The sequence below is a fragment of the Macaca thibetana genome, chromosome 11 (assembly GCF_024542745.1).
Source record: "Macaca thibetana thibetana isolate TM-01 chromosome 11, ASM2454274v1, whole genome shotgun sequence".
Lineage (NCBI taxonomy): Eukaryota > Metazoa > Chordata > Mammalia > Primates > Cercopithecidae > Macaca > Macaca thibetana.
Window position 1 is genome coordinate 118,492,900 of NC_065588.1, and position 121,896 is coordinate 118,614,795.

A 121,896-nucleotide genomic window follows, 5' to 3' on the forward strand; every position below is an offset into this window, starting at 1 on the left:
CTGCCATCCCCCCCGTCCAAGCCACGCCATTGCCCAAGCAGCTCAAGTAGTGACCTCATCTGTCCTCCACATCACAGCACGAGCTTTCAAAACCCCAAGTCTAGCCAGGTCGCTCTTCAATCCTTCCAGTGCTTTCCAGATAAAGTCCTGGGCCCTCATGGAAGCCCTTCCCCTGCTTTCTTTGCTGTTTTTTCGTTTTCTGAACACACCAGGTTTGGTTTGGTTTTGCTCTTTACAGTTTTCCCAAGGCCTGTCTCCTCTCTCCAAGCCCTTCTCCATCTCTACTCTTTTCCTTCAGGTCTTTCTTTAAACATCAAATCCTCAGAAACCAGCCTTCGTATGCCCTCCCCGCCGCACAGGTGCACGCACACATGGAGTCTTGGAGCGGCTCTTAGGACACCGATCACGTTAAATTACTCAGTTTCTCTTCCCCACCAGATTCCGAGCTCACCAGGACCAGGGCCTGGTGCCCCCGTACCTCGCACAGACCTGGCAGGAAGCAGATATCCAGACAGCCAGGGGACAAACCCTCCCCAAGCTCACCCCACTCTAGCTGCCTCTGCCCACAGCTCTGGGAACTGGTGGGGCAGGGGAGGAAAGGGGATCAGAGGGGCAGGGTTGAGCGACAGTAGGCGTTGACGCTGAAGACTGTGTAGGTAATTTCAAAACTTCAACTTGAGTAATTGTAGCTATAAGACTAATCTCTAAATGGCGTGAAAAGCATTTCATCTTGATGTGGACTCGATTCTGTAGAACATGGTTTCCTTTATTTTCAGTAAAGATCTGAAATTAGACTTGTATAGAGTGGTGTGATTGAACTTATCCTGAAGTTTAATGCATGTACTTTTTACCTTTTTAGTTCAGAAAATCTCCAGTACACACAGAAATGGAGAATAGTATAATGAGCTCCTTCGTCATAATGAATGCCCATCATCTACTTTAACAATGATCAAATCCGGGCCGATTTTGTTTTCTTCTGAGACCTCACATGCACCTCCATTATTTTGAAGCACATTCCAGATACCATATGGATTTCATCTGTTAAGTATGCCTTTTTTTTTTCTTTTTTCTTTTTCTTTTTTTTTTGAGACAGGGTCTCACTCTGTTGCCCAGGCTGGAGTACAATGGTGCAGTCTCAGCTCACTAAAACCTCTGCCTTCCCGGGTTCAAGCAATTCTCGTACCCCCTCCTCTCGAGTAGCTGGGACTACAGGTGCCTGCCACCAGGCCGGGCTGATTTTTATATTTTTAGTAGGACAGAATTTCACCATGTTGGCCAGCCTGGTCTCAAACTCCTGGCCTCAAGTGATCCACCCACCTCGGCCTTCCAAAGTGCTGGGATTACAGGCGTGAGCCACCGCACCCGGCCGTAAGTATGCTTTTCAGTACGATTTCCAGAACTGCATATATACCTGCAAAGCTGGTCATTTAAAAGTTCCCAAAGGCTTTGTGAAAAGCAACAAAATGAGAAACCTGGGGAATGGGGCATTCTGATTGATCAGATTTTCTGTTTCACTGAAAGTCATTAGCTAGAAAACCCTTATTGTGTAGAGAGGGGAAAAGCTTTTTAAGATAACAGTCTACTTTCCTGCCTTAATGGGCTTGGTGCAGTGAGCAGTCTAATCTCTTCATCTAGTCTGACTGATTTTCACTCCTGGGGGAAGTACTGAACAGAGCTGGTTGGTTCCATTACAATTTTGCATTGGGGATGGGGCCTGAGTGATCAGGGATTAGCGGTCCTCCCCACCTGCCCCTGTCACCTGTCCCACAGCCCTGATTCCAACGTGTTGGTGTCTCCCAAGTTCCCAGCGCCACCCATCAGTGGACTATAGTGACGCTGTGTTAACTTTCCTGTATGTACTGAGATCTGTGTAAATTTCTCTAGTTTCTGTCCCTCCTTTCCCTAATACTTGCTGTATTACCAACTCTTCCTTTTTTATTCTCCTTTGACCAAAATGTGGGTACTGGCCTGGTGCGGTGGCTCATGCCTATAATCCCAGCACTTTGGGAGGCCAAGGCTGGCAGATCACTTGAGGTCAGGAGTTTGAGACCAGCCTGGCCAGCATGGTGAAACCCTATCTCTACTAAAAATACAAAAAATTAGTCAGGTATGGTGGCAGGTGCCTGTAGTCCCAGCTACTCAGGAAGCTGAGGCAGGAGAATTGCTTGAACCCGGGAAGTGGAGGTTGCAGTGACCCAAGATTGAGCCACTTCACTCCAGCCTGGCGACAGAGTGAGACTCCCTCTCAAAAAAAAAAAAAAAAAAAAAAAGTCCAGGCACGGTGGCTCACGCCTGTAATCCCAGCACTTTGGGAGGCTGAGGCGGGTGGATCATGAGGTCAGGAGTTCAAGACCAGCCTGACCAATATGGCGAAACCGCGTCTCTACTAAAAATACAAAAATTAGCTGGGCGCAGTGGCAAGTGCCTGTAATCTCAGCTACTCAGGAGGTTGAGGCAGTAGAATCACTTGAACCTGGGCAGCAGAGGTTGCAGTGAGCCAAGATCACATCACTGCACTCAAGCCTGAGTGACAGTGAGACTCTGCCTTAAAAAAAAAAACAAAAAACACCCACAAATTAGCCAGGCGTGGTGGCACACATTTAATAATCCCAGATACTTGGGAGGCTGGGGTGGGAGGATCACTTGAACCCGGGAGGCAGAGGTTGCAATGAGCCAACACCGTGCCACTGCACTCCATTCTGGGCAACAGAGTGAGACTCCATTAAAAAAAAAAAAAAAAAAAAAAAGGGCTGGTCGCGGTGGCTCATGTCTGTAATCCCAGCACTTTGGGTGGCCAAGGCGGGTGGATCACGAGGTCAGGAGATCAAGACCACGGTGAAACCCCATCTCTACTAAAAATACAAAATTAGCCAGGGTGGTGGCACATGCCTGTAATCCCAGCTACTCGGGGTGCTGAGGCAGGAGAATCACTTGAACCCGGGAAGCGGAGGTTGCCATGAGCCGAGATCACGCCATTGCACTCCAGCCTGGGCAAAAAGAGCGAAACTCTCAAAAAAAACAAACAAACAAACAAAAAACAGTAGCTGGGCATGGTGGCGGGTGCCTGTCATCCCAGCTACTTAGGGTGCTGAGGCGGCAGAATTGCTTGAAACTGGAGGTGAAGTTTGCAGTGAGCTGAGATTGTGCTACTGCACTCCAGTCTGGGCGTCAAAGCGAGACTCTGCCTCAAAAAAAAAAAAAAAAAAACCAGATGTGTGTACTGAAGGTTGTATTTTAATGAGGCTCAGAGAATACAACAGTGACTTTATTGTAAATGCATTAAAATCTTTGTTGATACCTGCGATCGGTGTGGTAGGTGGCTTCTGAGCAGAGATCCACCAGCAAAGGGGTTGGGGGCAGGCCGAGGAGGTGGAAGGCAGGGCTCCCATGCACAGCCCTTTAGGGAAGGGCAGACTTCACAGAAACAGTGGCCAAATCTCACATCTGCAGAGGTTTTGTCTTTTCCTGGACCATTCCCTTTGCTACCCCCTGGGGCTTGCTCTTGTCAGTTATCTCTTCTGTCCCTTGCATTTTTCTCCCTTTTCATCGACTCATTCCTCTCCATTCACAAGTTTCTCTTTCTCAAGTCTCTCTACCTCTAACTTACCTTACTTTCCATCTCTGTGCCCAAAACTTGTTCCTCCGCAAACATTCTGCACGCCAATAAACGGCACTGGCGTCTCCCCAACTGCTCCAGCCGGAAACTCAGACTTCACCCTGGCGTCTTCCTTTCCCTCTCTTCCCACGTTCAGCCTATTAGCAAGTCTCGCCAATAACACCTCCGAAATACAGACGGCCCTAACTTAGAATTCCTTTTTTTTTTGAGACGGAGTCTCGCTCTGTAGCCCAGGCTGTAGTGCAGTGGCGTTATGTGAGCTCACTGCAACCTCCACCTCCTGGGTTCAAGCGATTCTCCTGCCTCAGCCTCCCTGGTAGCTGGGATTACAGGTGTACAGGTGCCCGCCTCCACGCCTGGCTAAATTTTGTATTTTTGGTAGAGACGGGGTTTCACCATAGTGGCCAGGCTGGTCTTGAATTCCTGACCTCAAGTGATCCACCCTCCTTGGCCTCCCAAAGTGCTAGGATTACAGGCGTGAGCCACCACGTCTGGCGATTTAGGATTTTTTGATTTTAGGATGGTGTAAAAGCAATACACACTCAGTAGAAACTGTACTTAAGATGTCAAATTTTGATCTTCTTCCAGGCTAGTGACATGCCGTATGATCTCTTCGTGGTGCTGGGCAGTGGTGGTGAGCTGAATGAGGGCAGACAGGCAACACTCCTGCATCCTGGGCTGCCAGGCGCTTTTGCCCAACTGTAGGCTGCTGTGAGTGTTCCAAGCCCTTTTAAGGCAGGCTGGGCTGAGCTATGATCAGGAGGTTAGGTGTATTAAATGCGTTTTTTACTTAACATTTTCAACTTACAGTGGGTTTATTGGGACGTGACCCCATTGTAAGTCCAGGAACATCTGTAATCACAGACCCAGCCACCTTTCCCCATCCCCACTGCCGTCACAATAACCCTCTTGCCTGGACAACTTGAATATTCATGTTGTTGTTGTTGTTATTGATGTTGTTTTGAGACACAGTTTCACTTTCTCACCCAGGCTGCAGTGCAATGGCGCAATCTTGGCTCACAGCAACCTCCGCTTCCCAAGTTCAAGCGATTTTCGTGCCTCAGCCTCCTGAGTAGCTGGGATTACAGGCATATGCCACCACGCCTGGCTAATTTTTGTACTATTAGTAGAGATGGGGTTTTGCCATATTGGCCAGGCTGGTCTTGAACTCCTGACCTCAAGTGATACGCCCAGCTTGGCCTCCCAAAGTGCTGGGATTACAGAAGTCAGCCACCCCGCCCGGCCTGTGTTTTGCCTCTTGCTGCTTTCAGTCAATTCTCTATATAGCTGGAATGGTCTTTTTAAAAGATGCTGCTTCAACTTCCAACGGCTTCCCATTACATTTAGAATGAAATCCAGAGTCCTCATTGTGAAGTGCTAGTCTCACGAGATATGGGTCCTGAGTGACTGCCTGGGTGACAGCTGTCCTGTGCCTGGACGTCTTCTTCTATGAAGTGTGGATAATAATCACATCTCTCCCATGGATTCTTGGAAGAATCAAATTTGCTGAGTTTGTAGTCAGCACCTATAAAGGCAGCAACTTTTCTTTCTTTTTTTTTTTTTTTTTTTTGAGACGGAGTCTCGCTCTGTCGCCCAGGCTGGAGTGCAGTGGCCAGATCTCAGCTCACTGCAAGCTCCGCCTCCCGGGTTCCCGCCATTCTCCTGCCTCAGCCTCCTGAGTAGCTGGGACCACAGGCGCCGCCACCTCGCCCAGCTAATTTTTTGTGTTTTTAGTAGAGACGGGGTTTCGCCGTGTTAGCCAGGATGGTCTCGATCTCCTGACCTTGTGATCCGCCCGTCTCGGCCTCCCAAAGTGCTGAGATTACAGGCTTGAGCCACCGCGCCCGGCCAACTTTTCTTTTTCTTTTTGAGATGGAGTCTCACTCTGTCACCAGGCTGAAGTCTAGTAGTGTGATCTTGGCTCACTGCAACCCCCACCTCCCAGGTTCAAGTGATTCTCCTGCCTCAGCCTCCCAAGTAGCTGGGATTACAGGTGCGTGCCACCACACCCAGCTAATTTTTGTATTTTTAGTGGTGATGGGGTTTCACCATGTTGGCCAGGATGGTCTTGATCTCTTGACCTTGATCCCAAGGTGCTGGGATTACAGGCATAAGCCACTGCGCCTGGCCCAGCAGCAACTTTTCTTTTCTTTTCTTTACTTTTTTTTTTTGAGATGGAGTCTTGCTCTGTCAGCCGGGCTGGAGTGCAGTGGCGTGATCTCGGCTCACTGCAAGCTCCGCCTCCCTGGTTTAAGCAATTCTCCTGCCTCAGCCTCCCAAGTAGCTGGGATTACAGACGCATGCCACATGCCTGGCTAATTTTTTATATTTTGTTGTTAGAGACTGGGTTTCACTGTGCTGGCCAGGCTGGTCTCCAACTCCTGACCTCATGATCCGCCCACCTCGGCCTCCCAAAGTGCTGGGATTACAGGCATGAGCCACCATGCCCGGCTGCAATTTTCCTTATTCTTCATCTCTGTTTCCCCATTCCTGACAAAATGTCTCAGTTCATATGAAGACTGTCCGGCTCAGTCAGTAACACCCTGGCAGCATTTCTGAGTTTTTTTCTTTTTTTTTTTTTTTTTTTTTTTTTTTTTTTTTTTTTTTTTGAGACGGAGTCTTGCTCTGTGCCCCAGGCTGGAGTGCAGTGGCGCGATCTCGGCTCACTGCAAGCTCCGCCCCCCGGGGTTCACGCCATTCTCCTGCCTCAGCCTCCGGAGTAGCTGGGACTACAGGCGCCTGCCACCTCGCCCGGCTAATTTTCTTGTATTTTTAGTAGAGACGAGGTTTCACCGTGTTAGCCAGGATGGTCTCGATCTCCTGACCTCGTGATCCGCCCGTCTCGGCCTCCCAAAGTGCTAGGATTACAGGCTTGAGCCACCGCGCCCGGCCGAGTTTTCTTTCTTCACAGCAGCCTGCCCTGCCCTTCCCATTCATCGGATTTTGGGTGGTGAATTCTTTCTCCAAAATGTTGCTAACTGTGGTCCCATCCCATGCCGTGCACATAGCTGGTATAAGTCAGAATTCAGTTACCTCCTAACAGAACTCTCCTAGCGCTGATCAAAAAAAAACAGGAAACATCATCCTGCTTTGTAACACACATCCCTTTTTCTTTTTTCTTTTTTTTGTAGAGATGGGGTCTTCCTATGTTGCTCAGGCTGGTCTCAAACTCCTGAGCTCAATCAGCCCACCCACCTCAGCCTCTAAAAGCACTGGGATTACACGCGTGAACCACCATACCCGGCCTTTCCTCACTCCTTTTTCTTTTCTTCTTCTTTTTTTTTTTTTTTTTTTGAGATGGAGTCTCGCTGTGTTGCCCAGGCTAGAGTGCAGTGGCACGATCTCAGCTTACTGCAACCTCCGCCTCCCGGGTTCAAGCGATTTCCAGCTAATTTTTGTATTTTTTTAGTAGAGACAGGATTTCACCATGTTGACCAGGCTGGTCCCAAACTCCTGATCCACCCTTCTCGGCCTCCCAAAGTGCTAGGATTACAGGTGTGAGCCACCGCGCCTGACTTCTTTTTTTTTTTTTTATTTGAGACAGAGTTTCGGTCTTGTTGCCCAGGCTGGAGTGTAGTGGCATAATCTCGACTCACCACAACTTCCACCTCTTGGGTTCCAGTGATTCTCCTGCCTCAGCCTCCCGGGTAGCTGGGATTACAGGCATGAGCTGCTATGCCCATTTAATTTTTTTTTTTTTTTTTTTTTTTTTTTGTATTTTTAGTAGAGACGGGGTTTCACCATGTTGGCCAGGTTTGTCTTGAACTCCTGACCTCAGGTGATCCGCTTGCCTCGGCCTCCCAAAGTGCTAGGATTACAGGCATGAGCCACCATGTCCAGCTCCCATTCCTGTTTCAAAACTCTGCCTCCCTCCACACCTGCCCTCAGCAGGACCACTTCAATTTACAAGTCTTCTAGAATAAGTCCCCCCACCCCTGTCCATTGCTCAGCATTCAGTGCAACAGTAAGTTCAATCCCATTGCTTCCCGATTACAATTACGCAGCCCAGGCCCCAGCAAGAGGAGCTCCCTGTGGCTACTCAACCGCACCCCACACTTCTTCCCTCTGTGCCGCCGTGCATTTCCCTCCTTGGAAGGCCCAGCGCTCTCTCTCCACTGTGACCTGGCCTGGCCCGCCCTGCCGTGTCCCTGGAACCAACACCAATGTTCCATTTCTGCTGCTGATATCACATGCAATGTAGCTGTCAGTACCACATTTTATCTCTCCTTTTTCAGGACAAGGACCACATCTCATTTTATCTGTCATCTATCATAGCACACGGCTTCTATGTCCCAGGCACTTAGTAATCTTGCAATTTAAATCACATCTACCACTGCCTGCCATGTGAGCCCTAGGAGGTAGATGCTTTATAATACCCATGTTAGAGATAAGGAAATTGAGGCTTACAGGGTTATATCAGATATACCCCAGGCGTGAGCCACTGCACCCAGTCTTATGTTATCCCATTTTCAACCTCAAAAAACTCTCCATGTAGATATTGTTGTCCTCATTTTACACATGAGAAAACAGGTTTACCTTTCAACATAACATTTAACAAACCAGGAGTAGATGGAATAAAACTTCCCCAGCCTGATGAAGAGCATCTACAAAAGGTCCACAGCTAACATCATGTTTAATGTGAGAGACTGATGCTTGCCCCTAAGATCAGGAACAAGAAGTGGATGTCTGCTCCTTCCCCTTCAATATTGTCAATAGCAGTACTGTCCTGAAGGTTCTGGTTAGGGCAATTGGGCAAAACAGAAAATACAAGACTTGGCCAGGCACAGTGGCTCACGCCTATAATCCCAGCACTTTAGGAGGCCGAGGTGGGCAGATCACTTGAGCCCAGGAGTTCCAGACCAAGACTGGGCAACAGTGAGACCTCGTCTTTACAAAAAATAAACAAAATTAGCTGGGTGTGGTGGTGCATGCCTGTAGTCCCAGCTACTTGGGAGACTGAGGCAAGAGAATCTATTGAACCTAGGAGGCAGAGATTGCAGTGAGTCAAGATCGCGCCACTGCACTCCAACCTGGGCAACAAGAGCAAAACTCCATCTCAGAAACAAACCACAACAACAACAACAACAACAACAAGAGGCAGGACATAGTGGCTCACACTTGTAGTCCCAACACTTTGGGAGACTAAGGTGGGTGGATCACCTGAAGTCAGGAGTTCAAGACCCGCCTGGCCAACATGGTGAAACCCCATCTCTACTAAAAAAAAAAAAAAAAAAAACTTAGCTGGGTGTGTGTGGTGATGGACATCTGTAATCCCAGCTACTCAGAACACTGAGGCGGAGAATCGCTTGAACCAGGGAGGCAGAGGTTGCAGCGAGCTGAGATCACGCCATTACATTCCAGCCTGAGTGACAAGAGCTAAACTTCGTCTCAAAAAAAGAAAAGAAAGGAAGAAAAAGAAATACAAGGCCTTCAGATTGGAAAGAAGAAAAACCATTTGCAGGTGATACGATGGTATGCATAGAAAGCCCTAAAGGATGCACACAAACTCTTTAGAGCGAGTGAATGGGATCAGCAAGGTTGCAGGACATGGGATCAGTATGCAACAATCAGCTGTCTTTCTGTACACTGGCAAGAAATAGCCCAAAAATGAAATTAAGAAAACAGTTTCATTTTCAATAGCATCAATGAAGACAAAATACTTAGGAATAAATTCAACCAAGGAAGTACACTCAGTATTATACTGAAAGTTATAAAACAGTGTTGAATAACATTATTCAGCCATACAAAGGAATGAAATGCTGATATGTACTACAAGGTGGAAGACCCTCAAAACCATTATGTTGAGTGAGAGGAGTCAGACACAGAAGGTCACATGTTGTGTGGGCTCATACAAATGAAATATCCAGGGCCAGGCGTGGTAGCTCACGCCTGTAATCCCAGCACTTTGGGAGGCCGAGGCAGGTGGATTGCTTGAGCCCAGGAGCTTGAGACCAGATGGCGCAACTTGGCGAAACCCTGTCTCTACAAAAAAGTACAAAAATCAGCTGGGTGTGGTGGCAGACGCCTGTAGTCCCAGCTACTTGGAAGTCTGTGGTGGGAGGATCACTTGAGCCTGGGAGGTCAAGGCTGAAATTCAGTGAACCATCATTGCACCACTGCACTCCATCCTGGGTGACAGAGTGAGACCTTGTCTCAAAATAAAAAAAATTAATTAAAATTTAAATTTAAAAAAAGAGAAATGGGCCAGGCATGATGGCTCATGCGTGTTAATCCCAGCACTTTGGGAGGGTGGATCACCTGAGGTCAGGAGCTTGAGATCAGCCTGGCTAACATAGTGAAACCCCATCTGTCTAAAAATTCAAAAGTTAGTCACATGTGGTGGCAGGCACCTGTAATCCCAGCTACTCGAGAGGCTGAGGCAGGAGAATCGCTTGAACCCAGGAGATGGAGGTTGCACTGAGTCGAGATCGTGCCACTGCACTCCAGCCTAGGCAACAGAGTGAGAATCTATCTTAAAAAAAAAAAAAGTAGGCCAGGCGTGGTGGCTCACGCCTGTTATCCCAGCACTTCAGGAGGCTGAGGCAGGCTGATCACGAGGTGAGGTAGGAGAATCGCTTGAACCCAGGAGACGGAGGTTGCAGGGAGCCGAGAGCACACCACTGCACTCCAGCCTGGGCAACAAGAGTGAAACTCCATCTCAAAAAAAAAAATAATAATAATAATAATAAATAAAAACAGGGATACTTGTAGGTAAATGTTGGAAGCAGCATTGTTCACCATGGCCAAATGTGGCAACTACCCAAGTGTACTTGAAGTGATGAATGAATAACAAAATGTGATCTACCCATACGATGGAATGTTACTCAGCCGTCAGAAGGAATACGCACTGACACACACTGCAACATGGATGAACCTTGAAAAAGGGAAGAAGTCAGACGTAAGAGGACAAATACTATATGATTCTCTTTGTGGGAAATTGTGGAGTAGGCCGGGCACGGTGGCTCACACTTGTAATCTTAGCACTTTGGGAGGCTGAGACGGGCAGATCACCTGAGGTCAGGTGTTTGAGACCAGCCTGGCCATCATGCTGAGACCCTGTCTCTACTAAAAATAGAAAAATTAGTTGGGCATGGAGGTGGGTGCCTGTAATCCCAGCTACTTGGGAGGCTGAGGCAGAAGAGTCGCTTGAACCTGGGAGGCGGAGGTTGCAGTGAGCAAAGATCCCGCCATTGCACACCCCCGTGGGCGACAGAGCAATACTGTCTCAAAAAAAAAAAAAAAAAAAAAAAAAAAAAAAAAAAAAAAAAAAATTGGCCGGGCGCGGTGGCTCAAGCCTGTAATCCCAGCACTTTGGGAGGCCGAGACGGGCGGATCACGAGGTCAGGAGATCGAGACCATCCTGGCTAACACGGTGAAACCCCGTCTCTACTAAAAAATACAAAAAACTAGCCGGGCGAGGTGGCGGGCGCCTGTAGTCCCAGCTACTTGGGAGGCTGAGGCAGGAGAATGGCGTAAACCCGGGAGGCGGAGCTTGCAGTGAGCCGAGATCGCGCCACTGCACTCCAGCCTGGGTGACAGAGCCAGACTCCGTCTCAAAAAAAAAAAAAAAAAAAAAAAAAAAAAAAAAAAAAAAAAAAAAAAAATTGCAGAATAGGCAAATCCATCAAGACAGAAAGCAGATTAGTGGTTTCTAGACACTGGGGAGACTGAAAGCAAGTGGGTAGTGACTACTAATGGGGAGATAAGAATGTTCTGGAATTATATAGTGATGACAGGTGCACAACTCTGTGAATACACACACACACTGCTAAATTGTATAATTGTTTAATTGTAACTTTTAGAGATAAAGTAGTTTGTCTAAGGTTACGTCACATATAGTAAGTAGAGGACTAGAAACTGGAATCCAAGAATAGCTGCTCTTAGCACTAATGCTGTTGGGGGAAAATGTTTCTAGGGCCATTGAATAGGAAATTAATAACGTTGGGATCTTGAAGAGCCTCAGAATTGTCATTCTAAGTATTCCTTCTCGTTATAAAGTGCTGTCATTTTGGGTAGTGCATGAAAGGGCTAAGAGAAATAATATTGCATTGGTTTTACTGCAAAATTGGTTCTGCAAGGAGTCACGCCAGGGGACTGCTTTGCCCATTCAGCGGGGAGATCCGAAGAGCAGATGAAGAGCTGGGGACAGTGGAGCTGAGCCTGATGTCAGGGATAGTTGAGAAGAAACACTGATGTCACAAACCCACTGCTACAGTAAGACACCTGGGGGTGCTAAAGTCTTTTACCCTTTTTACCAAGACTTGGAAAACCCTTCGCACCTCTCCGTTTCTCACCTTCTCTCCAAGTGCTATTTCTTTTTTAAAACTTTAAATCATGGCCGGGCGCGGTGGCTCAAGCCTGTAATCCCAGCACTTTGGGAGGCCGAGACGGGCGGATCACGAGGTCAGGAGATCGAGACCATCCTGGCTAACACAGTGAAACCCCATCTCTACTAAAAAATACAAAAAACTAGCCGGGCGAGGTGGTGGGCGCCTGTAGTCCCAGCTACTCAGGAGGCTGAGACAGGAGAATGGCCCGAACCCGGGAGGCGGAGCTTGCAGTGAGCTGAGATCCGGCCACTGCACTCCAGCCTGGGTGACAGAGCGAGACTCCGTCTCAAAAAAAAAAAAAAAACTTTAAATCATGTTTATTTGACTGATTTCTAAAATACGACATACTAACTTTAGAAAATTTGGAAAATACATTAAAATATAAAGAAAATTCTTGGCCGGGCATAGTCGCTCATGCCTGTAATCCCAGCACTTTGGGAGGCCGAGGTGGGTGGATCACCTGAGATCAGGAGTTCAAGATCAGCCAGACCAACATGGTGAAACCCCATCTCAACTAAAAATACAAAAATTAGCCTGGTGCGGGCGTGGGCACCTGTAATCCTCACTACTCAGGAGGCTGAAGCAGGATAATCACTTGAGCCTAGGAGGAGGAGGTTGCAGGGAGCTGAGGTCACACCATTGAGATCAAAAAGAAAAAACAAAAAAAGAAAAAATCTCCCCCTGCCCAAAGTTTTTTTTTTTTTTTGCTAGTCTTGCTTTCTGTCCATATGTAAGATAGACGGACACACACATACACACACAGACACTTTTGTTTAAACTTATATTTGAGGTTCAGGGGTACATGTGAAAGTTTGTTACATAGCAACATGGTATGGTTAGGCTTTGTGTCCCCAAATCTCATCTCGAATTGTAATCCCAGCGTGTCTAGGGAGAAACCAGGTGGAGGTGATTGGATCGTGGGTTTTCCCCATGCTGTTCTCGTGATAATGAGTGAGTTCTCACTGATGGTTTAAAAGGGTGCTTCCTCCTTTGCTCACCACTCTCTCTCACCTGCGGCCATGTAAGAAGTGTCTCTTCCACTTCTGCCTGTGATTGTAAATTTTCTGAGGCCTCGCCAACCCTGCAGAACTGTGAGTCAATTAAGCCTCTTTTCTTTATAAATTATCAAGTCTCGGGTATGTCTTTATAGCGGTATGAAAATGAACTGCCGGGCGCTGTGGCTCACGCCTGTAACCCCAGCCTTTTGGGAGGCAGAGGCGGGCGGATCACCTGAGGTGGGGAGTTCACGACAAGCCTGACCAACATGGAGAAACCCTGTCTTTACTAAAAATACAAAATTTGCCGGGCATGGCAGAACATGCTTGTAATCCTAGCTACTCGGGAAGCTGAGGCAGGAGAATCACTTGAACCTGGGAGGCAGAGGTTGCAGTGAGCCGAGATGGCGCCATTGCACCCCAGCCTGGGCAACAAGAGCGAAACTCCGTCTCAGAAAAAGAAAATGAACTATGTAAACTTGTGTCATGGGGGTTTATTATACAGATTATTTCATCACTCAGGTATTAAGCCCAGTACCCAATAGTTATCTTCTCTGTTCCTCTCCCTCTTCCCTCCACTCCTTCCCCTCCTCCACGCTCCCGGTCAAGTAGACCCCAGTGTCTGTTGTTTCCTTCTTTGTGGTCGTCGGCTCTCATCATTTAGCTCCCACTTATACGTGAGAATGTGCGGTATTTGGTTTTCTCTTCTTGCATTAGTTTGCTGAGGATAGTGGCCTCCAGCTCCATCCGCGTTCCCCCAACAGACATATTTTTTAACTCAGTGGGAGATCGTCAAAAATATATTTTATAATCTGCTTTTATAAATTAACATCATACTTGAAGCATTTACCTTGCCATCAAATATTCTTTGAGAAAATGACTTTGAATGGCCACTGTTTGATCATTGCCTTATTTTCAGTCATTGGGGTTGTATGGCGGCCGTGAAAGTGTGCCCCTCAGATCTCCCGCTCTGGGAAGTATAATGGACCGAGGGCCCCAGCTGCTGTGCCCCTAAATCCATCACCCAGCACATGGAGACCCCACTTCCCACAGGCTTCTCCCAGCTAGAGACAGCATGGCAGGGATGCGGAGGCTGGCTCGCTCCTGGGAGGCCTGGGCTCCTCTGTCTGAGGATTTTCCCACATTCATGCTGAAGTCTCCCAGGATGGCACCGCAGGCTGGGACGCTGCCCCCAACCGCCGTTCCTTCCTCCCTCAAGTCCTTCAGCAAGTCAGACCTGCCTGGGGTGGGACAGCTCCCCGAGACCCCTGCTCCCTCCTCTTTTCCCTCCCAGGCCCAGCTCTGATGAATCTCTTTATGCATTCAGTATTTTTTCAAGACATTCTCACTCTGTCACCCAGGCTGGAGTGCAGTGGCGCCATCTCTGCTCACTGCAACCTCTGCCTCCCAGGTTCAAGCAATTCTCCTGCCTCATCCTCCCTAGTAGCTGGGATTACAGGCACCTGCCACCACGCCCGGCTAATTTTTGTATTTTTAGTAGAGAGAGTGTTTCACCATGTTGAACAGGCTGGTGTTGAACTCCTGACCTCAGGTGATTCTCCCACTTCCACCTCTGAAAGTGTTGGGATTACAGGCGTGAGCCACCACGCCTGGCCTTGATGAATCTCTTGTATGGCAAAGAATCCCATCTTGTTCCCTGCTTCTAGAGGACCTGGACTAACACAGGTCACCTCCACTTTGGTTTGCTTGTTTGGTTTTGGTGTTACCCTCAGCGCTACTGTGAACATGTAAGTGCGCATATCCCGTCCAAATCTAGGATTATTCCCTTAGGAAATTATGTGAGGTAGGAATTCCAGGAGAGGGTTACTGGGTAGAGACAGAATCCTTTTGTAAGGCCCTGATGCCTGTTTCAGAAGTGACTGAGTGGGCCTTTCTCACCCTCAGGCCTTCTCACTTGTAAAGCTCTGCTGATGTGAAGGCATAAAAAAACCTCCTGTTTATTTGCCTTTCTTGGTTACTTGTGAGGTTGAGCAGAGTTTCACATTTACTGCCTATTTAATTTCTGGTTTTATATTTAAGCTTTTCTTTTTTTGTTTGTTTTGTTTTGTTTGTTTTTTGAGACAGAGCCTTGCTCTGTCGTCCAGGCTGGAGTGCAGTGGCGTGATCTCAGCTCACTGTAACCTCCACCTCCTGCATTCAAGTGATTCTCATGCCTCAGCCTCCTGAGCAGCTGGAATTACAGGCATGCGCCACCATGCCCAGCCAAACTTTTTTTTGTTTTTGTCTCCCCTCTCCTCCTTCTTTTCTCATTTGTCTCTCTTTGTCTGATTACCTCTTCTATTTGCTTTGTCTTTTTTTTTTTTTTTTTTGAGATGGAGTCTCTCTTTGTTGCCCAGGCTGGAGTACAGTGGTGCGATCTTGGCTCACTGCAAACTCCACTACCCGGGTTCAAGCAATTCTTTTGCCTCAGCCTCCCAAGTAGCTGGGATTACAGGTACCCACCGCTATGCCCAGCTGGGATTACAGGTACCCACCGCTTGTATTTTTAGTAGAAACGGGATTTCACCATGTTGGCCAGGCTGGTCTCGAACTCCTGACCTCAGGTGATCCTCCCGCCTCCATCTGCCAAAGTATTGGGATTATAGGTGTGAGCCACCACGCCTGGCTTCTTTTTCCTCTCATCTCTTCATTCTCCAGAAAAGGAAAATGATATTCTTTAAAATTGCTTTTTTACAGCTCTGTATTCTCTGTTCTTCCTTGATAAATTGGGCAGGTTTAAGCTTTGACCCCATCTTAGAAAGGTTCCCCTAAAATAAATAAATCATATTATCATATTACCGTTTTCTTCTCTGTGACTCTTGATGTTTTGTTTGTTTGTTAGCCTTTCCTCTGTGAGTCGGTGGTACTGAATTTTTAAAAGTAATTATTTTGGACTGTTTCGATCACACTATACACCCTGGAAATTGGTGTCTTTTTGCCTCTTTCTTTCTTCCTTTTTTTTTTTTTTTTTTTTTTTTTTTTTACGGAGTCTCACTCTATCCCCAGGCTGGTGTGCAGTGGCGTGATCTCGGCTCACTGCATCCTCCAACTCCTTGGTTCAAGCCATTCTCCTGCCTTAGCCTCCTGAGTAGCTGGAATTACAGGCACGTGCCACCATGCCTGGCTAATTTTTGTATTTTTAGTAGAGATGGGGTTTCACCATCTTGGCCAGGATGGTCTTGACCTCCTAACCTCGTGATCCACCCACCTCAGCCTCCCAAAGTGCTGGGATTACAGGCATGAGCCACCGTGCTTGGCCTTTTTAAAATTTTTGTTTTTTTGAGACAGAGTCCTGCTCAGTCGCCCAGGCTGGAGTGCAGTGGTGCGATCTCGGCTCACTGCAACCTCCACCTCCTAGGCTCAAGCCATTCTCCTGCTTCAGTCTCCCGAGTAGCTGGGCTTACAGGTGCCTGCCACCATGCCTGGCTAATTTTTGTATTTTTAGTAGAGATGGAGTTTCACCATGTTAGCCAGTTGAACTCCTGACTTTGTGATCCGCCCACCTCATCCTTCCAAAGTGCTGGCATATTACAGGAGTGAGCCACTGTGCCTGACTTTTTTTGTTTGTTTGGTTTTGGTTTTGGTTTTGAGACGAGTTTTGCTCAGTCGCCCAGGCTGGAGTGTAATGGCACGATCTCGGCTCACTGCAACCTCCACTCCTGGATGCAAGCGATTCTCCCGCCTCAGCCTCCTGAGTAGCTGGGATTACAGGCACCCGCCATTAAGAGACGGGGTTTCACATGTTGGCCAGGCTGGTCTTGAACTCTTGACAGCAGGTGATCCGCCCCCCTCGGCTTTCCAAAGTGCTGGGATTACAGGTGTGAGGTCCTTTTTGCCTCTTTCTAGGTTTTGGCAGATTATCATCAACATAAATTCTAGTGACTTGAGAGTTTATGATAGTTGCGTTCCAGATAATTTAGGAGTTATCACACTCACCCCTGCGGTGGGTTCTGTCCCATGTTGCGTTCGGGAAAGGCAAATATGAATTAGGTTTTTTCCTCTCGCATATGTTGTGGGAGGTGATCTTGATTTACATACAAATGTCTGCCCCTAATCTCCTTCCCTATCTCCCTTTGAAATTTTTCTTGTTTCTGAGAATCTGTGGGGAAAACAGGCATCAAGTCAAATGTTGTCATACAGGTAGACCCCCTGCATCAGGCCTCAGGGGCTTGTGCCAAAAACAGCGATCACAATGAATGGGAGTGCTGCTACAGGCTGCAGCCTGGATGAACCTTGAAGACACCAGGCTTAGAGAAAGAAACAGCCAAAAAAGACCACATGTTGTCTGATTCCTTGTATATGAAATGGCCAGACAGGAAAACCCATGGAGACAGGGAGTAGCTTAGTGGTTACCAGGGGCTGAGGCTAGGGAGGGATGGGAAGTGCCTGCCCATAGGCACGAAGTTTCTTTATTTTTTTGCAGAGATGGGGTCTTGCTGTGTTTCCCAGGCTGGTCTCGAATTCCTGGGCTCAAGCGATCCTCCCACCTCGGATTCCCGAAGTGCTGGGATTACAGGTGAGCCACCATACCCAGCATGGTACAGTTTCTTTTGGGGATGATAAAAATGTTCTGGAATTAGATAGTGGTGATGTGGCACAACTGTGAATATCTTTAAAAACATCAAATTGTGGCTGGGTGTGGTGGCTCTTGCCTGTAATCCCAGCACTTTAGGAGTGATGTGAGAGGAAGGCATGAGCCCAGGAGTTCGAGACCAACCTGGGCAACATAGTGAGACCTCATCTGCATTAAAAAAACCAAAACAAGCACAAAAGACATCTAATTGTAAACTGTATGTATGTATGTATGTATGTATTTATTGAGACGGAGTCTCACTCTGTCACCCAGGCTAGAGTACAGTGGCATGATCTCAGCTTACTGCAACCTCCATCTCCCAGGTTCAAGCAATTCACCTGCCTCACCTTCTCCAGTAGCTGAGATTATAGGCACATGCCACCACGCCTGGCTAATTTGTGTACTTTTATTAGAGATGGGCTTTCACCATGTTGGCCAGGCTGGTCATGAACCCCTGACCTCAAGTGATCTGCCCATCTCAACCTCCCAAAGTGCTAGGATTACAGGTGTGAACCACCACACCTGGCCCAATTATACACTTTAAATGGACTAACTTTACAGTATATAAATTATATGTTTAAAAAAACTGTTTAAAATACTGATTCCGGGCTGGGCACAGTGGCTCACGCCTGTAATCCCAGCACTTTGGGAGGCTGAGGTGGGTGGATCACATAAGGTCTGGGGTTCGAGATTAGCCTGGCTAACATGGTGAAACTCCATCTCTACTAAAAATACAAAAACTAGCTGGGCATGGTGACGCGCGCCTGTAATCCCAGCTACTCAGGAAGCTGAGGGAGGTAAATCACTTGAACCCGGGAGCCAGAGGCTGCCGTGAGCCGAGATTGTGCCACTGCATTCCAGCCTGGGCGACAGAGCAAGACTCTGTTTAAAAAAAAAAAAAAAACACTGATTCCAGGGCCCAGCCAAAACGACTAAATCAGAACCTCTGGGTGTGAGCCTGGGAATCTGCATTTCACCTCCCTCTCAGCGGTACCGGCTGTGCACTTTGTTTAGAAATCACTAAGCATTTCAAGACAGTGATGAGAACAGAGAGTGAAAACAAGCTCGGGGCCCTCTGAGCTCTGGGCCCCATGACTGAGTAGGTCACAGGCTCGTGAAGCTGGCCCTGCAGCCCGGAATGAAGCCTGCATGCTCTACCCAAAGGACGAATAGAGCATTTGCTTCGCGGGTTTGCCTCTTCATCCGAGGACCTGGAAGGTGAGGAGAAATTAGCAACTTCTAAAGGTTTCCTCTGCAAGAGCAATGCAGTGGTTTTAGTGAGAAGAGTGCAGCGGAGTCCCCCGGCCCATGGCTGAGTCATCTCCAGAACTGCGGGCTTTCAGTGACAGAAGGAGAAAGGCTGAGCCTGCGCGAGATCTACGGGAGCTCCTAGGTCAATCCATCAATCCAACAGCATTAAATGACTCTTCTGGCGAATTGAATCAGAATGGGAGTTCATTAAAGGATACCAGGTGGTTCGCGGAATCCCTGTGAGCCTGTTGCTCATGGGGAACCCAGGGTGGGGAGCACCAGGCGGCCACTGAGGGCTCAGCCCCTGTTCCTCCAGAGAGGGGATCTTGTTGCAATTGCCACCTCTCCCTGAAACGAAGCACCTGCCACCATCTCTGCTGCTTCATGTCACCAGCGTCTGATTTGAAGTCTGATTGCATTGCCGCGGTCTCAGGCCCACAGCCTAGCTACGAGGGAGGCTGGAAAGACAAGTGTCACATTTCAGCTTCTGCAGCAGACAGCAGGCCCTGCTGCCCACCAAACAACCCTTCCCCAGAGTGGGCATATGTCAAGCTTTTATTCAACTCGGTGTTGAGGGAATCAGCATAACGCAGCTGATTCAAAGGAGGAGATGAGAGACTAATACTGGTGTCTGTCTGTCTGTTGTCAATGAAGATAAAGAATGCCAGAATCAAACAGCTCTGTTAGATGCGAAACTGGTTCACGCCCTACAGTCAATACGACCATAACCTTTGGAGTCATCTTCTCTACTTGGTAGAGATCGTTTGCATCTTATCTGTTTTCTCTAAGTTCAAAGACCCTGGGACCTAATGAATAATACATAATACGTCAAACAAAGTTCCATTCTCTGAGAACAATGCCATCTAATAGAACTGCCTGTGGTAATGGAGATGTTCTGTGTCTGTGCTACCCAATAATGTCGCCATTAGCCAGTGCAGCTGTTGAGTACTCAAGATGTGGACACTGAGGAACTGAATTTAAAAAAAAAATTTTTTTTTAATTTGAAATGGAGTCTCACTGTGTTGCCCAGGCTGGAGTGCCGTGGTGCAATCTCCACTCACTGCAACCTCTGCCTCCCAGGTTCAAGCAATTCTCCTGCCTCTACCTCCCTAGTAGCTGGAACTACAGGTGTGCACCACCACACCTGGCTAATTTTTGTAGTTTTTAGTAGAGATGAGGTTTTACCAAGTTGGCCAGGCTAGTCTCAACTCCTGACCTCGGGTGATCCACCAGCCTCAGCCTCCCAAAGTGCTGGGATTACAGGTATGAGCCACCACACCTGGCAAAAAAAAAAAATATATATATATATATTTTAAGTAATTAAAAAAAAAAAAAAGAGGTGGGAAGGCCAGGTATGGTGGCTCATGCCTATAATCCCAGCACTTTGGGAGGCTGAGGTGGGTGGATCACTTGAGGTCAGGAGTTTGAGACTGGCCTGGCCAACATGGTGAAACCCCATCTCTACTAAAAATACAAAAATTAGCCAGATGTGGTGGTACATGCCTGTAATCCCAGCTACTTGGGAGGCTGAGGCAGGAGAATTGCTTGAACCTGGGAGGTGGAGATTGTAATGAGCCGAGATTACATCATTGCACTCTAGCCTGGGCAACAAAGGCAAAACTCTGTCTCAAAAAAAAAAAAAAAAAGAGGTGGGCTCTCACCATGTTGAAATCTCGCCATGTTGCCCAGGCTGGTCTCGAGCTGATCACTCAAGTGATCCACCCACCTCAGCCTCCTAAAGCACTGGGATTACAGGGGTGAGCCATAGCACCTGACCTGTTTTAAGTAATTTTAGATTTATAGAAAAGTTATAGACAGTACAGAGACTTCCCGTATACCCTTCACCCAGCTTCCCCTAAGTGGGAATTTCTTAAATAATTGTGCATGTTTATAAAAACTAAGCGATTAACACTCATAGGATATAAATCACTAAACTACCAGCTGTCTGAATTTTCTCCATTTTTTTCACTAATGTCTGTTTTCTGGTCCAAGAGTCAGTCCAGGTTCCCACATTGTGCTTAGTGCTTGTATCTCCTTAGTCTTCAATCTGTGACCATTTTCTTAGCCTTTCCTTGTTTTTCATGACCCTGACACTTTTGAAGAGTGCCAGTCAAGGATTTTGTGAAATGACCGTAGGTTGGGCTTGGCAGGTGTTTTCTCCTGATGGGACTGGGATGGTGATTTTGGAAGATCACAGAGAAGTGAGGGAGGTACCTTCTCATTGTGTCACGTGAGGGGCGCGTGCTATCCAAGCGTGGGCTCACTGGCCAGAGGTGATGTCTGAGACGCATCTCCCCTGCCGCCTTGCCGCCTTGCTGTATTCCCTCTTGTGGTCTGTTCTTTAGAAGGGAGTCACCAAGTCCCACCCACCTTCAAGGGGAGGGGAGTTAAGCCCCCCTCCTGGAGGGAGGAATATCGAATTTTTGTGGACATATGTTAAAGCCACCACCATGGTTTGAAGGGAGATTCTTTGAGGCTGTGCAGATTTCCTGTTTCTCCTTAAAGTTTCACCTGCTAACTTCAGCATTCTTCTGTGGATCCTGCCTGAGGCCGTTATTACTGTGGTATTCTAATGGTGATTTTCTATTTCCCTCATTCCTCTGTATTTATGTTTTATTAATTAGAATTCTATAAGGAACATTTGCCCCTTTTCCCTCATTTATTTATCTCGTCAACCATTTATTTTTATCTTTATCTTTTGTTGGGTTTTTTTTTTTGAGACAGGGTCTCACTCTGTTGCCCAGGCTGGAGTATAGTGACGCCATCTTGGCTCACTGCAACCTCTGCCTCCCAGATTCAAGCAAGTCGTACCTCAGCCTCCCAAGTAGCTGGGATTACAGGAGTGCACCACTACACTCAGCTCGGTTTTGTATTTTTTGTGGAGATGGGATTTCGCCATGTTGCCCAGGCTGGTCTTGAACTCCTGACCTCAAGTGATCCACCCACCTCAGCCTCCCAAAGTGCTGGAATTACAGGTGTGAGCCACCACGCCTGGCCCAACTATTTGTTTATATCACAGTGAACTTGTGGGTATTTACCTTATTCTTTGAAAGGACATATGGTCATCTTTTTTTTTTTTTTTTTTTTTTTTGAGGCGGAGTCTCGCTCTGTCGCCCAGGCTGGAGTGCAGTGGCCGGATCTCAGCTCACTGCAAGCTCCGCCTCCCGGGTTCCCGCCATTCTCCTGCCTCAGCCTCCCGTGTAGCTGGGACTACAGGCGCCGCCACCACGCCCGGCTAATTTTTTGTATTTTTAGTAGAGACGGGGTTTCACTGTGTTAGCCAGGATGGTCTCGATCTCCTGACCTCGTGATCCGCCCGTCTCGGCCTCCCAAAGTGCTGGGATTACAGGCTTGAGCCACCGCGCCCGGCCCATATGGTCATCTTTTTGCCTTATTTCCCAGTTTTAGATAATTTTTCTAATATATGTAAAGGTGTTCTGATGTAGGACAGTCAAAAAGAGAGAGAGAAGTCCACCACACTGGATATTTTCTGGAAAGATCACCAAAACCTCATCCTTGGAGACTAGGATATCTGGGGGCTTAAATGCCTGCTATGGGGCTGGGCGCGGTGGCTCACACCTGTAATCCCGGCACTTTGGGAGGCCGAGGCGGGCAGATCACAAGGTCAGGAGATCGAGACCATCCTGGCTAACATGGTGAAACCCCGTCTCTACTAAAATACTAAAAATACAAAAAATTAGCCAGACGTGGTGGCGGGCGCCTGTAATCCCAGCTACTTGGGAGGCTGAGGCAGGAGAATCGCTTGAACCTGGAAGGCGGAGGTTGCAGTGAGCCGAGATTGCACCACTGCACTCTAGCCTAGGTGACAGAGTGAAACTCTCTAAAGGAAAAAAAAAAAAAAAGCCTGCTAGGGGACTGCAGTATAAATAACCTGCGAGAATAAAAATGAGAAGTCCAAGATTGAAGTGCATGTCTCAGAGTCCTAACCACATCCCCCCTTGAGTGTGAACTTGTGCAAACCACACCTCTTCGGTCCTCAGTTTCCCCAGAGATAAGATGAAGATATAGGTGCTGGTTGACTCAAGATTAGTGGTTCTCAAACTCTAGGGTGTGTTAGAATCCCCTGGAGGGCTCCACAAAGCCCAGATTGCTGTCTCCACCTACAGACCTTCCGATTCAGTAGGTCTGGGGTGAGACCTGATGATTGACATTTCTAAAATGTTGCCACGGGCTGTTGCTGCTGCTGCTGGCCCAGGGACCAGGCTTTGAGTCTGGGTGATCTCTAAGAAGCCTTTTTTTTTTTTTTTTTTTTTTTTTTTTTTGAGACAGAGTCTCGCTCTGCCACCCAGGCTGGAGTGCAGTGGCGTGATCTTGGCTCACTGCAAGCTCCGCCTCCCAGGTTCACGCCATTCTCCTGCCTCAGCCTCCCGAGTAGCTGGGACTACAGGCGCCCGCCACCACGCCCGGCTAGTTTTTTTGTATTTTTTAGTAGAGACGGGGTTTCACCGTGTTAGCCAGGATGGTCTCGATCTCCTGACCTCGTGATCCGCCCGTCTCGGCCTCCCAAAGTGCTGGGATTACAGGCTTGAGCCACCGCGCCCGGCCAAGAAGCCTTAACAGTTGTGGACTTAACAATGATTCAAATGACAAAATCTTTGGACCTGGCTGTGAAGAAGTCCCCTAGGCCCTGAAAACCCAGTGGGGAGTTGTGCAGAGGACATTGTAAGATTGCTGCATGCCGCACCTGGCATCAAGGGCCTGTGAGACCCAGCCACTGTCCAGGGAGGGTCAAAGGCTGGGTAAGGCGGAGAAGCCCAGGCTGGAGTCTGGGCTCCACCCCTTAATAGCTGTGTGGCCTTGAGCAAGTGAATGACTGACTTCCTGCCTCAGTTTCCCTACCTATGAAAAGAGGATGGTACTTAACATGACCTGGCATAAAGAAAATGCTCAATGAGTATTTATTGCTCCTGGGATCTTGCTTTGTCTCTGGAGTGAGTGGTACTGTCCTAGCTCACTGCAGCCTCGAACTCCTGGGCTCAAGCAATCTTCCCACCTCAGCCTCCCAAGTAGCACACCACCATGCTGATTTTTTTGTTTTGTTTTGGTTTGGTTTTTTTAGAGATGGGATCTTGCTATGTTGCCCAGGCTGGTCCGAAACTCTGGCTTCAAGCAGTCCTCCAGCCTTAGCTTCCCAAAGTGCTGGGATATCTGATCTGTGTTACAACTCTATGAGGCTGTGGCCATCACCATTGCCATTTCCAGACGAAACTAGCCACCATGCCCCGCCAAAGTCATTAGTTTTTTTCTCTTTTTTGAAATAGAGATGGGGTCTCACTATGTTGCCCAGGCTGGTCTTGAACTCCTGGGCTCAAGTGATCCTCCTGCCTTTATCTCCCAAAGTGCTGGGATTACAGGTGTGAGCCACAGTGCCCAGCTCAGGGTCATTATTTTTTATTGAGCTTGTCCAGTGGGAAGAAATGACAGTGGTAAAGTGATACCTCTTTCTAGAGCATGTCCATCCGCCCTCTGCCACAACGCTACCCAGCTTGGAGTCCCATTTGCCAATGTCAAGCCCCTCACAAAACGCATCACAGATTATGAGAAAAATTCAATATAATTTATTAAATAGATTCCAAGGGCTCCCGCAGGGAGCATTAACAACTTTTAGTACAATAAATATCAATAAATTAACATAGCTGCCACCTCCTGCCCTCACAAAGGTATCATAAGTAAGATTTAAGCCTCCTGAAGAAAAACATTCCATAAATACCAAGACTAATAACAATAACCTAATGTTTTTCAAGGTAATTCACAAATTTACATCTCAGCCCTCCCAGGACTAGCCCATCTGAGGGGTCACTGAGATTATTCACTGGAAAAATGTACTTAAGGAATCACGGCAGAGTTCCCACACTTAGCTGTCAGTCATCTTTTTAAGGCTCCTTAAGTTCCTGCCATTCCAAAAGGAAGAGATGGCCTTAAGTGGTGGCCTGCTGGGCTCCAGAAGTCAACGATTTTAATGCAAGGTCCATGCACTCTGAAAACTGTTGAGAAATAGTCAGGATGAAGCGTTTACATTCATGGGTGTCTGTTGGCACAGAAATGTTTGTTTCTGGTGCATCTTGAAATATGAGTTTGTCGAGGTGCTCTATGATCTCATCAATAACAGATTTGTTGTCTAACTGTCTGATTGTCTTGAGATATGCCCGGATGGCTGGGCTGTGGATGATGTTTGGCAGCTGGGCGTCAGGGGTGAGACACGGCAGCGTGTAATTCTGGGACACGAGCACCCCCTTGTCTTCCTTCACCTGTGGAATGAGGAGAAATGGTGAGTGTTGGGTTTGCAATAACAGCTGCAAGTCCTGACAGTGAATGTTTGCATGCTTCCTCCACAACCCGCCTGGTGGATATATTTATCTGATCAATGTCACAACCCTATGAGGCTGTGCTATCAGTAACCCCATTTCCAGATGAAACTAGAGCTTAGGTGGCTGCAGTCCTGAAGCCTGTGCTCAGAACCACTGACCCATCCAGCTGAGGCCTCCCCAGCCTTCCAGAACCCACTCTCACGTGCTCAGGGTGGTGGAAACTGTAGCACATCTGGCCTTCCATGGACTTCCGCCCTTTGTACTCTGTGTTAAAGCCACGTACGCCCCACTTAGAGAGGACAGTGTTAGGCTTGTCCAGAAAGGCATCCAAGATACAGGGGAGAGTTTTCCCAAACAAACCAAGGAGTCTAGACCACTCCCTCCCTGCCCTCTTTCTAAGGACTAACCATTTTTGAGTCAGACCAAATTGCCAGCAGCACCTCATCAACCTGAACTGCCCAGTCATCTTTGGTTGGTAACAACCTCTGCCTTTTATAAAAGCCAAGGCTAAAGTCTAAATGCCAAGGCAGATGAGAAGGGTAATGCCAATTTCATGAATTGCTTCCAAGTTTGGGTATTTGTTTGTTTGATCAAAGCTATCTTGGCTGGGCACAGTGGCTCACGCCTGTAATCCCAGCACTTTGGGAGGCCGAGGCAAATGGATCACTTGAGGTCAGGAGTTCGAGACCAGCCTGGCCAACATGGAGAAATTCTGTCTCTACTAAAAATATGAAAATTAGCCAGGCGTGGTGGCATGTGCCTGTACTCCCAGCTACTCGGGAAGCTGACGCAGGAGAATCGCTTGAACCCATGAAGTAGAGGTTGCAGTGAGCCAAGATCGCGCCACTGCACTCCAGCCTGGGCGACAGAGTGAGACTCTATCTCCAAAAAAAAAAAAAAAAAAAGCCATCTTCTCCTGTCTAGTTGCCCCCATCCCTTCCTGGCATAGCCACAGCCCTGGCTTCAGGTCTGGAGAGATGAACCTCTTCGGAGAGCAATGGAAGGCATTTTAAAGAAATCGTTTAGAAAAGAAATCTCTAGAGCACTCACATCTTTCAAAAGCATCTTCGAGAGGGACTGTAATTCCTCGACTATTTTCTGTATATCACTTGGTTGTAGGAAATGGACGGGCAACGTGTGGGAGGTCAGCCAGCCTCCCAGGCAGCAGAGCAGAAACAGCACGGACGTCGCGGGGCCTGGAGAGAGAACGATGCCGTGATCGCATGCATCACACACCCCTGTCCACCCCGGCTCCCCCTGCAGCTGTGCTGAGCCAACCCTGGGGGCAATGCTTCCAGAATCTTCCTGGTGAGATAAGATGATGCCCAAGACTCCGGAAGCACCAGGACCAGCGAGCAATACCTGAGTGAGAGGCCATGGCGAGAGAGAGCAAGGCCAGCTTCGGTGGGGGCTTCTGGAGCCAGATGTGTTCGCCATGGCTGCCTGGAGATATATAAAGGGCCAGGGTGAGGAGGAAGAGCAGTCAGCGTCCCGCCCATGGCAAAACCATTTACTCAGCTTTTCTCCAGAAAACACACAAAGTTCTGCTGGCCACGGCTGAGTGAAAGGGCTGAAAGGAAATGCTGAGGTTACCCTCAAGGTGGGCAGATGCCTGACTCAGACACACACATACTTCACAAAAAGACACATGCATGCATCTTTGCCTTTCTTCGTGGAAGGAACCTGTTGATTTGACTAGACAAACTTTCGAAGCCCAGGGTTGACAGACACAACCGTACCACCAAGGAGCAGGTGACTTCCAGGAGTTCAAGGCCAGCGCCCACAGGGAATTTCTGGGGAGGAAATGCGAATCTGGCGTGAGATGTGCGGAATGCGGTATCTCTGGAAATTTCTGCAGTATATGCCCACGCCGGTGTGCAGGGGCGGCCCCGTAACTGCTGTGAGTGTGGTGGGTCGAAGGCTTCATCTCAACTCCGTGTATCCTTGGACATCACTGGACTCTCCATCGTGCCTCTGCAATCTCAGGGCCCAGAACCAGAGGCTGTGCTCCAGAGTTATTGCTTGAAATCCTTGTTCATATCTTTTTTTTTTTTTTTTTTTTTTTGAGATGGAGTCTTGCTCTGTCACTCAGGCTGGAGTGCAGTGGCCTGATCATTGCAACCTCCGCATCCCGGGCTCAAGAAATTCTCATGCCTCAGTCTCAGCCTCCCAAGTAGCTGAGACTACAGGCACGTGCCACCATACCCAGCTAATTTTTGTATTTTTAGTAGAGATGGTGTTTCACCATGTTCGCCAGGCTGGTCTTGAACTCCCGACCTCAGGTGATCCGCACACCTCGGCCTCCCAAAGTGGTGGGATTACAGGCGTGAGCCACCGCGCCCAGCCTGCCCGGCTAAGTTTTAAAATTTTTTCGTAGGCCGGGCGCGGTGGCTCAAGCCTGTAATCCTAGCACTTTGGGAGGCCGAGACGGGCGGATCACGAGGTCAGGAGATCGAGACCATCCTGGCTAACACGGTGAAACCCCGTCTCTACTAAAAATACAAGAAAATTAGCCGGGCGAGGTGGCGGGCGCCTGTAGTCCCAGCTACTCGGAAGGCTGAGGCAGGAGAATGGCGTGAACCCGGGAGGCGGAGCTTGCAGTGAGCTGAGATCGCGCCACTGCACTCCAGCCTGGGGCACAGAGCAAGACTCAGTCTCAAAAAAAAAAAAAAAAAAAAAAAAAAAAAAATTTTTCGTAGAGACAGGGTTTCACCATGTTGCCCAGGCTGGTCTCAAACTTCTGGGCTCATCCTCCCACCTTGGCCTCCCAAAGTGCTGAGATTACAGGCATGAGCGACTGCACCCGGCCTCCTTATTCATATTTTAGTGCCAGCTTTGATCAGGCCCTTTTCTAGGGTATTGGGAATAGTGGTGAAGAAGTTAGACAGAGTCCCCGCCCTTGTGGGCCCGGCATTGCAGTGGGCCCGGCATTGCAGTGGGCCGTGGCAGACAATAGCAACAACATTCATAAATAAGCTAGAAGGCACTGCTACGGTGGGAGAATGACGGGCGGGATACTTTTAGTCAGGTGATCAGCAAAAGTCTCTCTGAGAGGTGACAACATTGAAGCAGAGACTGAAAGACAAGAAGGAGCCGGTCCCGTGAAGACCTGAGAGAAGAGTGTTCCAAGGCGACAGGACAGGAGTGCAAAGTCCTCAGGCGAAAATGAGCTCGATGCTGTTCCTAGAACGGGAAGAGGGTCATGGCAGCCTCGGTGACGAGAGAGGACAGGAGGGTGGTGGGGAGGCAGGCTGCGGCCCCATCACAGAGGCCTGAGGCTGGGACAAAGAGCCCGGGTTTATTCCGCATGTGACGAGGCAGTGCTGGACCGCTTTCAGAAGGGAAACAAAGGATCGGATGCACTTTATTTTTTTCTTTTCTTAATTGTTTTGTCTTTTGTTTTTTTTGGAGAGGTCTCAAGGCCATCCTCCCACCTTGGCTTCCCAAAGTGCTGGGATTATAGGCATGAGTCACCATGCCTGGCCCTGAGGCACTTTATTTATTAGTAGTAGTAGCATTTTTTTTTTTCTTTTTGAGACAGAGTCTCACTTTGTCACCCAGGCAGGAGTGAAGTGGCTCAATCTCAGCTCACTGCAACCTCCACCTCCCATGTTCAAGCGATTCTCGTGCCTCAGCTTCCTGAGTAGCTGGGATTACAGGCGTGCACCACCATGCCTGGCTAATTCTTGTATTTTTAGTAGAGATGGAGCTTCACCATGTTGGGATGAGGTCAGTCTGGGCGGCCCATAGAACCCAAGATGCACAGAGGGGACACACCAGGAAGCCCTCCCACCCATCCTCCCAAGTCCCCCTGCCACCAGCCACCACTGACTTTTTCTTTACTTCCCAAACCACCACAATATGGCTTTCACCACCCCACTAATTTAATCAAAATCCTCTAGCAGAGTCCATGGTAGGCATGACCTTCATCCGCAGGTGTTTACTGCCATAATTATGTTGCAATGCATGGCAAAAGGGATTTTGTAGGTATGGTCATGGTTACTATTCAGTTTACCTAAAATAGATTTTCCTGGGTTCCCTGGGCCGCCCCAACACAATCCCACAAGCCCATCAAGCAGAAGAGGAGGTCAGAGGGATTCCGGGCGAGAGAAGAGCTCACCTGCTGTTGCTGGCTTGAAGATGGTGGGGGCAGCGTGGAAAGCACGAGAAGGAAATAATTTGGTCAATAACCACTGAGCTTGGAAGTGGATGCTGAGACCTAAATGAGAACCCTAGCCAGCCAGCACCTTTATTTTAGTTCAGTGAGTTCCTGAGCAAATAATCTATCCATGGCATGCTAGACTTTGACCTACAGATGCTATGAGAAAGAAAATGTGTGTGTGTGTGTGTGTGTGCGTGTGTTTAATAGACAGGATCTTGCTCTCTCATCCAGGCTGGAGTGCAGTGGTATGATCACAGCTCACTGCAGCCTTGGCCTCCCAGACTCAAGTAGCCCTCTTACCCTAGCCTCCCAAGTAGCTGGGGCTATAGGCCTCCACCACCATGCCTGGCTAATTTCTGTATTTTTTGTAGCGATGGGGTCTCACCATGTTGCCCAGGCTGGTGTTGAACTCCTGGGCTCAGGCAATCCCACCTCACCTTCCCAAAGTGCTGGGATCATAGGCACGAGCCACTGCACCTGGCCACATGTGTGGTTTTATTTATTTATTTATTATTTTGAGATGGAGTGTGGCTCTGTTGCCCAGGATGGAGTGCAGTGGCATGATCTTGGCTCACTGCAACCTCTGCCTCCTGGGTTCAAGCAATTCTCTTGTCTCAATCTCCCAAGTAACTGGGATTACAGGTGCGTGCCACCATGCCTGGCTAATTTTTGTATTTTTTGTAGAGATGGGGTTTTACCATGTTGGCCAGGCTGGTCTTGAACTCCTGACCTCAAGTGATCCACCCACCTTGGCCTCCCAAAATGCTAGGATTACAGGTGGGAGCCACCACGCCTGGCTGCATTTGTGGTTTTAAACTGCTGTTTGTGATATTTGTTATGGCAGCAATAGAGAACTAATACAGTACCCAGAGACCACATGTTGTCAGCCTTCCCGGGGTTTCAGCCTTCATTTTACATAACCCATCTATAGCATGAAACATTGCCAACCACTTCCACTTTCCTGACAACCTCTTGTTCCTCTCCTAAAACAACTTCATCCTGATCCATTTTGCCCCTCTCCCCAGCTCCATGGACTCCACCCGTGATCTGGATTCCTCATACTTTAGTGTCTGTCTCCTTCACACTCCAGACCTAAATGTCCACCTCAATGTCCCACTGATACCTCAAAATCAGCATGCACAAAGGTGGGCGTGAGAACAGGGTAATACTGACAGTGGAGATGAAGAGGTGTGGATGGATTGTAGAAATGTTTAGGAGGGAAAATACATAAGAGGTGACTTTTTGTTGTTGTGTTTTGTTTTGTTTTGTTTTGTTTTTGAGACAGCATCTCGCTCTGTCACCTGGGCTGGAGTGCAGTGGCACGATCTTAGCTCACCACAACCTCTACCTCCTGGGTTCAAGCGATTCTCCTGCCTCAGCCTCCTGAGTAGCTGGGATTACAGGTGTGAGCCACCACACTTGGCCTTTTTTTTTTTTTTTGTATTTTTAGTAGAGATGGGGTTTCGCCATGTTGGCCAGGTTGGTCTTGAACTCCTGACCTTGTGATTCACCTGCCTTGGCCTCCCAAGGTGCTGGGATTACAGGCATGAGCCATGGCGCCAAGCCAGAAGTGGTGTTTGATTGGATATGGGGATAGTGGAGAGCAAAGAGTTGAGGACAACTTCTAGGTTTTTGGTTTGGGCAGCTGGAAGAATGACATTGGTACAAACTGAGAGGATTACAGGCCTAAGGCCTTTGGGGCTTGGGTGAGGTGATGAATTCTAGCTCTTTGCTTGTTGGTTGGCTGGTTTTGTTTTGTTTTCTTTAAGAGGCAAGGTCTCACTCTGTCACCTAGGCTAGAGTGCAGTGGTGTGATCACAGCTCACTGCAGCCTCAAACTCCTAGGCTCAAGAGATCCTTCTGCCTCAGCCTCCTGAGTAGCTGGGGCTACAGGCACCCAGCATACCACCATGCCTGGCTAACTTTTGAATTTTAACTTTTTGTAGAATTAAGATCTTGCTCTGTTGCCTAGGCTGGTCTTGAACTCCGGGGCTCAAGCAATCCACCCACCTTGGCCTCCCAAAGTGCTGGGACTATAGGTGCGAGCCACACACCCGGCCTGATTCAGCTTTTGACATAGTGAATGGGAAGCGTTATGGATGCTCAGCTGAAGACATACAGCAGGCCATCGGACGTGTGCATCTGGAGCGTGAAGGAGGGAACTACAGACGTAAATGTGGGTGCCATCAAGGTATTGTGGCAGATAAAACTATAAGCCAGTAAGAGACGAGCAGTGTGAGGTGTGGAAGTCAAGCATGGAGCCCTGGGACATGCCTCCATTAACAGGACAAGGAGAAGATGATTTAATCTAGAACATGGAGAAGGCACTCTCAAGAGAAAAAGAAAGCTGGGCGCGGTGGCTCACACCTGTAATCCCAGCACTTTGGGAGGCCAAGGCAGGCGGATCACGAGGTCAGAAGGTCGAGACCATCCTGGCCAACATGGTGAAACCCCATCTCTACTAAAAACACAAAAAATTAGCCAGGTGTGGTGATATGTGCCTGTAGTCCCAGCTACCTGGGAGGCTGCGGCAGGAGAATTGCTTGAACCCAGAAGGCGGAGGTTGCAGTGAGCTGAGATCGCGCCACTGAACTCCAGCTCAGTGACAGAGTGAGACTCCATCTCAAAAAAAAAAAAAAAAAGAGAAAGAGAAAGAAACGTAACCAGAAACACATGCTGTCATGGAATAAGATGAAAAGTAGTTTTTCAAGAAGGAGGAAATGGTTGGCATCATCAAAAGCCACGAAGAGGTCAAATAAGATAAAGGCTGCGGAGATTCACTAGATTGGGCAACATGAGGTCACAGAAATTTTGCTGGGAGAGTTTGAATAAATTGTTGGTGTGGCAGTTATATCGTGGTGGTTTGGGAAGTGAGGAAAAAGTGAGCATAGGCCAGGCATGGTGGCTCACACCTGTCATCCCAGCACTTTGGGAGGCTGAGTCAGGTGGAACACCTGAGGTCAGGAGTTCGAGATCAGCCTGGCAAACATGATGAAACCCCGTTCTATTAAAAATACAAAAATTAGCTGGGCATGGTGGCGGGGCGCCTGTAATCCCAGCTACTCGGGAGGCTGAGGCAGGAGAATCGCTTGAACCCAGGAGGTGGAGGTTGCAGTGAGTCAAGATTGCACCACTACATTCCAGCCTGGGCGACAAAGCAAGACTCCGTCTCAAAAAAAAAAAAAAAAAGAAAAAGAAAAAGTGAGCATAGATCACTGTGTCAAGAAGCTTGGATGAGAAGGAAGAGATAAGAGACAGTGGTGGCTGCAGGGGGACTTGGGATGAAGGGTGGAAGGACTTCCTGGCTGGGCCCATTCTGTGCATCTTGGGTTCTGTGGTCCGCCCAGACCTGACCTCATTCCTGAGCTCTTACTCCTAACCAATGGCTGATTTGACAGAGTAGATGCCCATTGGCATCTGGACCTTAACTTGTTCCAAACAGGATGCTTGATTTCCCCTCTCAGTCTTCTCTTCCTTCACTGCACATTGTCCATCTGTTGCTCCATTAAAATCGCAGGAGCCATGTCTGTGATTCATCTCCTTGATTTATTTATATCACTATGGACTCAAAGATATTTATTTTATTCTTTGAGAGCCAGGCATGGTGGCTCACGCCTGTGATCTCAGCACTTTGGGAGGCTGAGGTGGGTGGATCACTTGAGGTCAAAAGTTCGAGACCAGCCTGGGCAACATGGTGAAACCCTGTCTTTACTACAAATACAAAAACAGCCAGGCGTTGTGATGCATGCCTGTAGTCACAGCTACTCAGGAGGCTGAGGTGGGAGGACCACTTCAGCTCAAGAGGTCCAGGCTTCAGGGACCTGTGATCACGCTACTGCACTGTAGCCTGGGTAACAAAGTGAGACCCTGTCCCCCCCCTCAAAAAAAAAAGGATATTTTCTTTTTCGAAAGGACACATGGTCATCTTTTTGCCTTAACTCCCTGTTTTGGATAACTTTTTTTTTTTTTTTTTGAGACAGTCTTGCTCTGTTGCCCAGGCTGGAATGCAGTGACATGATCTTGGCTCACTACAACCTCCGCCTGATGAGTTCAAGCAATTCTCCTGCCTCGGCCTCCCAAGTAGGTGGGTTTATAGGCACATGCCACCATGCCTGGCTAAATTTTGTATTTTTAGTAGAGACGGGATTTCACCATGTTTGCCAGGCTGGTCTCAAACTCCTGACCTCAGGTGATCCACCCACCTCAGCCTCCCAAAGTGCTAGGTTTACAGGGATGAGCCACCATGCCCAACCTAATTTTTCTTTTTTTTTCTTTTTTGAGACAGAGTCTCGCTCTGTCGCCCAGGCTGGAGTGCAGTAGCACAATCTCCACTCACTGCAAGCTCCACCTCCCGGGCTCATGCCATTCTCCTGCCTCAGCCTCCTAGGAGTAGCTGGGACTACAGGCGCCTGCCAGCACGACCAGATAATTTTTTATATTTTTAGTAGAGATGGGGTTTCACCGTGTTAGCCAGGATGGTCTTGATCTGCTAACCTCGTGATCTACCCACCTCGGCCTCCCAAAGTGCTGGGATTACAGGGTAAGCCACCGCTCCCAGCCACCCAGCCTAATTTTTCTAATAACAGTAAAGTTGTCCCAATATCGTATAGTTAAAAAGAATGAGAGATGTTAATGTGTTCTTCCGAAATTCATTTGTCAGAACCTGATGCCCAGTGTGATAGTATTAAGAGGTGGGGCCCTTTGGGAAGTGATTAAGTGTGGGGGCTCCTCAGGAATGGGATTAATGTCCTTATAAAAGAAGCTTCATGGCTGGGCGTGGTGGTTCACACCTGTAATCCCAACACTTTGGGAGGCTGAGGCCAGCGGATTGCCTGAGCCCAGGAGTTTGAGACCAACCTGGGCAACATGGTGAAACTCCATCTCTACTAAAATACAAAAAGTTAGACCGGGCACAGTGGCTCACGTCTGTAATCCCAGCACATTGGGAGGCCGAGGTGGTGGATCACCTGAGGTCAGGAGTTCGAGACTAGCCTGGCAAACATGGTGAAATCCTGTCTGTACTAAAAATACAAAACATTAGTGGGGTGTTGTGGCAGGCGCCTATAATCCCAGCTATTCGGGAGGCTGAGGCAGGAGAATCGGTTGAATCTGGGAGGCGGAGGTTGCAGTGAGCCGAGATCGCGCCATTGCATTCCAGCCTGGAAAACAAGAGTGAAACTCGGTCTAAAAAATAAAAAAGTCGGAAGTGGTCATGCGCGCCTGTAATCCCAGCTACTAGGGAGGCTGAGGCAGGAAAATCGCTGGAACCCGGGACACTGAGATTGCAGTGAGCCGAGATCTCGCCACTGGACTCCAGCCTGGGCGACAGAGTGAGACTCTGTCTCAATGAAATAAAATAAAAAGTTAAAAACATAAAATGAGGACTGGGTGCTTAAACAGTTATACAGGTGGACAGTATGAAACCCCTGACTCCAGGCTTAGAGAGACCCACCCTGGAACCCACTGGCTGGCTGGAGTCGAGAGGTTTGACCTTGGGTCCTCTTCTCCTTTCTCCAGCTGTCAGATGGGTATAGGATGACTTTCCGTGGGGAGTGCTTGACAGGAGGTAAGAAACAGGTCAGCTACAGCGCTCACTGCCTGCGGGAGCTGCTGCACTTAGAACCACCAGCTGTTATCCCATTTTTGTAGATGAGGGCAGAAGAGAAAACCCAGGTGGTTGGGGCCGAGTTGTCTGTGATCCGGATGGGGGCCTTTTTCCTCGCGGCAGGTGAGCGCCCTTGGAGAGGCCCAGGCCCCCGCGCACGCGTCCTGGCGGTTGCCTGGCAACGCAGCCCGGCCATGGAGGCGTCTTACAAGTCTGAGTGCGAGTCTGAGGCCTGGCCTGGCACTCAGCGGCCCGGGACCGGGACCGTGAGCGCGGCGGTGCGCGAGCACTTGCGGAAGCTGTGTCTGCGCGAGTTCCCGTGCGGCGCCGGCAGCTGGGTGCGGGCGCCGGGGCTGGGACTCTGGGGGCCTGGACCGGCTGCGGGGAGGCACGGGCCCGGGCGAGCGGGGCGGGCTGGTCCCTGGGGCCTCGGATCTGCGCATTCTGGGGGCCGCCAACGTGGGGGCGGGTGGGGCTCGAGGGTGAAGGTGGGGACGGGGCCGTGGGCACTGCCGTGGGGGAGGAGAGCGGGGCCCGTCCTGAGCACCTCAGATGACGTGGGCCGGGGCCTCTCCCTGACTCGATGCCAACACCCCAGATTTCCAGTGGGCAGGTTCCTTTGGGGTGAAAAGCTTTTGTTTTGGGCAGAGTGCCACAACTTTTCCCAGCCTCCGAGCATTTAATGAGAGCCTGAGGCAGTGTGAGACGTGGCTCTGAGCCTGAAGCCTGTGACCTTGGGTCCAGGAGAAGGGGTTACCCCTGCATCCCACCTGTGTCCAGAGTCCTAGACCCTTCCCTTCCGTGGCTTCAACCATGAGGGGAGCCCAGGTGTAGCCCAGGAAGGCCTATTGCCCAGGCTGGAGCTTAGTGACGCGATCTCGATTTACTGTAACCTCCGCCTCCTGAGTAACGGAGATTACAGGCAGCTGCCACCATGCCCAGCTAATTATTGTATTTTTTAGTAGAGACAGAGTTTCACCATGTTGCCCAGGCTAGTCTCAAACTCCTGACCTCAAGTGATCCGCCCGCCTTTTTAAAAGGAATGGGATCTTTTAATTATGTTGTATCTCACCTCATCTGTAGTTATATCCATGGCTAATAATCCGTCAAAATTATTGATTACTGTCTAAATTTCTTTTTTCTCTTTTTTTTTTGAGATGGAGTCTCACCCTGTCCACCCAGCCTGGAGTGCAGTGGTGTGATCTCGGCTCACTGCAACCTTCACCTCCCGGGTTCAAACGATTCTCCTGCCTCAGCCTCCCGGGTAGCTGGGACTACAGGCACCCGCCACCACGCCTGGCTCATTTTTTGTATTTTTAGTAGAGACGGGGTTTCACCGTGTTAGCCAGGATAGTCTCGATCTCCTGACCTCATGATCCGCCTGGCTCGTCCTCCCAAAGTGCTGGGATTACAGGCGTGAGCCACCGTGCCCGGCCCACTCTCTAGATTTCTAAACTTGATCCCTAATCATCCAGTTTTATGATCTGTTCTGTTTTGAGCATTTGGTGTCCTTAAGGGGGCTGTGTCACACCTAGAGAAATCCCCACCTCTGCCACTGCAGAATAAGTCACGCTTTCTTCCTCAAACTTGGCGAACATGGAGAGAGCTGGTCCCCAAAGAGGAGGATGTGGTGAGCCCCGGGGAGGAGACGGTGGAGGCCCTGCTGGGCCTGGTCCGCAGCCCCCACTCCCCCTGGGCTCTGCTGAACGACTCGAATGCTGAAGACAGTTTCCTGAGAGAACTGGCCATCCGGAACCCGCTGATGATCACAGACACCTTCTTCTACTCCTACTTCCGGTCCCTGCGGGTGGTAGATAAGGAGGTGAGTGCTGGGCACGTAGGGGGGTGATGCTAGGGTGGCCGCTTCCCTAAGGGAGGTTGGGGGGAGGGCACCCTTCCCCACAGTGCCTCAGGGATCCTGCCCTGGGGGCTGAAGCCAAGGCCAGCCTGCCCTCTGCTTCATCTCCCTGGCTTGTGTGCCAGGCAGGGCCAGCTACTCGGTCAGCCTCGCGTTTCTTCTTCCTTTACCCCTGGAGGCCATCATGGCACATCTTCCACAGCTGAGTTCTGCAGTGGACCCTCCTGGGTTCTAGTAAAGGTTTTCCAAAGGGTCTGTGTTAGTTTTACTTCATTTAAACCATGGAAGTCAGGGTGGAGGATGGTTGGTGTAGTTCCAACTATTTTAATTTGTTACCAAAAAGCATTTTTTGTTTGTATCAGTAACAGAGCCCAGGCTCTGCACGGTGGCTCTCTGGTGCTTGTAATCTCAGCACTTTGGGAGGCTGAGGCAGGAGGATCGTTTGAGTCTAGGTGTTAGAGACCCAGCCTGGGCAACATAGTGGGATCCCATCTCTATAAAATTTTAAAATTTAGCCAGGTATAGTGGTGCACGCCTGTAACCCCAGCTACTCGGAGGCTGAGGCAGGAGAATCACTTGAGCTGGGGAGGTAGAGGCTGCAGTGATCATGATCACACCGCTGCACTCCAGCCTGGGTGACAGAATGAGACCCTGTCTCAAGCAAGCAAGCAAGCAAGAGTGAGACTCTGTCTCAATGAATAAATAATGTCAGCAAGCCAGCCCAAACATTGCCTGGAAACTTGGTCTCAGCCTTCCCCAGGCTTGGCTTTCTTTTTCCAGAGCCACTGGGAAGTGACACGGCACTGGGGGACAAATAGGGTGACTGGTAGCAGTTTGCCAGGGACTTTCAGTTTCAGTGCAGAAGGTTTCGTGTCCTGGGAACGAACCCCTTCCGTCCTTGGCAGACTGGCACAGTTGGTGACCCTGGAGAAGGGAGGCCCCGCTAGAAAGGGTCCGGATGTCTTTGAGGCCACAGGAACTGAGGAGTCATGGATGGGTCACTGCAGCTTCTAGTCAGACCCTGCTCTGGGTGATTCCTGGACACCTTGACTGACTGCAGTGCCCAGAGTTCACTGTGGCTCTGGGGCAGACAGAAAGGAGAGAGGTTCCTGCCCTCACAGGTGGCTTATGGTCCAACAAAGGACACAGGTCATTGGCCTGAAAATCACGCACCGCCTATGGTCAGAGAAGGATGGAGGTTGGGAGAGGCTCTTGGATCTCGGCAGAACAATGCAGTGTGGGAACGGCTTCCAGGGAAGCAGGGGGTGGGGAGGGAGGGGAGGTAACTGATGGAGGAGCCGCTGTCTTCCTAATGTGGACATGGGTTCTGTGCCTGTGCTCCCTTGCCTGCTATAGCCCTCAGCTTCCTCTCCCCTCTTCCAGGTCACCCTGGTGGATAAAGACCTCCTGAAATTTCTAAAGCTGGAGGAGTTGGTACTGAGCGCCAATCGAATCAAGCAGGTGGATGCCACCAATCTGCCCCCCACACTCAAGGTGAAGGAGCCCTGGTCTGTTTTGAGTATTTGGGCCACCGCAGCCCAGAGGCCTTGCTCTACCCTACCCCACATAGGTGTGGCCAGTGTGGGTGGAGGGTAGGGCCCAGCTCCAGGCTTTTAAAATGTAGGGCACTTTCCTAGAAGTTTAACATAGAATTACCGTATGACCCAGTGCTTCCATTCCTAGGTGTATCCATGAGGGAACTGAAGACAGGGACTTAGCCAGATTCTTGTACTCCAGAGTTCAGAGCTGCTTTACTCACAATAGCAGAAGGGTGGACAGAACTCAAGTGTCTATAAACAGATGAACGGATAAACAAACAAAAAATGTGGCACAGGCCAGGTGCGGTGGCTCATGCCTGTAATCCCAGCACTTTGGGAGGCTGAAGTGGGCAGATTGCCTGTTCTCAGAAATTCGAAACCAGCCTGGGCAACATAGGAATATCCCGTCTCTACACAAATACAAAAATTAGCTGGGTGTGGAGGCTGGTGCCTGTAATACCAGCTACTCTCGAGGCTGAGGCAGGAGAATCGCTTGAACCCAGGAGGCGGAGGTTGCAGTGAGCCAAGATTGTGCCACCGCACTCCAGCCTGGGCGACAGAGCAAGACTCCACCTCAAAATAATAATAAATAATAAATAAAAATTTAAAAAGCCCAAACCAGCAAGCAAACAACAACAACAAAAAAGGTGTGTGAGGCCGTGGATGAGAACTACAAGCAAGGAAGGTTAGCTTTGGATTTTTGCCTTATCCATCGAGGGCCCCTTTGGGCCTCCCAGGGACACATTCCTATGGGTTGAGAAGGTGCCAGATGTTATGCAGATCCCCACTGCCAATCCAACATCACCCCCCATTCCAGATGTTGACGTGTCTTTCACAAAAGGCAAAGAAACTTCCTGAGACCTGCTGCAGGAATCTTTTCTTCCTGGGTTTTTTAAAGGGAGGCCGGGTGGCGCCAGGGAGGCGGGGTGTGAGTAATCTGTGATTCCTCCACTAAATTCTGCGGGACGGAGGGGAGGGGCCTGATCCTCAGCGCTGACTTGGCGCCCTATCGTCCCGGGCCTTCCGTGTGGTCTCCCAGGTGCTGGAGCTCTACGGCAATGAGATCAGCAGCATGGAGTGTCTGTGCGCCCACCCGCCCGCCGGCCTGCAGCACCTGGGGTTAGGCCACAACAAGCTTCTAGGCCCCTTGGAAAGTCTCTACGTCACCGCTGATCACTGGTAACTCCGGAGCCCAGGTGGAAAGCGAGAGGGAGGGATTAAGTATCAGGCTGAGGCGATTTTACCCCGGTGGCGTGAGAACTCAGCTTTGGTCTTTTCTGTAACTCCCAGCTGGCTGCTAACTCCAGACTTACGGTTTATTTTTCTGAATCCCCCTTCAGTGGGATTTTGTAAACAAAAAGCCCAGAGAACAAGAGGTGGTGGGTGTGAAAGCCTTTGCTTTGGTGCCGTCTTTTAATTTTTTTATTTTATTTTTTATTTTTATTTTTTTTGAGATGGAGTTTCCCTCTTGCCCAGGCTAGAGTGCTGTGTGCTGTCTCGACTATGCAACCTCTACCTCCCAGGTTCAAGCGATTCTCCTGCCTCAGCCTCCCAAGTAGCGGGTATTGCAGGCACCCACCACCACACCTGGCTAATTTTTGTATTTTTAGTAGAGATGGGGTTTCACCATGTTGGCCAGGCTGGTCTTGAACTCCTGACCTCAAGTGATCCACTTACTTCAGCCTCCCAAAGGGCTGTGATTACAAGCATGAGCCACTGCACTTTGCCTGGTGCCATATTTTAGAGGAAGGTTTCTCCCCTTGGGCTCGCTGGCATTGGAGCCCAATCATTCTTTGCTGTGGGGCTGTCCTGGGTATGGTAGGATATTGAACAGCATCCCTGGCCTGCATCTGCAGATGCCAGGGGCACCTCCCTGCTAGTTGTGACAAGCAAAAATGTCTCCAGACAGTACCTAATGTCCCCTGAGCAGCAAAATCCCCCAAGCTGAGAACCGCTGCCCTGGAACCAAGCCCTCCTAGCGCCAGCCGCTCCATCGCTGTTGAAGGTTCAGGCTCATTAGAAGCCTGCAGACGGTTCAGCTCCCAGTTGATACTCAGCTTGGTTTCCTCCGTGGGTGAGCGGCAGAAAACTTAACATCCTGGACCTAAGGGGTAGGAGGGGGACCAGAGACCACCCAGAAAAGGCCATCAAAGGAAGCTGGGAGAGGAAGGCTTTGCAAAGCATGCTGTGAGAAGTCCCAGGACTTCAGCAGTCCAGCAAGGACGGAAGGGGTAGAACCGCCTCCCCCCTTTCCTTCCCCCAAGGAACCTGGAGGGCACGCCCTTGGGGGGTCCAACCCTCTGCATGCCTGGAGCGGGCGGATGCAGCAGGGAAGGGGAGCCCCTCTCGGACCCTGCTTTCCTCTTCCTCCTCTTCTCTTCTGCTCTTAGGGGAAGAGTGAGGCTAGGATTGGGGGACGCTGTGCTGGCAGCGGCCGCTTGTGTTTTTCGTCTGTTCTCAGAGCTGAGATCAAGTCGCTTTCTAGTTTGTGGCAGCAGGAAATTCACCCTGCCCCGGCCCTGTGTCTTGGTCTGGCCACAGGCCTCGGCCCATGCCCTTTGCAGGCCCCTGCCAGCCCCCTTGCCTCCTGGGGTCCTGCCCCAGTCTGCCTTTGAGACGCCATCTCCTGCTTCTAGGATGCCCAGCCCTCCAGCCTCTGGCTCCCTCCTCCCAGTCCCCAGCGTCAACCCCACTCCTGCCCTGTCCACTCCTGCCCCTGTCCACAGCTCCCCCACGGTGGCTGTCCCCTGCTGTGCCATCCAGTCTGCCAGTAGTATTTGTGCAGAGCCTCCTAGACGCACGCAGTGTGCAAAGCTCTACGGAAGCTACTGAGAGGTTTGGCCAAGAAGAGAGGAGTCCCACGAGGGGAGGTCGGTGGGGGCGTCTCTGGCTCTGACTGAGGGCGGCAGTGCTACGGAGAGTGGAGACGAAGAGCCAGGCACTCATTCCCGACCCGGGGTTAACTTGGGTCAAGGGTAGGACAGGGTGTGCAGGCCATGGGTGGGCAGAGTCCTTAGGCCCAGGGCCACCGTTGGTTTGGCTGCAGGGCTGCTTGTCCCCTGCTCACCTGGCTTCTTGACCCTCAGACGGTCCTGCTTACCTTCCAGGCCCAACCTCGTCTCCCTGGACCTGGGCTTCAATGACCTGACAGACCTGCAGAGCATGGTTGCCAGCCTGAGGACCCTCCGGCACCTGCGACTCCTGGTGCTGCAGGGAAACCCACTGGCCTTGGTGCCCTACTACCGTGGCCTCACCATCGACAGCCTGGCCCAGCTCTGCGTGCTGGACGACATCACCGTGTCTCCCAACGAGAAGCATCTCTTCCGGGGGCTCAGCCTCAATGGCGGTGAGGGTGCTGGCAAGCAGGGAGGGGGTGGCGCGTGACACCCCAGCCTCCGCCTGGCTGTGCCCCGCCCTCCTGGGTCCGCACACCCCTCTGTCCTGCAACTCCCCATTTGACCCAGACCCTAGTCAGGTACAGCCTCTCTTCTGGGCCAGAGTTTTCCGCCAGGCTTTGATTCCGTGATTGGGATTTGGAGACAGAAATGAGAGGGGGAGGCTGGGCGCGGTGACTCGCGCCTGTAATCCCAGCACTTTGGGAGGCTGAAGCAGGCAGATCGCTTGAAGTCAGGAGTTTGAGACCAGCCTGGCCAACATGGTGAAACCTCATCTCTGCTAAAAATACAAAAATTAGCCGGGCATGGTGGCAAGTGCCTGTAATCCCAGGTACTCGGGAGGCTGAGGCATGAGAATCTCTTGAACCCAGGAGGTGGAGGTTGCAGTGAGCCAAGATGACACCAGTGTACTCCAGCCTAGGCAACAGAGCGAGACAAAATAAAAAAAAGAGGTGGTGCGGGAGGATCACTTGAGCCCAGGAGGTGGAGGCTGCAGTGAGCTCTCATCTCACCACTGCACTCTAGCCTGGCGACAGAGCGAGACCCTGTCTCTAAAAAAATAAAAAATAAAAACCTGTAGGGACTTGGGACAGTTATTTCAATCAGCTTCTTCACCTCCCTGGTGGCTGGAGATCACCCCCTTGTGGTTCATGCTGCAAGGTGCACTGGAGGCTTCTTCAGGTCACTGTGACGTGCTAGATAATACTAAGGTGACCCTCTGCAGAGCAGCCCTTATCACTCCCATATACAGATCAGGAAGACAAGCTGAAGAGAGGGGTATAATGACACCCAGATCACTCCAGGCCAGCTTACCGGAGCGGTGGCCTGAACCTGACTGCCTCACCAAGGCTCAGCCCTGAGTGCTGGAGAGAATCCAGGGCCCTGTGCCTTCCCAGCCCTCTTGTTTTCTGTCTGCCAACTTCCATTCCACGGGGCCCCCTGTCCTGCCCATTCCTCTCTGCAGATCTCTTGGCACAGGAGGCGCAGTTTGTGGTGACCATCGGAAACATCAGAGGAGTCCTGGACACCTCTGTCCTAGACCCGGAACCCGGGCCCGAAGGCCCTTTCGTCGCTTATAGCTATTACGTGACGTACGATTTTGTGAGAGACGAAGAAGGTGAAGCGGTTGAGGACACAGGCGAGCTGGCCGAGGTGTGCCCTGGGCTGTCCCTAGGAGTGTGGGAGGCTCTTGTGAAGGCTGAACCGCTTCGTGGGCCCCAGGAAAATCCTTTTAATTAATTAATTTATTTATTGAGGCAGAGTCTCACTGGAGTGCACTGGTGCGATCTCAGCTCACTGCAACCTCTGCCTCCCGGCTTCAAGCGATTCTCCTGCCTCAGCCTCCCCAGTAGCTGAGATCACAGGTGCCCACCACTACGCCCAGCTAATTTTTGTATTTTTAGTAGAGATGAGGCTTCACCTTGTTGACCAGGCTGGTCTGGAACTCCTGGGCTCAAGTGATTCTCAGCCTCCCGAAGTGCTGGGATTACAGGCGTGAGCCACTGCGCCCAGCCCCATTCTGCAATTTCTACAACTCCTCTCATCTCCCTCCACATCAGAAGAAAACCCAAGGATACCATCCGACTAGGAGAAATGTGATGACGCCTGTCTCCTGCTCCCACGTAGAAGTGGTTCTTGCTTTTACTCTTTTTTTTTTTTTTTTTTTTTGAGGCGGAGTCTCGCTCTGTTGCCCAGGCTGGAGTGCAGTGGCCGGATCTCAGCTCACTGCAAGCTCCACCTCCCGGGTTCCCGCCATTCTCCTGCCTCAGCCTCCCGAGTAGCTGGGACTACAGGCGCCGCCACCACGCCCGGCTAATTTTTTGTGTTTTTTTAGTAGAGACGGGGTTTCGCCGTGTTAGCCAGGATGGTCTCGATCTCCTGACCTCATGATCCGCCCGTCTCGGCCTCCCAAAGTGCTGGGATTACAGGCTTGAGCCACCGTGCCCGGCCTGCTTTTACTCTTAACATAGGTCTCTCAGAAAAAACAAAACTGGGTTTCTAAGAGCCTTCCTGCCTCCTGGCGTGGTGTGTCTGCTCATGTGTGAACCTCATCCAGGTGTCGGGAGCTGTGTTACAGACACCCCCGGGCATCAGCTGAGTGTGTCCTGAGGACGGCAGCCTTGGACGAGTTTCTGTCTTCCTGCAGATCGTCAAGCCCTCTCCCAGCTCAGAATTATTAGTTGAGGAATCTCCTGAAGAGGTCGGCGAAGATGTCATCAAAGACATTGTTGGAGGGGTCACTGAAGAGGTCGAAGGATCTCTGGAGTCTGAGGTGGAGGAGTCAGGAGAGTCGGAGCTGTCTGTCATCTCGGGGCCTTCGACCGTCTTGCAGACGCCAAGGGCCTCTGCAGAAGAGCTGGCCAAGTTGCGGCTGCGTATAGATCCCCGGCTCTGCCCGTCCCCAGGGTAAGGATGGAAACCTGAACCAGGGCAAGTGGTCAGAGCAGTAGGGTCACAAGCCTAGACCACACTGTGGCCTTCCATTAAAAGTCCTGAGGCTGGCTGGGCGCAGTGGCTCACGCCTGTAATCCCAGCACTTTGGGAGGCCAAGGCGGGCAGTCAGGAGATTGAGACCATCCTGGCTAACACGGTGAAACCCCGTCTCCACTAAAAATACAAAAAAATTAGCCCTGGACGTGGTGGCGGGCACCTGTAGTCCCAGCTACTCGGGAGGCTGAGGCAGGAGAATGATGTGATCCCAGGAGGTGGGGCTTGCAGTGAGCCGAGATGGCGCCACTGCACTCCAACCTGGGCGATAGAGCAAGATTCTGTCTCAAAAAAAAAAAAAAAAAAAGGTCCTGAGACTGAGTCTCTCCTGGATCCCCCACCCCCAGGAATGGTTAAGGCCCCACTAGGCTGTTAGCTGTGCTGGCAGCATTTAGATTTAGTGTTCAGCCCTCTTTTCTGAAGGGTTGAACTTAGCTCAGTCCTTCTACTCTAACCATCTACTCAAAGTACAACTGAGTCCCACTTCCCTGACCAGCCAAGATTTTCGGAATGATTGAATTTCTTTTTTGGCGGGGACAGAGTCTCGCTCTGTCACCCAGACTGGAGTGCAGTGGTGTGATCTCAGCTCACTGCATCCTCCACCTCCCGGATTCAAGCAATTCTTATGCCTGCGCCTACAGTTTGGACTACAGGCATGTGCTACCATGCCCGGCTAATTTTTATATTTTTAGTAAAGATGGGGTTTCACCCTGTTGGCCAGGCTGGTCTCGAGCTCCTGGTCTCAAGTGATCTGCCTGCCTCAGCCTCCCAAAGTGCTGGGATTACAGGCGTCAGCCATCGCACCCGGCCTGAATTTCTTGAGTCGATTGAGAGATTATAAATTAACAGCCCTTTTCATTTCAGCCCTTGGGTGTGAAAACCTTTTTTGGTTTAACATTTTAATCCCTCTAAGATGTATTCTGGCACATAAAGTGCTGTAAGGATCTTCCATCTTCCATCCTGTATATCATGTTCTTTCTTGCCAGTCTAGCTCTATTTCTTCTTTCTTTTTTGTGCTACTTTTGTTATGAAGATTGTAGTAATTGTTATAAATATTAATTTTATTATAAACATACATGTTACAGACCCAACAATACATTGTTATAATTACTGCTTTATATAATCCATGTCTTGCAGAGTAGAAAGGAGAGCACAAAAAAAATTTTTTTTAAGCTTGTTAACCTTCTTAGTTACCATTTCTGGTTCCTTTCATGTCTTCCTTTAGAATTGATTTGCTGTTGTGGCTCATGCCTGTAATCTCAGCACTTTGGGAGGCCGAGGTGGACAGATTACTTAAGTTCAGGAGGTGGAGACCAACCCGACCAACATGGTGAAACACCGTGTCTACTAAATACAAAAAATTAGCCAGGAGTGGTGATGCGCACCTGTAATCCCAGCTATTTGGGAGGCTGGGGCAGGAGAATTGCTTGAACCCAGGAGGCAGAGGTTGCAGTGAGCCGAGATTGCACCATTGCACTCCACCCTGGGCAATAAGAAAGAAGTTCCATCTCCAAAAAAAAAAAAAAAAAAGAAAAGAATTGATTTACTTTCTGGTTTCATTCCTTCCCTCCCTCTTTCTTCCTTTCTCTCTTTCTTTTTTGTGGTGGGGTCTCACTATGTTGACCAGGTTGGTCTTGAACTCCTGAACTCCTGATCTCAAGCAATCCTACTGCCTCGGCCTCCCAAAGTGCTGCAATTACAGCTGTGGGGCACTATGCCTGGGCTTGGTGTCATTTTCTTTCTCCAGTATGCTTCATTCTCACCTCCATTTCCTTCATGTTGTTATAGTCAAATATATTACATTTCTACATGTTATAGCCCAAACTACAATCTTATAGATGTTATCTTATGCTATTGTATTTTATTCTAATTAGAATCAAGGACAAGAAATATATGACGATACTGTCTTTTGTATTTGCCTACGTGATTACCTTTATTGGTGCTCTTTGTTTTTATGTGAATTTGAATTACCCTCTGGTGTTACTTCCTTTCAGCCTGAAGAACTTCCTTCAGGAAGTTAATGTATTCATGTATGCAACTTCTTTTCATGTTTCGTGTAAGGCAGATCTACTGGCAACAAAGTCAGTTTTTTCTTTCTCTTGATATTTCACCTGCAATTTTGAAAGATAGTTTTGTTGGGTATAGAATTATTGGTTGACAGTTTTGGTGTTTTTTTCCCTCCACTACCCCAGAACATCTTTTTTTTTTTTTTTTTTTTTGAGAGGGAAGTCTCGCCCTATTGCCCAGGCTGGAGTGCAGTGGCTGGATCTTGGCTCACTGCAACCTCTGCTTCCTGGATTCAAGTGAGCGATTCTCCTGCCACAGCCTCCCGAGTAAGTGGGATTACAGGTGCCTGCTACCATGCCCAGCTAATTTTTAGTAGAGGCGGGGTTTCACAATATTGGCCAGGCTGGTCTTGAACTCCTGAACTCACACTCGAGCCTCCTCAGCCTCCCAAAGTGCTGAGATTACAGGTGTGAGCCACCATGCCTGGTCTACCCCAGAACTTTGAATATGTCTCCTGCCTGCCTACTGGCCTCCATTGTTTATGATGAAAAGTCAGCTGTTCATCTTATTGGGATTCCTTTGTCTGTCACGAGTCATTTTTCTCTTCCTGCTTTCAGGATTTTCACTTTGTCTTTCAGTATTTTTACTATGATGTGTCTGGGTGTGAATATGTTTGCATTTATCCTGCTTGGAGCTTGTCAAGCTTCTTGAATATATAGAAGAATGTTTTAAATCAAATCTTGGAAGTTTTCAGCCATTATCCTTCAAGTATTTTTCTCTATTCCTTTTTCTATTGCCTCTCCTTCTAGCACTTCTATTATGTGTTCTTTTAGTAGCTCTTCAGAAAACCCAAGGAAAATCTGGAGTGTTTACCAGGGGCCCACCTCCTTGGAGGGCTTTGAACACAAATTTTTGTCCCCCTAGTGCCCATGAGGTTGCCTAAAGTTCCCTTCAGCTTCTCAGCCACCACTTTTGGAACTGGCTCTTGAGCATTAATGTGGCACTAAGCTCATTCTCTTTGACTGTTCCCCTTTGCCCTGATGTTGGCCCTGAAAATTCTGTGACTTGGCTCTTCAGCACCTTCAACAGATAATGTTAATATTGTGTCCAGCTGATATGACTGTTCTCAGCAGGAAGGTTTGTCCAGTATAGTCTAGTCTACCATGTCCTAAAACAGAATTTCCACATTGATTTTCTAAAAATACATTTTGTTTTTGCAGTCTAATAGATTTATTTTAAATTGTCTTAAGTTATATTCCTTAGTTTACTTGTAAGCCTTTATATTTTCCATATAATTATTTGCCATATGTAATTGCCCAAGTTCAACAATTAGCAAATGCCAGTCATCCACATACCATTTCCAGGTGTGATGCTGGGTATCGGGATTACAAACAACAAATCAGATAGAAAATGGTCTGTTCTAGAGGGTTGGGCGCAGTGGCTCATGCCTGTAATCCCAGCACTTTGGGAGGCCAAGGCAGGTGGATCACTTGAGGTAAGGAGTTCGAGATCAGTCTGGCCAACATGGTGAAACCCTGTATCTACTAAAAATATAAAAAAGTATCTGGGCATGGTGGCACATGCCTGTAATCCCAGCTACTCAGGAGGCTGAGGCAGAAGAATCGCTGGAACCCGGAAGGCAGAGGTTGCAGTGAGCCGAGATCGCGCCATTGCACTCCAGCCTGGGAGACAGAGCAAGACTCCGTCTCAAAAAGATCTGTTCTATTTGGGCACTTACCTTTTCATGAAGGAAGTGAACAAACAGTAATTACATATTCTAATGTCACAAGCGGTACACCAGAGAAAGTACAGGACAAATCTCTGCCCCTAGGGTGGGCACATAGACTTAGACACAAAGAACAGTGGAAATGAGACTTTTAATGGCAGTTTTGCAAGATCCGGTGACTGGTAGGCAGGCAGCTGGGGCAGTCACAACAGGTCATTTATCTCCTAGTGGGCAAACCCCTCTCCCAGTTCCTCATTGGTTGAGTACTGTGGGGTTACAATCTTCCTGGGTGTCACCTAAGTTTCATTATCCCCTTATAAGATCATACTGCGTCCCCTTCCCCACTCAAGTTTTGCTCTTGTCGCCCAGGCTGGAGTGCAGTGGTGCGATCTCGGCTCACTGCAACCTCTGCCTCCTGGGTTCAAGCAATTCTCCTGCCTCAGCCTCCCAAGTAGCTGGGATTACAGACGCACGTCACAGCTCCTGGCTAATTTTTTTTTTTTTTTTTTTTTGGTATTTTTAGTAGAGACAGAGTTTCACTACGTTGGCCAGGCTGGTCTCAAACTTCTGACCTCAGGTGATCCACCCACGTTGGCCTCCCAAAGTGCTGGGATTACAGGAGTGAGCCATCACGCCTGGCCCCCTTTTATGGGCTGACCCCTCCTCTACTTCCTGTTCGCTAAGCGTGACTTTCTAGGTGCCTGAGTCGTGTGGTTTGTCACGTCTGCAAGGCTGGCTGCCAGTACTTAGATTTTTCATGCCTTGCAAAAGGACCATTTAAACTGTTTCTCATAGGAGGAATGGTAGCAAGAAGATTAACTATGGAGGAAGGCAGGGATTGGCAAGAGACAGGGCTGGAGAGAGAGAGAGAAAAAGACCCCTTTCTCCTAAGCGGAAACTATGGGAAAGTTGTTCAGCAGAGGAGTAATGAGATCAGGTTTCACATTTGAGGAAGATGACTGCAGTGGACACGGTGACAGTGTGCAGATAGACTTTCAACTCTTCTCCTCACTTCTCTGCTAGATTGTTGAGTGCTAGCCTTCATATGTTTGTATCATTTATGTACATATGTTATCACTGGTTTGGGTTTTTTTTTTTTTTTTTTTTTGAGACGGAGTCTGGCTCTGTCGCCCAGGCTGGAGTGCAGTGGCCAGATCTCAGCTCACTGCAAGCTCCGCCTCCCAGGTTTACGCCATTCTCCTGCCTCAGCCTCCAGAGTAGCCGGGACTACAGGCGCCCGCCACCGCGCCCAGCTGGTTTTTTGTATTTTTTTTTTTTAGTAGAGACGGGGTTTCACCGTGTTAGCCAGGATGGTCTCGATCTCCTGACCTCGTGATCCGCCCGTCTCGGCCTCCCAAAGTGCAGGGATTACAGGCTTGAGCCACCGCGCCCGGCTGGTTTGGGGTTTTTTTTTTTTTTTTTTTTTTTTTTTTTTTTTTTTTTTTTGAGACGGAGTCTCGCTCTGTCACCCAGGCTGGAGTGCAGTGGCCGGATCTCAGCTCACTGCAAGCTCCACCTCCCGGGTTCCCGCCATTCTCCTGCCTCAGCCTCCCGAGTAGCCGGGACTACAGGCGCCCGCCACCTCGCCCGGCTAGTTTTTTTTTTGTATTTTTTAGTAGAGACGGGGTTTCACCGTGTTAGCCAGGATAGTCTCGATCTCCTGACCTCGTGATCCGCCCGTCTCGGCCTCCCAAAGTGCTGGGATTACAGGCTTGAGCCACCGCGCCCGGCGGTTTGGGGGTTTTTTAGTGCCATTTTTTATTCAGGAGGGTCAACATTTCTTTAAGCTGAGAAGTACAATTTTTCTTTTCCTTTTTTTTCTTTCTTTTTTTTTTTTTTGAGATGGAGCCTCACTCTGTTGCCCAGGCTGGAGTGCAGTGGCGTAATCTCGGCTCACTGCAACCTCCGCCTCCTGGGTTCAAGCGATTCTCCTGCCTCAGTCTCCCGAGTAACCGGGATTAGAGGCATGTGCCACCACACCCAGCTAATTTTGTATTTTTAGTAGAGGTAAGGTTTCTCCGTGTTGGTTAGGCTGGTCTCGAACTCCCGACCTCAGGTTATCCGCCCGCCTCTGCCTCCCAAAGTGCTGGGATTACAGGCATGAGCCACCGTGCCTGGCGAGAAGTACAATTTTTCACATTCTATCTTGGATTCTTTCTATGTGTCCATTTCACTACATTTCTTCTTCTTTTTTTTTTTTTTTTTTTTTTTTTTTTTGAGACGGAGTCTCGCTCTGTCGCCCAGGCTAGAGTGCAGTGGTGCGATCTCTCTCACTTCAATCTCCACCTCCCGGGTTCAAGTGATTCTCCTGCCTCAGCCACTTGAGTAGCTGGAATTACAGGTGCCCGCCACCATGCCCGGCTAATTTTTGTACTTTTAGTAGAGACAGGGTTTCACCATGTTGACCAGGAAAGTTCGAGACCAGAACTCCTGACCTTAAGTGACTCACCTGCCTCAGCCTCCCAAAGTGCTGGGATTACAGGCATGAGCCACTGCGCCCGGCTGAGATATAGTTAGCATATCATAACGTTCATTTTAAAGTGCACGTGTCGGTGGTTTTTAGTATATTCACAGAGTCGTGCAACCATTACCACGGTCTAATTCCAGAACGTTTCCATTACCCCAGAAAGGTACCCATTAGGCGTCACCTTCGATTCCCCTATCCTTCTAGTCCAAGGCAACCATTAAAGTACTTTCTGTCTCTATGGATTTGCCTGTTCTGGACATTTCATATGGATGGAATCACAAAATACGTGGCTTTTGTGTCTGGCTTCTTTCACTGAGCATCATATTTTCAAGGTTCATCCATGGTGTAGCATCAGTGCTTCAATCTTTTTTCTTTTTTTAATTTAATTTTTTTTTTTGAGATGGGGTTTCGTTCTTGTTGCCCAGGTTGGGGTGCAATGGTGCAATCTCGGTTCACTGCAACCTCCACCTCCCAGGTTCAAGCAATTCTCCTGCCTCAGCCTCCTGAGTAGCTGGGATTATAGGCACCTGCCACCATGCCCGGCTAATTTTTGTATTTTTAGTAGAGACAGGGTTTCACCATGTTGGCCAGGATGATCTGCCCGCCTTGGCCTCCCAAAATGCTGGGATTACAGGTGTGAGCCACCGCGCCCGGCCTAGTTTCACGATTTTTACATTTCCCTTGTAACACTTGGTTTTTCACAGTTTACAAGCCTTCGTTAATTTACTGGGCTTTACCTGCTGTGATATTTCATTTGGCAACTTGGTCTCTACTTATCTTGGAGGGAAAGTGTTCTCTATCCTCAGTGATGAAATAAGTTATTTATTCTATTTTCTTCTGGTTTCTATTAACGTTCAACTTGGACATACTTTAAATTTGTTGGAGTATATTATTAATTCTCCTTCATGCTGTGATTAGTTGGTAGAACAGTTTATGTTAAGTCACTTCCCGAGTGGGATGCTGCTTCAGGATTGCCATGGTGTTCTGAGACTTAGGAAACTCCAGTCGCCTCTGTGTTCTAGCCTGGGGCTAGGCTAGAATTGTTTCTGCTTTTTTTTTTTTTGAGATGGAGTCTCACTCTGTCACCTAGGCTGAAGTGCCCTGTCACAATCTCGGCTCACTGCAAGCTCCACCTCCCAGGTTCAAGCGATTCTCCTCCCTCAGCCTCCTGAGTAGCTGGGACCACAGGCACGTGCCAACACGCCTGGCTAATTTTTTGTATTTTTAGTAGAGATGGGGTTTCACTGTTAGCCAGGATGGTCTCGATCTCCTGACTTCGTGATCCGCCTGCCTCGGCCTCCCAAAGTGCTGGGATTACAGGCGTGAGCCACCCCGTCCAGCCTCTGCTTTTTTTTTTTTTCCTGTAGGAGGGCCTCACTTTGTTGCCCAGGCTCGAGTGCAGTGGCATGAACATGGCTCACTGAAGCCTTGACTTCCTGGGCTCAAGCAATCCTCCCACCTCAAGCTGGGACTACAGGCATGTGCCACCACGCCCAGCTAATGTGTCTATTTTTTGTAGAAACGGGGTCTCGACATGTTACCCAGGCTGCTCTCGAACTCCTTGGTTCATGCAATCCTCCCATCTCGGCCTCCCAAAGTGCTGGGATTAGAAGCCAGAGCCACCACGCTCAGCCCTTGGCTGAACTCTTTACAAACAACTCTTGGTGCATTGTGGTTGGTTTCTGTCAGTTGCTCAGGGCGGTCCTGCCTCTGAAGGAGGGCTCCACGCACCTTTGTTTTGCTGTCTCCTCTGTGGCCACATTCCTTTCTGGCCTTCTGGTCCCCTTGCCCTGCCTGCTGGCAGCCGGGCCCTGCCTCACGCTATTTGTGGGCTTCGATGCTCATGGTCTCCTCAGATGTCCCCTCGCAGTCCTGTTCCGGGTCCCCGGCCACAGCCCCTGGCTGACGGCACCCACGTCTTCATCTCTCCCTCCCCAAGGACTGTCCTCTTCAACACCACCCACAAGCCCTGGGCTGAGGTCATCCCGTGCGGCTACGAGATGCAGCACTCTCTCAGGGACCTGGTGCCACTGAAGGCCTTCCTGCTGGCGGGGACCACTGTGACCATCGTGGAAGAGAAGGTGGGCAGGCGGAGTCAGCGCCCGCTGTCCACAGGCTGCACTTCTGCCCCTGTTCCTGTTCCCATTGGGCCGTCCCCCATGGGAGCCCCGCTCCCTGGTTAGATGAGGTCTCAGCGCCGCTCCAGAAAGGGTGAGGGAGAGGCGACCCCAGGCAGCCCACCTGGGCCTCTGCTCACTCGAGGATTCTCTCCTCCCCCTAGATTCTCTCCTGGCCTGTGGTGCTACCTGCTGTTGACAGTCCTCTGTCTGCCAAGAGAGGAAAGGGGGAGAAGGACAAGAAAGGGAAGGAGAAAGACAGGAAGGGGCAAGGAGAGAAAGAGCCGGCCAAGGTACTGGGCCTTGGTGCTGGGGAGGGCAGCCTGGCCACATCCTTGCCTCGACATGTCCCACCCTCCTGTCCTCCCCTAGCAGGAGTGGAAGGTGCCGAAGAAGAAGAAAGAGCTGCCCAAGGAGCTCCGGCAGGACCCCCCCATCCTCCAGGTGCTGGGCCGGGGCCTGGTGATCCTGGAACCCCTGCTTGCCGGGGAGCCCCTGGTGTCCACTGTGTGCAACTTCGGCATGGTCCGCACCTTGACATCGGACAGGCTGACACTGGCCAGGGTACAGCCGGGCCCCAGCCACATCCTCCACCTCTGCCTTCGCCCTCCCCACCGGAACCCTGTGGGCAAGCAAGGGCTGAGGGCCTAGGTCACCGGATGGGGAGGAGGTGGCAGGGAGGGCCTTTCCCTGGGTCACGCAGCCAGCGAGGCTGCTGGTGCTGCCGCCTGCACAGAGGGCGCCTCCGGGGACTTTGGCCCAGTCAGCAGCCTTCCCCTGGGGGTGGGCTGGGGCAGGCACCCTCACCAGGAGACCCCCGCCTTCCTGGACCTGTCAGATGTCTTGGAGGACGTGGGCCCCCAGAGACACTCCTCCAGCACCTCCCCTCTCCAGTAAGCATCTCGTTTTGTGGTTCTTTCTCTCAGGATTCAAAGAAGATTAAGAAAGTTGCCAAAAAAGGTGAGTGCCGATGGTGGTGACTGAGGGCAGGGAGTGTCAGTAGGACCCGCCGAGAGCCAGCCCTGGTGGAGGCCAAAGGAACAGAAGGGTGGGGAATGGTAGCTTCTGGCCTGGCCTGGGGAGAGGCCACATCCCCCCTTAGGATCCAGTGTTGTTATTTCTTCTCTGCAGCCCTCAGACCACAGGGCCTGTGTGGGTTGTGGCGCGGGTGGGGAAGGCACCTGTGGTAGAGCCATAGGGGGCAAGGGCTTGGAGCTGGGGCTGCCTGGGGTTCATCTGCTTCCGAGGTATCTGCCTCCAGCTTCAGGCCATCGGCCCTCATTTGCTGTAAAAGGGACCTGGACTTGTCCTGTGGGGAGCTGCAGAAGCATCTGAAACGGGTGCGTCTCAGATTTGAGGTTCAGAAAGAACATCCAGCCGGGAGGGAGAGAAAGGAGACAGGGAGAGCCGTGGGAGGTGGCTGCAAAGGCACGAGGCCCGATCACAGCAGAGCAACCCATCATGCTGAAGCTGAAAAGTGGAAACAGGCCCGACGTGGTGGCTCACGCCTGTAATCCCAGCACTTTGGCGTGCTTATCACCTGAGGTGAGGAGTTCAAGACCAGCCTGGCCAACACGGCGAAATCCCGTCTCTACTAAAAACACAAAAATTAGGCCGGGCGCGGTGGCTCAAGCCTGTAATCCCAGCACTTTGGGAGGCTGAGACGGGTGGATCACGAGGTCAGGAGATCGAGACCATCCTGGCTAACACGGTGAAACCCCGTCTCTACTAAAAAAAATACAAAAAACTAGCCGGGCGAGGTGGCGGGCGCCTGTAGTCCCAGCTACTCGGGAGGCTGAGGCAGGAGAATGGCGTGAACCCGGGAGGCGGAGCTTGCAGTGAGCTGAGATCCCGCCACTGCACTCCAGCCTGGGTGACAGAGCGAGACTCCGTCTCAAAACAAAAACAAAAACAAAAACAAAAACAAAAAAATTAGCCAGGTACAGTGGTGAGTGCCTGTAATCCCAGCTACTCAGGAGACTGGGGCAGGAGAGTTGCTTGAACCTGGAAGGCAGGTTCAAGCTCAGGTAGTAGGCTGAGATCGTGCCATTTCACACCAGCCTGAAGAAGTAAACGTTGAAGGGCATACGCTACTGGACTTCAAAACCCATGCCTATATGAATACATGATTTGTGATACTTATCTGTGGGTTAAGATGGCCTTAAAAGGTTGTTTTGGCTGGGCGCGGTGGCTCATGCCTGTAATCCCAGCACTTTGGGAGGCCGAGGCAGGCGGATCACGAGGTCAGGAGATCGAGACCATCCTGGCTAACACGGTGAAACCCCGTCTCTACTAAAAATACAAAAAATTAGCCAGGCGTGGTGGCGGGCGCCTGTAGTCTCAGTTACTCGGAAGGCTGAGGCAGGAGAATGGCGTGAACCCGGGAGGCGGAGCTTGCAGTGAGCCGAGATTGCGCCACTGCACTCCAGCCTGGGCGACAGAGCGAGACTCCGTCTCAAAAAAAAAAAAAAAAAAAAAAAAAAAGTTTTTTTAAACCTCTTTAATGTTTGGCTTAATTGAAGACAGCTGGATTCTTATAGCTACTTCTGCAGTCAACCGCTTGCAATATGTTGCTGTAATTGAAGTGCATAAAGAAAATCCAACCTCAGACCTATAATTGGAAAAGAGGGGAGTATTTTAATAGACCTTCAAATAATATAATTTCTTTAATATTACACCAAATTTGACAAGTGGTAGTTTCTTAAAGGTTGTTACAATGTGAAAACAATCTATATTGAATTTTTCATAATCAGATTAAAATTAGTCTAGTTTGCATTTTGAATGGATATTTTACCATGCACGGTTTGTAACATGCATGAGTTACTTGTAAACTACAGGTTAACCGACTTATGCAGACATTCCAACTGTTGACACCCGTCACTATGCATTTTCCAAAAATCTCGTTCTTTACTATCAGCACCCACGTCATTAGAAAGGTCTTTGAGTATTGGAAAATTGGTAACTTCATGGTGGCAGTAACAATGTTTTTTCATTTTTAGGGCAAATGTTATAATTTATTGAAATGCTTTCAGTTGTTTCCCCCGAAGTGCTAGAATTACTTCATTTTTTTTTTTTTTTTTTTTTTTTTTGAGACTGAGTCTGGCTCTGTCGCCCAGGCTGGAGTGCAGTGGCCGGATCTCAGCTCACTGCAAGCTCCGCCTCCCGGGTTTACGCCATTCTCCTGCCTCAGCCTCCCGAGTAGCTGGGACCACAGGCGCCCGCCACCACGCCCGGCTAGTTTTTTTTTGTATTTTTTAGTAGAGACGGGGTTTCACCGTGTTAGCCAGGATGGTCTCGATCTCCTGACCTTGTGATCCGCCCGTCTCGGCCTCCCAAAGTGCTGGGATTACAGGCTTGAGCCACCGCGCCCGGCAAATTACTTCATTTTTAAGAAAATATCTGCAGCTGGGCGCTGTGGCTCACGCCTGTAATTCCAGCACTTTGGGAGGCCTAGGCGGGCGGATCACTTGAGGTCAGGGGTTCGAGAGCAGCTTGGCCAACATGGTGAACCTCTGTCTCTACTAAAAATACAAAAATTACCCAGTCGTGGTGACAGGCGCCTGTAATCCCAGCTACTTGGAGGCTGAGGCAGGAGAATCGCTTGAACCTGGGAGGCGGAGGCTGCAGTGAACTGAGATCGCGCTACTGCACTCTAGCCTGGGCGACGGAGCAAGATACTGTCTCAAAGCAAAAAGCAGCCAGTCTTGCAACTCAAACAGCTGCGACTTATTAAATGATCTAATTAAATTCAATTTAATTTTCTTATTACGGTTAAGACCCGAGGACGGAAACTGAGCTCCTGCTGGGATAGGGCCCAGGGCTTGCATTTGGGATGGGTCAAAGCGACCGAGAACGCCAGCCAATCCGTCTCCCGGGGCTTATGCTCGCGTTTTAATTTTCTCAGAAAAGCCAAAAGCCGTGAATCCGATCTACGAAAGCGATTACCACCCCGAGCCCCTGACGGTAGAGGTGCAGATCCAGCTGAACCAGTGCCGCTCGGCGGAGGAGGCTCTGCGCATGTTCGCCGTGTAGGGCGTGGCAATAAACGCTGTTCCCAGCACTCCCGCCTCGGCGTCTGTCCCGCCGCGCGCGTCGGGGTGGGCGGGCGTGGCGCCGGCGTCCTGGGGAGGAGGAGCAGCCTCTGCCCGACCCGCTCGTGGGGACCCCAGGACCGGGCACGGGACCCGTGCGTCCAGCCCCGGGCGCTGCGGAGACTCGCGGCTGGGACCCGGGAGGGCCCGAACTCGCCCCCGCCAGAACCCGCCCCCGCCAGAACCCACCCCCGCCCTAAATCCCCGCCTCCTCCAGAAGCCCCGCCCACCCCCGAGCCCCGAGAGCTCAGTGCACCTGGGGACCATCCGCCCTGGCTCCGCTGCGCGAGCTCCTCGCCTGTACCCTGGCGTCACGGTCAGGTAGGTTGGGGGCCGGGCCCCCGCTGCTGTGAGAGGCTGGGTCACCGTGCGGGGAGGGGCGTCGCCAGGGCGGCCGTGTCTTTGCACCCCGCGGCCCGCTCCCCGGTTCCCCAGGGTCCCCGCGAGGACGCCGGCCCCGCCCGGGTGCGGCGCGAGTCTGGCCTCGGCGGGCACGGCTCGGGACCCACGGGCCGCTTGGCTTTGGTTCTCCGGGCTGGGGACAGAGGCCGGAGCCGGGCGTCGTAGACCCCGCCAGCCTGGGCCGCCCGCGCCCGACGCGCAGCGCTGCCGCCAAGCCCGGCCCGGGGGACCCGCGGGGTGGGTCTCTGCTGCCGCCAGCCCTTCAGAGACTGTCGCGTTGAAAGAATGAACCAGAGTTCGCCCCCTGCCCGCGCCGGGGCGTTTTGGGTCACCTAGTCCTGTGAGGACCAGAGGCGGCTGTCGCCCGAGGCCGAGCGCAGCCTCAGGACCCGCGCCCCACCAGAAGGGGTCGTGCGCCCTGCGGCGGGTGGAGAGCCGGGCTCTGGGGTCTCCGCGGCTCGGAGGGCGGCGGGGCGAGGCTGTGCGGCCAGCGCCTGGGGACGCCCGCGGACCACCCGGGCCGCGGCGCAGCCTGGACTGAAACCTCCCGGGACGGAACCAAGCCACCTGCCGTGCGCCCTTCTCGGTGAATGGCACTGCCGCCCACCCGGGCCCCTCGCCCATAGCCCGCGGTGCTCTCATACCCGAGACTCATCTCCCTTCGACCCTGCCGCCGCCCGGCATCCCGAGCACGGAGACAGTCTCCAGCTGCTCTTCATGCTTCCTCCCCAGCCTTCCGCAGCCCACCAGGGAAGGGGTGGTAGGAGTGGCCTTTTACCAAAGGTCGGATTCTTTCACCACCTCGGCCAGACCCCCTTGTCCCCCGCCCCCGCATAGATCTCCAGGGCGCTCAGAAAACCGGTGGCTCACGCCTGTAGTCCCAACGCTTTGGGAGGCCGAGGCAAAGCGGAAGGATCGCTTGAGGCCAGGAGTTCCAGACCAGCCCAGATACCACATCTCTACAAAAAATAAATTAGCCGGGCCCTGCACGCCTGTAGTCCCAGCTACTGGGGAGGCTGAGGCCGGAGGATCGCTTGAACCCAGGAGTTCCAGGCTGCAGTGAGCTATAGTTGTGCCACTGCACTAGAGTCTGGGTGACAGAGACACTGTCTCAAAAAACCAACAAAACCTTAACTCTTTCACTAGCCGGGCAGGCCGTCTCCTACTGTAAACCCGCTGGGCCCCCCTCTCCCTTCTCTCTCCCCTCACTCCTGCCCTGGAGCTACCTGACTCTGCCCTCAGCCTGCAGAGACCCCAGGTCTTCAGGCAAGGTCCCACTCCTCACCCAGTTCTTGCTCACACGTCCCTCCATCAAGGAGGGCTTTGTTAGCTACCCCTGGCTATAGGATCCGTCCTCCCCGTCAGCCAATTATCTGCATTAGATTGTAACTTCTCAACATACCCGGTTCCTATGTATTTTGTGCTTCCCTCTGAGAGGGCAGCGACCCTGTCTTGCTTGCCACTGCATCCCTAGCACCTAGCAGTTGCTTTTCTGGTGGCGGTGGCTGTGGCAGTGGCCGGTGCGGCAGACTGGTCAGAAGTGAAGGGACAGGACGACTTGGCAGTGGAGGTGAAGGGGAGGGGACTGGGGCAGAGGGAGACACCAAAGGGACCAAAATGATGAGAAACTGAAGCCTGGCTTTGCTACTGTGGAACTCGGGCCACTTGGTTGGATTCTGTCTCCTCATGCTTCTCCGTTCAGGTCCCTGGGAGAAATCAGCCCTTAGAGCATGGTGCGAAGGCAGGGCGGGGCCTCCGAAGCCATCCCTGATACAAGTCCCCAGCTTTCCTGCTCCCCCTCTTGCTGTGTGTGGCTTTGTCTCACTACCGCCTGGAAGCCCGAACCTCTGAGGCAGGTGTAAGGGTGTGTGCTTTGGTGGCCACGGCCACCCCGTGGTGCTGGTTCCTCTCCAAGGGAGGCAGTGCACTCCTGGTCATCTTGGAGATGCCCAACACAGGACCCCACAGGCACCAGGCTTTTTTTTGGGAAATGGTGTCAGTTCCATATTTAGTGAATTTGATCCAAGCTAAACTGAGTCTGTGCCTAAAACTCATCAGGTGCTCGAGTTTCCTGGGACAATGGCTGGGAACATTTATGGTGTCAGCTGTAGAGTGGCAGCAAATCATTTTGGGAAAGACAGACCTAGGAGTCCTCAGATGATGGCAGAGGAGGGCAAGGGCTGGCAAAGGAGCTGTGCTTAGCCCATCCTCAGGGGAGGGAGGACTCTGGAAAGAGCCTGAGGACACACTGAGAATAAAAAGTCGTCCAGAAGCCAGCAGGGACTTAGCTGCTGGGGTGCAGGTTAACTCCTGCCCAGCTCTTGGGGACAGCAACAGGGACCCGGGACTGGACCCTGCTCAGGTGGCTCTCTCCTTGCAGGGACCGGCAATGCTCCGCAGGCTGGGCTGGCTGGTCTCGTACAGCCTGGCTGTGCTGTTGCTCGGCTGCCTGCTCTTCCTGAGGAAGGAGGCCAAGCCCACAGGAGACCCCACGGCCCACCAGCCTTTCTGGGCTCCCCCAGCACCCCGTCACAGCCGGTGTCCACCCAATCACACAGTGGCTAGCGCTTCTCTGTCCCTGCCTAGCCATCACCGCCTCTTCTTGACATATCGCCACTGCCGAAATTTCTCTATCTTGCTGGAGCCTTCAGGCTGTTCCAAGGATACCTTCTTGCTCCTGGCCATCAAGTCACAGCCTGGTCACGTGGAGCGCCGTGCGGCTATCCGCAGCACGTGGGGCAGGGCTGGGGGCTGGGCTAAGGGCCGGCAGCTGAAGCTGGTGTTCCTCCTGGGGGTGGCAGGACCCGCTCCCCCAGCCCAGCTGCTGGCCTATGAGAGTAGGGAGTTTGATGACATCCTCCAGTGGGACTTCACTGAGGACTTCTTCAACCTGACGCTCAAGGAGCTGCACCTGCAGCGCTGGGTGGTGGCTGCCTGCCCCCAGGCCCACTTCATGCTAAAGGGAGATGATGATGTCTTTGTCCACGTTCCCAATGTGTTAGAGTTCCTGGATGGCTGGGACCCGGCCCAGGACCTCCTGGTGGGAGATGTCATCCGCCAAGCCCTGCCCAACAGGAACACTAAGGTCAAATATTTCATCCCACTCTCAATGTACAGAGCCACCCACTACCCACCCTATGCTGGTGGGGGAGGGTATGTCATGTCCAGAGCCACCGTGCGGCGCCTCCAGGCTACCATGGAAGAGGCTGAACTCTTCCCCATTGATGACGTCTTTGTGGGTATGTGCTTGAGGCGGCTGGGGCTGAGCCCCATGCACCATGCTGGCTTCAAGACATTTGGAATCCGGCAGCCCCTGGACCCTTTAGACCCCTGCCTGTATAGGGGGCTCCTGCTGGTGCACCGCCTCAGCCCCCTAGAGATGTGGACTATGTGGGCACTGGTGACAGATGAGGGGCTCAAGTGTGCAGCTGCCCCCATACCCCAGCGCTGAAGGGTGGGTTGGGCAACAGCCTGAGAGTGGACTCAGTGTTGATTCTCTATCACCGTGAGAAACTGATCCCTGCTTGTCTACAGAACATGCGACTTGGTTTTTGTAACTCCCCTCACCTTGTTAGCTCTGATTAAAAACACTGCAACCTGGCTAACTTGTCTACCATATGTTGAATGGGAGCCAAAGGGTAGCAAATGCTGCCAGGAACCTGTCGGGGATTCCTGTAGCCACCTGGGGCGCTGCCAGTCTGGGGCCTAAAGGAAGGAGGCTGCATAGGACCCCAGGAGAGAGACGTATTTTCTCTTTTAGATGCAAACAAAATCTTACTCTTCTCCTTTGGATACAATAGAGAAACACAAAGGAAAGAAAGGAACAAGAGGCCTGTGTTAAGAGTCCTGTTGAGAGCACCAGGTAAACATTCTGCATCCCTTCCCTTAGTAAGTAGTCTTTTCACTCCTTGGCCTGAGCTGTCCTCACAGGGCAGTGAGGGCAGATCAGAGAACACATTAGAAACACTTAAAAGCAAATCGTACAAACTGGACAGGTTCCCTGCCCCCCGCCAAAACTCGCATCCCAACAGAGGGAACAAGTACTAAATCATTTTTGACAATGTAAATAAGACTGAAAACAGGTTAAACAGCTGCTGAACTTAAGGGCACGACAAAAAGGATTCCTCTCTCTGACCCAGGTCAGCAAAATGCTTTGGGTGTGAGGTGAAAAAATGGGTGGGTAAGAGCAGCTGTACAGAGTGGGGTGAAATGTTAAACAAGGTACAGTGCCCAAGGGCTGAGAACCAGGTCCAGGTGCAAGCCTGAGACCACAGGAGGCACTCAGAGCTCACAAAGGCGTCTCGCCTGATTGGCCAGAGCAGGACCCGCCACCTCTTCTCGGTGTAGATACTCATGCCAACCCTGGGCAGGATGGCATCTGCCCGTGCTTTCCCCACTGAGTGGGGAGACAGGGCAGTGGACTCAGGCCCTCAATCCTCACGCAGGTAGGCCTCCTGCTCCAACTCAGCCCGGTCCTCCCCTTCCTCCTGTGTTTTCTGACGGAGCTCTTCTATCTGTGCTTCTGCCAGCTTGGTTTCTGCTTTCCGGGAGAGCTGGTGCACCTCGTCCACCTGCAGTTTCACCAGCTGAATGTGATTTCTGGCGGTTATAGAGGCCTGATCTGCGCCTGCCAAAAGATGGGACAATCGGGTTGAGTAGTTGTGCAGGGCAGAAGGCTCATGTGGACATCGGCCTGGGGGTGCTGTGGCTGTCATATGAACCCCTCTTGGGGTCATTTTCCTTGGCCTCCCTGTCTTCTCTCTCTGCAAAGGAACTTCCACCACTATGTCCAGGTCTGGATTTAACCGACACTGTCAAAAACAGTATTTTTCTTCAGCTATCAGTGGCCAACACAATTATTAACTCTCACAATCATCTTTATAGCTACACAGCTTTTAGTACAGACTTAGATGAATTTTTTTAACTACACGTCATCCATTTCTTTTTGACAAAGAGATGACGAATAAAATTGTCAAAGATCCCTTTTGTCAACCTAATCTTTAAAGGTAAAGGAATGCATAGAAAAATATTGTTACTATAAATTTATATTTATAAATTTTAAAAAAAGAAACAGCATAAAAGGTATTAAACATGTTTTATAATTTTTTCACTTAAACATGTGTTTTGAAGGCCAGGCGCCGTGGCTCTAATCACAGCACTTTGGGAAGCCAAGGCAGGCGGATCACCTGAGGGTCAGGAGTTCAAGACCAGCCTGACCAGCCTGGCCAACATGGCGAAACCCTGCCTCTACCAAACATACAAAAAAAAAAATTAGCCAGGCATGGTGGTGCATGCCTGTAATCCCAGCTACTTGGGAGGCTGAGGCGGGAGAATCACTTGGACCCAGGAGGCGAAGGCTGAAGCGAGTTAAGATCATGCCACTGCACTCCAGCCTGGGTGACAGAGACTCCATCTCAAAAAAAAGGTCAGGCGCAGGGGCTCATGCCTGTAATCGTAGCACTTTGGGATGCTGAGGCGAGTGGATTGCCTAAGCTCAGGAGTTCGAGACCAGCCTGGGTAACACGGTGAAACCCCGTTTCTACTAAAATACAAAAAAATTAGCTGGGTGTGGCGGAGTGCACCTGTAGTCCCAGCTACTTGGAAGGCGGAAGCAGGAGAACTGCTTGAACCTGGGAGGCAGAGGTTGCAGTGAGCTGAGATGGCCACTTCTCTCCAGCCGAGGCGACAGAGTGAAACTCGTCTCCAAAAAAAAAAAAGTGTGTGAGCTCTCATTTTACCTGCTGCTAGTTAGTGTATTTCATCATCTGGGTATACACATTTTATCAATTCATCTATAGAACATTTTGATCTTTTCTTACTGCATTACCAAGAGCCTTCAGTACAATGTTGACAGGTAGTGGAGAATGGCAGGCATCCTCCTCTTCTGAATTCGATGAAAACACTTCTGATAGTTCACACAATTAAGTAGGATTACTTAACCTTTATTACATTAAGAAAAGTATCTCTTCATAATTGTACTTAGATTCGAATCATAAAGGCTACATTTTATTGAAGATGTTTTGGGCATATATTGAGATAATTAAGTGGTTTTTTCATTTAATCTATGGATATATCATCTCAAGTAGTGAATTATGTATTTTTTTTTTGAGGAGTCGTCTCTCTAGTTTTTTACAGTGGTGAACTATCACTCTATTTTGAGGGTAAATGGCTACGTTTGATTTACGGCTACATTTTGAAGTGATACTGAACTATACCTTCTCGTTTTGGTGCTGCCCTAGCCCCAGTTTGGGATCGGGGCTATGCTGGCTTCATACAGTTGTAATATGAGGCTTGTCATTACTTTCTATGTTCAGGTACACTTACAGTAACATAGGTATTGTAGTTTTGGGAGATTTGATACAACTCTCTCACAAAACATCCTAGGCCCTGGTGTCCATTTCGGGGACATCAAAATCTTTGAATACCATTTCTACTTTTTTTTTTTTTTTTTTTTTGAGACGGAGTCTCACTCTTGTCACCCAAGCTGGAGTGCAGTGGCGTGATCTCGGCTCAGTGCAAGCTCCACCTCCCGGTCCCGGGTTCACGCCATTCTCCTGCCTCAGCCTCTCAAGTAGCTGGAACTACAGGCGCCCACCACCACGCTTAATTTTTTTTTTGTATTTTTAGTAGAGACGGGTTTTACCATGTTAGCCAGGATGGTCTGTCTCCTCACCTCATGATCCACCTGCCTCGGCCTCCCAAAGTGCTGGGATTACAGACGTGAGCCACTGCGCCTGGCCACCGTTTCTACTTTTATAGTTACTTATTTTTGGAGATGGAGTTTCGCTCTGTTGCCTAGTGTGGAGTGCAGTGGCACAATCTTGGCTCACTGCAACGTTGGCCTCCTGGGTTCAAGCGATTCTCCTGCCTCAACCTCCCAAGTAGCTGGGATTACAGGTGCATGCCATCATGCCCAGTTAGTTTTTATGTTTTTAGTAGAGACAGGGTTTCACCATGTTGGCCTGGTTGGTTTCGAACTCCTGGCCTCAAGTGATTACCCTGCCTCAGCCTCCCAAAGTGCTGGGATTACAGGTTTTTTTTTTTTGAGATAGGGCCTAACTCTTGCCCAGGCTGGGGTGCAGTGGCACAATCATGGCCCCCTGTAGCCCTGAACTCCTGGCTCTTAAGTGATCCTCCGACCTCAGCTCCCCAAGTAACTGGAACCACAGGTGTGTACCACCACACTCGGCTAGTTTTTTTCGACTTTTTGGTAGAGATGGGGTCTTGCTATGTTGCCTAGGCTGGTCTTGAATTACTGGGCCCAAGTGATCCTCCTGCCTCAGCCTCCCAAGTACTGGGATTACAGTTGTGAGCCACTGTACCCAACATAGTCTTATACAGATTCTTTGAGACTGACATAAAGATAATATTCTCATATTAAAAAAAAAACACTTCTGTTAACGATTATTTCTGATGTTACTTTACCACTCTCTCTCAATCATACTTACCAAATCTTTGCCTAATTTTTCAGTCTTTTCAAGAGAGCAGATTTTGCCTGATTGTTCCTATTTAACTACTTCTAATATGTTCCATTTTTCTCATTTTGCCTTTCTGATAACTGAGTTAAAGTTTAACTTGCTTATTTTCAGTATTGTTACAGTAAATATTACCTGTCATTCAGTCTTTGTATTTGACATAGGTGTAAATCTCCCTTTAAGAGCTACTTTTGTCTACAGCCTCCCAGTTCTCCTATATACTGTGCTTGTCATCACTGTTCTAAATATTTTTATATTTCCATTTAAATTTTTTTAGCCTGTAGTTTTTAAGAAGCATGTTTTTAAACTTTGTAGACATAAGGAATTTTTTTTTTTTTTTTTTTTTTTGAGACGGAGTCTCACTCTGTCGCCCAGGCTGGAGTGCAGTGGCCGGATCTCAGCTCACTGCAAGCTCCGCCTCCCGGGTTCGGGCCATTCTCCTGTCTCAGCCTCCTGAGTAGCTGGGACTACAGGCGCCCACCACCTCGCCCGGCTAGTTTTTTGTATTTTTTAGTAGAGATGGGGTTTCACTGTGTTAGCCAGGATGGTCTCGATCTCCTGACCTCGAGATCCGCCCGTCTCAGCCTCCCAAAGTGCTGGGATTACAGGCTTGAGCCACCGCGCTCGGCCAGGAATTTCTTTATTAGTGGTAGATTGAAGGTTGGTGAATATGATATATCAACTTTTTTTTTTTTTTTTTGAAATGGAGTCTTGCTTTGTTGCCCAGGCTATGGTGCAGTGGCACAATCTCAGCTCACTGCAACCTCTGCCTCCCGGGTTCATGCCATTCTCCTGCCTCAGACCCCCGAGTAGCTAGGACTACAGGTGCCTGCCACCATGCCCGGCTAAATTTTTGGATTTTTAGTAGAGATGGAGTTTCACTGTGTTAGCCAGGATGGTCTTGCTCTCCTGACCTCGTGATCCACCCGCCTCAGCCTCCCAAAGTGCTGGGATTACGGTCGTGAGCCACCATGCCCGGCCGATATATCAACTTTTTAAATGATTTCGTTGTCTTTTCCTTTTGTCACCTGGTACAAAATTTACTTTGTGTCTTAGAAGAATATGAAGATATAGAGGGGACAAAGTTTTATATTCAGTATATATACATTTATCACGTGTTTAAAAATCACTCTGCGAAACCAGCCTGGGAAACTTAGTGAAACTCTGTTTCTACTAAAAATAAAAAAATTAGCCAGGGCATGATGGTGTGCACCCGTAATCCCAGCTACTGGGAAGGCTAAGGTAGGGAGGATCACTTGAGTCCAGGAGGTTGAGACTAAAGCAAGCTATGATGTATGATCCACTGCTGCATTCCCGCATGGACCCTGTGTCTCTCACACACACAAATCTGATTTTCCTTTGTTTAGTTTAAAAAAAAAAAAAATCACAGACGGGCACAGTGGCTCACACCTGTAATCCCAGCACTTTGGGAGGCTGAGGCAGGTGGACTGCCTTAGCTCAGGAGTTTGAGACTAGCCTGGGCAACACAGTGAAACCCCATCTCTACCAAAAAATAAAGATTAATCGGGTGTGGTGGTGACTGCCTGTGGTCCCAGCTACTCAGGAGGCTGAGACAGGATTGCTTGAGCCTGGGAGGCAGAAGTTACAGTGAGCCAAGATCAAGGCACTGCACTCCAACCTGGGTGACAGAGTGAGACCCTGTCTCCAAAATAAAAAATCAAAAATCATACTGAGCTGGATGCAGTGGCTCAGCTCACGCCTGTGATCCTAGCACTTTGGGAGGCCAAGGCGGGAGGATCACTTGAGCCCAAGAGTTCAAAATCAGCCTGGGCAACATAACAAGACCCCATCTCTTAAAAAAAAAAAAAAAAAGAAAATTAGTTGGGCTACTTGGGAGGCTGAAATGGGAAGATGGCTTGAGCCCAGGTCAAGGCTGCAGTAAGCTGTGATCATGTCATTACACTCCAGCCTGGGCAACAGAGCAAGACCCTGTCTCCAAAAAAAATTCTGTTCTAATCCTTAATAGCTTTAATTTTTTTGGTCTTCTTGACCTGCAAGCGTGCTCAGAAAATTAAGTATTACACACATCTCTGAGATCTCCTTGTAATTCTGTTTTTGCCTTATTAAAGTACATGTTTCATGATTGATGTCTTAAAGAATTGTTCTGTCCTACTGATTGCTTTTTATCTTGAATGCTTTCTTTGATTTAGCTAGATTTTTTGGAACACAATCTAAAAGTTTCATTTAATAAGTTTACTTTTATTGTAATCACTGATGTTTGAAATTATTCCTATAATTTTTTAAAATTAGAAATGGGGTTTCGCCATGTTGGCCTCGAACTCCTGACCTCAGCTGATCCACCTGCCTCGGTCTTCCAAAGTGCTGGGATTATAGGTGTGAACCACTGCGCCTGGCCCAGTTTTGTATTTTCTAATTAATGGGTTTTCTTTTTAAACCTTTCCTGCCTCAATTGAAGCTACCAAGTTTTCTGCCACTCCTACTAATTCTCTGCAGTGTTTAATAATGTTTAATGTCAATGTGCTTAGCATGTTTTCACTTTCCCAAATTTAAAAACTTGTTTTACACTCAGAACTTTTGGAAAAAAAATTTAGTAGCTTCTTTCAAAACTGATTTTTCCTTCTTCATAGTTCTTCCAGAAAGTGTATGCAGGTGGTACTTTGAGTCTATATCTGAGTGTATATTTTATTCTCACTTTTTGATGGTAGTCGGCTATACATAAAATCCTAGGTTATTTATGTATCGTCACCTCTAGTGTTGCGGAGAAGATGCCTGATGTTTGATTCTACTTCCTTTGTAGGTAATCTATTTTTTCTTAGTAGCTTTTGGGATTTTGCTCTGAATCTTTTTGTTATGCTGTTACTTTATTATTTGCTTATTTATTTATTTGTTTTTTGAGACGGAGTCTTGCTGTGTTGCCCAGGCTGGAGTGCAGTGGTGTGATCTCAGGTCATTGCAAGCTCTGCCTCCCAGGTTCCCGCCATTCTCCTGCCTCAGCCTCCTGAGTAGCTGGGACTATAGGCGCCTGCCACCACACGTGGCTAATTTTTTTGTATTTTTAGTAGAGACGGCGTTTCACCGTGTTAGCCAGGATGGTCTCGATCTCCTGACCTCGTGATCTGCTCACCTCAGCCTCCCAAAGTGCTGGGATTACAGGCATGAGCCACTGCGCCCAGCCATTTTTTTGTTTTTAAGACAGGGTCTTGCTTAGTCAACCAGGCTGGGGTGTACTGGCCTGATCATGGCTCACTGCAGCCTCAACCTCCAGGGCTCAAGTGATCCTCTCACCTCAGCCTCCCAAGAAGCTGGAACTACAGGTGCCCACCACCATGCCTGGCTAATTTTTTTGTAGAGACAGGGTTTCATCATGTTGTCAAGTCTGGTCTCGAACTCCTGAGCTCAAGTGATCCACCTGCTTAGGCATCCCAAAGTGCTGGGATTACAACAGTTATGAGCCACTGCACCTGGACCAGATTTTTTGTTAAAAAAGTGAAATCGTAAGGCCGTGCACAGTGTCTCATGTCTATAATCCTAGCAGTTTGAGAGGCCAAGGTGGGCGGATGGCAACATGGCGAAACCCTGTCTCTGCCAAAAACACATAATCCCAGCTACTTGGGAGACTGATGTGGTAGGATCGCTTGAGCCCAGAGGCTGAGGCTGTAGTAAGCAGTGAGTCATGATTGTACCACTATACTCCACCCTGGTGACAAAGTAAGACCAGAAAAAAAAAAAAAAAATTCTGTTTACAACTTGCTAGCCCTTTTATGAGTTCTAGGAAAATGTCTACTTTTTTCGGATAATGCTTATACATCCTATCCTTCTTTTCTCCTTCTAGATCTAAGCATATCCTCCTGTTCACTGCACCCAGGAATCCTCTGCCATCTTTGTGTGGCACGACTATAATGCTGCTTCCACACTTCTGTTGTTTCATTCTTTGTTCCAAATCTCCGATTCCTCAGGATCACTAATAATCCTTTTTCTGGGCCAAGCGCGGTGGCTCGTATCCCAGCACTTTGGGAGGCCGAGGAAGGCGAACCACCTGAGATCAGGAATTCGAGACCAGTCTGGCTAACATGGTGAAACCCCGTCTCTACTAAAAATACAAAAATTAGCCAGGTATGATGGCAGGCGCCTCCAATCCCAGCTACTCAGGAGGCAGAGGCAAGAGAATTGCTTGAACCAGGGAGGTGGAGGTTACACTGAGCTGAGTTCACATCATTGCACTCCAGCCTGGGGGACAGAGTGAGACTCTGTCTCCAAAAAAAAAAAAAAAACCTTAATAACTTCTAAAAGAATTACTTTTTATTTTTCAGTATGATGACACAACACTTACCTTAAAAAAAGCTTTATATCTTTTGAGATGGGGTCTCACTCTGTTGCCCAGGCTGGAGTGCAACGATCTCGCCTCACTGCAACCTCTGCCTCCCAGGCTCAAGTGATCCTCCTGCCTCACCCTCCCAAGTAGCTGGGATTAGAGGTGTAAACCAACACACCCAGCCCTTTCTGTCATTTTTAAGATTTGATGCTTGAGACCCTAGTCTGCTAATCTTGACATCAGAAAACAAGAGTAGGTTTTAATATAACAATTTCTTTTTTGAGAGACAGGGTCTAGCTCTTTTGCCTAGGATGGAGTGCACAGGCATGATCATAGCTCACGAGCTCCTGGGTTCAAGCAATCCTCCCACCTGAGCCTCCCGAGTAGCTGGGACTATAGGCAAGCGCCAATACGCCCGGCTAATTTTTGTATTTTGGGTAGAGATGGGGTTTTGCTGTGTTGTCCTCGAACTCCTGGGCTCCAGCAATCTGCCTGCCTCGGCTTCCCAAAGACACGCGTGAACCCCTGGGCCCGACCCATACCAGTTTTTTTTTTTTTTTTCTTGAGACAGAGTCTCGCTGTGTCACCAAGGCTTAAGGTGCAGTGGAGCCATCTCGGCTCACTGCAGCCTCCACCTCCTGGGTTCAAGCCATTCTCCTGCACAGGCGTGTGCCACTACACCTGGCTAATTTTTGTATTTTTAGTAGAGACAGGGTTTCACCATGTTGGCCAGGCCAGTCTCAAACTCTTGACCTCAAGTGATCCACCCTCCTCGGCCTCCCAAAGTGCTGGGATTACAGGCGTGAGCCACTGCAACCAGTTTCTTAATAACAGCTAGTACTGGGCTATAATTCTGGTGAGCCGGCTGGGTGTGGTGGCTCACGTCTGTAATCCCAGCACTTTGAGAGGCTGAGGTGGGTATATCACTTTAGGTCAAGAGTTCGAGACTGGCCTGGCCAACATGGTGAAACCCTGTCTCTACTAAAAATACAAAAATTAGCCAGGTGTGGTGGTGCATGCTTGTAATTGGGAGGCTGAGGCAGGAGAATTGCTTCAATTGGAGAGGCAGAGGTTGCAGTGAGCTGAGAAAGTGCCACCACTGCAGCCTGGGCACCAAGAGTGAAACTGTCCAAAAAAAAATTTTTTTTGGCTGGACGCAGTGGCTCATGCCTGTAATCCCAGCACTTTGGGAGGCTGAGGCGGGTGGATCACCTGAAGTCAGGAATTCGAGACCAGCCTGGCCAACATGGCAAAACGCCTTCTCTATTAAAAATACAAACACTAGTTGGGGCGTGGTGGTGGGTGCCTATAATCCCAGATACTTGGGAGGCTGAGGCAGGAGAATCACTTGAACCCAGGAGGCGGAGGTTGCAGTAGGCCTAGATGGCGCCACTGCACTCCAGCCTGGGTGATAGGAACAAAACTCAGTTTCAAAACCAAAAAAAATTTCTGTGAGCCTACCTAGTTTGGAACCACTCAGGTAGGATGTTCTATGATGGGCACCTTAGGGTACTAAGGTGCAGAGGACAAAGCACCAGCTGCTAGGGAGAAGCAAAGGCTTTGGAATTCGACATACTTGGCTTGGTGGCTCATGCCTATACTCCCAGCACTTTGGGAGGCCAAGGTGGGTAGACAGCTCGAGCCCAGGATTTCGAGATTAGCCTGTGCAACATGGTAAAACTCCATCTCTATTTTATAAAAAAAAAAAAAAGACCTACTCAGCTGAGTCCCAGCTTGGCTGCCTGCTCACCGTACCACATCATCTTAGCTGAATTATTTGGCCCATCTGCACTCTAGTTTCTTCACATATAAAAAGTGCCTACGAAATGCTTACCACAAAGCCTGACATAGACAAATAATTTGTCCTGGTTTTGCCACTGACTATGATTCCACGTCTCATTTTCTCCATCTGTACAAAAAGGTTCACACAGATTAATCATCTCAAGTCTCATCCAACGGTGTAATTCTATGATTGTTAATAAACTGTATTACCAAAAACTCAAACTATTTGGAAGCAATCCAGTTTTCCAATGGTAATAGTTGTATCATTTTTCATTTTGAAGATATAACCTAGCTTCTACTGGTCTGGTCTGCAAGGGTATGCTCATTTTTTCTATTGTGTAAATAAAATGTTGGTTAATATATAGGAAATGGGGAAAATTTCTCAAAGTTAGAGCCACTTAGACCATCTAATATAAAGCCCTCATTTTAGAAAACCAGATGAAAACTCAAATGGCACCTCTAGTTAAAAAAAACACCAACACAAAACTTGAACCTACCAGTTTGATATGCAGCTTCTGCTGCCATCTCTGAAAGACCAACTGCAGTCATCCAAGTGGTTTCCAGCTTCAAGTACTCTTGGTGTTTTGAAGACATCTATATAAATCAAGCAAAGTGCTTCAGACGGTATGAGAGGTCTAGCCCATTTAAATGGACTTAAAGTAGATTTAGAGAACACTGATTATATTGATTAGACTTAATTCAATAATTTAGATACCACATGAGGTAGGTGCACTAACACAGACATGCCTAGAACTTTCTGCTTACCTCAGCTCTGGCTCCTATGATCACCTGCCACACTTCATCTTCCTCCTGTGAATTCATTTTCCCAAGTAAACTTGTATATTGTCGGTAAAGAGAAATTAAGGTATAAACAGCCTACAAATACAGAATGAACAAGTCTGAGTAAAATAACTGAGACATATCAGAAGGAATAGAGAGATTTCTACCTCAAGGAAACTAAGTTCCACCACAGCAAACTGGCTCTTCCATCCTGCTGCCTCAATTAAATTGCACTATTATTCTATGAAGTAAAGGTATCAGGACATTAGTATCTCCGTCTGTAAACTTCTGTGTTTTTAAAAGCTTGTCAGCATTTCAGACACAGAAAGAGAAAATAATGCAAGGGAAAAATCTAAAGGTTGAGGAAAAAAAGCTGCTGGAAGATGTATGTAAAACAAATGCACAAATGAGACTTCAATACTTGATTAACCATATACTCTTTTAAAAAGTTTTATTGGCTGGGTGCGGTGGCTCACGCCTGTAATCCTAGCACTTTGGGAGGCCAAGGCAGGTGGATCACCTGAAGTCAGGAGTTCGAGACCAGCCTGGCCAACATGGCGAAACCCCATCTCTACTAAAAATACAAAAAATTAGCCGGACATGGTGGTGTATGCCTGTAATCCCAGCTACTCAGGAGGCTGAGGAAGGAGAACTGCTTGAACCCAGGAGGTGGAGGCTGCAGTGAGCTGAGATCATGCTACTGCACTCCAGCCTGCATGAACAAGACTCCATCTCAAAAAAAAAATTATTTTTTACAAACAGGATGCTCTGTCACCCAGACTGAAGTACAGTGGCATGTTCACAGTTCACTGTAACCTCAAACTCCTAGACTCAAGTGATCCTCCCACCTCAGCCTCTGGAGTAACTGGGACTACAGGCACACAACGCACTATGCCTGGCTAAGTTTAAAATTTTTTTTCTGGTAGAGATAGGGCTTGCTACATTGACTGGGCTGGTCTTGAGCTCCTGGCCCCAACTGATCCTCCTGCCTTGGCCTCCCAAGCTGCTGCTGGGATTACAGATGTGAGCCACCACGCCTGTCCCATATACTCTCTTTTCTATTAGCTTAGATCAGTGGTTTTTAACTAATCCTCACAGAGAAACCTCTGTTGATGGACCATGGCCCTGTGCCCCTAACTGCACCACATGAGCTCTACTTCTGTTTTATATACTAGGCTGCCACATTTAAGACTTCTGAAAAAAAGGTTCCTGGAAAAAGTCTAAAAACTAGTGATTTAGATCAGGGCTCAGCAAACGTTTTTGTGAAGGGCCTGACAGTAAATATTTTAGGCTTTGTGGGCCTTACAGCCTCTGCTGAAACTACTCAAATCCTCAAAAACCATTACTGACAATACAGAAACAAATAGGCCTGGCTATGTTTCAATCAAATACCAACATGGGCATCAGACACAATTTGGCTGTGAGCCATTATTTGCTAAACCATGGTTTAGAAGATCAAGAGTTAACAAGAGTAGACATACCTTAGTATATTCAGTAATAGCTTCAATCAATGCATATGTGGTCTGAGAGAGAAAGGTAGAGGTGCTATCTGTTACCAAAGACACCGCCCTCCTCATCAATGCTTCACTACTAAGGGAATGAGGCTCCGATTTCTGAAAGACACAAACATTGTCACTCAACCTCTAAAGCTCAAACTGAGAACTTTTTCACAAATTGGCAAGTAAAAAACATAATTGTCATGCTGCTTAGTGTTTTAGGCTGAAACTGCACTATATTCCTTTGGGTTATATTTTTTAAGGCCTTATTTTGGCAATTTAAGACAATATAGAGAAATAATTCCGGAGTATGCTTTCTAACCAACTTTCATTCTCTGCTCCAAAAAGCAAATTATTTCTTTATATATAAAATAAAATGCAGTGGGGTGCGGTGGCTCACACCTGTAATACCAACACTTTGAGAGGCAGAAGCAGGCGGATCACTTGAGGTCAGGAGTTTGAGACCAGCCTGGCCAACATGGTGAAACCCTGACTTTACTAAAAAATACAAAAATTAGCCAGGTGGTAGTGGTATGCATCTGTAATCCCAGCTACTCAGGAGGCTGAGGCAGGAGAATCGCTTGAACCCAGGAGGCAGAGGTTGCAGTGAGTCAAGACTGCGCCACTGCACTCCAGCCTGGGCGACAGAGCAAGACTCTTGTCCAAACAAACAAACAAAAACAAAAACGGTGCCAGGCACGCTGGCTTACGCCTGTAATCCCAGCACTTTGGGAGGCTGAGGCAGGCGGATCACGAGGTCAGGAGATTGAGACCATCCTGGCCAGCATGGTGAAACCCTGTCTCTACTAAAAATACAAAAATTAGCTGGGCGTGGTGGCACACGCCTGTAGTCCCAGATACTTGGGAGGCTGAGGCAGGAGAATCACTTGAACCCAGGAGGCGGAGGTTGCAGTGAGCCGAGATTGCACCACTGCACTCCAGCCTGGTGACAGAGTGAGACTCCATCTCAAAAACAAACAAAACTAGTGATTATAACAAACTGGTAAGATTACAATTCATTCATTAACAGTGTTCGATACTTGAGACACAAGTCTCGACATTCTCTGCCCTCAAACACAGGTGCAGGGGTAGAGAGAGGAGGATGACGGGCTAACAGAACTAGAAAAATGAACACAATCATGTATAATGGAAGCGGTGGGAGGAGTATGTATGAGCTACAGTAGGGTCATGCAGAAGGGAGCAATCAGTTTTATGCTGAGTGCTAATAGCTTAGAAAAGGCTTCACAAATTTGATGAGGATTAAGCTGAGTCTAAGAAAGGGGGCTGGGCACAGTGGCTCACGCCTGTAATCCCAATACTTTGGGAGGCCGAGGCGGGTGGATCACAAGGTCAAGAGATCGAGACCAGCCTGGCCAACATCGTGAAACCCCAACTCTACTAAAAATACAAAAAAAAAAAAATTAGCCGGGCATGGTGGTGGGCGCCTGTAGTCCCAGCTACTCAGGAGGCCGAGGTAGGAGAATCACTTGAACCCGGGAGGCGGACATTGCAGTGAACTAAGATTGTGCCACTTCCCTCCAGCCTGGGCGACAGAGCGAGACTCTGTCTCAAAAAAAAAAAAGTGGATGGGGGAGGGCAATTCTGAGCAGAATGAAGCAGTACAGTGTTGATGGGGGGACCTCAGCTATTTTATTTTTTTGAGACAGAGTCTCTACTAAACAGACACAAATTAGCTGGGTGTGGTGGTGGGTACCTGTAATCCCAGCTACTCGGGAGACTGAGGCAGGAGAACTGCCTGAACCCAGGAGGTGGAGGTTGCAGTGAGCCGAGGTTGCTCCATTGCACTCCAGCCTGGGCAACAAGAGCGAAACTTGTCTCAAAAAAAAAAAAAAAAAAAAAAAAAAAAAAAAAATCACTCTACGTTGCGTCTTGTTTTTGCGACTCAGAGTACAAACACTCAGAATCACTGCATGTTGAAAGAGGCAGTCAAAAACTATTTTTGATATGAACAAATCAAGAACTTTATATTTCAATCAAATAATTAAGTATTCCTTAGGCACCTTATATAGGACTACAAAAGGAAGACACCTCTGCTCACAAGAAGCTAATTTTGTCTCAATATTCTGAGAGTCTTCATAATGTGCTACATTTTATAATGTGTTTTCACTTGTTCCTCACAACAGTCCAGTTATTATCCTTTTGTACAAGCAATGACACAGAAGCTCAGAACAGTTCTATAACTTTTCCAGAAAGTCCCATCTAGACCTCAAACAAAATCTCACTTCAAAGTCTGTAACCTTCGCATTATGCTCTGATGACTCAGGAGAGTGTCAAAGGATTATCATCAAATATCAAAATATACAATATTAAGTGGCCAGAAAGGAGATAGTTGTTGGACAGGAATAAGGAAAGGCTTTAAACAGAGGTGAGATTTGGTACTAAAGACACCTAGAATCAGAATGGCCAGGCATCCTGGAGAATAGGTTAACGATGAGGAAAAGAATACTTGTGTTGCAGGGGATGTCCAGGGATCTAGCCTGGTTGGAGCAGTGGCACAAGAGAGATGAGACCCACTAGGGTCCTGGGTGCAGGGAGACTTAAGTTTGATTTTAGTTCTGAACACCTCATGGAAAGCCACTGTAGGTTTTTCATTTCTCATTCTGTTGCCCAGGATGGAGTACAGTGTTGTACTCCATCCAGTATTGATCCCAGCTCATTGCAGCCTTGAACTCCTGGGATCAAATGATCCTCCTGCCTCCCAGGTAGCTAGGACTGCAGACACACCACCACACCTAGCTAATTATTTTTTGTAAAGGGGTGGTCTCTCGCTGTTTCCCAGGCTGGTTTCGAACTCTTGGCCTACAGTGATCCTCCCACCTCAGCCTCCAAAAGTACTGGGATCACATGAGAGAGCCATTGTGCGTAGCTGACCACTGAGGGGTTTCAAAGAATGGAAGTGGCACTGCTGTACTAAATGACTAGAGGCCCCAGTCATGTGGCCCAGAACTGAGGTTAACTGGGCTTAGAAAGTAATATAATAACTGAGACAGGACAAACCTAAAAAAAAAAAAACCAAAAACCTTTTGAATGAAAAATCAAAGGTTGTCCCAATTGTGGCCGAAAATGGCCTGGTATTCAAGTGAGGGGTTTTAGGGCTATGGATTCATCAGCATGCAGAGATGACAACTGAAGTGAGGCACAGTAAGGTGAGGGCTCATGAGTGAGCCACAGAAGATGCTGAAAATACTTGTGATACATGGAATTTATCTTCCTTTTGCGATGAACACACACGTAAGTGGCACGGATATTTTGCTGAAATGGAGCTTGCTGGTTTCCTCTCTAGCTCTTCCCCATAAAACAAATAAGCTATGATTTTTTTAAGTGAAGTGCCACTTTTATATCAACTACCTGATAGCTCCACCTAGATGTTTCCTAGACATCTTAGATATTACATTTCCAAAAAATTTTTTTCCTTTCAAAACCCACTCCTCTTCATCCTACTAAATGGCATCGCCATTCATTCAGTTGCTAAGGCCTTTAAAAAATCTTGGAATCTAGACCAGTGGTCCCCAACCTTTATGGCACCAGGGACCGGCTCTGTGGAAGCCAACTTTTTCATGGACTGGGTGGGGCAACGATGGTTTCAGGATGAAACTTCCACCTCAGATCATCAGGCGTTAGTTAGATTCTTATAAGGAGCACACAACCTAGATCCCTTGCATGTGTAGTTCACAACAGGTTTCATGCTCCTATGAGAATCTCATGCCACTGCTGATCTGACCGGAGGCGGAGCTCAGGGGTAATGCTCGCCTGCCCACCACTCACCTCCTACTGTGCAGCCTGCTTCCTATCAGGCCACAGACCAGTACCAGCCCAGGGGTTGGGGGCCCCTAATCTAGAGAATACACCCCACAACCAATCCATCAGCAACTCCTGCTAACTACGTTCAGCTAAATTCTCCCCACCTCTTCTGCTTGCCTGGTCCAAGCCAGTATCATTTCATGCCTAGATAGAGCAACAGCCTATTAGTCTTCCTAGTTCCACACAGCAACCTTTTAAAACTTTTAAAATTTATGTCAGATCATAATACTTCTGTGTTAAAAATCCTCTGTGATGGCCAGGTGCGGTGGCTCAGGCCTGTAATTCCAGCACCTTGGGAGGCCGAGGCGTGTGGATCGTCTATGGTCAGGGGTTGGTGACCAGCCTGGCCAACATGGTGAAACCCCGTCTCTACTAAAAATACAAAAATTAGCCGGGTCTGGTGGCACACCCCTGTAATCCCAGCTACCCGGGAGGCTGAGGCATGAGAATCGCTTGAACCTGGGAGGCGGAGGTTGCAGTGAGCCAAGATTGTGCCATTGCACTCCAGCCTGGCAACAGAGCGAGACTCTGTCTTAAAAAAAAAAAATTCCTCTGCGGCTTCTTTTTCAGAAAGCCCAAAGCCTTACAACAATGGCCCACAAAATACAAAGTACACAATCTGATTATCAGTTAACTCTCTGGCTTCATCTATTACTGTCTCCCCGATTGCACTCCAGCCACATTAGCCTCCCTGCTCCTCAGACATACCAGGCATAGTTCTGCTTCTAGGTCTTTGTCCTGAGTTCCTTCTGCCTGGCAAGCTCCTCCCGGCACCAGACAGTATAATGGCTCTTTCAGAACATTCAGATCTCTACTGCACCTTATCAGAGTAGCCTGACCACCTTTATCTAAAACAAAACGACCCCCTCCCAGAAGTGCCTATTTACTTACCTCATTTGTTTTGTTTTGTTTTTGAGAAAAGGTCTTGCCATGTTGCCCAGGCTGGGAGCAGTGGTGAGATCATAGCTCACTGCAGCCTCAAACTCCTGGGCTCAAGCGATCTTCCTGCCTCAGCCTCCTGAGTAGTTGCGACTACAGGTGTGAGCCGCCACACCTGGCTAATTTTTTTCTTTTTTGTAGAGACAGAGTCTCCCTATTTTGCCCAGGCTGGTCTCAAACTCCTGAGTTCAAGCCATCCTCCCACATTGGCCTCCCAAAGCCCTGGGCATCAGCCACTGTGCCTGGCCCTGTTTTCTTCCTACCATTTATCACTAGCTGATATTTTATATTTGTTTATTTTCTCTTTCATCTCCACAAAGCATTTTGTGAGAGCAAGAATTTTTTGTTCATGCTTACATTCTCAGTGTCTTGCACATAAAAGTTGCTCAATAAATTTCTGTGAATCAAAGACCACTTTGTTGATAGACTGTAATATTCTCTTATTTCTCTCTACTCGCTTTATACAATCTGATGTGCTGTTCCTACCAAATGAGACAATCAAAATGAGAATATTAATACATCTGCTCAACTGTGAAAAGATGCTGGTACTGTGGGGGAAGGGATGGGAGCACTGGGTCAAACTATGGTAGCTTGTCTAATGCTTCATTGCCCACTTGAGACTTCAAGACGACATGGTACACTAGGTAAGAATCACTGCACACGACAGTACCTGTGCAATAGGAACCGCACACAGGGTTACTCCAAAGCCAACCGTCACAGTTTTGTGCCATGGTCTTATCAATTCTGAGAAACACCGCTTCTTAAAGTTAGCCACAACAGGAACACACAAACACTGTCTGTACCTGGAAGTAGAAGTCAGATTTCATAAGGCACGACCGCCAATCTGTAACAGGCTCTTGGATTTACTTGCAGGGGCTGTAAACTCAAACTCGAGCCAAGCAGGAACCTAAATGAGGATGCAGGACAGCTGAGGGGTTTTGAAATTTTCAACATACAGCAAGTTTAAAATGTTGCCTCAGGTAGGGTGTGGTGGCTCACGCCTGTGATTCTAGCGCTTGGAAGGCCAAGGGCAAGGCGGGAGGATCACTCGAGCCCTGAAGTTCACGACCAGCCTGGGCAACATGGCTGGCAACATGACCTGGTGTCTATTTAATAAGAAAAAAAAAAGAAGGCCGGGCGCGGTGGCTCACGCCTGTAATCCCAACACTCTGGGAGGCCGAGGCGGGTGGATCACTTGACGTCAGGAGTTCGAAACCAGCCTGGCCAACATGGTGAAACCCCGTCTCTACTTAAAACACAAAAATTAGCCCGGACTGGTGGCACAGTCCTGTAATCCCAGCTACTCGGGAAGCTGAGGCAGGACAATCGCTTGAATCTGGGAAGCAGACGCTGCAGTGAGCCGAGAGCGCCCCACTGCACTCCAGCCTGGGCAATAGAGCGAGACTCAGTCTCAAACAAAACAAAACAAAATTAGCCGGGCGTGGTGGCAGGCGCCTGTAATCCCAGCTACTCGAGAGGCTGAGGGTGAGAATTGCTTGAACCCGGGAGATCTCGCCACTGCACTCCAGCCTGGGCGAAAGAGCCAGATCCTGTCTAAAATAAAATTGAAATAAAATAAAATAAAATAAAATAATAAAATGTTGCCTTAAAACATTTTAGAAACGGATGCCATAATAACCGCTCCTGCAGGCAGGATTTAGCTCTGGACCCCTGGCCTGGTTGTCAGGTGTGTGTGACGGTCCCGCTACAATCGCCCAAAAGCCTGCAGGGCTAGGAAGGGAGCCCCGCGCCGAGGTCCCCCGCGCCTGCTCCCCGGGCCCCTTGTGCCTTCGGGAAGACGTCCTCAGACGCTTCCCTCCCTTCCCAGGCTCCCCCATGCCGTGTCCCTCCTCCTCTCCACGTCTTCTCAGGGACTTCAAGGGGCTGACGCGAGCTGGTCGGGAGGCGGAGTCGCCCCAAGAAGGCAGCCTGGGGTCTAGGGCATTCGTTTCTAGAAAATGGACGAACTGAAAACGAAACCCGCTTGACCCAAGGGGCGGAGGCGGGACTGTCGTCAGTCCTCCCGAGCGGGGCGAGACGCCGCTACCCAGCTGGGCTGACGAGGGACGTGCGCGTAAGAAAAGCGGGCGCCGCGGGCCGGGCCACAGCGCTGTCCGCGTCGGTCCCTCCCTCTGGTCCTGTCCCCTCTACGCGGCGGCAGCGGTACCTGAACAGTGAGGTTACACTGCGCGACAGCCAACTCTTCAGAGCCGCCATCGTGCAGCGGACAGACGCCGGACGCACACGCCGGAAGTGACGCAGCTTCGTGAGCGCGGGGCCGGGCACGGCCTCCACCAGAGAACGCCTCACCCCATGGCCACGCCCCCACCCAAGGAAGCAGTCGGGATTGGGCAGACAGGGGGAAAGGGGGCGAGGCTTAGGGCAACGGCTATAACGGCCGCGCAAGGCAACCAACCGCCGAAACTTCCGCGTGGGGCGGGGCATACGCAGGGCCTGAGGGCGCGGAGCTGAGTCGGACACCGTGACGCTACGGGTGGGCGGGGACTCAACTCTGGCCAGGGCTTGAAGGGAATTCCCTGGTGAGTTGGGGAGGCGGGGCCGGGCGGGAGGCGGGGCCGGGCGGGAGGCGGGGCCGGGCGGGAAATGCGGCCGCGGCGCTGTCACTTCAGCACCAGGAAGTAGGTGGTCCAGCCGGCCAGCAGCAGCGCCCCGATGAGCACCGTGTAGCTGAGGAGCACGAAGGCGAGCAGCTCCCGCAGCAGCTGCAGCACGTGGACGGTGGACGAGGCCGGCATCGCGCTGCGCGGGAGACCCGGGACGGTCGGCACCCTGCCGGGCTGGCGCCGTCCCAGAGGGGCGGAGGGGAACACACGAGGCCCTCGAAACAGCAAACGAAGGCTAGGAAGCCCACAGTGCCGACCTCCCCAACAGCCTCCTGGACGCTCGCTTCTCGGTTACACTGGAGAATCCTTCTCAACCCAAACTGCCCTCGTTCTTTGGCTCTGATCCGGGCTGAGGAGTCAGAAGCCCGGCTCTTCCCCGCGCCCCGCAGCTGCATGAGTCTTCCTCCCGGCTCGCTCCTCCCACCACCACCTCCTGCATTTTTAATGCTGTGAGTGCCGCTAATGGGCTGGTGGAGTATAGCTTTCTTTTCCCGTCACTCAAGCTGCAGCCCCAGCTGCGGCCCTGGCTGGAAGGGGAAGAGGAGACCCATTTGGGCAGGAGGAAGGCACAGGCCCAAACCTGCCCTTCTGTGAGTCCCCTGGCCCCAAGGCTTGCCAGCAGCAGAGATGGAGGATCTTTGCTTTGTGGTCCGGCATGCTTGCCTTCTGGCCAGCTGGAACTGCAGGGTGCCAGGTGGTGGGTGGGCATCAGTCCGATCCTGGGCTCACCTCCCCCACAATGCTCTGTACATCTGCCCCAGCCCTGCTAACTTCCACAAGAGACGGCATCAGACAGTAAGAACCCCACACCAGCTCATCAGACAGTAGGAACCCTACAGCACCTCCAAAGCTGCTTTGCCCAGCCACTCCCGGCAGTGTCGGGCACTGGCTTCCTTCTCTCCCCACCTCACTTACTTGGCAAAGTTTCCACGACTCTTCCACCCTGAAGCTCCGCGGTTCCGTCTGCTCTGGTGCCCAAAGGTAGCTTGTGTGTATTGCGCGATCTCGGTAGAACTGAGATTTTCAAGCAGCGGCACTCAACTAGGTGTGGTCTAGAGACCAATTACAACCTCCGCGTGGTCCCCGAGCTCTTAGCGAGCTGCGCACAGGCGTTCCCAGCCCAGACGGGGCGCTGGCAACCCTGCACGCCCTCCGCCTGTGTCGCCACCACAGCCCACAGGGCTCAGATGTGGTTTCACAGACCCAGATGGGCTGAGCAGGCGGTACACTAGTGGGTATTTCAAGCCCCTTCTGGTTTTTTTCTGAATGTTGTAGGGGGTTATGGGGTTATAGTGCCAATAGTTTCGTTTCTAACAAACACATTGAGAGCAGTCCCATCTCCTCGTCTGAGCACCAGAAGAACCACTGGACAGTGTTCACTTGCGACCACCCAACTACTAAAGCAAAAGCTGTTGTTGTCTTAAAAAAAATGCAAGTGCAAACATGCACGTGTGTGAGAACCAGGCTTAAGTGACGGAGATCTCCTGAGTGCTTGATTCCGGTTTACAAAGAGTTTCGCAGCTTACAGACTCATTATACAGGTACCTTCCCAATGTGACACTTCCAATTTCACCTCCACAGAATGTGAGGGAAAAGGAGCCAGTAAGGATTTCTGCAAAGAACAGACACTTTCCCAGGTGCAACAACAAAGGAAACGAAAGCATAAACTATGCTGCTTCTGATTATTTTGCTTGTTGCAGTAGTTTTTAGTTCAAGACTGTTTTCTGACCTTTGAAAGAGCAGGCAGTGTGGACATCAACCCTTTTATCAATATCATCATCCAGAAGCAAATGGCTCCTTAATTTAATCAGGATCTCTTATTATCAAATTATTGCCTTGGCCACAGTGAGGCTGAAAACAGGAGCCAAACATTATCAAGCTGCTCAGGAAGCCAGTGAGTAGTAATTACTCCCCCAGAGAACTGGTCATCTTCCGTGTCCTACCTAGTGGAAACGGAGTATAGCTGAGATTTATACCCTCCTCCACACCAAAATAATGGATGAAACAGACAGGCTATTAAAAATAGGCCTGATTCTGTTCCCTTTTAACTCTCACATCCTTCATTGGATGTCTCCAGGCAGTTAAGTGTTCTAGCCTTTGCAGCTCCTTGTTACCACCCGATTTTGGGTGTTTTACAGCAACGGAGTAACTTAAGCTAAGAAACACTATGTGGCTTGAAATTCACACTAATCCATTTAGAAATGAAAGAACCAGAAATTTTAAATAACTGCCTTTTTCTTCTGTTGTCTGACAAAAAAGGTATCCTTTATTTTCTATAGGATGTCATCATTAAACCACATGACTGAATATATCAGACTCTACAATAAATTCTAAAGATCATCTATGTGATGTCTGCATTTTTTGCCTCACCATCTTTATCATAGTCCCTCTTACTGTCTGCTTTAGACATCCAGTTCATTTTGATATTTTAAAAAGAGTATTTCAGCTGGTGTGGTGGCTCACATCCATAATCCCAACACTTTGAGGGGCTGAGGCAAGAGGGCCGCTGGAAGCTAGGAGTTCGAGACCACCCTGGCCAACACAGTGAGACCCGTTTCTACAGAAAATTAAAAAGATAATAACTTTAATAAAAAAGAAAAAAATAATTATTTCTCTTAAGGCCAGGAGTTTGAGCAACATAGACCCTGTCTCTAAAAGGAAGAAAAAAAAATTAGCTGGGTGTGGTGGTACTTTCCTATAGTCCCAGCTACTCGTGAGACCGAGGCAGGAGGACTGCTTGAGCCCAGTAGTTCAAGGCTGCGGTTAGCTATGATTGTGCCACTGCACTCCAGCCTGGGCAACAGAGTTAAGACCTCATCACAAAAAAATAATTTCTTCTTGAATTAAACTCTGCTCAATTCAAACACTTCCTCCTGGTGACAGGCTGGTCTTTAATGTACAACTGAGAACAAGACAGACCAGCACGTCATGCTTAATCATAATCCATTTCCAGTGAGGGCAGATCTGAATGGAACAGAACTCACAGTGAGACTGTCCCAGTTTTCTCTGAGAATTAAATGTGCTGTTTTAAATCATCCCTCTTTCAACCATTACTCTTTTGTTCCACAATTAACAAAATACTTAATTCTCTGTTGGTTAGAATTCAACACTGTATAGCAAGACACAAAACAGTGTCTATGTAGACTTCTTTATTAAGGGGGCTGCTGGTGTAGAACTGTCTACCCAACGAGACAGAAGTCCAGACATGATGTAAACAATCCACTCTCTCCAACAATAAATGTACCGTTCACATATCCTTTCTCAGTAAGGGCACACTCTTTTGAGACAAAGACTGCTTCAAGTATTAAATGAACTTACTCAAAGGCGTGTAATATATAATCATCTACCACTTTCTATTTGCATACAAATGAAGCAATTGATGTTTTTCAGTCTTCTGCTGAATGCATTTTTAGGAGCTGACCTAACTATTCTCTGAGCAAGCTAAGTATAGAGTCTTGGGTGAGTGTAGACACATGAGACTACAACTAAGTATCTGTTCCCAGGACAGAATCTCCAGCCAGGGAGACCTGACCAGATTGAATTGAGCCCCAGGAACCAAAAACGTGGAGGGGCAGGATGGATTTCATTCTCTAAAGCAGCTGATGACTGCCTGAGGTGGAAGGTATAAACTAATCTCCCTGGGATATAACAAGTATTTGAAAACGGATTTTCTACAATGAGAATGGTTTTCTTTAAGACATTTCCAAATACTGAATATTAAGGCCAAATTAATTCCATGAGAAACAAATCTTTCAATTATTATCTCTACCACCCTTCATTCCTTTTTTTTTTTGAGATGGAGTCTCGCTCTGTTGCCCAGGCTGGAGTGCAGTGACGCGATCTTGGCTCACTGCAAGCTCCACCTCCCGGGTTCACACCATTCTCCTGCCTCAGTCTCCCAAGTAGGTGGGACTACAGGTGCCCGCCACCAGGCCTGGCTAATTTTTTTTTTTTGTATTTTTAGTAGAGATGGGGTTTCACCGTGTTAGCCAAGATGGTCTTGATCTCCTGACCTTGTGATCCACCCGCTTCGGCCTCCCAAAGTGCTGGGATTACAGGCTTGAGCCGCCGCATTCTTTTATTAAAGAGATTTTTAAAAGTATACAGAATTTCTCTTTCATTACTAGTATTTACCGTGCCCATCAGAACTCCACTAATGGGCCGGGCACAGTGGCTCACGCCTGTAATACCAGCACTTTGGGAGGCCGAGGTTGGCCCATCACCTGAGGTCAGGAGTTCAAGACCAGCCTGGACAACATGGTGAAACCCCGTCTCTACTAAAAATACAAAAATTAGCCAGGTGTGGTGGTGCACATCTGTAATCCCAACTACTCAGGAGGCTGAGGCATGAGAATCGTCTGAACCCAGGAAGTGGAGGATGCAGTGAGCTGACGTCGCACCACTGCACTCCAGCCTGGGCATGAGCGTGAGACTCTGTCACAAACAAACAAACAAAAAAAAAAAAAAAAACGGCCGGGCGCGGTGGCTCAAGCCTGTAATCCCAGCACTTTGGGAGGCCGAGACGGGCGGATCACGAGGTCAAGAGATCGAGACCATCCTGGCTAACACGGTGAAACCCTGTCTCTACTAAAAAATACAAAAAAACTAGCCGGGTGAGGTGGCGGGCGCCTGTAGTCCCAGCTACTCAGGAGGCTGAGGCAGGAGAATGGCGTGAACCCGGGAGGCGGAGCTTGCAGTGAGCTGAGATCCGGCCACAGCACTCCAGCCTGGGTGACAGAGCGAGACTCCGTCTCAAAAAAAAAAAAAAAAAAAAAAAAAAAAAAAAAAAAAAAAAAAAAAAACCAAAAAAAAACTCCACTAATGAAAAAGGTGGGGAAAAACAATGTGTAGTTACTAATCAACAACCAAAACCACACCTCGCTGGGACCCAGAAAAGCAGGGGACCAACTAATTCTGCTAGCGGCTTGGGCAAGGGCAGCAAAGCTGCCTATCTGACTTGGTGCCGTTGGTGCCTTAACTCCTCCAGAAGCTGAGATGGAGCAGCAGAGAGGCAGAGAACACACGGATTTCCAACTGCTCCTCCCACCTCCTGCCCTCCACCACAGCCTGACAGTCTCCCGCAGGAGTAGCAGCAGCTGTGACTGCTGGGCTCCAAGATCAAGAGATACACCTGGAGAAGGCTGAGGCCACCAGAGAGGGGGCTGAAACAGTGTTTTCAGCTGAGAAAGGAGTGGCCACAGACTGCTAGAAAAGTACATGTGGCAGTTACCATGGAAACAAAGTGGCCAGATGCTGAAGAAGCACGAGTTGCCCCTCCTCATCGTGGGACCAGTTGGATGTTGGGCCCTTGATGGACAGGAGAGAAAATGGAAACCTCAATGGAGGCATCCACCACTGCTGTGTCTGGAGTTACCATGTGGGCTAAGAAACTGTCTTTGACCTCTTTCAAAGGCTGAATTCCAGAAGGCTGCTCCTCAATTATCACATTCTTCCATGTCAAAAGCCCCTGATAAGTATGGAACCTACAGAGATGTAGCTGATCGCATAGAGCATAAACTTTGTTTCTGGGCAGGAAGCTCCTCTAAACCTCTTGCTTTTTAAGAAGTAGAAGGAAGCAAACTTGCCTTAGTGATCAGTTGCGACAGTGACTGATGACCCTAAATATAATCTCCCATACTCTGCAGGAAAAAGAAATCTCAACTCAGTGATAAAATGATCTCTAGCTCCCAACACTTAACCACTGTCCTAGGCCTGATGCACCCTGAAGAAATACAGCACTGGGGATTAGGGGATGGACTTTCTCTTTTTATTTTCAGTTTCACCTCCTCAGTCTCAGCTTTCTTATTTTAACAGCCGGCCTCCTTTGTCTGGCAGAATGGATTATCTACCCCCACCATCCTTAATGTGTTTCCAGAGGCCTCTAATGAAGACCCTGAGCTTAGAAAACTCAAAACCAGTGCTTCTTTGACTCAGGTTGATTCTCTTCTATTCTTCTTTATTCAGCAGATTAGGGGCTGGGCATGGTGGCTCAGGCCTGTAATGCCAGCACTGTAGGAGGCTGAGGTGGGTGGATCACCTGAGGTCAGGAGTTTGAGACCAGCCAGGCCAACATGGTGAAACACCATCTCTACTAAAAATACAAAAATTAGCCAGGTGTGGTAGTGCATGCCTGTAGTCCCAGCTACTCAGGAGGCTGAGGCAGGAGAATCTCTTGAACCCAGGAGGCCGAGGTTGCAGTGAGGTGAGACCGCGCCACTGCACTCTAGTCTGGGTGACACAGCGAGACTCCATCTCAAAGCAAAAAAAAAAAGGAATACAAAAGAGAAGGAGAAAGCAGTAAACGGTAGCATAATTTAAGAAGCTGACCCCAGAATATATTCTGCATTCCATGTTTCTTCTATGGGGTTTAACTTCCTTTCAGCAACTTCTTCAAAGAGGCAGTTTATTCTGCAGTACACTCGTTAAGTCTCCTCTGAATACCCTAGAAAGGTTTTTCCATCAGAGCCTCTATCCAACTGGTTCCGTTCATTAGTTTAGTGGTGGCAATGACATATTCTGTACCTCCATCTTCCAACTGGGAGAGAAATCGCAGGGCAGCAATTTCAGCAAAGGTTACGCCCCCGAGGAAAAATATCAGAGTCACTCGGTTTTCTCCTGGTTGACCTAAAATTTAAACATTTCAGATTAAAAACTATTTATTACTGGTGCTCCTCTTCCCACCTCTTCAAACATTTTATCATTCACAAGAATAAACAAGTGTCTTCATCCAGACAGTTCATCTGAAACCCAGGAATACTGATTTTGATCTCAATGTTTTTTCTAACTCCTGAGATTGTCAACATAGAAGTTGAAAGCTGCTACCCCTCAGGGAATAATCCGACTCTAGTGCTTACTATATACATTAGCAACGAACAAAAGAGGTATATTTAATTCTGACTCCTAAGTGCTTTACTAAGTATTTTACAAAGCAACTGTACAATACCTGAAAACCACACTAACAGGACATAATTATCTGTAGATGCTGGACTGGGACTTACGTTTCTTCTGCAGTCCTGTGGGCAGTGGCTGTCGCTCCTCAAAGTGGGGCCCTGGGAGGATGCGGAGGACCTCCTCGATGCTCCGCCAGCCAGGTCGGGAAAGCAGCTGGGCCAGCCGCACACTGAGCGGGGCATACCCACTGTACACGTAGGATATGTCCGTGGGGTTCTGTGAGATAATTAAAGAACAAAAATCCTGTAGATACAGAGACTTAGAGCAACCTGACTGTGGCCTTTTGGGTAATCCAAAATTATTTGATTTGGATTTAAAGATAGATAAACAACCCCCACCCCTGCCATGCCCTGTTCTAATCCACCCCAGCAGAGCTCAATTTTAGCAGCCAGAGCTTCACTTTTTTTTTTTTTTTTTTTTTTTTGAGACGGAGTCTTGCTTTGTGCCCCAGGCTGGAGTGCAGTGGCGCCATCTCGGCTCACTGCAAGCTCCGCCTCCCGGGTTCACGCCATTCTCCTGCCTCAGCCTCCCGAGTAGCTGGGACTACAGGCGCCCACCACCTCGCCCGGCTAATTTTCTTGTATTTTTAGTAGAGACGGGGTTTCACCGTGTTAGCCAGGATGGTCTCGATCTCCTGACCTCGTGATCCGCCCGTCTCGGCCTCCCAAAGTGCTGGGATTACAGGCTTGAGCCACTGCGCCCGGCCCAGAGCTTCACTTTTGACTCAGATCTTGAAAAGCCACTCAAAGCAGCTCTAGGTACAGAAGATGAAAAATTACTTGGTTTGGCATGAAACTTTTTTTTTTTTTTTTTTTTTTTTTTGAGACAGAGTCTGGCTCTGTTGCCCAGGCTGGAGTGCAGTGGTGTAATCTCGGCTCACTGCAACCTCCGCCTCCCAAGTTCAAGCAATTCTTCTGCCTCAGGCTCCCAAGGAGTTGGGATTACAGGTGTGCACCACCACTCCTGGCTCATTTTTGTATTTTTAGTAGAGATAGGGTTTCACCATGTTGGCCAGGCTGGTCTTGAACTCCCGACCTCAGGTGATCCACCTGCCTCGGCCTCCCAAAGTGTTGGGATTACAGGCCTGAGCCACTGCGTCCGGCCAGCATGAAATGTAGTGGGGGGAACTTGGCACTCCCCAGCTGAGCAATGATGTGCAGTAACCTTTGAACTTAGCAATCCTACTTTTAGGCATTAATCCTACAGAGATGCTTGCAGAACAAAAGATAATAGACCAAAGTATAAACATATTAACTGCAACACTGCATGTAATAGCAAAGACTGGAAACAACCTGAATTTCTATCAGTAGCAATCTGTTAAATCATTAAATAAGGTATAGCCTCAAAACCACTACGTAGCAATTTAGAAAAATTAAAAAGAAGGGGAAGATCACAAAAGACCCTTCAAGATCCTTTGTTAAGTGGTAGGTGGGTCAGGAGTCAGAAAGGTCAGAACAGTGAAGGCAGCTGAACTAATACGTACATGACAGACTCTAGACATTAAGGGCCTCTATTTTCCCACTGGGGAAAAAACCATCCAATTTTGCTCCTGACAGAGGAGACTGTCTAGTTACGAGCTTTTGTTGCAAGAGGCAGCCTAATAAAGTCCCTTATGAAGAAACAAAAAAGACTGAAATTTAGAAACATTAGAATAAAAAATGTATAGCAAAGTGCACCCCACTTTGGAGACCAACAGTAGAGAATATGCACTCTTTATGTAAAAATGTATATGCACAGAATCTTTCTGGAAGGATAGATAAAAAACTGGCCACCGTGACTGCCTCTGAGGGGAAACGGTGGAAGGAAACTCACTTGGCCCTGATGGCCCTGCTTTTGCATAGCTTTTTTTCTTTTTCTTTTTTTTTTTTTGAGATAGAGTCTCATTCTGTTGCCCATGCTGGGGTGCAGCAGTGCGATCTCAGCTCACTGCAGCCTCAACCCCTCAGGCTTAAGGGATCCGGCCACCTCAGCCTCCCGAGTACAGTAGCTGGGACTACAGGTGCGCGCTCCGCCATGCCCTGATCCTTTTGTGTTTCATCATGTTGGCCAGGCTGGTCTTGAACTCCTGACCTCAAGTGATCCTCCTGCCTTGGCCTCCCAAAGTGCTGGGATTACAGGTGTGAGCCACCGCGCCCATCCATGCCTGGCTTGTTTATGAGAGCTGGACGTCTCCACTGGTTCCTCTAGACACTCTCCACCCTTCTCCGCAATGCTCTATGCCCAGAGATGGACCTGTAGGTCCCACACCAACACACTCCAATGCCTTCTCTTTGGGTCTGACCAGTGCAAAGCACCAGAGTGAACTGGAGAGTGGGCAGCAGTGTGAGGACGAGGTTGTCACTGGCTGGCTTCCTCTGCTGGAGGTTGACCGTACCCTCAGCCAGAGGCCCCTCCCTCACCCCTTACCTCAACAGATGGCCCCACCACAGCTCTTCTCTCCAGGTTGTAAGATAAGTTTCTAGAATACCCCCCTCTCCTTGCTCTTCAGGCCGCATCTGGCAAGGGCTCCCTACCACACTGCCTCTTACTGGTCTCCGCTCTTCCCACATCTTTATTTATTTAAGACAGAGTCTTACTCCCTAGCTAAGGCTGGAGTGCAGTGGCGCAAACATGGTTCACTGCAACTGCCTCCTGGGCTCAGTGATCCTCTAATCACGGCCTCTCGGACTAAAGGCTCATACCACCATTGGCCATTTTTTTTTTTTTTGCAGAGATAGGGTTTTGCCACGTTGCCCAGGCTGGTCTCGAACTCCTGGACTCGAGCAATCTGACACTTCAGCCTCCCAATACACTGGGATTACAGGCATGAGCCACTGAGCCTGCCCCATATCTTTTTGTTTTTGGAGAGAGAGTCTCGCTCTGTCGCCCAGGCTGGAGTGCAATGGCGCGATCTGAGCTCACTACAATCTCCGCCTCCTGGGTTCAAGCGATTCTCCTGCCTCAGCCCCCCAAGTAGCTGCGATTACAGGTGTGCACCACAATGCCGGGCTAATTTTTGTATTTTTAGTAGAGATGGGGTTTCCCATGTTGGTCAGGCTGTTCTCAAACTCCTGAGCTCAAGTGATCTGCCCGCTTTGGCCTCCCAAAGTGCTGGAATTATAGGTGTGAGCCACCGCGCCTGGCCCACATCTTTATTAAACTCTCCAGAAACTCCCCAATTTAAGAGCATTCTCTGTTTCCTTCTAGGGTTCTGATGGATACAATACATGATGCATTACTTTTTCAAAAACATTAGAAAATTGCTTTTAGAAAGCAAGGCAGATGTGTAGGTTCAGAAGCATGTGTTGTCATGTGGACGATCTAACCAGTCCCTAAGCTGAGACGAGGTGGAGAAGTGTGGCTTACTTGCTCGTTAACATCATCCATCCAGAGGCGTAATGTTTTCCGTATAGTTGGGTAATTGTTTCTGCCCCCCGTCTGCGGTTTCAGTAGGCCGGCCTTCTCCAGGTTGTGTAAGGTCAATATGTGCTCATAGCCATATGTCTGCAAGGGAAGTCATTTGGCCTTGATATAAGATCAGGAAAAGGATTTCTGCAATTTTCAAAGAAGGGCACTTCCAACAAATCAATTTGGTCTGTACCATAGGACATGTTACCAAAGTCCAGCAATGTTAGTGGGTGGGCACAGAGAACAGGGTGGAGGGATGAAACGTGTCCTGAAACTGCTTGCCTGTTACTATTAATTCAGCTCACTGTTTCAAAGAGAAATTTAAACTTTTTTACTTTAAAGTCAGAATGTATGGACCCAATCTAAGTGAGCATCAAATAAATGATAGTATATTTTTATATGGTATATAATTAGCTCCAAAAAAGAATAAGGCATATCTACACATCCTGATAAGAAAGGTCTCCAGAATATATTAAAAAACAATAATATGCAATGTAGGATATTATTTCTATTTCTAAAAAATAGCCAAGGTCTGGGCATAGTGGCTCACACCTATAATCACAGTAGTTTGGGAGGCCAAGGTGGGTGGATCACTTGGGGTCAGGAATTTGAGATCAGCCTGGCCAACATGGCGAAACCCTGTCTCTACTAAAAATATAAAAATTAGCTGGGCCTGGTAGCGGGTACCTGTAATCCCAGCTACTCAGGAGGCTGAGGCAGGAGAATCGCTTGAACCTAGGAGGTTACAGTGAGCCAAGATTGTGCCACTGCACTCCAGCCTGGGAAACTCTTGCTATGTTGCCTAGGCTAGTATTGGCCTCCAGCGATCATCCTGCCTCAGTCCCACAAAATATTGGGATAATAGGGCTGAGCCACTGTGCCTAGCCTGTTAGCTATTATCATCACACAAATACAATAAACAGTGATGGCTACCAAGACTAATTCCTCTAGGTGTTAAAAAATTTACAAAACAGTGGTGACAAGACACCAAAATGGCAGCATTGTATTTTTTATTTAAAAAAAAATTTTAACTTTTTATTATTATTTTTTGAGACAGTCTTACTCTGTTGCCCAGGCTGGAGAGCAGGGGCGTGATCTTGACACACTGTAACCTCCGCCTCCTGTGTTCAAGCAATTCTCCTGCCTCAGCCTCCCAAATAGCTGGGACTACAGGTACATGCTACCATGCCTGGCTAATTTTTAAATTTTTGGTAGAGATGGGGTTTCACCATGTTGGCCAGGCTGGTCTCAAAGTCCTAACCTCAAGTGATCCACCTGCTTCGGCCTCCCAAAGTGCTGGGATTACAGGCATAAGCCACTGTGCCCGCCCCATGAAGTATTTTTTAAAAAGATGCTGTCCTCCTTGGCAAATTAATAATTTGAAAATATACTTACCTGGAGAATCTCTCTTTTGTAATAATCCAAAACTTTTTGTTTGAGCCCACTATTACACACGGATTGGAGGCAAACTAATCTTAACACCTTGATCAACGAGTGCTTTTGGGCGATACAATCCTCAATGTAATTGTTGACCTAGAAATAAAGTAGTGTACATATACATTTACATATACACATACATGTACATATACACACATACACACACACAATGCATGGTTTGGGAACTTAACTTGATGTTTATTATTTTTCAAAGTCCAATAAAGGAGATATGTGGGAAAATGAGCTGTTTTTCCACAGTCCAACCCTTTCCTGAAATAGCTCTGCTAGCCCCAGCCACATACACACCCTGGCCACCACACAGACACACAGAGACACACACACACACACACACACACACTCAGTGATCAGGCCAAGTCACTGGAGCCCAAGGCTGCTGAGAATACATTTGGTCACTCCCTATGCCTGTCTGGACACATCTGTCTCTAAGGACACGCTTCTGAGAGGCTACCGGATGCCTACTCCATTTCAATAGTATCAACAACTAACCTAACAAAAAGTATCAGTAATTGTTTTATGTTAGGAATTTTCATAAAGTGAATAAAATTTGTTAATATTAAGAGCTACTTAAAGGAGTTATATAAGAAACTCTTTCAAAAGAGCAAATACCTTAATTTATCTAATACGGTCTTAAAGAGATTTGATTTTAGGGGCTGGGTCTCATCTTGCCATGTATGGCAGAAAGTGTCTTGCACAGAATAATGTTAAATATCTGTTACTTGATAAAATCTACACTTGCACATTTTGCATTTGCTCTTAAAAATATTTAAGTGGCTGGGTGCAGTGGCTCACTCCTGTAATCCCAGCACTTTGGGAGGCTGAGGTGGGCAGATTACAAGGTCAGGAGATGGAGACCATCCTGGCTAACATGGTGAAACCCTGTCTCTACTAAAAATACAAAAAATTAGCTAGGCATGGTGGCAGGTGCCTGTAGTCCCAGCTACTCGGGAGGCTGAGGCAGAAAAATGGTGTGAACCCGGGAGGCGGAGCTTGCAGTGAGTGGAGATCGTGCCACTGCACTCTAGCCTGGGTGACAGAGCGAGCTGGGCGACAGAGTGAGACTCCATCTCAAAAAAAAAACAAAAAAACAAAAAAAAAACAACTTAGGCAAGGCATGGGAATCGAAGCAGTTGGTTTTCTGGCTATAATCTGAGGTTTAATAAGTTTTCAATTACTTGCTAAAGAGGTTTTTTGTCCACATACCTTATCAGTGTCTATTCCAGACATAAACTCCTGTTCCACGGTTAATTTATCAAAGAAGTCTTCAGAAGCTAAAATGAAATTAGCAAATTTGCAACTTAGAAATTAAATGTTAATCTACTTGAGTGGCATGCTTTTATACATAGAGCACGATTCAGAAACTAGACATGTAGCTGGGCACGGTGGCTCACACCTGTAATCTCAGCACTGTGGGAGGCCGAAGTGGGTGGATCACTTCAGGCCAGAAGTTCAAGACCAGCCTGACCAACATGGCCAAACCCCATCTCTGCCAAAAATACAAAAATTGGCTGGGTGTGGTGGTGCACACCTGTAGTCCCAGCTACTCGGGAGGCTGAGGCACAAGAATCACTTAAGCGGGGAGTGGAGTTTACAGTGAGCCAAGATCGCGCTACTGCATTCCAGCCTGGGCAACAGAGTGAGACTCTGTCTCAAAAGAAAAGAAACCAGACATCAAGCAAAAAAGCAAGCAAGCAATAAGTTTAAGTCATCACCTGAAGAAAATCTTCTAGGAAACGTGGAGAACCCTAGGCCTCTGCACTCCTAAGTTACACTGAGATACAGTCAACAACAGTGCTCCTTTGTATCCTTAGGATTTTAGTACATACCCCAGAATAAGCGTCAGTATGAATGAAAGCTAATTTCTCAAGAACATTTCATTTTCATCATTAGGTTCAACCCAATTTCAACTAGTTTCCACTTCTATGAACAGGAAAACAAAGGACTGATTTTCCAATACTGTGATTTGGTTAATATTCGAAGTATACTTCATAAAACAATCTCCTATTCAGCTCTTATAGCCCTGTGTTGTAATGAACAAACTCATGTCTGCTTTAATAGGTGTCTTCTGAGCTCTTTCAAAATACTTAACATATACTCTTTGTACCAATTCTGCACAGAGTATTCAAGGGAAGAACACGAGCCAATTAAGTAATCCTTCAAAAAAGGAAAAAAGCGGCTGGCCGCGATGGCTCACGCCTGTAATCCCAGCACTTTGGGAGCCGAGGCAGGTGCATTACCTGGGGTTGAGAGTTCGAGACCAGCCTGACCAACATGGTGAAACTCCATCTCTACTAAAAATACAAAATAAGCCGGGCATGGTGGTGCATCCCTGTAAAACCAGCTACATGGGAGGCTGAGGCAGAAGAATCGCTTGAACCTGGGAGGCAGAGGTTGTAGTGAGCTGAGATTGTGCCATTGCACTCCAGCCTGGGCAACAAGAGCAAAACTCTGTCCCCCCCCCCCCCCCCCAAAAAAAAAAAAAGAAAGAAAAAAGCTAGACTAAAAAAATTAACCATCTCAAATTATGATGGCAAACTTATGGATAATTTTTTTCTCTTATCTACATTCCAAATATTTTTCACATAAATTATAATGAAAAAATTTGAGTTAACAAGTGGACCCTTCCTCCCTCCCTCTCTCTTTTACTCTTTCGAGACAAGAGTCCTGCTCTGTCGCCTGGTTCAAGCAATTCTGCCTCAGCCTCCCGAGTAGCTGGGATTACAAGTGCCCGCCACCACGCCCGGCTAATTTTTATATTTTTAATAGAGATAGTGTTTCACTATATTGGTCAGGCTGGTCTCAAACTCCCGACCTCAGGTCATCTGCCTGTCTTGGACTCCCGAAGTGCTGGGATTACAGGCATGAGCCACCAAGCCCCGCCTGGAACATTCTTAACTATTAACATATGTACACTTCATTAACGCTGAGAAGAACACGTGGTACTAAGACAGAGCTGACTCTCCCAGGAGGCATTGTGGTGTTGATGACCTAGGTGTCAAACCTAGGTTGTATGTGCAAGTAGCCCCAGATTGAAACAATCATTACAAAGGATACTCACTAGTGACATCTTTGATCAATTCTGCAATTGAGGTATGGTTTGCAAGCGAGCCCCTTGCTGCCTGCATGTGGGGCAACTGGGAAACGAACTGCTTGATCTCCCCCACGGTCTTAGCATTGTGTCTTTCCTGAAATAAACAAGAGAGCAGTGCCTCAAGCAGGGAAGACAGTTTATTTATTTTATTTTTTTGAGAGGGACTCTCGCTGTGTTGCCCAGGCTGGAGTGCAGTGGCGTGATCTCGGCTCACTGCGACCTCCACCTCCCGGATTCAAGAGATTCTCATGCCTCAGCCTCCTGAGTAGCTGGGATAACAGGTGACCGCCACCACGCCCAACTAATTTTTGTATTTTTAGTAGAGATGGGGTTTCACCACATTGGTCAGGCTGGTCTCGAACTCCTGACCTCAGGTGATCCACTTACCTTGGCCTCCCAAAATGTTAGGATTACAGGTGTGAGCCACCGTGCCCGGCCAATATTTTTTTTTTTTTTGAGACGGAGTCTCGCTCTGGAGTGCGGTGGCCGAATCTCAGCTCACTGCAAGCTCCGCCTCCCAGGTTTACGCCATTCTCCTGCCTCATCCTCTTGAGTAGCTGGGACTACAGGCACCCGCCACCTCGCCCGGCTAGTTTTTTGTATTTTTTAGTAGAGACAGGGTTTCACCATGTTAGCCAGGACGGTCTCGATTTCCTGACCTCGTGATCCGCCCATCTCGACCTCCCAAAGTGCTGGGATTACAGGCTTGAGCCACCACGCCCGGCCGCCCGGCCGATATTTTAAGTGCTCTGTTTTTTGTATTGTTCAGAGGATGTTTCATTTATATTAATGAGAAAGGAAGAATGGAATACAAATAAATCAGGGCAAACACAGCTCCAACAGTATATAGAAAAACAGAAAAGAAAAAGTATATATATCACTGAAATACAGAGTTCATGGTGCCTGTCTCCTGAATTAGCACTTCTTTAGAAAAGCAAATGCCTCAGAGTCTGTCTTCCAATGTACCAGCTCACACATTGTGTCAGTATTTTGTGGACATCTGAGTATTGGTGAAAGATAGTATTATATAAATCATACAAATTTCCGAGTAAAAAACTAAGACAAAAAATTATGCTCAGAGGGTATCATAAAGAGGAAAGGTGTCCTATGTAATAGAAAAAAATCCATTTTTTCTGTTGACCCTCAGTCTTTTATTTGATGTCGAGACAGGGTCTCTCTGTCGCCCAGGATGGAGTGCACTAGTGTCATCACAGCTCATGGCAGCCTCTGTCTCCTAGGCTCCCACCTCAGCCTCCCGAGGAGCTGGGATTACAGGCACACGCCACTGCCCAGCTAGTTAAAAAAAAAAAAAAAGTTTTGTAGAGACAGTGTCTTGCTGTGTTGCCCAGGCTGGTCTAGAACTTCTGGGCTCAAGCGATCCTCCTGCCTCAGCCTCTGATAGTGCTGGGATGACAGGCGAGAGCCACTGTGCCTGGCCTGAACCTTAGTCTTGAGTATAGTCTATGAACAAAGCAAACCTAGCTTGGTGATGATGATATTTTTTGGCAAAATTTAATAAACCAAAAGTAACTTCAGAAATATGAAAATCAATTACTGAATATAATTCCTGAGAAAGATAAAATCTGGAATTACATGGCTGAGTTCCAAGCCAGCCTGGGTAACACAGGAAGTCCCCGTCTCTACAGAAAACAAAACAAAACAAAAAAACAACAAAAAACTTGGCTGGGCATGATGGCATGTGACTGTGGTCCCAGCTACTCGGGAGGCTGAGGTGGGAGGATTGCTTGAGTCTGGGAGGTAGCAGCTCCAGTAAGCCATGATTGTACCACTACATCCATCCTGGAAGACAAAGTGAGACTGTGTCTCAAAAAAAAAAAAAAAAAAAAACCTGGAACTACATACTCAGCGAAAAATTCATTCTCAAAAACTTCCAATTTATGTTTCCAAAGTCGAAATATTCAAACTTTATGATCTTGTTGAATTCCCAAGTTTCAAAAAGGAGCCTGAGCAAGAATAAACTAGTGAACGGGCAAGAGGAGGTAGGAAGGTGATAATAAAGCTACCAATTTCAAAGCTCTGGGTTGCTGGGGATTTCAGTCTCATTATCACCTGCCACACATGCTGAGTTTCCCTGCCACATTCACACTGGCTAAACTGGAGTTTTCAGCATGAAGCACAGGTTCTATCATAGAGGATCTTTTATTTATAGTATGGATGGCTTCCTCTTAAGTGAGGTAGGAAATAATTTAAAGGACAATAAAGCAAATGTTTATGATGGAAGTCTGTAAACTGCACACACTTGTGCCTCCACCTACCTCCCACACAAAAAGAACTTTACACAACGCGGGTCTGAGAAAGTTTAAAATGAAAGAAAACTTTGGATCTTCCAATACTGAATTTGCAGTTACTGAAGATGAGAAAAGTTGCATTGAAGCCTGGTTTAATGGCTACATATTTTTGGAGCTCTCATTCCCCTCAGGGATGGGCATCTACCTGAGACCTAGAGTTGCAGAATGACACCCAAAACTTGCCTCACCTCGAATGCTGCCGAGATGATCTTTGCTTTCTTGCTGAGCACAGAGCCCACCGCATTGAAGTTCTTGTCTCGGATCTCAGCATAGAGCTCCTCTGCAGAATTCAGCTGCAGCTTCTTTGCTTCCGTGGGGAGGTCCTTACCACCATCGCCCTGTTTCTTAGGTGCAAATTTCTCTGGAGGTAATTTCACATAACCTGAGCAGCAATGGAAGGGAATAAGCACCTGTGTGCAATGACTGGAAGAACCAATCAAGAGGCCAAGCACAAAACAATTTCCCTTAGGAGAAAATGGAAGATGGCAAATGACACATAGCTCTGAGCTTTTGATTTTCCATGATCAACGTACAGGAAGTAGTGACTCTAATATTGATACCACAGTTCTATACTTTGGGGCACCTATATAAACCACATGCAGCACTGTCTACCTCCTAAATTTATTCAGCGATTAGGTCACTCACTTTTCTACTCAGAAAACTTTCAAGGATCTCCCCATTGACTTTTAGTGTTTTTTCAAACTACATCATGTTCCATTAGTGGATCATGAAATCAAGCTGGTGGGTTGCAAGTAGCATCTTAAAAACAAAACCAAGACAAAACAAAACAAAACAGCAGTACTAAAAACAGCGAAGAGCAGAAAGTACAAAAGCTTATCACATGACGTTAGAGAAACTAGTGGTGACTTCGGTTTTTTTTTTAAATAAAACTTTTGTTTCAGTTTCACATGCACACATATACATACATGTATGTACTGGGTCATGATATAAAATATATTTCTTACTGTGGGTTGGAATCCAAAATAGTTTAAAAGCCATTCTAGAACAAGAATTAGAAACTATGATCTGAGGGCCAAACTCTGCTCACTCTTTTTTTTTTGAGACAGAATTTCACTCTTGTCACCCAGGCTTGAGTGCAATGGCATGATCTCGGCTCACTGCAACCTCCGCCTCCTGGGTTCAAGTGATTCTCCTGCCTCAGTCTCCTGAGTAGCTGGGATTATAGGCACCTGCCACTACGCCCTGCTAATTTTTTTGTATTTTTAGTACAGACAGGATTTCACCATGTTGGCCAGGCTGGTCTCGAACTCCTGACTTCAGGTGAGCCACTTGCCTTGGCCTCCCACAGTGCTGGATTATAGGCATGAGCCACCACGCCCAGCCCACTTTCTGTTTTTGTAAATAAAGTTTTATTGGCACACGGCCACAGCTATTCTTTTTGTATTGTCTATGGCTTCTTTCACATTACAATGACAGAGACAAGGAGGTTCCTCTGTATGACTTGCGCTGTGTAACAAGCGAAAGCCTAAAATACTTACTATCTGGGTCTTTATAGAAAAAGTTGTACACCCTGATCTAGAATAAGCTTCCAAATTCCTTAGCATGGGAGTCTTAATTTCCTTCTCCCTACTCTGCTCCTGCCAAGCCAAGTGAGTCTCTATTTCCCAGGAACACCCCACATGTGCTCATGAACTACTGATGGCATAGAGCTGGTGTAACTCTGTAGTAAAGCAATTTGGCAACACGTACCAAGTGCCTTTCACCCCAAAAATCCTGCATCAGGGAATCCAGGGAAAGAAAATAATCTGATATATGAAAAAAATCTTATATAGGCTGGGCATGGTGGCTCACGCCTGTAATCCCAGCACTGTGAGAGGCTTAGGTGGGAGGATCTCTCTCTCTCTCTTATTTTATTTATTTATTTAAGAGGGAGTCTTGCTCTCTTGCCCAGGCTGGAGTGCAGTGGCGTGATCTCAGCTCACTACAACTTCCACCTCTCAGGTTCAAGCGATTCTCCTGCCTCATCCTCCCGAGTAGCTAGGATTACAAGTGCCCGCCACCACATCTGACTAATTTTTGTATTTTTAGTAGAGACGTGTTTCGCCATTTTGGCCAGGCTGGTCTCGAACTCCTGACCTCAGGTGATCCGCCCACCTCAGCCTCCCAAAGTGCTGGGATTACAGGCGTGAGCCCCCATGCCCAGCCACTTCTTTTTTTTTAAATTGAGAGAGTCTCACTTTGTCACCCAGACTGAAGTGTAGTGGGACGATCTCGGCTCATTGCAACCTTTTTACCTCCTAGGTTCAAGTGATTCTCCTGCCTCAGCCTCCCAAGTAGCTGGGATTACAGGTGCACACCACCATGCCCGCCTGATTTTTGTATTTTTAGTAGAGACAGGGTTTCGCCATGTTGGCCAGGCTGGTCTCAAACTCCTGACCTCAAGTGGTCTGCCTGCTTCAGCCTCCTAAAGTGTTGGGATTACAGGCATGAGCCACCACACCTGGCCTGGGAGGATCTTTTGAGCCTAGTTCAAGACCAACGGGGGGGCAACAGAGAGAGACCCTATCTCTGCAAAATCGTGAAAAGTTAGCTGGGCGTGGTGGTGCATGCCTATAGTCTCAGCTACTTGGGAGGCCGAGGTGGAAGGACTGCTTGAGCCCAGAAGGTCAAGGCAGTAGTGAGGTATGATCACGCCACTGTTCTCTACTCTGGGAGACAGAGTGAAACCCCGTCTCAAAAACAACAACATTGGCTGCGCATGGTGGCTCAGGCCTGTAATCCCAGGAATTTAGGAGTCTGAGGAGGGTGAATTGCTAGAGTTCAGGAGTTCGAGAACAGCCTGGGCAACATGGTAAAACCCGTCTCTATTAAAAACAAACAAACAAAAAACAAAAACAACAAAAACCCCACTTATGTATACAGATGTTTTTATAATCACACACACAAAACCTAAAATGCCCAGCATTAGAGGAATGACTCTGTAAACTAGGATTTAAATATACTATGAATTTTCCTTTTTTTTTCTGAGATGGAGTTTCACTCGTTGCCCAGGCTGGAGTGCAATGGCGCGATTTCGGCTTACTGCCAACCTCTACCTCCCAGGTTCAAGCAATTCTCCTGCCGCAGCCTCCCAAGTAGCTGGGATTAGAGCCGCCCGCCACCACACCCGGCTAATTTTTTTTTTTTAGTAGAGACAGGGTTTCACCATGTTGGTCAGGCTGGTCTCGAACTCCTGACCTCAGGTGATTGGCCTGCCTTGGCCTACCAAAGTGCTGGAATTACAGGCATGAGCCACTATGCCTGGCCTATACTGTGGACTTTAACATAACGATTACAGTATACATACACTGGGAAAATGCTCATTAGCATCCCAAATCAAAACTCAGGTTTGAAACTATTTGTGCAACCTGATTCCATTTTTTGTTAACTAAAGTAAACTACACAAGGGGAAAAAAAGACTAGGAAATGATACCACAATATTAACAGTGGTTGTCCCAAGGTTTGGGGCCACAGGGTAGGGCTGGAGGATAATAAGGGATCTATGTTTTCTTCTATTTTTCCAATTTTTTTCTTAATCAATGTTTGACTTACATTACAAAAAAACTTGCTACAAGGAGGATGGGAATTTATACATATTTTTTCTCTTCCTGGAAAATCCCTTCCCACCTCTCACCTCTCCTATACAGCTATCCCCCTCTCCCCCTGCCACTCCCCATCCTGAACTTCAGAACTCTTCTCTCATGCCTTCCTGGGTGGTACAAGCTCTGGGACCACCCTGTTTCTTTGATTTCCACCCATGACCCAGCATAGGGCTCTCCTGAAATAAATTCCTCTGTCAATAAATAAGGTTTTAAAAAGTATTAAAGGTGCCATTTTTTGGACAAATAACAGTAATAAAAAGACTTTACAATCTTACCACTAAAGACCTTGAGGAGGCATGTGGAAACGCCTCTTCATGTCTCTCTCTCCATTCCCTCACCCACGTCATTCATTCATCCATTCTTGTGGTAAACGGCACATAATATAAAAATTACTACTTTGTCTTACAGTGAATATCCAGTAGCATTTAGTACATATACAACATGGTAGGACCACAGCCAGTATCTAGTTCCACACTTTTTCATCCTAAAGGGAAACCTCGTAGCCAGTAAGTGGTGGCTCCCCATCCCCTTCCCGCAGTCCTGGCAACCACGGGTCCGTTTCCCTCTGAATTTCAGACCTTTCCTCCCTTCCTTTCTTTCTAAATATTTTTAAAAATTTTCACCTATTTTATTATTATTTTTTTGAGACAGCGTCTCACTCTGTTGCCCAGGCTGGAGTGCAGTGGTGCGATCTTGGCTCACTGCAAGCTCCGCCTCCTAAGTTCAAGTGATTCTCATGCCTCAGCCTTCTGAGTAGCTGGTACTATAGGCATGCGCCACCAAATCCAGCTGTGTGTGTGTGTGTGTGTGTGTGTGTGTGTGTGTGTGTGTGTGTGTGTATTTTTAGTAGCAATGGGGTTTCACCATATTGGTCAGGCTGGTCTCAAACTCCCGATCTCAAGTGATCTGCCTGCCTTGGCCTCCCAAAGTGCTGGGGTTACCAGCATGAGCCACTGCACCCGGCCTCATCTTTCTTCCACATCCCTCTCCTCCGGCCTTCCCTTGGCTCCGTGTGGCCTCATTCAGGATGGCAATAAAGGCTGGGGACTACGCAGATGAGGGAAGAAGGCCAGGCTGAGACAGGTGTGGGGGTCTGTGGTGAGGCAGGGAGCTCTAGAGGCACTAGGTCCTGGCCACCAGTGGGAGCGTGGCCTCTTGCCAGTGCTTCCAGTATTTTTCAAGTCATGGCATAATTCAGGATTATTACTTAAAATGTATCACATTTAAAAACTGACAGAAATAAATACCATGTGGGCCAAAACCAGTCAAACCAAACATGCCTGTGATCTCTGACCTACTCACTCACCAAGGCCAAGCTCTAGCCAGCCATCCACATTTTCCATCGAGTGGCCTCGACCTTCTGTACCAGTTGTTTTTCTTTTTTTTTTTTTTTAAGACGGAGTCTCACTCTGTCGCCCAAGCTGGGGTGCAGTGGCGCGATCTTGGCTCACTGCAACCTCCGCCTCCCAGGTTCACGCCATTCTCCTGCCTCAGACTCCCGAGTAGCTGGGATTACAGGCACCTGCCACCATCTCCGGCTAAGTTTTTGTATTTTTAGTACAGATGGGGTTTCACTGTGTTAGCCAGGAGGGTCTTGATCTCCTGACCTTGTGATCCACCCGCCTCAGCCTCCCAAAGTGCTGGGATTAGAGGCGTGAGCCACCGCGCCCGGCCCTGTATCAGCCGATTTTCTAAAATATTTCTCCAGCCATGCGCTCCACTCAACCACGCTGTTTGGCTCGTCATGACTTGTGTATGATACCGCCTGCCCCTGCCCCAGGATCTTCATCTAAACTCTCCGTGTCTTTCCAAACCCAGCACAAACGCCACTGCTTCCACCGCCTTCCTCAACTACTGCTGGCCGCAAGGATGTGTGCATTGCAAATGCCAGTGCCCTCTGTGGGAGACCCCCGGCCTCTGCTCACAGGGGACAATGACAGGCCTGGGCACTAAACTTCCGGCCAACTCTTGTGTCACCGACAACTGCAGTTTGCTCAGATGTCACTGAATCCTAGTGTCTGAAAGTCAGAGGTCAGTATTTTCATTGTTTCAAGGGTTCTCGGATTTCTATGTAAAGGAAGCAGCTTTCTAACAGCCTTTGGAGGCATGGTCTGAGTATTCTGCCTCCAGTAATTTCTGGTTTTTATGGTATTCTTAGTTATTTTTTGTAGATATAAATATAGTTTGGAACACACATATATACGCAGACACATATATAACAATTTCTAACTGAAATAGACATGGCTATGCAGTTTTTCATGTTCCACATTTATTATTTTGATGGTTCCATAGTATTTTCTTTTTTTTGAGACGGAGTCTCACTCTGTCAGCAGGCTGGAGTACAGCGGCACTATCTCAGCTCATGGCAACCTCCTCCTCCTGGGTTCGAGCAATTCTCTCACCTCAGCCTCCCAAGTAGCTGGGGCTACAAGAACGCGCCACCACACCCGGCTAATTTTTTGTATTTTTAGTAGAGACAGGGGTCTCATCATGTTTGCCAGGCTGGTCTCAAACTCCTGACCTCAAGTGATCTACCTACCTTGGCTTCCCAAAGTGCTGGGATTACAAGTGTGAGCCACCATGCCCAGGTGGTTCCATAATATTTTATAATGTACTCATCCACTGAAATTGTTTGGAAAATTCTGGTAAGAAAATGGAAATCGAAATTTTTATGCAAACCTCACTGATCCCCTTTTTTGGAATGATTCCTCAATGCACGTTCTTAGGCTTTGGGCTTTCTTGGGCCAAGGGTTAGAAAAGTTTTATGTGTTGCTAAATTGCTAACAAAAAGGTCTATATTAATGTACACTTTGAATCATTAAAATTAGATCTCTGACTTCAAATTATGCTTAAGTGTGCAATATACAAACAGTAGTCTCCACAAAGGATATTCTTCTCATATTACCTATTAGTGAAAACAGATGTCACGTACTTACTGTTCTGAATGCCATAAATTTCATCAATGAGTCCTTCATATGTCAGCTGAGTGGCAAGAGGTGTTAATAAATCCACATTCCGATCAAGCAACAAGAGATTATCAAAAACGGGAAATATTGAATTCTGGCTTCCTGTAAACTCTCTCTTCATCCTGATCATCATATTGGCCACTTGCTGGAAACAAAACATTGGATGAGGTGGGGCCCTCCTGGGAATGAGCAGATGTGAAAATCTGTCTAAAACCAGCAAGGCAATCAAAAAAGTGAAAAAGGAGAAAAATTGGAAGAGTGCATTGCTAAGAAATAAACAGCTCTAGAAAAGCACCTTGCTGTTGGCACCCATCCCAACACTTGCGCCAAGGAAGCTGCCATTTGCCAATGAGGCATAAAATCAGATCAGTATATTCTTGTGATTAGCAGTAGTTATGTTCTATGAAGTCACTGCAAACACTAAATTAGCAAAGATGCAACCATTGGTCCTGGGAGAAATGCAGACTTAGGTTCCTAGGAGCCTCTGGTCTCAATGTTTTTGTCATTTGATCAATACATAACCCAGTTTTATATGTGTTTCTGCTTAAAGATGCCTGACTTAACATAATTATTGATCATTCACACTGAACTGACAGCCAGCAGCTCTGTGACTCATGCCTGAATGAAGCGTCTCTGACACACATAATGTCTCTGCCAGGCACACCACAGCCTTCTTGTGCACAGGACACCAGACTGCACCTCAGCCCTACGTTTGGGGGCCATTTTAAACAGTGAAATCACCAAAAAAAGTATAGATGTGTGGAAAACATGACAGTGAGACTGTGAAAAGGACACTTGTTTGCAGTCCGAGAGCTGAAATGGGAAGGTGGAGTGTCACCTGCCTCAGCTGGGAACATGCACAGTGGTTACTCAAACTGTCACCACTAGGCCGGGCACGGTGGCTCAAGCCTGTAATCCCAGCACTTTGGGAGGCCGAGACAGGCGGATCACGAGGTCAGGAGATCGAGACCATCCTGGCTAACACAATGAAACCCCGTCTCCACTAAAAATACAAAAAAATTAGCCGGGCGTGGTGGCGGCGCCTGTAGTCCCAGCTACTCGGGAGGCTGAGGCAGGAGAATGGCGGGAACCCGGGAGGCGGAGCTTGCAGTGAGCCGAGATCGCGCCACTGCACTCCAGCCTGGGCGACAGAGCGAGACTCCGCCTCAAAAAAAAAAAAACAAAAAACAAAACTGTCACCACTGTGCACGCCCACAAAAGCACCATGAGTACTGACTTGGAGGCTTATAAGTGCATTTTAATCAGTAGGCAAATTCATGAGTACAGTATTCGTAAATAATTAAGATCAACAGAATTTGTTTGTAAGGAGCTTCCCGTTCCTCCTCCCTTCTGGGGTGTGAAGGGCCCCTTCTTTACCACCAGAAAGCAGCTGGTTCTTACCCGAGCGCATTCTCCTTTCCCAAAGATCTGGGGGATCGTTCCGTACAGAGCTTGCAGGGTCATCAGCCCCTTGGCTGCATGGTACAGGCTTGTCTGGTCACCCTCCAGGTAGCACTCCTGTGAGGGGAAAGGCCAATTACTGCCAGGCCATGGGGGCCTCCCAGGGGTCCATCTCTGTTCCTGGGACTGGGGTGCACCAACAGACAATAAAATCATTTCCAGTTATTTCACACTGTGCCAGGAAAATTGGGAACTCAAGTTCATTTTCCAAAACTGCTGCCTGTCAGACCAGGCCCTGAGGCTGGCAGCCCCAGGGTGGATGCAGCCCTGGAAGCACCTCTCCTGGGCAGAGCCGGGGCTTCTGGGAGAAACTGTTCACCCAGCATGCCAGCTCTTCTGAATAAGCTCTTAAATAAAAGACAGAAGAATACAGACTTACACTGAACGATGGGTTCCCATTCACTGGTGAGAGTAAACTCTGGCAGGACATGCTGGGAGAGCCACATGCTAATTACCGAGAAATACAAAAGACCACAGGACAGAATACTTCATTGTTTTTACAAAGGATGAGGCAGATTTTCATGACACCTGACAACTGAAGGCCACAATCTCTTGAGTATGATCTCATTTTATAAAAAATATATATATTTGCACTGAAAAAAGGACCTCCAAATACACACAAAACCACCTGGGAAGGCTAGATGCATGGCTGTAACCCCAGCACTTTGGGAGGCCAAGACAGGAGGATCGCTTGAGCTCTGGAGTTTGAGACCAGCCTGGGCAACACAGTGAGACCCTGTATCTACACAAAATTAAATTAGCCAAGGATAGTGGTACGCATCTGTATCCGAGCTACTCAGGAGGATAAGGCAGGAGGATCACCAGAGCCCAGGGGTTTGAGGCTGTAGTGAGCTATGATCGCACTGCCACACTCCCCTCTGGGCAACAGAGCAAGACCCTACCCCTTTAAAAAAAAAAAAAAAGAAAAAAAGACGGAGAGAGAGAAAAAACCCACCTGCGAAGTGAGAGGAGGGAAGCGGTCACTTTTGATACAGGTGGATCAAAGCACAGATTCTAGACTCAGGTTGCCTTGTTCTGAACCCAGCTATGTCACTTACTAGCTGTGCCCTGGGCCAGTTAGAGAATCTCTCTGTGCCTCAATTTATTCATATGTAGAAGGGAGTATAGTCCACATAGGGCAAGGATTACATGAGAAAAATACATGTAAAGCATTTGATCGCAGTACCTGAAACATATAGCAAATGCTCAATAGCAGTTAGCTTTTTTTTTTTTCTTTTGTTTTTGAGACGGAGTCTCGCTCTGTCGCCCAGGCTGGAGTGCAGTGGCGCAATCTTGGCTCACTGCAAGCTCCGCCTCCCAGGTTCACGCCATTCTCCTGCCTCAGCCTCCCATGTAGCTGGGACTACAGGCGCCCGCCACTGCGCCCAGCTAATTTTTGTATTTTTAGTAGAGATGGGGTTTCACCATGTTAGCCAGGATGGTCTCGATCTCCTGACCTCGTGATCTGCCCGTCTCGGCCTCCTAAAGTGCTGGGATTACAGGCGTGAGCCACCGCGCCCGGCCTAACAGTTAGCTTTTATATGGAATGATTTGGGTTTTTTACAACCATTATCCACTCATAAGTCAATACGGTACATTTTATCAATTCCCTCCACCCCTACCAACCCAACATGTCCCTGCTGTCCACAGCCAGAAATGAGGGGGCCCTGAGGGTCCAGGTCCTGAGGAAGAGAGAACGTGGTTGTCACTTGGCAGGCCCTCTGCCCCAGGGAGGAAGGATGGCAGACATGGTGGGGAGCATTTGGTTATTATTGAAAGTGTTGCCAGACTACTCTTTCGAGTGTGGTGTATTTTAACACTTCCCAGAATATGGCAGACCATCATTGAGAATGTCAAAAGACACACTTTTTGGCAAAACTACTTAAAGCTCCAGATCAGATGAACATCCAAGGGCAAAAGACATTAAGGGCCAGGCACAGTGGCTCATGCCTCTAACCCCTGCACTTTGGGAGGCCGAGGGGGGTGGATCATGAGGTTGGGAGTTCGAGACCAGCCTGACCAACATGGTGAAACCCTGTCTCTACTAAAAATACAAAAATTAGCTGGGCGTGGTGGCGTGTGCCTGTAATCCCAGCTACTCAGGAGGCTGAGACAGGAGAATCACTTGAATCCGGGAGGTGGAGGTTGCAGTGAGCCAAGATTATGCCACTGCACTCCAGCCTGGGCATAAAGCAAGATTCTGTCTCAAAAAAAAAGACATTAAGGAACTCCCCTCCAAATAGCATTCATATTTTACTTAATTTTTTAAAGTTGTACTACTACAAAGACAGCTCTTTTACAATATTTTTTAAAAGATGTAAAAGTTAGCAACAGATTTTAATCTTGTGGGTTTTTTTGTTTTTTGTTTTTTTTTTGAGACAGAGTCTTGCTCTATCGCCCAGGCTGGAGTGCAGTGGGGCAACCTCAGCTCACTACAACCTCCACTTCCCGAGTTCAAGCGATTCTCCTGCCTCAGCCTCCTGAGTAGCTGGGATCATAGGCGCCCACCACCATGCCTGACTTTTTTTTTGTATTTTTAGTAGAGATGGGGTTTTACTATGTTGCCCAGGCTGGTCTCAAACTCCTAACCTCAGATGATCTGTCTGCCTCGGCCTTCCAAAGTGCCACCACACCCAGCTCAGTAACCTTAACATTTAAATGCACATTTTTTTTTTTACCCCAAAGTCTCACACACCCACACAACAGAATACCTTGCAGCTTGCATAAAAGAGGCAGATTTTATATATGCTGATTTTTATATATGCGAATAAAGACCACAGTACCTTAAGCAATGCTATTGAGCATTCAACTGGGCAGAACTCTAATTCTCACATTTTACACAGAGCAATGACATAGATGATCACAACCGTAACTCAAAACACAGAGATCTAGATGTGCCTCCTGAAGCCAGGAAACCACCAAGTTGTGCTCAGTATTGAAAATCACAGAAGTACGATTATGTCATCTCCGTCAAAACTTGGGGTTGACTTTAAAATTAGGCTCTTAGGTAAAGCTCTTAGCTTTACCATCCAGATAAAGTCCTTTCTTTTTTTTTTTCTGCCACTTCTTCCAACTCCCCCAAACCCCCCGCCTTTTTTTTTCGTTGTTGTTGTTGAGATAGGGTCTCGCTCTATTGCCCAGGCTGGCGTACAGTGGTGCGATCTCGGCTTACTGCAACCTCTGCCTTCTGGCTCAAGTGATTCTCCTGCCTCAGTCTGCCAAGTAGCTAGGATTACAGGCATGCACCACCACATCCAGCTAATTTTTATTTATTCATTTTTTTATTTTTAGTAGAAATGGGGTTTTGCTATGTTGCCCAGGCTGGTCTCAAACTCCTGACCTCAGGTGATCTGCCCACCTCAGCCTCCCAAAGTACTGGAATTACAGGTATGAGCCACCATGTCCAGCCAAAATCCTTTCTTTCTTTCTTTCTTTTTTTTTTTGTTTTTTTTGAGACGGAGTCTCGCTCTGTCACCCAGGCTGGAGTGCAGTGGCGCGATCTCGGCTCACTGAAAGCTCCGCTGCCTCCCGGGTTCACGCCATTCTCCTGCCTCAGCCTCCCGAGAAGCTGGGACTAGAGGCACCCGCCACCGCACCTGGCTAATTTTTTGTATTTCTAGTAGAGATGGGGTTTCACCGTGTTAGCTAGGATGGTCTCGATATCCTGACCTTGTGATCTGCCCGTCTCGGCCTCCCAAAGTGCTGGGATTACAGGCGTGAGCCACCGCGCCTGGCTTCAAAATCCTTTCTAAACAGCATCTTAGGTGAATGTACAAAGCCAAAGACTTGAAATTCTCAGTAGAAAATAGTTCTGGCCAGGCATAGTGGCTCAGGCCTGTAATCCCAGCACTTTGGGAGGCTGAGGTGGTGGATTACCTGAGGTCAGGAGTTCGAGACCAGCCTGGGACACATGGTGTAACCCTGTCTCTATTAAAAACACAAAAAATTGGCCGGGCGCGGTGGCTCAAGCCTGTAATCCCAGCACTTTGGGAGGCCGAGACGGGCAGATCACGAGTTCAGGAGATCGAGACCACCCTGGCTAACACGGTGAAACCCCGTCTCTACTAAAATTACAAAAAAAAAAAAATTAGCCGGGCGAGGTGGCGGGCGCCTGTACTCCCAGCTACTCGGGAGGCTGAGGCAGGAGAATGGCGTGAACCCGGGAGGCGGGGCTTGCAGTGAGCTGAGATCCGGCCATTGCACTCCAGCCTGGGCAACAGAGCTAGACTCCGTCTCAAAAAAAAAAAAAAAAAAAAACCACAAAAAATTAGCTGACATGGTGGCGGGCGTCTATAGTCCCAGCTACTCAGGAGGTTGAGGCAGGAGAATCACTTGAACCCAGGAGGTGGAGGCTGCAGTGAGAGATGGCACCAACGCACTCCAGCCTAGGCGGCAGAAACAGAGTGAAACTCAGTTTCAAGAAAAAAAAAAAGAAAATAGTTCTGCCCTTCCTTACAAATCATAAGTAACATAAACAGGTTATTTCTCCTCTGCACAGATTTTGTCACTCCAAGAGAGTTTGCTTCGGCTGCTACCAATTCCCATTAAATACACAAATATGGATTAATAAAAAATGGGTATACCATCACAGGTATGTGATAAAGCACATACAGAAAACTGTTAATGCAGAAGATAAGTGGTGGATAGATGGGTATTCACCGTACAATTCAATTTTTTGGTATACTGAAATTTTCCTATAAAATGTTAGAGGGAAATCTGTATTACCATCAGATGGGATTTAGTGTAAGCAAACCACTAGGGAACAGGGTACAAAAGAGCCAAGAGGGTTGGGCGCCGTGGCCCACGCCTGTAATCCCAGCACTTTGGAAGGCTGAGGCGAGAGGATCATAAGGTCAGGAGTTCGAGACCAGCCTGGCCAACATGGTGACACTCTGTCTCTCCTAAAAATACAAAAAATTAGCCAGGTGTGGTGGTGGGCACCTAATTCCAACTACTCGGGAAGTTGAGGCAGGAGAATCGCTTGAACCTGGGAGGCGGAGGTTGCAGTGAGCCGAGACTGCGCCACTGCACTCCAGCCTGGGCAACAAGAGTGAGACTCTGTCTCATAAAAAAAAAAAAAAAAGCCAAGAAAGTCCCCTGGTTATAGCACTAGTTGGTAGTGCCACTGACTTCTACTGTCCCAGATTAACTTTTTTATTTTTCACTTTTTTCTGTGGCCATGTCTCACTCTGTTACCCAGGCAGGAGTGCATTGGTGTGACCACAGCTCCCTGCAGCCTCAACATCCTGGGCTCAGGTGATCCTTCTGCCTCAGCCTCCTGAGTAGCTGGAATGACAGGTGCACATCACCATGCTTGGCTAATTTTTTGTAAAGACAGGGCCTCACTCTGTTGCCCAGGCTGGTCTCGAACTCCTGGCCTTAAGTGGTCCTCCCACCTTGGTCTCCCAAAGTGCTGGGATTACAGGCATGAACCACTGTGCCTGGCCTATTTTATTTTTTTAAATAAGTTGCATTTCCCCCCCTTTTGTGAAAACTGTCAACAAATTAACTCTTTTAACGAGGTGATCTCTGTAACAACACAACGGGGAAAAAAATGATTCGAATAATTTTATGTACTATACCAGTGGTTCTCTAAAGTTCTAGTCTCTACCTTCTAAGTATTTTATTGGTAAGAAGAAAAAAAGGCCAGGCACAGCGGCTCACACCTGCAATCCCAGCAGTTTGGGAGGCCGAGGAGGGCAGATCTCTTGAGGTCAGGAGTTCGAGACCAGCCTGGCCAACATGGTGAAACCCCATCTCTACTACAAATACAAAAATTAGCTGGGCATGGTGGCATGTGCCTGTAATCCCAGTTACTCGATGGCTAAGACAGGAGAATTGCTTGAACTGGGGAGGTGGAAGTTGCGGTGAGCTGAGATTATGCCACTGCACCCCAGCCTGGGTGACTGAGTGAGAATCTGTCTCAAAAACAATTAAAAAAAAAAAGTTCTAGTCTCCAGAGCAGCACCACCAGCAGCAGCAGCAGCATCATAAACTCATAAATCAAAGAAACATGGATAAGTGTGATTATGTTAAAAACATACACACAGCCAAAACTACCAGAAGCAATATCAAAAGAAATGACCAAGGCAAAGGCAGCCTGCAAAGGGCGCATGTGCAGAGGGGCCTACATACAGACTCATTATCGGTAGCATGGCCTCCAACAGCATAGGGAGGAAAAAAGTGCCCTCCACTAGAAGGCTGATTGAATACATTATGGTACATCCAAACAATGGAACTTTATGCAGCTTCAAATGAGAATAACACAAGCATTGCCATATGTGGCAGAAAATGACTCAGATATATTATTAAGAGAATAACGCAACATACCAAAGTGTATATGTCATATGCTACTACTTGTACAAAAGTGGAGAGGGATTATATACTACGAGCTGTAGCTGCATATACTATCCCCCCAAAAAAAATAAAAAGAGAAATAGTGATTGCTTCTGGGATAAGCGGCAGTCTGAGAACTGGGGTAAAAAGTAGCTTCAGGCTGGGCACAGTGGCTCACGCCTGTAATTCCAGCACTTTCTGAGGACAAGGCAGGTGGATCATCTGAGGCCAGGATATCGAGATCAGCCTGGGCAACATGGTGAAATCCTGTCTCTACTAAAAATACAAAAATTAGGCAGGCGTGGTGGCAGATGCCTATAATCCCAGCTACTTGGGAGGCTGAGGCAAGATAATCACTTGAACCCAGAAGGCGGAGGTTGCAGTGAGTCGAGATTGTGCCACTGCACTCCAGCCTGGGCAACAAAGTGAGACTCTGCCTCAAAAAAAAAAAAAAAAAAAAAAAGAAAAGAAAAAGAAAAAAAAAAAACGGGCTGGCATGGGTGGAAGCTTAAGAGTTCAAGACCAGCTTGGACAACTCGGTGAAACCCCATCTCCACTAATATACAACAAAATTAGCTGGGCATGGCAGCATGTGCCTTGTAATCCTAGTTACTTAGGAGGCTGAGGCAGGAGAACTATTTGAACCCAGGAGGCAAAGGGTGCAGTGAGCCAAGATCGCGCCATTGCACTCTAGTCTGGGTGACAGTGTGAGACATCATCTCAAAAAAAACAAAAAAAAAGATTTCCTTCTTTGTCTGCAGAGTAGAAGATTTATGAAGACTCAAAAAGCACAATCTAAAAGAACAAAAGTGATATATTTACCTGCCTTAGGATGAAAGACTCACACTTCTGATTTCAAAGCTTATGGCAAAGCTACTGTAATCAAGACAGTGTAGTACTGGCATGAGGATGGACATACGGACATACAGATCAGTGGAAGAGAACTGAAAGACCAAAAACAGACCCTTACGTTTGTGAACAGTTGATTTTTGACAAGGGTACCAAGACAATTCAATGAGGAAAATACAGTTTTTCAACAAATAGTGCTGGAACAAACACATATCCATGTGCAAAAAACGAAATTTGGACCCCCACCTCGCATTATATACAGAAATAACTTAAAATGGGTTGAAGACCGAAACGTAAGATGTAAGAAAATCATAAGCTGGGCATGGTGGCTCATGCCTGTAATCCCAGCACTTTGGGAGGCTGAGGTGGGAGGGTTGCCTGAGCTCAGAGGAGTCTGAGACCAGCCTGGGCAACATAGTTAAGACCCGTCTCTTTAAAAAATAAAAAATTATAAAACTCTTAGAAGGAAACCTCAGAGTGAATCTTTGTGATCCTGGGGTAGACAACGGTTTCTCAGAGATGATACTGAAAGCACAAGTAACAAGAGGAAAACAGGATAAAAGGAACTTCATCAAAATGTAAAACTTTAGTGCATTGAACGACACCAATTTCACCAAGAAAGTGAAAAGAACTCACAGAACAAAAGAAAATATTTGGAAATCATATATCTGTAATCCCAGCTACTCAGGAAGCTGAGGCGGGAGAATCGCTTGAGCCCAGGAGGCAGAGGTTGCAGTGTGCCAAGATCGAGATCGCGCCACTGCACTCCAGGCTGGGTGACAAAGTGACAATCCGTCTCAAAAAAAAAAAAAAAAAAGACAGAATAACAAGTACGTCCATGGGGATATACAACTGGAACCCTCACACACTGCTGCTAGGAGTACAAACGGTACAGCTTCAGTGCAAAAGTTTCGCAGCTCCTCCAATTGTTAAATGTAGAGTTACCACGTGACTCAGCAATTCTATTCCTAGGGGTGTGTGTGTGTGTGCGTGTGTGTATTTATTTATTTAAGACAGAGTTTCACTCTTGTTGCCCAGGCTGTAGTGCAATGGTGTAATCTCGGCTCACTGCAACCTCCACCTCCCAGGTTCAAGCGATTCTCCTGTCTTGGCCTCCCAAGTAGCTGGGATTACAGGCATGTGCCACCATGCCCGGCTAATTTTGTATTTTCAGTAAAGATGGAGTTTCTCCATGTTGGTCAGGCTGGTCTCGAACTCCCAACCTCAGGTGATCCACCCACCTCAGCCTCCCAAAGTGCTAGGATCACAGGCGTGAGCCACCACGCCCAGTCTCTACTCCTATGTATATCTAAGAGAAATGAAACCATACATCCACATAAAAACTTTTCACAATATTCGCAGTATTGTGACAGCCAGAAAGTGGCAACAACCCATCAGATGTCCATCAACTGATGAATGATAATATCATTACAATGGGATACTATTCAGCAATATGAAGGAATGAAGGCCTCACACAGGCTTCAACCTGGATGAACCCTGAAAACATTGTACTAAGTGAAGATGCCAGACACAAAGGACCATATATGTATTACAGGATTTCATTTCTAAGAAATCTCCAGAATAAGTTCAAAACCAGCCCGGACAACATAGTAAGATGCTGTCTCTCCAAAAAATAAAAATAGAAATAAAAGAAATTTTTAAAAGTTAGCCAAGTGTGGTGGCACATGCATGTAGTTCCAGCTACTCAAAATGCTGAGGCTGGAAGATCACTCAAGCCTAGGAGGTCAAGGCTGCAGTGAGGTATGATCATGTCACTGCATTCCAACCTGGGCAAAAGAGTGAGACTCTACCTCAAAAAAAGAAAAAAAGAAAACTCCAGAATAGGTGAATTCATACAGACTGAACTAGATTAGTGGCTGCCAGAGGCTGGGGGAAGGACAGATAGGGAAGGACTGCTACTGGGCATGGGAATTCTTTTTGGGATAGTTAAAATGTGCCATACTTAGATAGTGGAGACAGTTGCACAACTTTGTGAATACACTAAAAACCACTGGAATTTCACACCTTAAAGGAGAGAATTTCATGGCATTGTGAGTTTTGGTTCTGTTTTTATTTTTTTTTGAGATAGTGTCTCCCTCTGTCGCCCAAGCTGGAATGCAGTGGCGTGATCTCAGCTCACTGCAACCTCCACCTCCCAGGTTCAAGTGATTCTCCTGCCTCAGCCTCCTGAGTAGCTGGGACCACAGGCACCCACCACCACACCCGGCTAATTTTTGTATTTCTAGTAGAGACGGGGTTTCCCCATGTTTCCCAGGCTGGTCTCAAACTCCTGATCTCAGGTGATCCACCCGCCTCAGCCTCCTAAAGTGCTGGGATTACAGTCATGAGCCACTTAGCTCAGCCAGTATTGTGAATTATAACAAATAAAGCTATTATTTTAAAATTTAACTACTTTTAATGGGAAGTGTCTACATGATAAGAGACATTATACAGAAAGTTAAGCCGGGTACAGTGGCTCACGCCTATAATCTCATCACTTAGGGAGGCCGAGGCGGGCGGATCACGAGGTCAAGAGATCAAGACCATCCTGGCAAACCAACATGGTGAAACCCCATCTGTACTAAAAATACAAAAATTATCTGGGCATAGTGGCACACGCCTCAGCTACTCAGGTGGCTGAGGCAGGAGAATCCCTTGAACCCAGGAGGCGGAGGTTCCAGTGAGCCGAGACCACACCACTGCGCTCCAGCCCAGGCGACAGAGCGAGACTCCATCTCAAAATAAAATAAAATAAAACAACAACAAAAAACAAAGTTGAAACACAAGTCACAGACTGGGAAGATACTTGCAGCTTTTATAACCCATAATGGTCAACATCTAGAATATACGAATAATTACTCAAAGAGAAAAAAATGGGCAAAGAAAACGAACAATTTTTTGAATAGAAAATCTGAAGCATCAGTAAACATATAAAATGGGACTCAGCTTCACAGTAATCAATACTGTGATACTTTCACACTCAGAAACTGGGCAAAAATTAATGCCTCAAGTTAAGGAAATGCCAAACTTACTTTGAACGCACCCTCTGATTCCATGGATAAGAGATCCCCATCGAATGGAATGAGATCTAAGCTGTACTCCTCCCTGTGAATAAAGGATCCCAAGACTCCCAGATCCTTCAATCGCTGTTCGCACAACAGGCTACGGCGTGGCACAAACAGAATATGAAAATCTCTCGTTGGGCCTCGTCTATCTTCACTGCAAAGGAAGCAACATTTGTTAGCTTATGAGCTCCTAAAAGTCATAGACCACTTTGCTTTTTTTATCCCCACTGCCTGGCACACAGCAGGCACTAAATAAATGCTGGCTAGATAAATAATATAAATACTGACTCTTAGGCTGGGTGCAGTGGCTCACAACTGTAATCCCAACACTTTGGGAGGCCAAGGTGGGCAGATCACTTGAGGTCAGGAGTTCGAGACCAGCCTGGTCAAGAGGGCAAAACCCCGTTTCTATAAAATATACAAAAATGGCCGGGCACAGTGTCTCACACCTGTAATCCCAGCACTCTGGGAGGCCCAGGCAGGCGGATCACAAGGTCAGGAGTTCGAGACCAGCCTAGTCAACATGGTGAAACCCCATCTCTACTAAAAATACCAAAAATTAGCCGGGCATGGTGGCAGGAACCTGTAATCCCAGCTACTCGGGAAGCTGAGGAAAGAGAATCACTTGAACCCGGGAGGCAGAGGTTGCAGTAAGCCAAGACCACGCCACTGCACTCCAGGCTGGGCAACAGAGTGAGATTCCATCCCAAAATAAAAAATAAAATAAAATATACAAAAATTAGCTGGGTATGGTGTGCCTGTAATCTCAGCTACTTGGGAGGCTAAGGCAGGAGAATTGCTTGAACCCTGGAGGCAGAGGTTGCAGTGAGCAGAGATCCCACCACTGCACTCCAGCCTGGGCAACAGAGTGAGACTGTGTCTCAAAAAAATAACCAAAAACTGACTCAGACAGAAAGTGTTACAGCTGTGCCCACTCTCTCTCTCTTTCTTCCCCGACAGGAAAGCAGCACTGAGTCCTGGCTAGAACTTTCTAGCATTCTCTTAAACCATTTATGGGGCATTAAAGCTCTCAGGTTTATTGAAATAGGGTATCTGTGTCTCACTAAAAACAAATGGTTCTTCAACCGAAGCAATGCAGCCACAAAGAGTCTTAAATTAAAATGAAAGATCACTCTTGACTCCCGGCCTTACTCTCCTTGACAGAGGACTTCCAAAAATAGCCCACATGCTTTTAAGATTTTAGGGGCTGCAACAATCAATTGTACCACAGAGTGGAGACTGGGCTGCGAGCACTTCCTCTATAGACTGGATGCTATATTAAATTTTAATCAGCTTTTTTTTTTTTTTGCTTATGAAATTCAAGTACATGCAGTATATTTAAAAATTACTGCTGGAGGTTTATTTTTTTAAACTAGGTCCTTTTTACTGACACAGGTTTAAGCTTTTGGCTATCCTGAAGGAATGGGGTTATAGGATAACCCTCCTCTCAAACTGCTGAGAACGACCTCCTAAGTTTCCCATCTTCTCTATTTTCAATTTTTGGGGGGTACATAGCAGGCACATGTATTTATGGGGTCCATGAGATGTTTTGATATGGGCATGCAGTGGGAAATAAGAACATCATGGAGAACAGGCGGGCACATGCTCTCAAGCACTTATTCTTTGAGTTACAAACAATCCAATTACACTCTTTTCTTTTTTTGAGATGGAGTCTCCCTCTGTCGCCCAGGCTGGAGTGCAGTGGCGTGATCTCAGCTCACTGCAACCTCTGCCTCCCAGGTTCAAAAGATTATCATGCCTCAGTCTCCCGAGTAGCTGGGACTAAAGGCACACGCCACCACGCCTGGCTAATTTTTGTATTTTTAGTAGAGACGGGGTTTCACTATGTTGGCCAGGCTGGTCTCGAACCCCTGACCTCAAGTGATCCACCTGCTCTGGCCTCTCAAAATGCTGGGATTACAAGTGTGATCCACCATGCCCAGCCTCACTCTTCAAGTTTAAAAATATGTAATTAAGTTATTATTAACTATAGTCCCCCTGCTGTGCTATCAAATAGTAGGTCTTATTCATTCTATTTTTTTGGTACCCATTAACCATTTCCACCTTCCCCCAGCCCCCATCTTCTCTTTCATATTCTTCCATGCTTATCCCAGTTTTTCAAAAGACCACCTTGCACTGGCAAGAGTGAGGGTCTTCCATGAGAAGGAGCTCATACATTAAAAGCATCATAAGGACCAAACTCTTTTAGATCAAACACAAGCTCTGAGATACCTGAGCACGTTTTCAGCAATTATATCCATCAACTCTAGCCTGGGTCTGACAAAAAAAATAATATTCTTGACATCAGCTGCCGGCAAACGATTCCCTTTAAGTGTGAACATTTTTTCCACTTCATGTTCCTAGGCAAACACATACACAAAAGGTTAACAGAAAGACTGAAATTTGCCTGTCATTTTCAGACTCAGAAATCATAAATACCCCCAATCAAGTGCACGTTAATATTTTAATATCGAAATTTAGATTCCCTCAAAGCCAAATACATAAAGGACAAAGTTTCAATATAAAGCCACTGGTTTTTTTTTTTTTTTTTTTTTTTTTTTCTGAGACGGAGTCTCGCCCTGTCACCCAGGCCAGAGCGCAACGGCGCGATCTTGGCTCACTGCAGCCTCCGCCTCCTGGGTTCAAGTGATTCTCCTGCCTCAGCTTTCCGAGTATCTGGGATTACAGGCGTGCACCTCCGTGCCCAGCTAATTTTTGTATTTCTAGTAGAGACAGAGTTTCACCACAGCAGCCACGCTGGTCCTGAAGTCCTGACCTCGCAATCCACCCACCTCGGCCTCCCAAAGTGCTGGGTTTACAGGCGTGAGCCACCGCGCCCGGCCTTAAAGCCACTGTTACTGCATCAGCATTCAAATGATGCTTACATGATGAACTATCAAAGACACCAGGTAATGGTCACATAATGCTAGAATCAGTACAGAATCACTGGCCAATGGATACAAAATGTTAATCGGGCACTAGTATTAGTGTTTATAAAGACCAAACAGCCTGGCAAACCAATGATTCAGGAAGAAATATAAAATCCTATCATAACTGCTAAAGTACAGAATTATTAATCCCTTAACAAAATCCAAATAGCTCATTTACCTTCAATAGTGAATACTGTGCAATCAGGCCAAAGGGTCCAGTTAGGTATTCATCCCAAACTATTGCCTGTAAGAGGGGAGAAACATTCTCTTATTATAGTTAATATCAGGAATTTTAACAATATCAATAAAAAATTGCCTATCATAAAAAGGAGGAATATTTGCTTCAAATTCTGGGTTAAAAAATTTTCTCTTAGTGTTACAAGATTAAAATAACAATAAAGCAGAAAAAAGAATTTAAAAATGTTTAGGGTTTTGCTGTTATTTCATTTTTGAGACAGAGTCTTAAGTGTTGCCCAGGCTAGAGTACAGTGGTGTGATCTCGGCACACTGCAACCTCCGCCTCCAGGGTTCAAGTGATTCTCCTGCCTCAGCCTCCTGAGTAGCTGGGATTACAGGCATGCACCACCATGCCTGGCCAATTTTTGTACTTTCAGTAGAGATGAGGTTTCACTATGTTGCCCAGGCTGGTCTCGAACTCTTGACCTAAGGTGATCCACCCACCTTGTCCTTCCAAAGTGGTGGGATGACAAGCATGAGCCAATGCATGCGGCCGAATAAAAAAAAATTTAATTACTTCTGACCACATTCACATCCTTGTATATCTGTGTCATGGATTTATCAAATTGAGCTATATGGAAATTGTCAATTATACAGAATTAAAACCTACGATATAGGTATCACAAATCTTATTTGGGCAAAAGAGGATTTTTTTTTTTTTCTTTGGAGATGGGGCAGTGGTGGAATCACAGCTCACTGCAGCCTCGATTTCCTGGGCACAGATGATCTTCCTATCTCAGCCTCTGGAGTAACCGGGACTACAGGTGTGTGCCACCACATCAGGCTAATTTGTGTTTTAGTAGAGATGAGATTTCGCCATGTTGCCTAGGCCGGTCTCCAACTCTGGGCTCAAGCGATCTGCCTGCTGTGGCCTCCCAAAGTGCTGGGATTACATTGCACTTCCTCTTCCACCACGCCTGGCCAGAAGAGAAAATTCTTAAAAGCTCAGTAAGTTTAAGTAACTTTCCAAGGCCATATAGAGACCTCAGACCATACAGAGTGTAAGGGAGTGAGGACTCTAACCTAGGACTTTTTGACACCACGAGTCACTGCTCTGGACCCCTATGAGTATTTCTACTGCTTAACTCCAGTATAAATTTTTTTCGTAAACTAAAATATTTATTTAAATAATCGTACATTAACATTTAATTAAAAGAAATAATACAGAGCGAGCCCCTGTACACTTTGCTCAGTTTCCTCCAGGGGTAACATATTACAACCAGGAAATTGACATTGATAAAATCCATGATGTTATTCAGATTTCAGCATCCTTTGCTGAATTGAAACTGGACCCCTACGATGTAGCCTGTTTTTTTCTCTCAAAGGCTGCTAGCACCCACTCTACCTCTTCGGGTTCTGTTCTCTCCAAGACTGAGGCTCCCCAGTTCGACTTTTCACAGTTGTACTGTAACTTAGGGTGACGTATAAACCCTAAGGGGATGAAGGAGAAGTGACACCATTTAGAAGAAATCCTATAAATTCTCTGATCTAGTTCCTGACTCCCTTGTGAAAACGGTGCTACTAGATAAGTTATACTACCTTAGGAGGCCAGGTTAAAAGCCCAAATGATTACAACTTCTCTCTTAACACGCGTGAGCAGCAGGTTGCAAGGTGCTGGTGTTTTAAGACAGTTTCTAAGGTACGATTTGTACTGACACGTATGATCCCCGTAATGAATGGACACTGGACCATCCACATTGTTGGACCGCCCACCCGTCCGGTGCCTCGGCAGGCAGCAGAGGAAACACCTGACGTAAACCGGCTCATCAGCGGCTGGGCTATCACAGTGGCTTACTCTGCTCTCACAAAACAGTCGCGGTGCCACTCCGGGTCCAGGCTGTACGCCCAGGGCCCCCCCTTCATCGCTACAGGGGTGCAGGTAAAAGGGCCCCGAGGCTCGCCTCCTTGGAAGCCCCGGGGACCTCGTAAACCGCGGACTCAGGCGGCAGGGAACGGATTAAGCCAGGCCGGACCAAGGGAGGCGAGGGCGGTGTCGCTGCCTCCCGCCCCTCACCTTGCTTCCTGCGCACTTGTCCAGGAACTCGCGCAGCTCGCGACGCACCGCCTCGCGCAGCACGTTTAGGTTCACTCGCCCGTAGGACAGGTGTGCCGCCATCTTGCCCCACCACCCCCTGCCCCACAACGCCAACCACGTCCGCCGGTTCCAACGGGAGGAACACTGACGCAGTCACGTGACAACGCGTCCACGTGACTGGTGCGGCTGCGCATGCCAACTCGGAAAACGGAAGCTACCGGGTTGGGGTTCTACCTCGCTTGGCCCTAGTGTCCACCTCTTTCTTCTACCCCGGTGGTGGTTCAGATTCTCGCCAAGACCCAGGGCGCATTTCAGAACCTGGTCACTCCAGGAGTCGTCCGGCGCTGAAAAGCGATTTTAAAGATCTGGAGTAGACCGGGCGCGGTGGCTTACGCCTGTAATCCCAGCACTTTAAGAGGCCGAGGTAGGAGTGATAGCTTGAGGCCGGGAGTCCGAGACCAGCCTGGGCCGACTTCGTCTCAAACAACAACAACAACAACAAACCAACCAACCAACCAACCAAACAAAACATTGACTCTCTCTTGTCCCTTTTAAAAATCGCGAATTTTTATTTGCAGCAAAGGTACTTGCTGTAAGATGATATCTTAAGGCCAAATTTGGATAGAAAAAAAAAAAAACATTTTTTTTGAGACGGTCTCACCCTGTCGCCCAGGCTGGAGTGCAGTGACGTGATCATAGCTCACTGCAGCCTCTACCTCCCGGGCTCAAGTGATCCTCCCACCTCAGCGCCGGAGTAGCTGCAAGCACGCCACCCACTGCTCAAATATTTTAAATTATAGCAGTCAGAAGGTTCTTAGCTTTGCACTAATCAAGGCTGTTTTGATTTGTGAGCTAAAATGTATGAGTATGGTGAGGAGTCGAGGGAATCTTGAGTGGACTTTTTTTGGGGGGGGAGGGGGTAATCCCTTCCTAACAGACTTTTACAGCGATGTGGCATTTCACACAAAACAGTATTGCTTCTGGAATCCAGGTCCCACCACTTGCCTCAGTAAAATTACTGTACCTCAGTAAAATCATGTTACCTCTGAGTTGTAGTGAGG

The 121,896-nt window shown here is 48.2% G+C and overlaps 6 protein-coding genes across 15 annotated transcripts; 3 read left to right on the forward strand and 3 right to left on the reverse strand.

The window, feature by feature from the left end:
• Positions 1 to 24,689: 24,689 nt before the first annotated feature.
• IL31 (interleukin 31) lies at positions 24,690 to 27,061 on the reverse strand. The gene is made up of 5 exons (XM_050750022.1): positions 27,050 to 27,061; positions 26,800 to 26,887; positions 26,457 to 26,537; positions 26,145 to 26,290; positions 24,690 to 25,034 (listed from the first exon to the last, which is right to left on the reverse strand). The coding sequence occupies exons 1-5, from the start codon at positions 27,059 to 27,061 to the stop codon at positions 24,705 to 24,707; spliced, it is 657 nt and encodes a 218-aa protein (XP_050605979.1). The 3' UTR covers positions 24,690 to 24,704.
• A 7,973-nt stretch (positions 27,062 to 35,034) lies between these two features.
• On the forward strand, positions 35,035 to 56,516 carry LRRC43 (leucine rich repeat containing 43). 3 transcript variants are annotated; one of them, XR_007717642.1, is made up of 13 exons: positions 35,050 to 35,199; positions 36,423 to 36,683; positions 38,103 to 38,213; positions 39,297 to 39,436; positions 41,365 to 41,603; positions 42,617 to 42,804; positions 43,799 to 44,058; positions 52,279 to 52,420; positions 52,621 to 52,749; positions 52,829 to 53,020; positions 53,383 to 53,416; positions 53,751 to 54,001; positions 56,361 to 56,516. XR_007717642.1 is itself a non-coding variant. In XM_050747983.1 (12 exons), exons 1-12 carry the CDS (start codon positions 35,056 to 35,058, stop codon positions 56,486 to 56,488), a joined length of 1,965 nt encoding a protein of 654 aa, XP_050603940.1. In that variant the 5' UTR covers positions 35,035 to 35,055; the 3' UTR covers positions 56,489 to 56,516. The 3 variants fall into 3 exon arrangements, 2 of the variants coding, with proteins under 2 accessions (XP_050603940.1, XP_050603939.1); XM_050747983.1 differs by lacking the exon at positions 53,751 to 54,001 and having other exon boundaries at positions 35,035 to 35,199; positions 52,832 to 53,020; XM_050747982.1 differs by lacking the exon at positions 53,751 to 54,001 and having other exon boundaries at positions 35,038 to 35,199.
• Positions 56,517 to 56,556: 40 nt separating this feature from the next.
• B3GNT4 (UDP-GlcNAc:betaGal beta-1,3-N-acetylglucosaminyltransferase 4) lies at positions 56,557 to 60,547 on the forward strand. Of its 2 annotated transcripts, none has more exons than XM_050748094.1 (2): positions 56,557 to 56,868; positions 59,330 to 60,547. In XM_050748094.1, the coding sequence occupies exon 2, from the start codon at positions 59,339 to 59,341 to the stop codon at positions 60,398 to 60,400; it is 1,062 nt and encodes a 353-aa protein (XP_050604051.1). In that variant the 5' UTR covers positions 56,557 to 56,868; positions 59,330 to 59,338; the 3' UTR covers positions 60,401 to 60,547. The 2 variants fall into 2 exon arrangements, with proteins under 2 accessions (XP_050604051.1, XP_050604052.1); XM_050748095.1 differs by lacking the exon at positions 56,557 to 56,868 and adding an exon at positions 57,511 to 57,732.
• A 230-nt stretch (positions 60,548 to 60,777) lies between these two features.
• Positions 60,778 to 79,829, reverse strand: DIABLO (diablo IAP-binding mitochondrial protein). Of its 5 annotated transcripts, none has more exons than XM_050748113.1 (6): positions 79,705 to 79,829; positions 78,208 to 78,340; positions 72,762 to 72,893; positions 71,266 to 71,310; positions 70,998 to 71,094; positions 60,778 to 61,576 (listed from the first exon to the last, which is right to left on the reverse strand). In XM_050748113.1, the coding sequence occupies exons 1-6, from the start codon at positions 79,752 to 79,754 to the stop codon at positions 61,380 to 61,382; spliced, it is 654 nt and encodes a 217-aa protein (XP_050604070.1). In that variant the 5' UTR covers positions 79,755 to 79,829; the 3' UTR covers positions 60,778 to 61,379. The 5 variants fall into 5 exon arrangements, with proteins under 5 accessions (XP_050604070.1, XP_050604069.1, XP_050604072.1 ...); XM_050748112.1 differs by having other exon boundaries at positions 71,266 to 71,376; positions 79,705 to 79,828; XM_050748115.1 differs by lacking the exon at positions 78,208 to 78,340 and adding an exon at positions 78,341 to 78,444 and having other exon boundaries at positions 71,266 to 71,376; positions 79,705 to 79,817.
• Positions 79,830 to 79,850: 21 nt separating this feature from the next.
• LOC126931672 (uncharacterized) lies at positions 79,851 to 82,503 on the forward strand. The gene is made up of 3 exons (XM_050750024.1): positions 79,851 to 79,997; positions 80,168 to 80,610; positions 81,743 to 82,503. Exons 1-3 carry the CDS (start codon positions 79,851 to 79,853, stop codon positions 81,747 to 81,749), a joined length of 597 nt encoding a protein of 198 aa, XP_050605981.1. The 3' UTR covers positions 81,750 to 82,503.
• Positions 82,504 to 85,906: 3,403 nt separating this feature from the next.
• VPS33A (VPS33A core subunit of CORVET and HOPS complexes) lies at positions 85,907 to 121,028 on the reverse strand. Of its 3 annotated transcripts, none has more exons than XM_050747994.1 (13): positions 120,815 to 121,028; positions 118,742 to 118,807; positions 117,866 to 117,993; positions 115,601 to 115,787; positions 105,324 to 105,440; positions 103,893 to 104,067; positions 97,543 to 97,736; positions 95,013 to 95,139; positions 93,158 to 93,225; positions 91,895 to 92,032; positions 90,458 to 90,595; positions 87,160 to 87,328; positions 85,907 to 86,785 (listed from the first exon to the last, which is right to left on the reverse strand). In XM_050747994.1, exons 1-13 carry the CDS (start codon positions 120,914 to 120,916, stop codon positions 86,604 to 86,606), a joined length of 1,791 nt encoding a protein of 596 aa, XP_050603951.1. In that variant the 5' UTR covers positions 120,917 to 121,028; the 3' UTR covers positions 85,907 to 86,603. The 3 variants fall into 3 exon arrangements, with proteins under 3 accessions (XP_050603951.1, XP_050603952.1, XP_050603953.1); XM_050747995.1 differs by lacking the exon at positions 120,815 to 121,028 and adding an exon at positions 120,514 to 120,701; XM_050747996.1 differs by lacking the exons at positions 85,907 to 86,785; positions 87,160 to 87,328; positions 90,458 to 90,595; ... (4 more) ...; positions 103,893 to 104,067; positions 105,324 to 105,440 and adding an exon at positions 110,457 to 112,150.
• Positions 121,029 to 121,896: the final 868 nt, after the last annotated feature.

Coding starts and splice junctions, on each gene's coding strand:
- LOC126931672 (XM_050750024.1), top strand. CDS start 79,851: ATGGCCACGCCCCCACCCAAGGAAGCAGTCGGGATTGGGCAGACAGGG. Junction 79,998..80,167: donor GGCATACGCAGGGCCTGAGG/GCGCGGAGCTGA, acceptor CTGTCACTTCAG/CACCAGGAAGTAGGTGGTCC.
- B3GNT4 (XM_050748095.1), top strand. CDS start 57,667: ATGCTTCCTCCCCAGCCTTCCGCAGCCCACCAGGGAAGGGGTGGTAGG. Junction 57,733..59,329: donor GGAGTGGCCTTTTACCAAAG/GTCGGATTCTTT, acceptor CTCTCCTTGCAG/GGACCGGCAATGCTCCGCAG.
- LRRC43 (XM_050747982.1), top strand. CDS start 35,056: ATGGAGGCGTCTTACAAGTCTGAGTGCGAGTCTGAGGCCTGGCCTGGC. Junction 41,604..42,616: donor GGGGCTCAGCCTCAATGGCG/GTGAGGGTGCTG, acceptor TCCTCTCTGCAG/ATCTCTTGGCACAGGAGGCG. Junction 53,021..53,382: donor ACAGGCTGACACTGGCCAGG/GTACAGCCGGGC, acceptor TCTTTCTCTCAG/GATTCAAAGAAGATTAAGAA.
- DIABLO (XM_050748112.1), bottom strand. CDS start 79,754: ATGGCGGCTCTGAAGAGTTGGCTGTCGCGCAGTGTAACCTCACTGTTC. Junction 72,894..78,207: donor GTGCGGTTCCTATTGCACAG/GTACTGTCGTGT, acceptor TGTGTCTTTCAG/AAATCGGAGCCTCATTCCCT. Junction 61,577..70,997: donor AGAAGCTGCATATCAAACTG/GTAGGTTCAAGT, acceptor ATCTTTTGGCAG/GCGCAGATCAGGCCTCTATA.
- VPS33A (XM_050747994.1), bottom strand. CDS start 120,916: ATGGCGGCACACCTGTCCTACGGGCGAGTGAACCTAAACGTGCTGCGC. Junction 95,140..97,542: donor TCATCTCGGCAGCATTCGAG/GTGAGGCAAGTT, acceptor TGTTTATTTCAG/GAAAGACACAATGCTAAGAC. Junction 86,786..87,159: donor CACAGGACTGCAGAAGAAAC/GTAAGTCCCAGT, acceptor TTTAAATTTTAG/GTCAACCAGGAGAAAACCGA.
- IL31 (XM_050750022.1), bottom strand. Junction 26,291..26,456: donor CGCCATGGCCTCTCACTCAG/GTATTGCTCGCT, acceptor TTCTCTCTCCAG/GCCCCGCGACGTCCGTGCTG. Junction 25,035..26,144: donor CGAAGATGCTTTTGAAAGAT/GTGAGTGCTCTA, acceptor CTCATTCCACAG/GTGAAGGAAGACAAGGGGGT.